This window comes from Brassica napus, chromosome A6 (assembly GCF_020379485.1).
Source record: "Brassica napus cultivar Da-Ae chromosome A6, Da-Ae, whole genome shotgun sequence".
NCBI lineage: Eukaryota > Viridiplantae > Streptophyta > Magnoliopsida > Brassicales > Brassicaceae > Brassica > Brassica napus.
The window spans coordinates 7,070,896-7,212,912 of record NC_063439.1 but is presented as its reverse complement, the minus strand read 5'-3'; the positions used below and the strand labels follow the sequence as shown (position 1 = coordinate 7,212,912).

The window sequence follows — 142,017 nt, the reverse complement described above, 5'->3', positions numbered from 1 at the left end:
GTTTAATTTTATATTATTAAAATAAATTAAACAATCAAATTAGCTATAAAAATAAAATTTAGATTTTTTCGTATATGTTATATTTTGAATTTTTAAAAACGACAATAAATGACTAAAACTATTAAAATTATTATGTTAAAAATTAATGATCAATGGTTTAACATTTTTATTATAAGAAGATACACATGATTTTAAAACCATATGAGTAAAAAATATCATTTAATAATAAAATAAATATATATATATATATTAAACACTATATACCATAAGATTACATAAATATTTTAATATTAAAACTTTCAATGAATTTTCAAGAACATTTATAAATTATAAACTTATTAAAGATTTCAGATTGAAAATTTTGTTATCGATGATTTAAATATTTTGTTATAAAACGATATGAACGATCATAGAACCGTATGATTATAAATTCTTATTTAGTAAATAACTATACAAAATATACTATTCCTAGAAAAATAGGTTGGTCCATCTTAACTTATATTACACTTTTTATTAAACTAACTATCGAATTGATAAATAACGTACCAAAAAATGTTTTGCACTTTCCTTAAATAAAAGCTACGAAATTACCTAATATGATTAACGTATATGTGAAAATTAATTATAATGAATAATAAATATTTGATAACAATTTTTGTATCTTAGTTCTTTTTTTAAATTTTATATTATTAAAATATATTTAAAAATCACATTAAATATATAATAAAAACATTTATAATTTTTCTTATATGTTATATTTTGAATTTTTCAAAACGTCTATAAATTATTAGAAATTTGAAGATCCCCACTCTGAAAATTTTGTGATCAGTAGATTATTTTTTTGTCATAATAAGTTACAAATGATCATAAAATTGTATTAATATGAAATTTTATTTAATATTATAAGAAGATACACATTATTTTAAAACCATATGAGTAAAAAATATCATTTAATAATAAAACATATATATTTATATATATATATATAGATTATACTATATACCATAAGATTACATAAATATTTTAATATTAAAACTTTCAATGAATTTTCAAAAACATTTATAAATTATAAACTTATTAAAGATTTCACATTGAAAATTTTGTTATCGATGATTTAAATATTCAATATAAAATGATATGAATGATCATAGAACTGTATGATTATAAATTCTCATTTAATAAATGACTATATAAAATATACTATTCTTAGAAAAATAGGTTGGTCCATCTTGACTTACATTATATTTTTTATTAAACTAACTATTGAATTGATAAATAATCTACCAAAATTTTTTTTGTACTTTCCTTAATTAGAAGCTACGAAATTACCTAATATGATTAACGTATATATGAAAATTAATTATTATGAATAATAAATATTTGATAACAATTTTGGTATCTTAGTTCTTTTTTTTTTAAAATTTTATATTATTGAAAGATATTAAAAAATCACATTAAATATATAATAAAAACATTTATATTTTTTCTTATATGTTATATTTGAATTTTTCAAAACGTCTATATAGTATTAGAAATTTGAATATTCCCACTCTGAAAATTTTGTGATCAATAGATTATTTTTTGTTATAATAAGTTACAAATAATCATAAAATATAACGTATTTGAATTTTTATTTAATAAATATTCAAACTAAATAATATATATATATATATATATATATATATATATAAACACTAATGATTTAAAGCAAGAAGATTGGCTGATCAATTTAGTCGTCCAGTTGAAATCTTTCAAAAGTATGTGAAAGACTAAAGTCAAAGTAAATATGGATTTAGAATAGTAGTTATATTTTACTAACCAAATACCAAAAAAACCGAACCGAACCGAAACCAACCTGATATCCGGATTGAACACCCGTAATCCAAATGAAGCCAAACTATTGTTTTATTCTCCAAAATATAATAAAAATAATAACTTAATCCCGCGCAAGGCGCGGATCTTATCCTAGTGTAATAGTATTAGTAAGTCAATAATATTATACTATTTTAGTCCCCTAATGTTGTTTGTTGCTTATACAGATCACAGAAATATAAAGACTGTTCGATAAAAGGCAAGAGTCGTAGACGAAAACGAAAAGAAAAAAAGCAGAAGATACCTTCAACATAACGGAATGATTAAGGACCAACCACCTTGGCAAGCTTTATAAAGTATTCGGACCGTTGGGCGGTGAAAGACAGCCGCGATGTTTAGCAACCTCAGGAGGCCTCGACACCTGCCCAGTGGTTCCCACAAAAATAATAATTTCACTTGTTACTATTTTTGTTTTGAGCCCTCCCAAAAAAACATGTATAGTAACGTCTATATGCCCAATAAGGCAGCCACGTGGACAGTGACATAACTTGTAGTTTCCTTTGTAGAACAGAAGCGAAGCCACCGGCGTATTAATTACGGAGACATAAACGAACAAGTGTGAATGGACGTGGAGTGGCTATGCACCTTATATAACGTTCAGGCCGGCGAGGATTTTGTCCCTCGTTAATTATTATTCTATTTGTAACAACAACAACAAAAATCTAAATGATATGTTTTAATGATGATTGTCTTTTAGTTTTATATACTTGTGGTTTACTATAAGTATCATATTATTAGGTTCAAATATTAACAGCTGACATTTTAGATATTTCTGTAAGTAAAAAAATGAATGCTTGTGCACAAAGTTCAGTAATGTGGAATGGATGCTAAGAAAACGAATGTTGGTTCATGTATACAATCGTATTCATTGTATTAACTAGTACCGAATATAATAGCAAACGTTATAATGGCGTTCATGATATGCATAAATGTATTTGAAAATAACGAATAAGACTAGGAATGTTTTATAGAAAACAAAATATAAAGCTGCGTCTTTGAGAGCAAATCTACAACGTTCTGAGATGAAGAGGCCGATGGACAGCTAATGATGCCAACACGTCCGAAAATTTAAATAATTGAACATTAGTCATATCCACAAAGGCATTACACACCTGGAAGATAATATCATTTAAATTTTGGTTTATAAATAAATGGTGTAGCACTAATCATAAGTTTGCTACTTTGCTTTAAGATATGGCATAAGTTCGTAGTTGCATAGGATTCTATATAAATAAGTTTTTTTCACAGTACATAAGCTAATACTGTGATGCTATGCTGATTAACTTATTATGATAGACTAATGATTGTAAAATTTACATGTTATTAAGAAATATCAAAGTAATGATATTATATTGCAGATTTTTTTTTGTCCTTTTTGGTAGTTAGCTAGCTATACAGTGACTAGTGTGGTTTACTAGGGAGGGCATTATTTTCTTCTAGCGTTGAAATTCATCTTCTTCCTTCCTTCGTTCCATGGTACCATTCTTTTAAAGAACCACTCTCTTCGACTTCTGACTACTAATCATCTGTGGTAATTTATTTTCCTTTCAATCCAGCTATATAAAGGAGCTGTTTTTAATATATATATTTGGTAAGAATCTGCTTGTTAATATTTGTTTTTCAGATTCTGTGTCGGTTGACTTCCTTTTCCTTTCTATCGGACACGATTTTGAACGATTCAATGGGTGAATTTAGGGTTTAAAGCTTTCTAGAGCTGGTGGGTTTTCCTCTTTTCACAAAATTGGAAGTTTTATAATCTTTGGGGCTCCGATGAAACATCACTTTCTATGATTCATTTCTTTATAGCAATAAGTCTTGGTGACCCTTTACTCAAAGTCTTCTCTTTTCAAGTCAAGTTGCTCAGCAGCCTTTACAAGTCCTCGTTTTTTTCTAATGGGTCTTTTCGTTTCTTATCTGATTCCAAGATTTTGATTTTGCTTTCAACATCCCTCTTAGTGGAGAGGAGCTCTTTAAAGTTTCATGCTTTTTCCGTGCCTCACATGCTTCTCCTTTATTGCAGAAAACCAGTTGCATTGGGTAGCTTATAGCCAATCATCTGATTAAGGTGAAGGTGAGAAAACTAGCCTCTTTTACATGTTTTTTTGGTAAATATTCTTACAACTTCATTTGCTTGTTTGTTTCTGGTTGGACTTTCCTCGGTCGTAAAGTAGATTATTGTTTTAAAAAAAATCGTGTAGAGTTCTAGTCACGTTGTCACGTTGAATGAGCAAGTGATGGCAGATAGCTCGTGAGCTGGGTGTTAACTTTATCCTTATGAATCTAGTGGAGGAGGAAGGAGTTGAGCTGTTTTTTTTTGGTTGGCCATTAATATTTACCAAGTTTTCTCCTTTGAATCATTCTTCTCTCTTCTTCTAGCTTTGATCATTTCTTCGTCACTAATTGTTCTTTTATCAAAAATTGGGACTTATAGTGTTAGATTTGTTTTTTTTTTCCTGTTTGTAGATTTTCTATAAAGCTTTGTTAGAAAAAATGGGATGCTTTGCATCAACGCCCAAAGACACTGGTGGGAACAGAAGAAAGCCAACAAGCATCGGTGAGGTTTCAGTATACGTACCCGGTTTAAGGATACCGAGACCTGTTGAGTTTTCACAAGCAGTTGGTGATCAGTTGCCAAAGACTCTAGTGGAACGCTTGACAGCTTTAAGAACGCGTATAGTAGTGATGGCTAATCAAGAAGGTCCTACAATAACAAGAACTAGAAGAAAGACACAACATGGTATATATTTATGTCTGAGGAGATCTTTTGTTAGTTTTGTATCTTTGTTCTGCTTTCTACTGTTTACGTCTCTAAGGGGGAAATTGTTTCTTGGCAGGAGGTTCCACGCTCTCAGATCTTCATCAAGCTTTGGTAGACTATCTTCCTGTTCTGTTGGAACTAACTAAAGACGGTAATATCCTATTATGTGTTTTTATAGGTTGAAAGATCTGTTTGGTTTTAGAGATTTATTCTGACCATACAGTGTTTGTGATGTTTCTTCAGGTAGCCATCTACAGTTTAAAGTACATTTTATTTGGGTAAACCAGGAGGATGAAGAAGAGGTTAGTAAATAATTACCAGAGCAGTTTTCATCATAGTGTTCATCTTATTGTACTGATGACTCTTTACATATATACTTGAAATCAGGAAACAGCAATGTCAAACATTTGGTATGAAGTTTTGTCTGTTTTGCATCTAATGGCAATGCTACAAATGTCACAAGCCAATTTGCTGCTTCTGCCTAGAGGGTTTAGTGATGGCCACAACCATCCGAAAGTATCAGAAGGTTAGGCTTCTTTGCTTGCCTGAGGAGAGTTCTCATACAATTTGATGTTTTAAAAAAAAATGTTAACTAAATGTGCTGGTAAGGTCCCTGACACTGAACAGTCTCGTTGTTGTTTCGTTGACTACAGAAAACAGACGAGCTTCGATCGATATCTTCTTAAAGGCAGCTGGATATCTTGAATGTGCTGTTAAGAATGTTCTCCCTCAGTTTTCTGCTGAGCAAAGGTTTCTAGAAGGAAAATTTCTAATGACAATTTACTCTAATTGTTGGTAGTTCTGAATTGAACTTAATGGCACAATCTTTGTATTTGTATTTCTGCAGGAGAAGTTTACCGGTTGACCTTGCGGAGGGAGTTCTACGGGCTCTTTGCTTGCAAGCACTAGGCCAGGTAAAACCTCTCTTTGAAACTGATATGGTTAAGTGTCTTAGATTTGGTTTCTTTCCTTTTACCGTGATCTAACATCTTTCAAGTTGCTGATCTTCAGGGTGTGGATATCCAACTAGGCATGGCAATTGATAGTTCTAAGGCCACTCTTGCAGTCAAACGAAGACTTGCATGTGAAATGGTTAAATATTGGCAGCAGGTAAATTCCTTTCTCTTATCCGATTTGACCGTCTTAAGTTGGCTTCCACGTCTTGGAAACATCTTAAACTTTCATTAACGCTTCAATTTTCTTGTCGGTGGCCATTAAAACAGGCACAAGATAATTTAATGAATCTTCCATTGGCAAATGGTTGGGGAGAGAAGCATAGACTCTTCGTTAAGTGGAAGTATGTTGAAGCCAAGGTATTGTCTTACTCCTTGCATTCTGTAAACCTGTCTGGTCCTTTTCAGTTAATATACTGAGCCAGCTGCATTGTTCTGTCCATCTGTCTATATAAGACACATAATATAGTCTTACTTTGTTAAGGTGCATTTGTCTAATGTCATGTTTGATCTTCTGGGATATTTTGGATCAGGCTGCGGCTTACTACTATCACGGTTTGATTCTTGATGAAGGAAACACAGAGAAATCACATGGCATGGCAGTTGCTGCATTACAAGCTGCAGATGAATGTTTCAAAGAAAGTAAGAAAGCATCAGAAGCATTCAACGCCTCTTCACCTACTTCAAGGTATATTCTTTCTCCTGAGCTCATTTGGTGACAGCATTAGCAGTCGTTTGAAGATCCATTATTTGTTTTTCTGCAGGACACCACCGCTTTTCGGCACAATGAAGTATCTAACAGAGAAAATCCCGAAAGATACTTCGAGTAAAGTCAGGATCAACCGTGATCTATACTCTTATGAAAAGTGAGTTTTATTTGGCTTTGCTTCCTCTGCAATAAATTATAAAGCTGAGTTCTTCTTTTGATGAGTTGATACTCTCTGATGAACAGAATAATGGAGACGGCACCAACACTTCCTGATTTCGCTTTGGCATTAAAGCCAGATGAGTATCAACTTCCTCTAGTTGAATCTACGTAATCTGAAGATGCTTAAAACGTTTCAAACAATAGCAATCGAAGATACAGATGTGAAGACCTTATAGAGCAAAAGAATGAGAGTGGTTTCCAATGGCTGCCTGAAAAACTGGGGTTTGGATCAGTTTACAATGAGAGAGATCTTTGTATGTTAATGTAAACCATATATTTCTGCAATAAATTATCATTCTTGTTAATTCCAGTAATGATAATAACACTTCAAGTGTGTCTAATAAAGACTAAGTATAGGCAAATGGTGGGGTTATCTTATGTTCTAGCATAGGTTCTTAGTGGTTAAGGTTGCCGCCGGAGATGTGGAAAGGTGTGAATGGTTTGACTTGGAGTAAAGCACCAGACTGAGCAAAAGAAAGAAAGTTCTGGAATGAAAGCAGAATCTGGATAGATATGCAGATTTCTTTCAGACAACAACATGGTCGGACAGATTCTTTTTACTGAAGGAAGAAAAAGACGAACAAGTCAAGAGGCTGTTAGAATTCTGTTATAATTCTTAACCAACTTTTATTTCAAGAAGAAAAAGTGACCTAAAGCGTAAAAAACTCTTATTTCAAAGACTAAAGTTTTCAGTATATAGAAATTAGAAACTGTAAATGTTTTAGAATACACACTTTTCCATTAAACCAATATTAATGAGTTAGAATTAAAATTTAATTAGTATAGACAGATAATGTGTAAAAAAAAGAAGAGAATGTGTAAATATTTAAAATGGCTATTTTTTAGGAAAATTAGGCTGTTTAGCAAGGAAAAAAACATAATTCACCAAATAACCAATTTCCCTAACTTTTCTATACACACCGTCATTTATATATAATAATACAATATTATCCCTTCTTGCAACCGCTGGCGTAACCTGCAGAGAATTTTTTTTTAAATTAATAATTATTATATGTAAAAGTAAATTGTGGCTTAATTGTCTTCACATCTTAAAAAACGCTTGTGAAACGACGTTTTACAGTTGAAGTGGAGAAGGAACAATCCGAACCTCTTTTCCTTCTTAGATTTGTGGGGTTATTGATGAAATTGTATTGTCTATGTTGATGGTGAAGGGTTGTAGTGGATAATAGAATTTCAAAGACTCGTGTGGTGTCTGCACAAAAGTTGATCGGAGAAGATGAAATGTATATTTTCTGCTACTATACTACTTAATTATATTCCATTTCATTTGATTGTTACTAAAAAGTGCTTTATTTTGCTTAGGTAAATCGTAGGTAAAAATGCACTACTTTAATCCGACAACGGCACTACTTTAATCCGATCAAAGAAACCCTAACAACGATTGAAATCGCGAAATCGATCTCCAATCTTCAATTTCGAATCTACCAACAACACGACACTACGTAAATTGTAGTAAAAATGCTTACTCGCCGCCATGGTTGAAGATCTTGAAAGAGTTTTGTTCGACAAAAGAATCTTTGGGTTTAGGTTATGAGCTCTGCGACTTGTTGGAAGACGATGAATTAATGAGAATGCGATCATAAGACGTTAATAAATAGTGTTGTGTATCACAAAGTGAACTTTCTTATTTTTTTCTTTCTTTTTTTGTCGACTTTTTTTCTTGAGAAATTGGACTGTATAGCAACGAAAAAAACATAATTCACCGCACTACTTTAATCCGTAGTGAGATTTTTACATATTCAAAAATATGTAACAAGAACTTTAAAAAATTAAAAACTATATTTCTAAACAAAATAAAGCACTTTTTAGTAACAATCAAATATAATATAGTTTAATATCACATAATATAATGTACTTTTTATATTTTGATATTTGGGTTTAGATTTTATATTTAGGCTAGGGTTTAGTGATTATAGTTGAGGGTTTAGTATTTAGAAGGTGAAGGGCTATTGTTGGGGTTAGCATTAATTTCTTCCATGCAATTATAGACATTTCATAATTTCACCAGTATATACTATGTTCTTTATTTTGTTTCATTCTATTTGGGTTTAGGGTTATATTTGGGTTAAGATTTATATTTGGGTAAGAGTTTAGTGATTAGAGTTCGTTTATATTTGGGTTTAGTGATTAGGGTTTTTGTTTTAGTATTTAGTAGGTGAGGAGTATGGTTGTGGTCAACATTAACTTATTCCATTTAATCATATATGTTTCATAATTTCACCAATATATATGTATTATACTATGTATTTTGTTCCATTCTATTTGGTTTTACGGTTTTTATTTGGGTTTATGGTTTAGTGATTAGGATTTTGGATTTAGTATTTAGTAGGTGAGGGGTATGGTTGGGGTCAATATTAACTTATTCTATGAAATCATATATGTTTCATAATTTCACTAATAAGTACTATGCTATGTATTTTGTTCCAATTCTATTTGGGTTTAGGATTTATTCTTGGGTTTATAATTTATATTTGGATTTAGAGTTTAATAATTAGAATTTAGTACTTAGGGTTTAGAGTTTCGTATTTATAAATTGTGGGTAGTGTTTAGTATGGATGTTGTTGTGTCCTTCTATACTATTTTAGTGACATGAAATAGAACACTACGTGCATATTTATGTGGTCAATAAACGTATAATGTGAATGTCTCTTTTCTTTCATATGACATAGCTTTAAGTCACTTTTCACCGTATATTATGTGTGACAAGATATGAGCCCGTTGCGTTGCAACGGGTTTTGTTTGATGTTTTAATTTATTAAAAACCATAAAATAATAAATCATTTTATTATAGTATTATGATTGTTTTTTTCATATGTTGTTTGAGATTTATTTTATTACTAAAACTTGTTTTCACACATAAGTTTAAGTTAATATTTGTATTTTATAACCATGGTGCATATATGAGTTGTTATAAACTTTATACTAAGGATTTAAGAAAATACTATACATAATCATTTAAACTGAACACAATCCGAAATAAGAAATGAAAAGTAAAAAGAAATGAAAGTTAAATACACCAATCGAATCAATGACAACATTATACATATTCTTATGTACTAATTTAATGTTTAATTAAATAAGGCTTTAAAAATTTATTTTGCTATGATTTTTTAAAAAAGGAAAACATTCTATTTTATAGATCTCCTATTTATTTACAATTAAAAAAATAAAACATAATATTAAATACTCTTTTATAATTTTGTTTAAGATTTTAGAAAAGTTAAATTACTGTCATATAACCTATTACAGTTATCTTCTCTTTAAAATTTCAGAAAAAAATATATTGCTATCAAAAAATTATTTTTAGTTATTAACAAATATTTTTAAAATTGCTATTTTTACAATTCATATCAATACTTATTTAACAGTTCTTTTGTTAAATAAATCATTTTTACTACCATGCTCATCATCAAACACTCTCTTAAAAATAATATCATATAAATTTTTACAATTCTCTTTCGTTAGGACTTAAAAATATTATACAAATTTCTTTTGTTTAGGATTTTTTTATAAAAAATAAAAACAACTATCAAATATTATTTTACAGTTTTGTAAGATTTTAGAAAATAAAACTATATTACATAATCTTTTACAATTATATTTTGTCTAGGATTCAAAAAAAAATAGAATTTATATCAAATAACTATTTCCAGTTAATATTAACTATTTTAAAAGTTGCAATTTTCAAAATTTCTTTTTTTTCAATATCATTAATATTTTTACAATTCTTACAATTTTTACAATTTTTAAAAGTTGCAATTTTTTACAATCTAATGATCTATGTTTATTTTGAAGTTAATTTTGGTTTATATTTTTTAACACAAAATTATTTAAAAGTAAAGTTAGTTAATTATAAGAAAAATAAGATTACTTCTACTTTTTTATTTTATTTAGAATTTTAGAAATTAAATTAATTATTTTATTTCTTTTAGATTTTTATACAACTATTTTATTTTAATAGAAAAATTCTGTTCAATTATTAATATATATTTTTTCTTATACGTACAAACACATATTTATCATATTCACACATACTCATATACGACAATAAACATCAAAATTAAAAGTTATGCTAACATCATAAGATGTAGTAAGGATAATAAAAAAATGAGTTGTATCAAGAAATTAAAAGAAAATACTCAGTTAATACTTTTCATGTAAATACTATTGTGTTTTTTTAAATAATATGTGGAAACTTAAACTTAAATATAGATGTGAAGTATTTGTAGCTATTTTTTGTCATAATTTTTTAACATACAATTATCTATTAAAAAAGGAAAGTTATTTACATATAAGAAAATAATAAGAGTACTTTTACAATTTTGTTTGATTTATGCTTTTGAAAAAGTAATATTATATATTTTAAAATTAGTTTTCTTCATGTTTTTATTAAATAATTTATTGTACTTGTAGTATTTTACCATTCGTTTTAGTTTAACATTTTTTTTATAAAAGTTAATGTTTATCTTTTATAACTAACTGTTTTAGTATCTTTTAATACAAACATTATAATGTAAAATAATAATAACAATAATAATAATAATAATAATATGACTATTAAATAATATTTATAATTAATTTTTAAGAAAAATAGTTTTTATTAATTTAGTATATATATTTTTGATTATGATATAGTTTAACACATATCACATCTATACTATTATTTGCAAAGTAATTTTTTGCAATCGAGTTCTCACGTTAAAAGTTAGAGTGGTCAAAGTCGATGATACCCTTAATGAATTTTATATATACTTAATTATATAATCAAAAATGAATTTTTATTAAAAATATTAACTTTTTTAAAATAAGATAATTCTTATATATTGTGTTGTTATCTTAAAAAATATTTTTCAATTATAAAAGTTAAAAATAAGATATGAAACAATTTATAATAATTAAGTGGTTAAAGTCAATGTTACTTTTAATTAATTTTTTATATATAATTAAAAACAAATTTTCATTAATAATCTTATTTTTTTAAATAAGATAATTCTTATATATTGTGTTGTTATCTTAATTAACATATTATATATAACTAATTATCATAATAATTAATTAATATATATAATTAATGATAATTCTTATATATTGTGTTGTTATCTTTATTTTTTCAATTATAAAATTTAGAAAATAACATGTAAAAAATTTATAACTAAATATTAATCAACTAAAACATTATTATAAATAATTTATAGTAATTAAGTGGTTAAATTCAATGTTATCCTTAATGTATTTTATACTATTTTTTGCGAAGTAATTTTTTGCAATTGAGCTCTCACGTTAAAAGTTAGAGTGGTCAAAGTCATGATACCCTTAATGAATTTTATATATACTTAATTATATAATCAAAAACGAATTTTTATTAAAAATATTAAATTTTTTAAAATAAGATAATTCTTATATATTGTGTTGTTATCTTAAAAAATATTTTTCAATTATAAAAGTTAAAAATAAGATATGAAACAATTTATAATAATTAAGTGGTTATCTATACTATTATTTGCGAATTAATTTTTTGCAATCGAGTTCTCACGTTAAAAGTTAGGGTGGTCAAAGTCGATGATACCCTTAATGAATTTTATATATACTTAATTATATAATCAAAAACGAATTTTTATTAAAAATATTAACTTTTTAAAAATAAGATAATTCTTATATATTGTGTTGTTATCTTAAAAAATATTTTTCAATTATAAAAGTTAAAAATAAGATATGAAACAATTTATAATAATTAAGTGGTTAAAGTCAATGTTACTTTTAATTAATTTTTCATATATAATTAAAAACAAATTTTCATTAATAATCTTATTTTTTTAAATAAGATAATTCTTATATATTGTGTTGTTATCTTAATTAACATATTATATATAACTAATTATCATAATAATTAATTAATATATATAATTAATGATAATTCTTATATATTGTGTTGTTATCTTTATTTTTTCAATTATAAAATTTAGAAAATAACATGTAAAAAATTTATAACTAAATATTAATCAACTAAAACATTATTATAAATAATTTATAGTAATTAAGTGGTTAAATTCAATGTTATCCTTAATGTATTTTATAAGAAATTATTTATATAAATTAAAAACAAATTTTCATTAATAATACTATTTTTTTTAAATAGGATCATTCTTATATATTGTATTGTTATCTTAAATTTTTTTTTTCAATTATAAATGTTAGATAATAAAATATAAACAATTTATAATTAAATACTAATCAACTAAAAATATTTTGTATAAAGATATTTCTAATATGTGAATGTTTTCTTTTAAAAGTTCAACACAATAATAAATATATATATTTTAATGATTTTTTTGTCATATGTATATATAATTTGAAGTTAAATTTTTTTTTGAAAACATAAATAAAAAGATATCATGCGGATTTTTAAATTAATAAAATATAAATTAATAGATATTTGTAAGACGATTAAGCCCGCACGTGCGGGCAAAACACCTAGTTTTTAAATATATAACTACCATGTGTTGTATCATGTTAATTAGCCATTTTGAAGAACCAAGCTCAATATAATCTTTTATAATTATATCTTTATCAACAATTTTGAAAATAAAAATTATATTAAATAAATTATTTTCAAATCTATTTTTTAGGATTTCGAAAAAGGAAAATTTCTAAAATAATTACTACCAATTTTTTTTTTAAATCGTTTTTACTGTTAAATAATTTTTAAAAGTAGTTGTTTCAAAATTCGTTTTTAATATCTTATTATATATATTTTTAATCATTATATATTTAAACACATCTCACAATATTAGAAGAAAAATTATTATCAAATAATCTTTTGCAATAATCTTTTGATTAGGATTTTAAAACAGGAAAATTACTATTAAATAATGTACATAATAAGATTTTTAATAAAATTTATTTTTCTTAATATCTTAATAAAATTTATTTTTGTTAATATCTTCGTATATATATTTCTAATTATAAGATAAATTAACACATGTCACAATCTTAAATATATAATTGCTATGTGTCGCGATCATGTTAATTAGCAACTTTGAAGAACCAAGCTTTATATAATAAGACAAGATATGAGCCCGTTGCGTTGCAACGGGTTTTGTTTGATGTTTTAATTTAATAAAAACCATAAAATAATAAATCAGTTTATTATAGTGTTATGATTGTTTTTTGCATATGTTGTTTGAGATTTATTTTATAATTAAAACTCATTTTCATACATAATTTCAAGTTAATATTTGTATTTTATAATCATGGTATATAGATGAGTTGTTACAAACTTTATACTAAGGATTAGAGAAAATAATATACATAAACACTGAAACTGAACATAAGCCGAAATAAGAAATGAAAATTAAAAAGAAATGAAAATTTAATACACCGATCGAATCAATGACAACATTACTAATTAAATATTTTATTAAATAAGTCTTTAAAGTTTTATTCTGCTATGATTCTTTTAAAAAGAAAAACATTATATTTTATAAATCTCTTTTTTATTTACAATTAAAAAATAAAATAGAAATATTAATTACTCTTTTACAATTTTGATTAAGATTTTAAAAAAGTAAATTACTGTCATATAACCTATTACAATTATCTCCTCTTTAGAATTTCAGAAAAAAATATTGCTATCATAAATTATTTTTAGTTATTAATAAATATTTTTAAAATTTCTATTTTTACAATTCATATCAATACTAATTTTACACTTCTTTTGTTAGTTAAATATTTTTTATCATCATGTTCATCATCAAATACTCTCTTAAAAAAAATATCAAATAAATTTTTACAATTCTCTTTCGGTTAGGACTTAAAAATATTATACAAATTTCTTTTGTTTAGGATTTTTTTTTTATAAAAAAGGAAAACAACTATCAAATATTATTTTGCAGTTTTGTAGGATTTTAGAAAAGGAAATAAATATTACATAATATTTTACAATTATATTTCGTCTAGGATTTAAAAATAAAAATCATTTCTATCAAATAACTATTTCCAGTTAATATTAACTATTTTTAAAAGTTGCAAATTTTAAAATTCGTCGTTTTTTCAATATCATTAATATTTTTACAATTTTTCTTGTTAATTGAAGTAAAAATTATTATTAAATAAAATTTTACAATTCTCTCTGGTCGCGATTTAAACAAAAAGAAAACTTTGAACTCGTAAGATTATAAAAGAATTTTCTTTTAGAAATCTCTTTTATTATGCTTTTAGGAAAATAAGTAGTTATTTTCACATAATGGAAGTTTTTATTGACATATTCAAATCTAATTTTTTAATTGACACATATCACAATCATATCAGGTGAAATATTTGAAATTAATTTTGGTTTATATTTATAACATAAAATTATTAAAAAAGTAAAGTTAGTTAATTATAAGAAAAATAAGATTACTTTTACGTTTTATTTTATTTGGACTTTTAAAAAGGAAATTAATTATTTTTTTCTCTTAGATTTTTATACAACTATTTTATTTTTAATAGAAAAATTCTCTTTAATTATTTATATATTTTGTCTTATATATACAAACACATCCTACTATATAAAAGAAGCTAATTTCTAGTTTCCTAAGGCTATCCACATAGGCAAAATAATCATGACCAATCAATATGTCAGGTCATAACAAAGTGGGCTTTATGTAAATAAAGCAAATGTAATATTAGATGGATACTGATTCGTATATGTTGTCAATATATATGTGTGGTCACATATTTGACTGTAAATTATGAGTCAAATAATATCTAATGCATTTATTGAGAATTAAATAAAATATATTATCCCATTAAGTCAAATGACTGTCGACATTAAACATATTTCCTGCAAAATAACATCAATTATTGTAATCTCAAAATCACAGATCCACCGCCTCACAGTTTGAAGAATTTCACCATCCACTCATCGCTTTTCATTCCTATCTATTTGTGCCATTTCTTTCTTTTGAAAAGTAATCCGTGTAAGTGATTTCTTTTGTTTAAGGAGTGGTTTAGAAAGTGCGAAGATTATTTGTTTTCATATTCTTCATTTTGTTAAATTAACAGTTCTCTCACAACACCATGGTCAAACCATCCTCCCAAGATCCTCCACCTCTAGGAGGTATTCTGAAATTAGAAATTCATTTTGAATAAAAACATTATTAGTATTGTTATATTAATTTCATACTTTCATCCAAAACTCTAATAATAACAAATATATACATTATTATTATAGATATATTTCATCATTATAATTGTTTGCAAATGTAGCTTTTCCTATTATGTAGAAGATGCTTTTTATTTTAAAATAATTAATATGAAATAAACCAAATGTATTTTGGTATCATATTATTAAAGAAACATGTGGAACCTCTTCGACATTTTTAAATATCCCAGAATAATGTGTTGTTAAGAGTTAAATATTGTTTTGCATAACATAATATTGCAGAATTATTTTGCTAATTTTGTAATCTCTAATATTATTTTGCAAATTTTAAAAGTAAATAATTTAATATTTTTAGACTTATAACTGAAATCCTAATCACAAATTCATACAGCGACAACAAAGATTTATACAACTATATCAAAAAGAATGAACAGTATTAATTATACAACAACATATTAAAATTCTACATTTTCTAAGTAAACCATCATTACTTCTTATTATTCGACGTAACAATTTATTACGAATAGTGAATTCCTCAAAACAATTTATTATTCAAACTTACTGTTGTTTTTTTAAAAAATAATGATCACCGCTTCTAACATCTTCCCATAATAAAATAAACAAAACTTAATTTACGCTCTCAGAAATTTCAAAACTCCAAATTTTAATTGACCTGACTTTTATTAAACATGTAATCCGCGCGAAGCGCGGACACCGACCCTAGTATTTATAATATTCACACATACTTATGTACGCCAATAACATCAAAATTAAAAGTTATGCTAGCATCATAAGATGTAATAAATATAATAAAAAGTTGAGTTGTATCAAGAAATTAAAAGAAAATACTCATATAATACTTTTCATGTAAATACTATTGTGTTTTGTAAAAATAATATGTGGAACCTTAAACCTAAATATAGATATGAAATATTTGTAGATATTTAGTCATAATTTTTTAACATACAATTATCTATTAAAAAGGGAAATTTATTTACTTATAAGAAAATAATAAGATTACTTTTACAATTTTATTTTAATTATGGTTTTAAAAAAGTAATATTATTTATTTTAAAATTAGTTTTTCTTCATGTTTTTATTAAATAATTTATTGTACTTGTAGGATTTTACAATTTGTTTTTGTTTAACATTTTTTTCTTAAAATTTAATGTTTATCTTTTATAATTCTCTATTTTTAGTATCTTTTAAAACAAACATTATAATGAAAAATAATAATAATAATAACAATTATAACAAACAATTATAACAATAATAGTAATAGTAATAGTAATAATAATAATAAGACTGTAAAAAATATTAATAGTAATTATCCTTTTAAAAACTTTTAAACCAAAAAATTGTAAAAGAGTGTTTAATGTTAATTTTCTTCTATTAAAATCTGATTTTTTTTAAAACTGTTAAAAAAAATTGTAAAAGAGTGTTTAATGTTAATTTTCCTTTATTAAAATCTGATTTTTTTGAAAAAAGTTATATCATTTTCGTTTTTACAAATGCTATACCAAAAACGATTTGTACAAATAATTTATTATTGTAGTGTATATATTTTTATTTAATATAATTTTTTTCCTAGTTTTAATGAAAATATAATTATAAAATATTATATTACGATTGGTTCTTCAAAATTGATGATTGACATGATTGTTACACATGGTCATTATTTTTCTAAAACCATTTATGTGTTAAACTATATCATAATCAAAAATACATATACTAAAATAATAAAAGGGATTTTTCTTAAAACTAAGAAAAAAAATTATATTAAATAATTTGTTTTCAAATCTATTTTTTAGAATTTTGAAAAAATGAAATTTTCTAAAACAATTACTACTAAATATTTTTTAAATCGTTTTTACTATTAAATAATTTTTTAAGTAGTTTTTTTTCAAAAATCGTTTTATTATCTTAATATATATATTTTTAATCATTGTATATTTAAACACATGTCACAATATTTAAAGAAAAATTATTATCAAATAATCTTTTGCAATTATCTTTTGAGTAGGATCTTAAAAAAATAAAATTACTATTAAATAATATATATAATAAGATTTTTAGTAAATTCGTTTTTGTTAATATCTTAGTATATATGTTTTTAATTATGAGATATATTAACACATGTCACAATCTTAAATATATTATTGACATGTGTCGCAACCATGTTACGATTATTGAAAATATAATTATAAAATATTATATTACGATTGGTTCTTCAAAATTGATGATTAACATGATTGTTACACATGGTCATTATTTTTCTAAAACCATTTATGTGTTAAACTATATCATAATGAAAAATACATATACTAAAATAATAAAAAGGATTTTTCTTAAAACTAAGAAAAAAAATTATATTAAATAATTTGTTTTCAAATCTATTTTTTAGAGTTTTGAAAAAATGAAAATTTCTAAAACAATTACTACTAAATATTTTTAAAATCGTTTTTACTATTAAATAATTTTTTAAGTAGTTTTTTTCAAAAATCGTTTTATTATCTTTATATATATATTTTTAATCATTGTATATTTAAACACATGTCACAATATTAGAAGGAAAATTATTATCAAATAATTTTTTGCAATTATCTTTTGAGTAGGATCTTAAAATAAGAAGATTACTATTAAATAATATATATAATAAGATTTTTAGTAAATTCATTTTTGTTAATATCTTAGTATATATGTTTTTAATTATGAGATATATTAACACATGTCATAATCTTAAATATATTATTGACATGTGTCGCGACCATGTTACGATTATTGAAAATATAATTATAAAATATTATATTACGATTGGTTCTTCAAAATTGATGATTAACATGATTGTTACACATGGTCATTATTTTTCTCAAACCATTTATGTGTTAAACTATATCATAATCAAAAATACATATACTACAATAATAAAAAGGATTTTTCTAAAAACTAAGAAAAAAATTATATTAAATAATTTGTTTTCAAATCTATTTTTTAGAGTTTTGAAAAAATGAAAATTTCTAAAACAATTGATACTAAATATTTTTTAAATCGTTTTTACTATTAAATAATTTTTTAAGTAGTTTTTTCAAAAATCGTTTCATTATCTTAATATATATATTTTTAATCATTGTATATTTAAACAATGATATATTTATTTAATACTAATATATCATTGTTTATCTTAATCATTATCTTAATATATATATTTTTAATCATTGTTTATCTTAATATATATATTTTTATCTTAATTATATATATTTTTAATCATAGTAGTTTTTTCAAATCCTATACCAAAACCGATTTGTACAAATAATTTATTTAATACTAATTTTCCTTTACTAAAATCATAAACCAAAAACAATTTGTACAAATAATTTTCCTTTTCTAAAATAATAAAGAAAAGATAACTGTAAAAAATTGATAGTAATTATCCTTTTTAAAATTCTAAAGCCAAAAATTTGTAAAATAGTGTTAAATGTTAATTTTCTTTTATTAAAATCTGATTTTTTGAAAAAAGTAATAGAAATTTTCGTTTTTACAAATCCTATACCAAAAACGATTTGTACAAATAATTTATTTAATACTAATTTTCCTTTTTTAAAATCATAAAGAAAATATAACTGAAAAAATATTAATAGTAATTATCCTTTTTAAAACTTTTAAACCAAAAAATTGTAAAAGAGTGTTTAATGTTAATTTTCCTTTATTCAAATCCTAATTAAAAAGATCATAAACCAAAAGGAACTACAATTATTCACATCTATATATAGGACTAAGCTATCTCATATTTTGACACTTCTCAAATTTGATCAGCAAGCATAAAGAAAAATATTAGGTGGGTTTTTTGGTCATCGCATGTTCTTTTCTTCTTATAAACTGATGTTAATTTTTTTTTTCATTATTGTCATGCTGATCACGTAAGTTATTTCCACAATAATGCTTAGGAGTTTGTACATACAATATATAATTAGTTATGATGTTGTACATAAGTTAATGTCAACGCCAATTTACTACTTTAATACGTTTAATTATGCTTATGTGTGTTCGTTCTATTTATTATTTTCTAACTGAAATTGTAATTCAATTTGCTACCAGGAATTATCAAGAGACAATGGCTTCAGAAAGTTATCTAACACTAGATCAGTTAAATCCGAAATGTCCTTAATTACCGTCGTACTGAGTACGTCTTACTAGAAAGTGGGAAGCAAGAAATTTAAATAAGAATAACGAGCTTATAGGAATAAATTTTCTCCTACTTGATAAGATGGTAAATATTTTATTTTAAAAAAATCTTATATAGTTTTATTGTTAAAAATAATTTGTTTATTATATAGGAAAATACAATTCAAGGTTGTGTGCATCCTTCTCTTATTGAAAAGTTCGGAGATGGATTACATGAAGGGGCCATTATTGAAATCTGCAAATTTAATTTGCAAGATTACAATAAAAACTACAAAATCTCATATCATAAATTTCAGATAAGATTGACCGAGAGAACAACAATTGCATGTGTGGAGCAACAATTACCTCAAACACCGCCTGAAAAATTTCGATTTCGAAACTATGAAGAGTTTGCTCAACTGAAAGATTCAACATACGATTTATATGGTAATATTTAGTATTTTCTTTGGTCAGTTATTTCTTTATCTTTCCCCTTTTGACTTTGCTTTATATATTCAGGATAGTTAAATCTCTTGCAGTATTGAATGCAAAGATTGATAGGTTTAAATAATTATTACATCGACTGAAGTTGGATCCTTTCGTATAGAGTCTGCTTGACATTGGTTGATGCATTTGTATGTTTAGTAGGTCATTGATTGATTGATTACTAGGAACACGTAATCTGTTTTTTTTGTAGCAATTTGGTTGTCAAACATCATATGTTTCAGTCAAATTATTCGGTATTTGTAATGAATTTTGCTTGAAATAACATTATTATATAACACGATTTTTGTTACAGATGTAATCGGATGTATAAAAATTACAGATGTTATTCGAAAAAGGTATTATTTAAAAGGTTCAGTTCAGGTTCGGATAACCCATTTAAATAATTTTTGAAATTTTAAAATTCATTATATACTTTAAATCCTCAAAATCTATAAATACAATAATATGTTACATATAAATTTGAATAACATATGTCAAAACACCTAAAATTAACATATAAATTGGTTTGGTTTGAATATTTTGATAGAGAATCAATAGAAATTTCAAATATATTTTGGTGTTTTCACTATATTTTAGCTATCTTAGACATTTAGTTTTAACTATTTGTTTATATTTTCAAGTATTTTACACACGGTAAAAGTATCTTATATATTTTGGATGTTATTAATATACATTAAATCTAAAAATAATTAATATATTTAGGTATATAAATCTATATAATATATATTCGGATACCCGAAATACTTCGTTTCATTTCTCTAGATACCAAAATTTTGAACCCGTTCGAATATTTAATCAATTTCGATTCAGGTTCGGTATTATTTTTTTGGATCGGGTATGGTTCAGTTTTTCGGATTTTGTTTTTTTTGCCCAGTCCTATTTTAATCTCTGTTTCATAGTAACATACGAAGACGTTTTCATTAAATTAATATAATAAAAACATGTTATAAAAAACTTTTAAAATCATTCCAAATTACTATTAATATAGCCTTGCATCATTCCAAAATACGATTTGAGTTAAACTTGAACATGATTATTCCAAAACAGACGATATAGTCTGATCATTAAAAGGTGAACTATTTATAAAAAACAAAAACAAATTATTAACTATTGTAAACACGAAAGACAAACATCATAAATTATGTAGAAAACAAATTTAAATTCAAAAATGTGTCCATAACATATATATATATTCTAAAATTGATGTACAAAAAATTGTCATTCTTTATATGTTTTCATAAAATTAAAAATCAAACAAAACCCGTGCAACGCACGGGTCCATACCTAGTGAGGATTAAACCCTAGTATTATATAAAACGATGTGTTTCAAAGTTGCTAGATTTTTGCATTGTGGCAAAATAACTCTATTTTGGTTTTGACTAAAAACTCCATTTTTTTTATTTTTGAGGGAAAACTCAATTTTCTTGATTTTGAAAATAAATCAAATTTGTGATTTTTTGCGAAAAAATCTATTTTTGGTTTTTGAGAAAAAACTTGATTTTGATGATCAACGAATTGGAGAAGATAATCATATCACATATTCGATTTGCTAATTTGATGCTTAGAACTTAAAAGACAAAAATGAATAAAATAATTTTTTTTATTTAAATGAGATAACCCTGGTACAAGCTCTAACCTTTAATTAAAATAGGATTAAAATAGGGATGTCTTAAAATAAGACTGGGCTTATATTTAACAAAAGAGGATTTAACATCCCTACAGAAAAAATGGCATCTGATATCTTAATGGGCTTAGGCCTTAGTATTCTCTCAACTCAAAGGGTAACACATGTGTTAATGGGCCGAGGCCCAAGACTTAAAACGATCAATTCAGTAGCACCGTCTCTAATAGCGCATTAAGAGCATCTCCAAGAGAATTCTATTTTTTCCTCTATAATTTACACTAAAATAGAGTAAGACCATCTCCAATAGTTTACACTATTTTTTACTCTAAAATAGAGTGACTCTATAATAGAGTTTAAGTTTTCTCCAATGGTACTCTATTTTAGAGTAGAAAATAGAGTGATGAACAAAAAAAAAATAAGTTACTTTATATTTGGAGTAAACCTATTTTTCACTCTATTATAGAGTGAGAAATAGAGTACCATTGGAGCAATTTTACTCTAAAACTCTATTTTAGAGTGAAAAATAGAGTGGGGTTGGAGATGCCCTAACTCTATTATAGAGATGGATTTGCTCCAATGGTTCACTCTATAATAGAGTTACTCTATAATAGAGTGAAATATAGAGTATTTTTGTTTTTCACTCTATATTTAGAGTAAAAAAATAAGATTACTCTATATTTCACTCTATTATAGAGTAACTCTAACTCTATTATAGAGTAACTCTATTATAGAGTGAACCATTGGAGCAAATTTAAGTTACTCTATTTTAGAGTAAAATATATAAAAAAATTATAGGGTAGCATTGGAGATGGTCTCAGAATTCTATTTCAACGATGCTTCTTCTTTCTGGGAATTGAAGCAGGAAGAGATGTTCAAGAACACGTTTCAGTCTGGGTTTCTCTCTATTCTGTACAGTCTAGGGTGCGTTTTAGTGTGATTCATTAAAATCTTTCGATATTCTCTAAAGTCTAAACCATTGATTCTTTTGATATATATGTTTTTTTTTGTTTTTTTGCAGAAGTAAGCCTCTTCAGATGTGGGACAAAGAAGGTGAACGATTAGTTAACTAATCATTAATGTGTTGGGTTTTAGCTAATCATTAATGTTTTTTGATTAATAGTTGAGGATGGTCATGTGAAGCGTTGCCATGATGGTGATATACAATCCAATGTGCTTGAAGTAGTTGGTTCAAACATTCAGTCTAATTACATTACATGTCCCGCTGATCTCTCAGCAACTCTTGGTATCAAGCTTCCCTTTTTGGTATTGGTAGTGAAGAACATGAAGAAGTACTTCTCATTCGAGATTCAGATTCTTGATGACAAGAATGTGCGTAGGCGTTTTCGAGCTTCTAACTTTCAAGTATGTAACGTCTTTCTCAGTTAGTGTCTATGCTGCTTTTAGAATCATTGGTGAAAATATCTGAAGCCTTTTTTTAATTGTAGTCTGTGACTAGAGTGAAGCCATATATATGCACAATGCCATTAAAGATGGATGAGGGGTGGAATCAGATCCAGCTGAACTTGCCTGATCTTACTAGGAGAGCTTACGGGACTAATTACGCTGAGACTTTGCGAGTTCAGGTTCATGCTAACTGCCGTCTTAGAAGGATATACTTTGCTCACCGTCTTTACTCAGATGAGGAGCTTCCTCCGGAGTTCAAGCTCTATCTCCCTGTGCAGGTTTGAGTGTTAGTTTAGTTACTACTATCTTCCCTCTTTTATTTCTTCTTGCATTGTTCGTTTTGTTACTTATCAATGTTCGTTTTGTTTGACTGCAGAAAGCATGAAATGTTTTTCCTAGTGTTTATGCCATTGACATGGTACCACGAAGGAAACATACTTCAACCTATTTCAGATAGACATAGAGCATTTACGTTATGTGAGAGTTTCAGGTTGACTTGTATCATCCTGGTCTGTTGGCATTTACCATACTGTGGAGTAGCTTGACTTAGTATCTTAAGTTTTGCTAAGTTTTTATGTAATGGGATCGTATATGCTTAAGATTATCATATTCATATGTATGTGGAATTTCAGTGATGTGTAAATTTTAATTTATTTGAGAGGAGGAACAATGTCACCAGACCGAGTACACAATTACAGAATGGAATACACTCCAGTTCATTTGCTGTACAAGAATATATCATCCATCAGTTTCATTCCTTTGAAATCGTCAAGTGAAGAAGCACTGTAGAAAGCCTTTGATCTCTTATACCCCACTGGCCACTACAACCATCGTAACCGAAACATTTATCTGTAGTTTCAGGAGAGTTCATGTTCCACCCCTCATACCATTAGATGTTTATGTTTATGTGAGTTCATATTGGTTGTAGTTGTATGGATGCTTCTGAATTGTTGAATCATGATGCTCTTTTTCATATAATGAGAGTTGCCTCTTTTTTCCTTCCATATATAGTTTTCTCACTTTTAATTTTTTTTTTATTAGGTTATCTAAAGAAATATACGATTTGGTTTAACAATATTCATGTGCAACTATGTTTAACCGCATTAGAGTTAAAGAGAATAAATTGGCTCATGAAAATTTGATTTGATTTTATATAGATATAATAGTATAACAACCTTTTATTTTATAATACATCATATGATACATAAGGTTCAATCAAGATAACTCAATCCCGCTATGGTGAGATGACAAAGGAGTTTCAACTTCAGAAGAACATCTATCCCAAACCTGACTAGTTCTGAAAGAAACTTGAGAAGCAAAACATTTGAATTGATACAATCGAAAAATAAACTTTTGAATTTCCATGTAGCATTATTTTCCAGTTTTTACTACCTCTAGACAACACTCTTTGGAAGCAGGTTTATTCGTAAGAATCTCTTTAAGAACACTGTCAATACATTCATCACCACTGGGCCCCATTTTGCCCCCACAAGAATTGAGATACAATATGTATTTTGGTGGCAATTTGTCGAGCATGTACATATTGTAATCTTGCGAAGCCGGTGATATCTCCGTCAATGCTTCCATCTCGCGACCGGGATTAACCAATGGTTCATCGTCAACATCTTTTTGGCTCAAACTTGGATACGCATGTGATGCTAAAATGGTGATTGTAAAAAATACCATAAAAATTGTCTTAGTGTCCATTTTGTATGATTACGTTTTAACTTCTTATTTAGATTGTTTTTATTTCTTCTATTCCCTTTATTTATCAGTGTGTACATATAGTAATCGATTGGTTTAACTGATATAACTGGTGTTTGTATTAATAAAGTAACGGTTTCTAGTAGTTTTGCAACAACATAGTTCTTTATTACTTCAGTTACCTCTAAATGTAACATTTTTAAATTGACCTATGTTTCATGCATTGTTTGTTAAATAAATATTAATAATGTTTCATGTGTTTGCACCCAAATTAAAAACATTAGTAGTTTTTTTTATTTTATCCTTGTTATTTATATTATTTTGTTTAAAATTATTATTTAATAAACTAAAAATTAGAGTAAAAACTGAAAGTTTATTTAATACAAGATATGAGCCCGTTGCGTTGCAACGGGTTTTATGTGATGTTTTAATTTAATAAAAACTATAAAATAATAAATAATTTTATTATAGTTTTATGATTGTTTTTTGCATATGTTGTTTGAGATTTATTTTATAATTAAAACTCATTTTTACACATAAGTTTAAGTTAATATTTGTATTTTATAGTCATGATACATAGATGAATTGATAAAATATTATATCTAAACGTTTAAATTGAACATAACCCGAAATAAGAAACTGAATGAAAGTAAAAAGAAATGAAAGTCAAATACACCAATCGAGTCAATGACAACATTATACATGCTATTATGTAATAATTAATTTTTTTATTAAATAATTCTTTAAAATTTTATTTTGTTAGGTTTCTTTGAAAAGGAAAAAAAATCTATTTTATAAATCTCGTTTTTATTTACAATTAAAAAAATAATATTAAATATACAATTATCTTCTCTGTAGAATTTCAGAAAAAATAAATTGCTATCAAATAATTATTTTTTTACTAATAAAGAAAATTTACATTTCGTATCAATACTAATTTTACACTTCTTTTGTTAATTAAATATTTTTTTGTCTCATGTTCATCATCAAATATTCTCTTAAAATATTATCAAATAATTTTTTTACAATTCGCTTTTGCTTAGGACTTAAAAATATGATAAAATATTTTTTTTGTTTAGGATTTTTTATATAAATAAGAAAAAAACTATCAAATATTCTTGTACAGTTTTTTAGGATTTTAGAAAAAGAAATTAATATTACATAATCTTTTACAATTATATTTTTTTCTAGGATTTAGAAAAATAAAATTTCTATCAAATAATTATTTCCAGTAAATATTAACTATTTTTAAAAGTTGCCATTTTCAAAATTCAGTTTTTCCAATATCACTAGTATACATTGCACCATTTTCAAAATTCAGTTTTTTTAAAACCTAAGAAAATAAATTAAGTTTTATTATCTTTATATATATATTTTTAATCATTGTATATTTAAACACATGTCACAATATTAGAAGGAAAATTATTATCAAATAATTTTTTGCAATTATCTTTTGAGTAGGATCTTAAAATAAGAAGATTACTATTAAATAATATATATAATAAGATTTTTAGTAAATTCATTTTTGTTAATATCTTAGTATATATGTTTTTAATTATGAGATATATTAACACATGTCATAATCTTAAATATATTATTGACATGTGTCGCGACCATGTTACGATTATTGAAAATATAATTATAAAATATTATATTACGATTGGTTCTTCAAAATTGATGATTAACATGATTGTTACACATGGTCATTATTTTTCTCAAACCATTTATGTGTTAAACTATATCATAATCAAAAATACATATACTACAATAATAAAAAGGATTTTTCTAAAAACTAAGAAAAAAATTATATTAAATAATTTGTTTTCAAATCTATTTTTTAGAGTTTTGAAAAAATGAAAATTTCTAAAACAATTGATACTAAATATTTTTTAAATCGTTTTTACTATTAAATAATTTTTTAAGTAGTTTTTTCAAAAATCGTTTCATTATCTTAATATATATATTTTTAATCATTGTATATTTAAACACATGTCACAATATTAGAAGGAAAATTATTATCAAATAATTTTTTGCAATTATCTTTTGAGTAGGATCTTAAAATAAGAAGATTACTATTAAATAATATATATAATAAGATTTTTAGTAAATTCGTTTTTGTTAATATCTTAGTATATATGTTTTTAATTATGAGATATATTAACACATGTCACAATCTTAAATATATTATTGATATGTGTCGCGACCATGTTACGATTATTGAAAATATAATTATAAAATATTATATTACGATTGGTTCTTCAAAATTGATGATTAACATGATTGTTACACATGGTCATTATTTTTCTAAAACCATTTATGTGTTAAACTATATCATAATCAAAAATACATATACTAAAATAATAAAAAGGATTTTTCTTAAAACTAAGAAAAAAAATTATATTAAATAATTTGTTTTCAAATCTATTTTTTAGAATTTTGAAAAAAGGAAATTTTCTAAAACAATTACTACTAAATATTTTTTAAATCGTTTTTACTATTAAATATTTTTGTAAGTATTTTTTTCAAAAATCATTTTATTATCTTAATATATATATTTTTAATCATTGTATATTTAAACACATGTCACAATATTAGAAGGAAAATTATTATCAAATAATAATAAAAAGGATTTTTCTTAAAACTAAGAAAAAAAATTATATTAAATAATTTGTTTTCAAATCTATTTTTTAGAATTTTGAAAAAAGGAAATTTTCTTAAACAATTACTACTAAGTATTTGTATCTTTTGAGTAGGATCTTAAAAAAAGGAAAATTACTATTAAATTCGTTTTTGTTAATATCTTAGTATATATGTTTTTAATTATGAGATATATTAACACATGTCACAATCTTAAATATATTATTGACATGTGTCGCGATCATGTTAATTAGCAACTTTGAAGAACCAAACTTTATATAATAAGAAAACAATTACTACTAAGTATTTGTATCTTTTGAGTAGGATCTTAAAAAAAGGAAAATTACTATTAAATTCGTTTTTGTTAATATCTTAGTACATATGTTTTTAATTATGAGATATATTAACACATGTCACAATCTTAAATATATTATTGACATGTGTCGCGATCATGTTAATTAGCAACTTTGAAGAACCAAACTTTATATAATAAGATACGTCATGTTTACCGGATAACTGCAAATAGAAAGGCTATAACCGGTTAATTTTGGGTGTAAATGTTAGATTCTTCATTATATCAAAATCAATATTATCTACCTAATTTCACTTCAAAATTTGGTTAGATAGCAAATAAGCCATATTTTTTAGAAGAAGAGATTATCTTTTTAGTTTTTACCCAAATTAAATTCTTCACCCTCTGCGCAGCGGCGGCGATCTGACACAGCGACGGCGATCTCGAAGCAACTTTCTCCGATCGTCCTCATCTGATTTCGTTTCTAAATAGTAAGCTTCGATTATATATCCTCTTCTTTCCACTAGTAGTTTTACGGAACCATTGTGTCGAATTGATCTCGCTTGACACAGAAACCCTAATTTAGATTGCCATTACCATTACTAAATCAGATAAAATCCACAGGATTAGCGACCATGCCGGTTCTTTACGAGCAAGACAAGCACGTATCTTCCGCTATTATGACAGGACAGGTAGTAATAATCTCCATCTCCATTATATTCCTTGTCTTAATCGAAACAACACTTGATAAAACTGCTCTGTTTTGTCTTTTTCCAGGAGAGAGGTGTGCTCAGATGCCAGGAACGAACTTCACTTCTCCATCACTGGAAGCTCACAAAGGAGCAGATTGAATTAGTTGACAAAGCAGGCTTTGGTTGGTTCAGGCTAATAGGATCAATCAGTCTAAACAACTCTCTCATCTCCGCACTCGTTGAGCGTTGGAGAAGAGAAACCAACACCTTTCACTTCCCCTGCGGTGAAATGACAATCACTCTCGACGAAGTCTCGTTGCTTCTCGGTCTTGCTGTTGACGGGAAGCCTGTGGTTACTAGTGTTAAAGAAAGAGACGAAGACCCTTCTCAAGTATGTCAGAGACTCTTGGGGAAGCTGCCGCAAGGTGAGCTGAGCGGGAACCGAGTGACTGCGAGGTGGTTGAAGGAGAGCTTCGCAGAGTGTCCAAAGGGAGCTACGAAGGAGGAGGTTGAGTTTCACACGCGTGCTTATCTTATCTACCTTGTTGGGAGTACGATATTTGCAACTACGGATCCTAGTAAGATCTCTGTTGATTATCTTCTTCTCTTTGAGGATTTTGAGAGAGCTGGAGAGTATGCTTGGGGTGCTGCTGCGTTAGCGTTCTTGTATAGGCAGATTGGTAATGCTTCTCAGCGGTCTCAGAGTATCATTGGTGGATGTTTGACGCTCTTGCAGGTTTTTGTTTCTCTTTGTTGTCTTTAAAAGCTTTTATGTTATGTTTTGTCACTTTATGCCTTATAGTATACTAATTGGGTTTCTAATTTTCAGTGTTGGAGTTACTTCCATCTGAATATTGACCGGCCGAAGAGAACCACCCGTCAGTTTCCTCTGGCACTTTTGTGGAAAGGAAGGCAACAGAGTCGGTCCAAGAATGATTTGTTTAAGTATCGCAAAGCACTTGATGATCTAGATCCATCACATGTAAGAGTTTATTCATTGCATTCTTGAGATATTCGTTGTTTTTTTGTGAATCCCTTATGAATTTTTGTTACTACGAACTCTCTTTAGGTTAGTTGGTGCCCCTTCGAAGGAGATCTTGACATTGTGCCACAAAGCTTCAAAGATAATCTACTACTTGGTAGGTCAAGAACAAAACTGATTGCTCCAAAAGTAGTGGAATGGCACTTGCCAGATCGATGTATGAAGCAGTTTGGTCTATGCCAAGTTATCCCCGGAGAAGTTCCTCACAGAAAAAGTGAGAAAACCCATGACGAAGACTTACTGGAAGACATGAACACAGCGGATGAAGAATGGATGAGACGAAGGGAGAACATTGTGGAGAATGAAGGAGGCAATGTTGATGAAACTGAATATATGCAGTGGTTCAATAGCATCACAGTCCCAAAGCTTCACAGAGATACAAGCCTCGAAGCTGATATAATGAACGTGGTAAGTGGATCGTCTTTGGTTAACTTAATGCATAAATTCACCTTGATAATTGCGCCTTTAAACCATTGTTGTTTCTTTTGTAGCAAGCTGCTATACTCCAGTTCGACGAGGTGGCTTCAACGTTGTCACTAGAGGATCTACATCCAGAGGAGAGAGAAGCAGTTGAAGAAGCAGTGATGTGTATGTCAAATGCCTTGAGAGTAGGAGATTGGTATGAGGCTCCTCCAACAACAAATAAACGCAAACGAAGAGAGGAACAAACGGAGTGTAGCGAATAAAGACCAAAAAAGATCTTTTCTGGCTGATCAGATGGCTGTAGGCATTTACTTGGAGAAGAAAGAAGATGTAAGTCCCATCATCACTTGAGTTTATGCTTTAACAAGCATTCTTACTGATAATTGTTTGGCTTTAGGAGTAGAGGTATTCTAGGAGTGCTTAAGAGATATACTCAGCAGAGGTTTCAACTATTTTTAAGGATCTAACTACAGTTTTATCATGGGAATGTGCAATTAATTTCGTTTAAGCTCAGCAGGAGCACTAGATGATAAGATTCTGGTACTGTTAAAACGTTAATTATAATGAATGAATCTTTTTTTACACGGTGTTCTAATGAATGCATTTCAATTAGTGATGAACCGGATAAAGTAAGATACTTAACGTGTATGTGATGTTACTAGATAACGAGATGCGATAAATATGGTATTACGTAACCATCATTTAAAGAAAAAAAAAGGTTAGTACAGCTTAAACCCCATTAATATATTCCTTCCAAGGAAGATCTGTATCATTAAGCTGTAGACTATAGTTTGCCAAACAAAATGTTGTTTGCACTCTGATGAATGTCAGAAGAATTTCCCCAAAATAGTCAAATGATTACACGATTGTAATTTAAAATGCAAAGTTGATTGCATAAATTTCAGTAAGCCAAACATATGAAGAATATTCCCAATGAGAAGTGAGTCAGCAAAATCCCAAAGAAAAAGTTCAATTTTGTCATTACACACGAAACTGATAAAACCCCGGAGAAAGTGAATAAAGTCGCCGGTTTTGTATACCGTTTTGACTGATTTAAAACTCTCCGGCGACTTAACCAATGAAGGTAGAAATGAGTTTGGTTTCAGGCATCTCACTCTCTCACTACCTCGAAAATGGTGAGAGAGAGAGAGAGAGAGTACAAGGTGCAGTAAAGGAGAAAGAAGCAAGAGAATTTAAAACCCATAAACCTCTCTCTCTTCGCCTCCTGTCAAACGCCATTAAAACCCCCACCCCATCAGTATCAGTTACGCGATTTCTCTAGAGAGACAGGTAAGGAGAGAGAGAAGTGAAAGGAGAGATTTTGGAATCTGTAATGAATGTAAAGGGAGCAAAATGTGGAAGAGAAGAAAAGAAAGCACTAATGGCGGCAAGATACAAGTACTCTCTCTCTCTCTCTCTCTCTCTAAGTGGTTCTGTAGAAAGACAAAAAACATAATTACGGCTATCAGATTCTCTTCCGTTTCTTTTCTTTTTCTTCTCTTTATATCCTCCTCACTCTCAAACACACAAACAATTATACTCTTAAAAGATCCTCTCTTTTTTCCTTTTGGTAGTTCAAAGTTTGTAACTTTCTTTTTCCCCTGTTTTTCTCTCTCTCTCTGGGTTGTGTGATGGTCCAGAGTTAGTTTGCTTGAAAAAGAGTTGAGGAACAAAGGGTTTTCTTACTGTTTCTTTGTCTACTAGACATTTGAGTGAAGATGGAGTTTCTTGGGGACAGCTCTGAAACGGACAAGAAGAAGATGAAGAAACGATTCCACCGCCACACACCTCACCAGATCCATCGCCTTGAATCGTATGTATTATTATCCCTTTTATTCTTCTCTTTGTTTTCTCGCTCTGTTCTCTGATGATTTTGTTTGTAGGAGTTTCAATGAGTGTCAACATCCAGATGAGAAACAGAGGTTGCAACTTAGCAAAGAACTTGGTTTATCTCCAAGACAGATCAAGTTTTGGTTTCAGAACCGAAGAACTCAAAAGAAGGTTTTCTACTTTTACTTGCACTCCTCCTTGTTATTTTCTCCTTCCCCTACATAAACATCGTTTCTTATTGCAGGCACAACACGAGAGAGCTGATAACTGTGCACTCAAGGAAGAAAACGACAGGATTCGTTGCGAAAACATTGCCATCAGAGAAGCTATCAAACACGCCATTTGTCTCAACTGTGGTGACGCTCCTCTTCATGAAGACTCTTACTTTGATGAACAGAAGCTTCGAATCGAAAATGCACACCTTAGAGAAGAGGTTCCACCTTCTTCTTATTTAAACCTTCTTCATGCATTGTGGTTTGTCTTTAGTGCTTAAACTTTTTATGCTTCCTTTTTGGCAGCTCGAAAAGGTTTCAAGCATTGCAGCTCAGTTCATGGGGAGACCACTCTCTCATCTCCCACCACTACTAAACCCGATGCACGTTTCGCCATTAGAGTTATTCCACAGCGGTCCTTCCCTTGATTTTGATCTTCTTCCAGGAAGCAGTAGCTCTTCAATGGCTGTTCCTACTTTACCATCTCAACCAAACTTGGTTTTATCAGACATGGATAAGTCTCTCATGACCAACATCGCTGTCACCGCTATGGAAGAGTTGCTTAGGCTTACACAAACAAATGAGCCTCTATGGATCAAAACCAATGGATGCAGAGACGTTCTCAATCCCCAAAGCTATGAGAATATGTTCCCAAGATCAAGTGGTCGTGGAGGAAAGAACTTCAACCTTCGAAAAGAAGCAACTAGATCTTGTGGCGTTGTTTTCACTAATGCTATGACACTTGTGAACATGCTCATGGACTCTGTAAGTTTACTAAACTCAAAATCTTTAGTTTTTTTTTTCACAAGTGGTTTCTTGTTTTTTTTCTTTCTCAAATGTGGGTTTCATTAACTTGTAGGTCAAATCTTCAGAGCTTTTTTCTTCAGTGGTTGCGTCCTCTAAAACACTTGCGGTGGTTTCATCTGGCGTGCGCGGTTCCCATGGAGATGCATTGCATTTGGTAAGAAGATAACACTAATTCTTGAGTCTTTTGGTGTGTGAAACTGTTTAGTAACTTAGCTTTTGGCTTGTGTTAGATGCTTGAAGAGCTTCAAGTCCTTTCTCCATTAGTACAGACGCGTGAGTTCAGTGTGCTAAGATATTGTCAGCAAATCGAAAATGGAACTTGGGCAATTGTGAATATCTCATATGAGCTTCCTCAGTTTATATCTCACCCTGGGTCATATAAACTTCCTTCTGGTTGCTTGATTCAAGACTTGTCCAATGGCTATTCCAAGGTTTGTTTGTAACTAACTGTTCTGTTTTGAGTCATTTTAATAGCATATATGACCCTTTGATTGTATCTTTGAATGTATAACAACAGGTTACTTGGGTTGAACATGTTGAAGTCGAGGAGGAAGAACCGATTCATGAGATGTTTAAAGACAATATCCGTGAAGGGATAGCTTTTGGAGCTGAACGTTGGATCGCTACTCTTCAAAGAATGTGTGAGAGATTCAAGGCTCTGCTTGAACCCGCAACATCATCACGTGATCTCAAAGGAGGTAAGTTTAAATGTTCAAGGTTCAATATCTAAATCAATGCTTCAAGTAACACATTTAGAAACGTTTCAGTGATTCCAACGCCGGAAGGGAAGCAAAGTATAATGAGACTTTCTCAAAGAATGGTAAGCAACTTTTGCTTGAGCGTTGGCACATCTAACAACACTCGGACACCCGTTGTTTCGGGATTGGATGCATTTGGAATCCGTGTGACTTCGTATAAGAGTCAGCACGAACCAAATGGAATGGTTCTTTGTGCAGCCACCAGTTTCTGGCTCCCAGTTTCTCCACAAAACGTCTTTAATTTCCTCAAAGATGAAAGAACTCGTCCTCAGGTACTAGTACATGCGCTAAAGATCATGTTGTGTAACATTTTTTCGGTTATTATATGTTTCTTTGATTTGGTTTTATAGTGGGACGTTCTTTTGAATGGAAGTGCGGTTCAAGAAGTTGCTCATATCGCAAACGGATCACACCCTGGAAACTGCATTTCGGTTTTGCGTGTAAGCTAACCTCTTTTGAAACTTATACAGATCACTCAGTTGTTGATTCTAATGACTGATAATAACTTGGTATATATGTTTTGTTCTAAAGGGCTTCAATGCATCATCATCACAAAACAACATGCTGATTTTACAAGAAAGCTGCGTAGACTCATCGGGGTCCCTTGTGGTCTACACTCCACTGGATCTCTCAGCACTGAACATGGCAATGACTGGTCAAGACACGTCTTATATTCCTATTTTACCCTCGGGTTTCGCTGTTTTACCAGAGGGAGGCAGGAATAATCAAACCGCAGAGATTAAAGCTGAAGGGGGAGGTTCATTGATAACAGTTGGGTTTCAGATAATGGTGAGTAGTTTGCAGTCAGGGAAATTGAATATGGAGTCAATGGAAACAGTTAATAACCTCATCAGTACTACTGTCCACCAAATTAAAACCACCTTGAATTCTCCTTCAACTGCTTAATTGAGGACGCCATTAATAGCTCATTTTCCCATCTGATTTCTGAGAAGGGTCTTCAATGATGATCACAGAAGTGAAGTTAATAAGTAGTACTACTTATTTTGCCTTTAATTCCAGCAAAATGTGTAAGAAGTCATTACTCTTCTGGGTATTTGTCTCCTCTCTTCACTCTTGTTCAGTTTTTTTTTTTTTTTGGTTGGGGGGGGGGGGGGTTTGTTTTCCTGAAGTTTTTGTGTGTCTGAAATGGGAATATCTAGTGGGAAGTAGGAGTCAAGAGCGCACCATGCTCTAGTTGTATGGTTCGGGCATTGACTTCAGTTTGTTTTCTTTTGTCTAGTTACAGTTGTTAAGTTACTTTGGTCATGGCTAAATTTCGTCCATATGTTATCTATCTATCACCATTAATCTATTTCTTACTAAATTCATGATATGAAGATGTTATTGGGGATGATTGGTAAGTGCTGTAGCTTTATATTTTTTGCTGTAGAATTTAATCTGTAGATTTATTTGCTGTAGCTTTCCTTACTGTAGATTTCTAAAGCATTAATTTTTTTGTTCTGGAAATAAAGCTCTCTACAGCCATATTTTGATTTTTCAGAGATTTTTTTGCTGTGAGTTTTTTAAGGAAAGCAAAGCTCGATTGGTTGACATATGTAGCTGTAGACTAAATTTTGGCTGTCCAGAGCATCTACAGCCCCAACCAATCATCCCCAATATTGTTAGTTCCAGCAATGGAACTGAAAAAAAAATAACAATTACGTCTCTGAAACTTAGAAACACAATAAATGTATCAACAAGAGTTACAAAACAGAGAGAAAAAAAAAAACTAACAGCATTAGCAAAATTACTTCAAAAACGTATTTGACAAAATAATAACTCGAACTTTATAAAATAAAACCATCTATTATACACCATGAAACGTTGTTCTTGCAATCACTGTGCTCAATGAATCACCTATTTATCACATTTTATGCTCAATCAATTTGAACTTGCACCTGAAAATCATCTGGTCATGAACAAAAACAGATCCTCTCCAATGCTGTAGAAATTTCTCTCATATCTGGCAGATTGTTTATGTCCTCTTCACACACCTCATTGCCAGATTTGCCACTGCAATTCCTGGTTCCTGCTTGCATTCATTTCTCTGTGTTTCCTTGTTTCTTTATTTCTTACGCGCCAGCACGACAATTTGGTTTGAATCTTTTTTTGGGTGTAAAAATAAACATCAAGAAGTGAGTGACTCATGGTGACTTCGAACCTGCCACCTTCACGTTATAAAAGGTTTTGATCAAATTTTTGTAGATGCGAACCTCAATTTGGTAGAGGTGTCAAATGGGCGGGCCGTCCAATGGTTGCCCATGTCCATATACAAACGGGCTTAATATGGACAAACCCATTTTTCCCATTAGTTTTCATTGGACAAAATGTGGAAGACCATTAAGAAAATGGTCTTTATTGGTTTTGGGCTTTATGGACGTGGACTGTCCAATGGTCACAAAACCTAAGGCTTATAAAATTTAAGTTTTTCCGCTAAACTCGTAAAATCGATTTTTTCGCTTAAATTTTAATATCAAATTTTCCCGTCAGAACCAGAAAATCGAGTTTTTCTTCAAAACGCAAAATCGAATTTTCCCGCCAAAACCGAAAAATCGAGTTTTTCTGCCAAAACCGCAAAATCGATTTTTCTCGCCAAAACCGAAATTGTTGTACTTATGAACTTATGTATTATTGTACTTATGAATTTATGGATGAATTTTGATTTTATGAACTTGTATATGTAATTGTATGCTTATAAATTAAAATTTTCTTATATGGTCATTATAGACCCCATGGCAAAACCGAAAAATCGAGTTTTTCTGCCAAAATCAGAAAATCGAGTTTTCCGCCAAAACCGCAAAAATGAGTTTTTTCCGCCAAAACTGAAAAATCGAGTTTTTCCGTCAAAACTGCAAAATCGAGTTTTTCCGTCAAAACTGCAAAATCGAGTTTTTCCGTCAAAACTGCAAAATCGAGTTTTTCCGTCAAAACTGCAAAATCGAGTTTTTCCGCCAAAACTGCAAAATCAATTTTTCCCACCAAAACCGTAATTGTTGTATTTATGAACTTATGTATTGTTGTACTTTTGAATTTATGGATGAATTTTAATTTTATGAACTTTTATATATAATTGTATGCTTATAAATTAAAATTTAAAATTTTCTTATATGGTCATTATGGACCCCATGGCAGCCCATAAAAATATGGGTGTTAGTGGGTATGGTCTTTAATGGACATGATTCTTAATGGACATGGTCACTTTGCTGTCCACAAACAATGAATAGACAAATGGATATGGGCTAATGGACATGGGCTCGCCCAGTTTACAGCTCTACAATTTGGTCCGGTTTACAGTGCAATACCGTAACGACTGAAATTACTATTCTAGGCCCATGGGCCACAAAGTAATAATCTGATGATAGGGCTCATCCGGTAAACAAAAAAGAAGTGGCCGACAACGTTTCAGATCGCCGGCGGAGTCTCAGATCCCCCACGTTACCATCCTCCGAAGATTGTAACTTTTCTACAAATCTACGCTTTTGTACGTTGACTTCGAAAAACTGGTGGTTATAAGTCAAAATCTCTCTCTCTCTATATCTCTCGTCTTCTTTGCAGAAACCTTTTATTCCGATCCAATAAAAACTCTACAATGGCAGACACCACAGGATCCGGTACGTCATCTTTCAAATCTCATTTAAATTACATTCCCTTCGTAAGATGCTAGTGAAAATGATTGTGGAATTAATTTTGTTTCAGACATGAAACCAGGTTCGTTTATGTCGGAGAAATCCGCAAAGATCTTCGTCGCTGGACACAGAGGCTTGGTCGGATCCGCAATTGTCCGAAAACTCCAAGAATCCGGTTTCACCAATCTCCTCCTCCGAACACATTCCGACCTCGATCTCACTAACCAAGCCGACGTCGAATCCTTCTTCTCCACAGAGAAGCCTGCTTACGTCATCCTCGCCGCCGCCAAAGTCGGTGGGATCCACGCCAACAACACCTACCCAGCCGACTTCATCGCCGTCAATCTCCAAATCCAAACCAACGTGATCCACTCCGCTTACACTAACGGCGTCAAGAAACTCCTCTTCCTCGGCTCCTCCTGCATCTACCCCAAGTTCGCTCCTCAGCCCATACCCGAATCAGCTCTCCTCACCGGCCCACTCGAACCCACTAACGAGTGGTACGCCATCGCCAAGATCGCGGGGATCAAGATGTGTCAAGCGTACAGGATTCAGCATCAGTGGGATGCTATCTCCGGCATGCCGACCAACCTCTACGGTCCGAACGATAATTTCCACCCTGAGAATTCTCATGTGCTGCCCGCTCTGATGAGGAGGTTTCACGAAGCTAAGGTTAATAATGCTGAGGAAGTTGTGGTGTGGGGAAGTGGGAGTCCGTTGAGGGAGTTTTTGCACGTTGATGATTTGGCTGATGCTTGTGTGTTCTTGATGGAGAAGTACAGTGGGTTTGAGCATGTGAATGTGGGGAGTGGTGTGGAAGTTACGATCAAGGAGTTGGCTGAGTTGGTTAAGGAGGTTGTTGGGTTTGAAGGGAAGCTTGTTTGGGATTGTACTAAGCCTGACGGGACGCCGAGGAAGCTGATGGATAGCTCGAAGCTCGCGTCTTTGGGATGGACGCCGAAGGTTTCTATTAGAGATGGTTTGCGCCAGACTTATGATTGGTATTTGGAGAATGTTGTGCAGAAGCAGCAGTAAAAAAATGAAAAACCTTTCAGGTGATTGATTGCGTTTAATGTTTTATGGTTATGCGTTTTGGCTTTACATCTCTTCTATCTAATGTAAACTTTTATATTCATGGATATCATATCATATACTATGTTGAGATTATCAATAAAATCGAATGCATTCTACTTTTACTCAATTTTGGTCAGCAAACGCATCTGTTCACTGATAACACAAACGGTTCCAATGGTGTGTGAAAAACGCGGTAATCGATGATTGAACACTTGGTTAAGCTTATTTTGATAACCAGCTTATTTTGGGCCTATGGGCCTATGGGCCATAGATAATTATTGGGCCGTTAATTTATTGAGCCTTGTTATACGATCCAACGGTAGAGATTGAGTCTTGTTTGTAGATCGTACGATATTAACCGTTGGATTAACAGAAGAGCTCTGCTCCGAATAGAATCTAGTTAAAGAGGCAAGAGAACCCTTCTTCTCTCCGCCGCCCGCTTCTCTCTGTGTTTATTTCTTCTTATCTCATTTGCACTCTTCATAGAGAAACGAACCTCAATAATCAAATCTCAAGGTAAATCCACTTCTCTTCTGTTGTGTCTTAACGTTTCTTCTTACAAGGTTTTGTCTGATTTTCAGTTTTGTCGGTAATTACAATTTTGAAAGGCGATGTTTATTGCTTTTCTACTTCTGTGTATGTTTGATTAAATTGAATGAGACTACTTAATCCAATTCGATACTAAGGTTAATCTCAATAGTTCAATTAGCTCGTATCCATACGCATCTGACTTTTAAAAGATTCACTTTTGTTCTCACTGATTATGTTTTTTTTTTAATTTAAAATAAGGTTGTTGTGAATGTATAATCCATAGTTCTAATTGCAATATACAAGATTCTCTTGAATCTGAATGGTGTAATGAATGTTGGCTTGGTTTGGTTCATACACAGATGAATAGGGAGAAGTTGATGAAGATGGCCAACACTGTCCGCACTGGCGGAAAGGGTACAGTAAGAAGGTAAAAGCTTGTCTCTTTTTGCCATTTTCAATCCTTAGTGATTACTTTAGTCTCTTGTTATATGAACCATTTGATCTCTCTCGATACAGAAAGAAGAAGGCTGTGCACAAGACCAATACAACTGATGACAAGAAGCTCCAAAGCACCTTGAAGAGAATTGGAGTTAACTCCATTCCAGCAATTGAAGAAGTTAACATCTTTAAGGATGATGTTGTTATTCAGTTCACCAACCCTAAGGGTAAGTTATATTTACACTCAGGAAATTGTAAACCTTTTGTCATGTTATTGATCATTGTGTGTTGTCTCTTTTTTGGATCAGTTCAAGCTTCAATTGCTGCAAACACATGGGTTGTTAGCGGTTCTCCTCAGACCAAAAGTATGCATCTTTTCATCTCTATTTTCATGTTTCTTTTTCATTCCATCTTTTCTGATTAAATGTTGAAAACTTGTTGCTTTTCTATAGAATTGGAAGATATCCTTCCTCAGATCCTCAGCCAACTCGGTATGTTCCACGTAGTTTTACTTGTTACATGCTCTTCCCCATCCCCTAAATCAAAGATCCTTAAATTTGGTTTTACTTTGATCTAATTCAGGACCAGACAACATGGACAATCTGAGGAAGCTAGCAGAGCAGTTGAAGAAGCAACCTCCTGGTGAGGGTAATGCCTCAGCAACCATCCAAGAGGAGGATGACGATGATGTCCCGGAACTTGTAGCTGGTGAGACATTCGAAGCTGCTGCTGCTGAAGAGAAAGTAGCTGCTCCTGCTGCTTCTTCCTAGACAAAAGAGCACTTTGGTTTCTACATCTCTTTATATATGTTTGTTCTCTCCATCCTTTTCTTTTGTAGTGTTTCCGACCAGATTCTACTTTCCCAGATAATGATGATTTAAGGGTTTTTTTATCTAATTGATTATTTCATCTGGTTCTCGTGTCTCTCTTTCTTACTTTGATGTGACACATTTGTCACTTTACTTACATATCTAGTCCACCTGTAATGTTTGAGTTTCTTCTCAAACTTTCCAGACATTTCTCTGTACTCCCTTAAAATTCTTTCTCAGAGAGATGCTCTGTCTTCATCACATTTTAATCATTCTGAGATTACGTAAACTATGGCTTCCCTTTTTGTATCTACTCCCTCTTCATCTTCCTTAACTCTCCACTCCTGTCACAGTTCTCCTTTTCGTGGCATTAACAAATCAATATCACTGAAACTTGCAAAACCTGTGAAGCAGAGTGCAAGACGCAGCACTCATTTGAGATTTTCACCAGAAGATGATCGAGTTCGCGAGTCTGCCAACGATGCTTCCTCTCCCGTGGCGATAGCTGAGGAGCAGAAGGAGGACCAGTCTAACAACAATGTACCGCCGTCTCCTGAAAACAGTGAAGAAGATGAAGAGAAATCGAAGCAGCAAGAGATGGACTGGAAGACGGACGAGGAGTTCAAGAAGTTCATGGGGAATCCATCAATAGAAGCTGCTATAAAGCTTGAGAAGACAAGAACTGATCGTAAGCTGAAAGAGCTGAACAGAGAGAGCAATAATGAGAATCCTATCATCAGAATATTCAACAGCTTGGCGCGTGATAGTTTGGTTCGAGAGAAAGAAAGGCTTGAGAAGGCAGAAGAGGCTTTCAAAGCTCTTGATCTCAACAAGGTAAAACTAATCATCACATCATGATTCTTTTTGAATGTTTGGGTTTTGCATCGTTCTGAAACTGTTTGTGTTGTATGTACAGTTAAAGAGCTGTTTTGGCTTCGATACGTTTTTTGCCACGGACGTTCGTCGGTTTGGAGATGGAGGAATCTTCATTGGGAATCTGAGGAAACCCATTGATGAGGTCACACCTAAGCTTGAAGCAAAGCTTTCTGAAGCTGCAGGGCGTGATGTTGTCGTATGGTTCATGGAAGAAAAGTCGAATGAGATCACAAAACAGGTAGATGAAAAGACTTGCAAAATTCTCTAATTTTGATGTTCTTGATCTCAGGATTAAGGCTAAACTTGTGGATTGTCTTTTATTTGTTGTGCTTGTGAAGGTGTGTATGGTGCAACCCAAAGCGGAAATAGATCTTCAATTTGAATCGACTAGATTAAGCACTCCTTGGGGTTATATCACTGCAATCAGTTTATGTGTTACAACCTTTGGAACCATAGCTCTTATGAGTGGTTTCTTCCTTAAACCTGATGCTACCTTCGATGACTACATTGCTAATGTAGTTCCACTCTTTGGTGGGTTCCTTTCCATCTTAGGCGTCTCAGAGGTAAACCATGCAGAATAATCTAAATTGCTAGTTACACATTACTGTGATGTTTAACTGTGAAGTAAACCCTTGATTGTTTGTTTCAGATAGCAACCAGAGTAACAGCTGCACGACACGGTGTCAAACTGAGCCCGTCGTTTCTGGTGCCGTCGAACTGGACTGGTTGCTTAGGAGTTATGAACAACTACGAGTCGTTGCTTCCTAACAAAAAGGCGTTGTTTGATATCCCAGTGGCTCGTACAGCTAGTGCGTACCTGACTTCGCTGCTTCTTGCAGCTGCTGCGTTTATATCTGATGGTAGTTTTAACGGAGGTGAAAACGCTTTGTAAGGATTCATAAACGGAACTCTTTTCTTTCTGTTATTGTTCTATCCACTACTGTGTCTCTGATGTGTGTATCTCAAACATTCTTCTTAGGTATATAAGGCCACAGTTCTTGGATAATAACCCGTTGCTTTCGTTTATCCAATTTGTTGTTGGTCCTTACGCGGACGATCTCGGCAATGTATTGCCAAATGCGGTCGAAGGAGTTGGAGTTCCTGTTGATCCTCTCGCTTTCGCTGGTCTTTTAGGTAAGTTTTTCATAACTATGTTTCTTTTTATTAGTATGTGTATTCATTCTCTAAACTTCATTAAACTTGTTTCAGGTATGGTAGTGACTTCATTGAACTTGTTACCATGTGGGAGACTAGAAGGAGGTCGGATCGCTCAAGCAATGTTTGGAAGAAGCACAGCTGCAATCCTCTCATTCACAACGTCTCTCCTTCTCGCTATCGGAGGTCTCAGCGGAAGCGTCTTGTGTTTAGCTTGGGGGCTCTTTGCAACTTTCTTCCGTGGTGGTGAAGAAACGCCTGCTAAAGATGAGATCACACCTCTTGGCGACGATAGGTTCGCTTGGGGCTTAGTCCTTGGACTCATCTGCTTCCTCACTCTTTTTCCCAACAGTGGTGGTACTTTCTCCACTTCCTTCTTCAATGGACCTTTCTTCCGTGGTGATGGTCTCTAAAAAAGGTTTAGATTAAAGATGTAGAAACAAGTATTGTAAAAAATCAATTATTATTATAGAAGGTTACATTGTAGTAACTATGCTTTTTTGAACATAACTTTTAGTGGAACATCACTTAGAACAAGTCTTCTCATCCCATCTTGCACAAACACACCAACGTCTCTACACATGACTTTACAGAAGTTGCAGACAGTTGGACAAAACACGATCTTGTAATCATCTTGGTACTTCTCGATCTTGAACCAGTTATCAACCGTTGCCTGACCAGGATTCCCTGCAACGCCACAAGCTGTAACGAACCACTGATTCGTCATCTCATCGTAGTTGTCTAAGTTCCAGACCGAAGCCGCACAGAACTTGAAGTTGAGATCGGTTGAGACGCGGATGATTCTTGAATTGTCTGATGGTGAGAACTCCAACGGTAGGCCTTTGGAGACTTCGTATTGGTCTTGGATAACGCTTTTAGGACATGTTTTGTTTTCGGGTTTGGACATGGTTAGTCCGCCGCCGCGACCGCGGAGCACAGGCAAGATGTAGTATTTGGTGCCTGATGTGAGACGTCCACCGTCGATGTCGGTTACTGGTTCGAGAGCGGCTTCCGTGGTGTGGCTGATAAAGACGGCTAAGAGGAGGGAGATATAGAGAAGTGATGACATTGTGGGAAACTTTCTTTTTATGGAAACTTTTCGAGAATGAGTTGAAAACGAGATGAGAGATGAGATTCTATTTATAGGCCGTTCGTATCATTTACGAAGTCAAACTTTATATGATTTGATCAAAAAATGCGTTGTAGTAGTGTAGTGGTCGAGCACAAAATAATTTCGTTGACTTGAGAATTGTCAAAGCTCGCCACGAGGCATAACGTCATATTTCGATCATCCATGACGAAATCCTTCTCTTCTTTGACTGGTGATAATGCTTAGTGCTGGATTCGCGGCTCAACCCGCCCCGATCCGCCCCGCCGCAGATTGAATCATTTTTTCGATACAAAAACTCGATCCACATAATCCACAAACAAAAACTTTTATATCTGTATCCGTCCCGCCAAAACTTTTATAAAACTTTTATTCTAATTAAAAATGATTATTTTCTAATTATATAATAATTATTTTAATTAAAAATAATTATTTTTTATTTATATAATAGTTATTTTTAAAAAATACTATTAAAATAATATATTTATAATTAAAATTATATAAATATTTATTGTTTTTTATATATTTTATGTAAAATATTTTTTTTTTAATTTGCGGGTTGGTGGGTATCCGCGATTCAAATTCGGCTGATCCGCATGCACCCCACTCAAAATAATTTCGATCTGCACCCGCAATTTAAAAATTTCAAATGGTTCAACCTGCATCCGCCTTGCGGCGGGTCAAACGGGACAGGACTCGCGGACAATGATTAAAATTTCCAGCTCTAATAATGCTGACTGCTGAGATTATATCAAGTTGACTCATATAACCGACAAAAAATTAAAATGAAAACCAGAGCAAACCTGAGAATAAACCGGACATTACAATTGGGCTTGAATTGGGCTATACTAATGTAAAATACATCTCCTAAGATGAGACCCAAAGTGAGTTTACTTAAGTGAAGAATGATGCTGTCTCTGGTCCAAGCTGAGAAGATAATGAGAGCATCTCCGGCACTCTCAGTCTCCTTAACTATTCCACTGCCTCTTGCTTCAACCAGAACTCGTTTCTCCAGCGAACCTCTTCGATTCAAACAACATGTTTCGAACACTCACTTCTTCTCACGACCAGTACGTCTCCTCTCGAAGCAACCTATCGTACGATGGAGCTTCTCTTGCCAATGCCGAAACAGAGGAAGAAATTACTCGAAGTTTGATGATGAAGGAGAAGACTTCATCGTGGTGAACTTCTATCGCTTTGTATCAATACAAGATCCCGCCGCTGAGATTGCAAAGCACCTCTCTTTCTTACAGGTCCGTTTAGTTTGGAAGCTGAAAGCATTCTGTTTGGTTCATCAGATATTGAAAGCTTTTCTTTTTGTTATTATACAGGATTTGAATATACGTGGTCGGATATATCTCAATGAACAAGGAATTAACGCACAGGTGTCGTTATCCTTTTCATTCACATGAGTAGCTTTGAAGTATATTGTGTGACTAGGACAAATCTTGTGTGTTTACTTGTGTAGTTCTTTTTTTTCTGCAGTACAGTGGACCATCTAAAGACGCTCTTTCATATGTTGAATGGTTGAAACAAGATGAGAGGTTCTCGGATATACTTGTCCAGGTGTCTCCTGCTATCGGTAGGCATGCTTTCCCTAAGTTGAAGCTGCAGAACAAACCTTCCTTAGTGCAGGCAAGCTACATCCCTTAAACACCACTTTATGTTCTGCTGGATTCAAGATGTTTACTTCGCATGCGCGTGATAATGCATTGCCTTGTAATATAGTGTAAGATTACTCAATATTGGTTGTTGTTTTTTTTGTTCTAATAGTATGAGGGAGGAATTTCACACCTTCCTCTACTTGATCCACCGATGCGAGCAAAGCCCTTAGAACCATCTGAATGGAAAGAGAAGCTGAAAGACATAACGGATGGTGACGGTGAAGCATCATCTTCAGATAGTGGCAGAAGCTGCATACTATTGGATGTCAGAAACGGTACTTCCTTTGCCTTATCCGTTTGTCTACAATAACAGAACAGTCTTTATTCCTCTTATTATCTAGTAACTACATGACTGATCACTTATGATAGTCTGTGATTCTTACATATTGCTCTAGTTAAACCTACTGGTGTTTTATTTGAGCAGGTTATGAGTGGGATGTTGGTCATTTTCGTGGGGCACGTAGACCTGAAGTTGATTGCTTCCGAAACACTTCTTTTGGGCTATCTGATGAAAAGGTACAAATTAATCCTAAGCTGAAGAGTTCCCATTTACAATCTGTAGATTAGGAGAAACTGATCACTGATCACACAATATTATAACGTATGAAGGTAAAGATATTTAACACTAGATAATTTTGTTATGTGCTTCCACACTATAGGAAGCTCCTTCAGACCCTTTGATAAATGTTGACAAGGAAAAGACAGATATACTGATGTACTGCACTGGAGGTATACGTTGCGATGTATATTCCACAGTTCTGAGGTACCGCACTATGGCTTCTCTACTCCATTATCATACCAACATCTCCTAAAAAAAAATGTTTTTCCCAAATAACTCTCTTATGAGAAGTCAAAATTTATTTTCAGACAGCGGGGTTTCAAGAACCTGTATACACTGAAGGGTGGAGTTTCCCATTATCTTGAGGAAGAAGGCACATCTGAATGGGTTGGGAATCTTTTTGTGTTTGACTCTCGTCTCTCTCTTCCACCAGCTGCCTACAATAATAATACCGTGGATGAAGCCAAAATAACTCCACAAACGCCTGTGGATACAAGTTTTGCAAGATGCTATATTTGTGATTCACAAGTTCATGAACTGAGACATCGGAACTGTGCTAACCTCGATTGCAATCTGCTCTTTTTGTGAGTTGCATCATATCTTCTGTTTCATCTATTTATGTCTAGTAACAAAAAAAAAAAATATGAGTTAAAGGAAGTTTCCTAAACTTACCTCTTATCTTTGGTTCAGATGCTGTGCAGAATGTGTGGTCAACTTGAAGGGATGTTGCTGTTCAGACTGCGTTACTGCTCCCAGACTGAGACCTGTCTTGCATGGAATAAAGAGATATGAAAAATGGCATGTGTATCGCGATTCATAAATGCAAAATGCGCCTGGTACTCATGCCTTGCCACTTCAAAATTATGTTCACTGCATCTCTGTGATGCTCATGGTGTTTCGTCTGTTCTACAATGGGCAAGTGATCCGATGTGAAGCAGAAGCTAATGCATAAAGTTCTTGAAGCAGAAGCTAATGCAGGAAGTACTGTTCAATTTTGTTAAGTTTTTGGGTGTGAAACTTGTCAATATTAAAATTTTCATTTCAACATGTCCAAACAAAGCTTGTAGAGCAATTCACAACTTAATTTATCTGCTTTAGTTGCAGCAAAGAGCAAGCAAACTATGATGCAACAAGATGGTTCTTGTTACTAACAAAGTAGAAAAATAGTTGTAGAGGTGATTATTTTAGATAAATCCGTTGTTTCAATATTTCTATAACTAACACACTCAAGTTTATCTGCTCTCACATTACATTGAGATATCTGATATTGCAGGCCTAGTGAAATATGGTGGCTTTGCTTTAAACAACTTTCTTGAAGTGTCCTCAAACTCTTTACCATCTGGGAGCTCCATTGGTTCGTGTAGCAATATAGTTTCTCAAAGAAGGAGACTGAGTAAGACCATCAGGTGCAACAGTGGTGTTCTGAGTTCCATTCTTCTGCTTCATCCTTCTCCGTGCTATGTATCCTCTGACCCAAGGAGTTACATCCTCGTTGGTCTTAATCATGATGAAGAAAATGATGCGGTAGATGATAATCATGCTGAGAATCACACTCAGGTTAATCCATTTTGATCGGTGCAAGTTGATCTGGAAGACGTTCTCAAGAACGTATTCACCTGGAATCTTGAAAGCACTCCCCTGGCTGTCAAACATCAAGCCTCTCAGATCATTCTGGTATTGACCCTGAAAGAACAAACAAAACAAATTAATCTTATAATCACATGATGATGACTAATATGAAGTGTGGTTGGTTTCAAGGTTATTACTTGTAGCGCCCAGAAGTGGAAGCTAATGTATGACATAGGGTAACGCCAGAAAGGTTTAGGGATGTCATTTGGAAGCCTGAAGAATCCAGAAACCAGCATGAAGATCCCCTGAAACAGAAAGTACACAATGAAGTCAGATTCAAGAAGAGCTTCTACTTCTATTTTTAAGAAAGGTTTTGAGGTATATGAGGAAGCACCTGGATTCCAGCTCCAATGATGATACCCATGAGGAAGTTGGGAACAATGCTAGCTATAGCCATCATCAAGCTCTCCACAACGGTGACACTGGCGTAGAGGCAGAGAACAAAGAAGAGATAGTGAGTGAATCCTGGATGCAACCCCACCATGAAGTAACAGATTGTCCCGGAGATGAAAGTTATGATGATCAAGAACGGCGTTGCAGCTAGTGTGTTGGCTATCACAAACGCAGCTACTCCATAGTGGCCGTTTAGTCTCTCTCTTTGGAAGACCTGCGATCACTTTCAATTTAAATAAACTCGTTTGGTTCAAGGAAACTGTGGGAGGAGCTAAGTTACCTTCATGTCTTCAACAAAAGAAGGAAAGCCACCGATTGACATGAATGTTACAAAGCCAAAGACAAAGGACGCACATGATCCTCGTGCCTGATTTTAAAAAAAAAACAGCAAAAGGAAAGACATGGTGAGAGGGAGATTAAAACTTCAGTAATAGATGATATAAGAAAATTACCAGAATGGCGCTGTAGCTAGTGCCAACGTTCCAATAGATGGTTCCAATGCAGACTGTGACCAGTATGTAAATAAGGAGTCTGAGCCAGTAATATCCAAAGTCCCTTGACATGTTGATGAAGGATCGCTTTGTTAGAGTGTAGGTCTGGAGAAGGAAACTAGCCTGGCTGCCTCCAGAGTCGAGAATAGTCCCTTTCTGTAGCGTTGAAACGGGTTAAAAAGAGACCAGTGACTCATCCCAATGTCAAACAAAACCTCTAGAAAAGGACAAAGAGTATACTTACATATTGTGATATCTCCTCAACCTTAGCCTTTGCATTGTAATAGTAGTCAGAAGTGTGGTAGTAGTCCACCAAGAGTCTAATAGCTTCGGTTGTGGTAATCTTCTCCAATGGATCATCGCTTGCTTCAAACTGAGAAGTAGTAGAGATTAACAAGTTTGATCAGCAAGTAAGATTTGAAAGCAGATCAAAAGGTAAAGATGTTTCAGTACCCTTAGCTTCATAGAGCCTTTCAAAGTGGCTCTAACTTTGTCAAAGTCTGAGTTTACGCATCTCAGGAAATGATCAGAAGGGTTCCTTAATGCAGGACAAGGGAATCCAGCTTGCGCAAAGAACTGCATTCAAAAGCAAAAAACATGGTTTAGTTTTCAAAATTTTCTTCAGAGATTGATTGGTTTAGGTTACTTGCCTCATAAGCTTCAGAAGCTTGGCCAAAGTAAACAGTTTTGCCACTAGAAAGCAGATACAACCGATCAAACAACTCAAAGACCTCACTACTCGGTTGATGGATCGATGCAATCACGGTCCTTCCATCTCGTGATAGTGCTCGCAATGTCTGAGTCACAAAGAAAGCAGAAGCACTGCACAGAGAAAAAAGCAATTAGGTTAAACTAGTTTTATTTAACAATATTAGAATTTGTTTGATAAAAAAAAAAAAAAACATATTAGAATTTGTTGTGAAACCTTTACCTGTCAAGACCACTTGTTGGCTCATCAAGAAAGAGTAAACGAGGTCTCATGAGAATCTCAAGAGCAATACTAACTCTTCTCTTCTCTCCACCACTAATCCCACGCAAATGCCAGTTTCCTATAACAGTATCAGCGCAATCCTGAAGACCCATCTCTATTATTGTCCTCTCCACTAGGGCAAGCTTCTCCGACCGTAACATCTTGTCAGGAAGACGAACTCTCGCTGAATACCATATAGTCTCTCTCACAGTTAACGTGCCGATTAAGTTATCGTCTTGCGTCACATAAGCCTGTAAATAATTACCAAAAAAAACAATAAAACACTACATGAGTCAATAGCAAGCAAACAAAAAACAATAGATAAGATCCAAAATCCAAGAACATTCTTATATTATTTCATACCAAGACAAGCAACAACTAAAACCTATGCAGAAGCATATCTGTACGTCTGAAAATTGTATTTTTTTTATATATAAAGTTGAAAAGTTAGGAGTTATTTTTTTACAAAAAAAATAATAAGTTGGGAGTACTTTTATAAAGTTAAAACTGTTGATTCTTTTTTTTCTATGAACTTGAAAGATTGAAGATTTAAAGGATGTGTATGAGTTGGTACTAACAGCTGTTCCAAAGGAGAGTTTGGTTTTGCGACCGTTGAGAAGAACGGTGCCGGAGAGAAAAGCGTTAGCGGCGAGGCGGCTAGCAAGAGCGTCGAGCATAGTAGATTTTCCTGAGCCGGAAGGGCCCATGAGAGCCGTTAGAGTACCCGGTTCGGCGTAACCGGTGAGACCCTCGAGAACGTTCTGAGTCTCACCGTCTCCCATAGTGACCATCACCGTCAGATCTTGCCACGTAAGCCTCGCGGACACATCTCCTACGAACTCCGTTGGTGTTTTCTCTCTCCATATGGCTTCACTCAAGGGACTTAACCCACCAACCGGAAAGGTCCCTCCGCCGACCGAGGCCGGTACGGTGGTTTGCTGCCTGCTTGGTTCTATCTCCATAGTAACCAAAACAGAGAAGTTTGCTTGGAGATTAAGAAAAGAAAAAACAGAGTCCGAGAAAACTGAGAAAAGGGTTTGTCGAGAAAATAGAAAAGGTGTGAACTTTGAATTTGGATTGAATCAGGTTAAGTAGGAGAGATTCAGGAGAAAAGAGCTTAGTGTAACAGAGTCGTGAGAAAGTTGCATGAACAACAAACTTGGACTCGTTTCTATTCTCATGAACTTAGGATGACTGAAACGAACAAAACACTTCTTCTTCTTTTTTTGGTTTATTCTCCTCTTATCTTCAAGATAACTGGTTCTTTGAATATTTTTCTTGGTTCAAACAAGAAATGAGATAGTTATGAAGACAGCAAAGAGATGGTTGGGAGAAGAATTGAATGGAAAATTAAGATGGAAGTGTGGGGTCCAATTTTGTTGATGTGGTGATTTTTCCAATTTTCTTTTGCTGCAACATTTAATGTAGGCTGGTAGTCGATAGATGGTTGCATTAAGTATCAATAGACCGCCCTTTTTTTTATTTTGATATTTTGCTTTTAAATTTTTCTGTTCATAGAGAAAGATATTTCATCGAACTTTGAAAGATTGCTATTTTGTTTTGTTTAGATGACTAAAAATGGATTTTTATATCTTATGCTTGATGGTAATGAAAATGGTTAGAAAGATTAGTAGTCTTAGGTCTTAAAACATCTTACTAAAGTGATATGTTTTACAGTGGCTATTTTGAAATTGAAGCTTCTTCCAGCTAAATTTTGGTGTGGAAGATAGATAGGAATGAAAGATATTACTGAAAACAAAATTGTGTTAGTTATAAAAAACATGTATGGATATTAAATGCATAAATAATGTTGACGGAAAAGTGCCGAAATTTTAGACAAGAGTATGAGTCTATAGTTGATTTGTTGGTACTTGTTTTGTTAACAAGGACCCTTGATGGCATTCTACGTAGGTCCAAGTGTCATTAGTTATAAATGCTAGTAGAAAATAGTAACACAGGAAAGTTATTTCCCTCTATTCTCCAAAGTCCAAACATCCATATTGGGCTGAGACGTTGAACGAACGTCGTTGTATTGTGTAACGTATACAAAAATCTTGTTGGATCAACAAGTGTAAGCCCAAATAAATGGAACGTGGGAAATGGCGATAATGGTCCTCTAACTAATTGATGTCCTTTGTTTTAAATCGAAACCGTGTCTTTCACTGAGAAGACGAAGGAAAAAGAATACTACATTATGTGATCCGTGACAAAATAGCTGTTAGTTACCTTTTTAGTAAGAAAATAGATTATGTATCGAGACATGTCCCATCCTAATTTGGAAATCAGAGATTAGGTATCATATGGTACAAAATATGATGAAAAGTGACTAGGGTCATGTACTCGTCGCATCGTATGGTTCAAAACATACTTGGGAACAAAAAACAATACAAGAAATGAGGTAAACGACAAGAAGAAACCGAACACTTGACTCAATCTAACAAAGCCACCTCTCCACGTGTAAACTTTATTTGTTTCATTTCTTTTTATTTTCTTTATCATTCGGGATGGATACCCATGTCGGAGTTGGGACTAATCTATGGATCTTTTAATAATGGACCAATCTGATTTGTGTAAACGCGGTGATTAGTACCTGCGAGTAAATGATGTATCTAAACAATAGAAGAGACAAGATAAGGTAGAAAACAAAACAGAAAGATAGAAGCAAAACGCGATAGATCGACGCAGCTTTTCCGTTACGTGGCAACCAGATAGACCCCATCACTGCCTTCACTTCCACGACATTAGACTACACTTACAGATGTAAATTCTTGTTTTGTTTTCATCCACCATTTCTTTAAGAATCAGTAGTGACGACGACTGTAAGCTCACAATTCACATAACTCCTCACTAGATTAAAATATGTAACTAAAGTGTTTAGTGTCCTTTTTAGCTCAATGGTCAGAGATTAGTATATTGACTATTCTTTATGGGAGCTTGATAACTGAGCTTGTTCATCAAATTGGCATCATGTAATTATACTTTGTGGATATTTTGGCTTGTGAGATGTAAATTTTTGCGATGCTTTTCACGGAAAATTTGCTTTTTCTACAAAATTAAAATTCTTTTAGAAGATTTTTTTTGGTAAAACTTTTAGAAGATTTTTAGTTCATGCAGATTGGATATTCAGGAATATTAAATTATTTTACGTAAGAGATAGACTACATTCATACGTTTATACATATTTTATAGCATGTGAAGTGTTGTAGATTAAGTTCATTTGTAAATCTTATAAATATATTTCACATACATAAAAGTATTGTAACTTCGACCTTCTAATTCAGTAAAAGTACTGTTCTCTGACATTAACTGAATGGACATGCATATTTGGTAGCTCACACATTTAAAGACAGAATTCTAAAGAAAAATCCTTACATTTAAACCATATCAATATATAGATTTTTTTGTCGACTATAAATATAGATAACTATGGCCATTTTGCTTTCCAATTAATTTCCGTTAATAAAATAGCTTTACGGGCTAAAATACAAACTTTGTAATATTAGAGATATTTAGCGGAAAATTACCTAACAAAGGTAAAAGAATATTATTAACGATAAGATCTTAAGAGGGAGATAGAGAGAAAAGATAAAGCAAAAAGGAGATTTTAGTTGTGAAAAAGGTCCCTTTTAGTCAATGACTAAATTAATTACATAACAAATAGTAAAAATAGATTAGGATGAGAGAAAGAGGAGAGGGAAGGGTTTGGTCATGTTTCATTTTCCATTAAATAGAAGCAAATCATACTCCAAAAATCTTCACTCTGCTGCAAACTTTTATTCCTCTTTTCTCCCAAGAAATCTCTAAACAATTCACTAAAATTTCCCCTTCATCTTTAAAGTTTTAAGAGATCATTTTTCCTTTTTCCTTAAAAAACAACACAAAACACAAACTCACCAAAACTGTTTCTGTAGCTAGTCTCTCTGTTTTCTTTCCTTCTTTCTAGGTTGTCCTCATTATCTAGCTTTTTCAGAAAATTCTAGGACAAGAATGTGGTGGTGGTCATCATCATCGACGAAAGTACGATCAAATCTAGAGAGGTTTCTTAGAGGAATCACTCCAAAGCCTCCTTCTTCTTCTATGTCAAAGGTACACTTCTTTTGTTTTCATTTTCTTCTTTTGCTGTGAATTTTTACCTTCCTAGAATGTTAGAGAATCCATGTAGCATATTCTCAGGTTTCAACTAATCATTTTAGTAGATACCAAATCTCCTATACTTAATTGGTGAATTTTACAGATAATGACAGATAATTTTAGGATTCATGGCATTTCGTGAAGTTTTATTTCACCACGTGGAAACTCGCGACATCAATATGTGATTGAGAATGATACTCTACTATATTCAAAAATAAATAAATTAAATATTAAATATTTAATACTGAAATTGGTTTGAATATTCTAGACAGGTAGAGGTATATCCTCTGAACGTGTCTTCTTCATCTTTATATCATTAGATGACTGTCTCATTCAGCAATTATTGATATTTAACGCGTCATTAATAGCATGTGGTTTCATTAATACCATTGTTGTAATACACTGGCATTACTTAGCATTGTCACTAAACACATGGAGGGATTAAATTGTTTGTAAGCTACAGTTAGTCTCCGAGTTTGATCTTTGGTTGGTGTGATTTGCAGAGCTGCGAGAATGACTTGAACAGTTTATGGACTCAACATAGCAAAGATGAGACTGAATATTTCAGGCTCAGTGAACTTTGGGACTGTTTTGATGAGCTAAGCGCGTATGGACTTGGATCAAAGGTTGAGTTAAACAATGGTGAATCCGTTACGCAGTACTATGTTCCATATCTATCAGCCATTCAACTCTATACTAGCAAATCTCCAGCCTTTTCCAGGTTAGATTGATTATAGTGAATTTAGTGGGGGGGGGGGAATAATAGTGTTGTATGTGTTACAAAACTTGAGGAGTGAATCTATGGTTGGGTTGCAGGAACCAGAGTGATGTGGTTGATTTTGAGAGTGAATGCTGGAGTGATGATAGTGAGATCGAGAAGTTATCAAGGTCAACGAGTAGTGGTTCTAGCAAGATATGGGATTCTGTTTCGGATGACTCGGCTTGTGACACTCCTTCAATGCGAGATAAGCTCGGTTCCATTGAGTTTCAGTACTTTGAGTCAGCTAAACCGCACTTGCGAGTTCCTCTTACCACCAAGGTTTTCATCTCTAGTGATCCTATGTTCTTTATCGACTTATCGTGCTTGAAGAACTTAACAACTTAGAAAATTTTCTCGGATGGTGATTTGTTTCAGGTTACTGAATTGGCTGAGAAGTATCCGAGACTTTTGACGCTAAGGAGTGTTGATTTGTCTCCAGCGAGCTGGATGGCCATTGCTTGGTGAGTCTAGAAAATTTTCTGCTTGTTTGATCTCTGCCTGCAAGTGTTTTTCGGCCTTGATCATGACAATGTCTCGAACTTTTGTTGTGGGTTTAGGTATCCGATATACCATATTCCATATGGGAAGACAGATAAAGACTTATCAACGTGTTTCTTGAGTTATCATACGTTATCTTCGGCCTTGCAAGGTATATAATACTTATATTCTTGCAAAAAAAAAAAAAATGCTGGTGTAATAATATACTTTGACTGTAATAAAATCTCTAAGCTTATCTACATTATCTTGTTATTTGAAACATCTAGCCTTTGATGTTTGATTTATTAGGTACTTTGGTAGAGGGAGAGGATGAGAACAACAAAACCATGGAAGAAGAAACATTGTGGTGTGATGATGAGCCAGTGGTGACCAAGAGATTCCCTTTGGCTCCTTTTGGTTTAGTTACGTACAAAATGCAAGGAGGTTTGTGGGGGAAACGAGAATCTGGTGATCAAGAGCGGTTAGTTTATCTTGGAAGAGCAGCGGAGTCATGGCTGAAACAGCTAAATGTTCATGATCACCATGACTACAGCTTTTTCTCTGTGAACAAGAGCTTGTAGAGGTCCAAGTGACAGAACTCTAGTTTTTAGTTGTTTTCTTAGGTACATAATGTAGAGGTTTCTCGTCCTTGTGTTGTAGCATGGTAAAAAAAGAACATGGGTTTTGTTTTTGAGTTTACAAATGATGAGATAAACAATGGTCTTTTTATTTGTTTTGTGAGAGACTATGGGCCTGACCGGTGTAACCGCAGCTGTTGCGGTTGCGGGAGTTTGGAGATGCAGGTGGTTGCGGTTTTAAGTATTTTTAGAGATTTGTACGACTGGTACATCGGTTAAAAATTAGTACGTTTGCAGGACTCTTATGACTGGTAAACTACCAAATGCAACATTTGTTAAATAATAAATTAACAATATTTACATTTTATATAATTATAAAAAATATTAAAAATCATAATATTATAATAAATATAAAATTTTGTCTATAAAATCATACTATTAAATTTTTAAAATTATAGAAAATATTTTTCTTTAAAGTTTTATAATATAAATTAAATATAATATGTATAAATTTTGCAATTTCTATTACAAGTTACTAGCTGTAACCAACTTTTGATTTTAAGATGTTCGGAGTGATTTGAAGCGATTTGTAATATTTTCTATAATTGTTTCAAAACGCCAACAACCGCTACCAACCGTTTGCGGCTTCTGCGGGTGGTAGTGGGGAAACCAGTCATTTGTGTATATGGAAATGAAACTTATGAGCAGTGTTACTTGTGTCTTCTGACTTCTGTCTAATGAATGAAACATGCTTACGACAACTAATAACATTTAACAATCTATGATAGTGCACAAGAATCTGTAATGAAAGTTATCTCAAGCATCTTAGTCCATAAGATACTATATAATCATAGTTTCTTACTTGACAAAACATGTTTGAAACAGTTTTTTTTTTTTTTGCACCTGAAGTTTAAAATGTATTTATCTACGTCTTATGAAATTTTAATTCTAAAAAACACTTGGTCGTGATTTTTAAATATTATAGTATATCAACTAGTTATTATTAATTAACTAAAGAGATTAAATATGTTTCTGATTCGTCAAATTAGTATTGGTTGGAAGTTGAGAATTACGTTTCCAGAGATGACTAATCCCACAGTATCTTCTCCTCTTCCTATCTTTTGGCATTGTCCTTGTTATTGCACACTGACATGAACAACCCCGACGCCACGAATCTTCTCCTCCTCTTGATTCCCTCACAAGAAACCTTCATCTCATTGAAGCCTTTCCAGCTTCCCCGGAGGATATGTTTTCCTTCACGAGTTTCGTGTTCCTCTCCGGGTTCTTCCTGGGAATTGTCGCCGTCTTGGGGGCTGAAGCTGCTGGTTTGATGTATCTTCTGAACCGATTGAACCGGAAGAGCGAAACTCGGGTTGACTCAAAACCCGGTTCCGATCAATCTACCAAGGAGATCAGCAATTCTCGAGAATCCAACAAACAGGTGATCGATCTTTAATTCCTCGATTAATCCTCTAATCTCTAGGTTTTAATCTCGGAATGTTTGCATGTTGCGTTACTTGCGAGTTGTTGAGTTCAAGTCAAACTGTTTCGAATGCGACCGTGAATTCATTAGAACCAGACAGTTTCTGTTCGGTCTTGTTTTGCTTAAACTTCAGTTTATGTTTTGTAATGAAAGTTTTTAGTATTTATTTTTACAGGGAACGATCTGGGTTTTGGAGTTGGATGAAGGTTTAAAGAACTTGTGGAAGGAGAAGTTACCAACAGAGCACAAGAGGAAGAGAGCTTTCTTGGAGATTCATCCAATTCGCAAATTCGCTCGGATCAAAGATCACAAACTCATCTTGTCCGAGTCTGATGGCACTATGACTACTGTTTCTTTAAAATGCTGCTCTGTTGAGGCTGTTTCAGGCTCTGATCTCCCTACAAGAAAATGGTACCACCAACTCTTATCTAATACAATACATCAATTTGAATTGTGAAGCTTTGGTGGAATATATTGAAGCTTGGTTGTTCTTTTGTTAGGGCCAAACGGTTTCCTATAAAAGTTGAAAGCAAGAGTTCTTCAGACGTATACAAAGGAAACAAGGTGTTTTACATCTATCTAGAGACGTCATGGGAGAAGGAATCATGGTGTAAAGCTCTCCGTCTTGCTGCTAGCGAGAATCCGGAAAGGTTTGTTTGGTACTCCACCAAGTTGCAACAAGACTTCCGTAGTTACGTCACGTCTCTCAACGCTGCGTATCCTTCTTTCATGAAACCATCTCTTGGTTTTAGTTTTGAGACGCTTGACAAAGGGAACAGAACGGACGGCTCTTCCTCAAAAGTTCGTTTGTTCTTGAGGAGGTTTTCAAGAAAGAGGTCAAATCGTGAAGACAGCAGAACCTCTGTGCGTTCTTACCAAGATTCACAAAATGGGAGGAGTGTTACAGGGAAGAACATGGGAGATGATGTCAGAGATGAAGCTGATCCGCCTGTCTTTTCACGTTCTGTGAGCCATACAAGTCATTTCTCTGGGGTTTCGGATGGAGACTCTGAAGAGAAGTTTGACATGGATGAAGGAACATTGGCGTGGAACTTGCTTATCTCCAGGCTTTTCTTCGATCTCATACGGAAAACAGGAGTGAAGGACTCAATGCAAGCACGAATCCAGGTCCGCATGCTTTCATGAACTCAAAAAATTTGAGATGAATTGATTTCCTTACGTCTTTGTGGTTTTTAAACAGAGAATGTTATCCAACATGAGGACTCCAAGTTACATAGGAGAACTAATCTGCTCCGATGTTGACCTTGGTAATCTCCCACCGCATATACATGGTACTCGTGTGCTTCCGATGGAGATGAATGGTGTGTGGGCGTTCGAGGTAAATATTGAATACTCTGGTGAAGCGGTAATTGACGTTGAAACAAGGGTTAATATCCGTGAGGTGGATCTTCAAAAAGGCATAAACGACACAAGGCTACAGCCAAGTTCTGCTGGGGAAGTCTCCTCAAACGGTGTTAAAGATTTTGACAAGCAATTAGTAGTCATCCCTGTTGATGCAGCAGAAGTGAAAAATGGTAAAAACAAGCAAGTTCAATGTTTACTGAATTTGGATTAGTGCAGTTATCTCAGGATGATTATTACAACGTTCTTACCGTCTTTCTGTTGGTTGCAGATGAATCCAATGGCTCAAAAGGAACCAAGGCATCTCCAAATGGTGTATCTAGGTGGAAGTCTATTCTTAAAAATATTGCTGAACAAGTTTCCCAGGTTGATTCTCCTCTTTTTTGTTTTGTTGGATTTGTTAGAACTTTTCCTCAGTATGGGATCTTAGATTTTCTCTGTTTCTCAATTATAGGTGCCAATCTCATTGTCAATACGAGTTTCTTCTCTTCGTGGGACACTGCGTGTACACATGAAGCCGCCTCCTTCTGATCAACTATGGTTTGGATTCACGAGCATGCCTGATATACAATTCGATCTCGCATCTTCTGTTGGGGATCACAAAATCACCAACAGCCATGTTGCTATGTTCTTGATCAACCGGTTTAAGGTAGGCACACCTTCTCCTTTGGGTTCTCTTTTGTTTGGTATCTAGTGAAATTTGAGCTAACAGAATGTGAGATAACATTATGATTCTTGCAGACGGCAATAAGAGAAGCAGTGGTTCTTCCAAACTGTGAAAGCCTAACGATTCCTTGGATGATTGCTGAAAAAGACGATTGGGTTCAACGCAAAGCCGCTCCATTCATGTGGCTGAATCAAGAAAGCGATCACCAGGCAACAGAGGGGAGGTCTAAATCTGACAAGCCGCCTACCTCTTCCTCTTGTGTTCAGTCTGAGCAAATGCAGGAAACTGCAAACGCCACCCAGAAGCCGGTTATTTCTGAAGCAGAGACTCTGTCTTCTTCCTCCTGTGCTCAGTCTGAGCAAGTGCATGAAGCTGCCAATGCCGTCCAGAAAGCGAATACAGAAGCAGAGGTTATGTCTACCGCAGTGTCAAGTTCCTCCAGACCTGAAACAGTAGAGAGTGACAGATCTCTGGAAGAACTGAAAACCCCATTGCTGCTACCCAGCAGCAGCGAAAAGCAGGAGACGAACTCAAGAGGCAGCACTTTTGTTCAGTCACCATCTTGGTCGGTAGTTTCAAGCGAAGACGATGATTCAAGGGGAAAGAAACTGGGAAGGAGAGCAAGGATGCTGAGTCTTGGGAAGAAAATGGGGGAGAAGTTGGATGAGAAGAGGCGTCACATGGAGGAGAAGAGTAGACAGATAGTTGACAAGATGAGAGGACCTTCTTAACATGAGAAGAAAGAAGCCTTCGCAGATTTCAGATACATAAACTGATTTATAGAAACCGACCGGCACTGTTACATGTACATTACTCTGAGAGAAAAGCCATCATTGTCTCCATCTTGATCCCATAATTTGACCATTTTTAATGAAATACCGAAATCTTTATTATCAAATAGTTACATATGATACAAGAACACACAGATACTGTCCTTGGTCTGGACTCAATTATACATATAAAGTTGCATGTAAGAAAAAAAAACAAATAGACAAACAACAACACAAGCAAAACAGAGATTATTGATACAAAGAGAGAACCTTCAACATGGAGCTTGGTTCGGTCTAGTAATCTTCTGGGGCTAATGGTTGGTGGACACTGTGGCGAGGAGGTTCATTCACGTTGGGGATGATCATGTACTCGTATATAAGTGCAGCGAGTGCACCTCCAATGAAGGGCCCAACCCAATATATCCAATGGTTATCCCATCTCCATCCCACTAATGATGGACCAAACGCTCTAGCCGGATTCATTGATGCTCCGTCGAATGGTCCTCCTACTAACATGTTTGCCCCAACTATGAGTCCGATGGCTAGGGGGGCTATGATCCCAATACTCCCTCTCTTGGGATCGATTACAGTTGAGTAGAAGACATAAACCAATGCAAATGTAAGTATGATCTCCATCAATAGCCCATGAAGCTCACTGACTCCAGACGCTACGTGGAAACCTATTGGTCTCTGCATCACAGAGGACCACATTCATAGTCAGGAGCATATATTTTCAAGACGAATTAAAATCTATGAGAAATGATATACCTTGCCATTAGTGGAAAGCCTCAACAAGAGACAAGCGAGGATAGCACCAAGAAGCTGAGCAACCCAATAGTATATAGCTCGGATTACCGAGAGCCTGCCTCCAACTAGAGCAGCAAAAGTAACCGCAGGGTTCACGTGACCACCGGAGACATTGATGGCCGCAGAAACTGCCGCAAACAGGGCTAATGCATGAGCTAACGCCACTAAAAGTAGCCCTCCCGGCGTGTCTATCCCCGTGTGAGCCGCAGTGTCCCAATACAACGTGTCTATCCCCATAACACACATGTATACAGTTCATGTCACAAATGCATGATGATGCATGGCTCGTACCAATATATTAATTACTAATAAGATATATATATAATTTTTTTTTTCTTTCTCTAGTCTTTATTATTAGAACAAAAATCTTGATATATCCAAAATGTTTCATATAAATAAATATCTGACGTTGTGATTGATATTTTTTTAAAGCAAAGATGGCAAATATTACTTGGCTGAAAATTACTGGAATTTTATGTGTATCAAGCTAGGAACTACGTACCTAGAGAGAGGATGGACCCTTCTCCGGCAAATACAAAGACGAAAGTGGACAGAAACTCGGCCAAAGTGGCTCTGATGGAGTCCGGGTGAGTCGCCTCATCAGTTCTCCCGAATCCGTACGTTCTTCTAGCATATGTTGCCATTTAAGAACTCTTTATTTAAATGAAAGATTCAAACCAATATCTTTGATAAAGAAGAGGAAAGGGAAGAGGAATGAATATAAGAGAGCGAGAGCTTGAAAGAAGCAAAAGTGGTAAGTAATTAGGAGACAGATGTTAATATAAAGAGTGTCTAAAGCTGAGCACGTGGATCCTGTTCGTGTCTATCCATTCCTCGATCTTACCTGATCCTCTCTCAATCTGTACAGTTCCTAGTGTACATGTGTTTGTATAACTATCCATGTTGTGACTACATTTCTATGCATGTGTGACAAGTGGGTCGAGTTACAGTTCTCTAATCCGGTTTCGGCTTTCCTCGTCACCTATTTTGTCATTTCATGTGAGATAGACTAACATAAAGTACTCTCAATCACATGATACATCACACAAACCATGATGTAATACAATCTTTTAGTAAAAAAACAGAAGAAGATAGATTAAAGTGTATGTATCTGATTAAAACTTGCTTTAATGACCTATTAGATGATTAATTATTGAGTTTTGAGGCCAATTAAAGAACAGCCTACATGATTATATAAGTTCAAATAAAATAGTTACCACCGTGAACAAGTTGGATCTTATCCTCGCCGGAGCTATATATACTCCATCGTACTTGAACACCTACAGTGTATAAACTGTTAGTGTTGGAAAAGGTATCGTTCAGAAAACAAAGGATTTATATAGTAAAAATTTGGTAGTGAGTGAAAAAAAAGTTATAAATGGTGATGGCGCGTGAGTTACAAGCGCGTGAGCTATTGTTGCCACACTATTGCTTTGCTTTCCTAGGGTTTTCGTAAATTGCAAAATCGAGAACCGATCTTCATGTAGATTCAATCCTTCTCTTTCGATTTCGATTTCGATTTCGATTTCGATTTCATCGACCTTGGATCTCCTCCGAGCTAAAAAAACCCCTAGAAATGTCTTCAGGAGGTGGAGCTTCGAAGACGACGAAGCACAGGCGGGCCAAGCCAATGGTGGTTCCTCAACACGCGCGATCGGCTGCTCTCCTCTCTCCGTCAAACCCGTTCGCGTCGGAGGAAGAAGAAGATCATCATCCTCCCATGTTGAAGGTCAGCTTGAGCTCAATTTCGAAGCTTGAAGTCAGGAGCTTGAAGCGGAGACTAACGTCTGAGCTTGACGAAGTTCGGAGCTTGATCGCACGGTTCGATCCCCAAGGCGGAAACTTTACAACAGGGAAAGGTGGAAACAAGAAGGTGAAAACTGGGAATGGAGTTAAGAAAGGTGATAAAGGTACGGTTCAGATTTTCAAGAAATGTCTCAATTTGCTGACGAAATTGATGAAGCATAAGGATGGATGGGTGTTCAATGTGCCCGTTGATGCTAAAGGGTTTGGTTTGCATGATTACCACACCATTGTTAAGGAGCCTATGGATTTGGGTACTGTGAAGGCTAAGTTAGGGGAAGGTTTGTATGAGTCGCCGTTGGATTTTGCTGAAGATGTTAGACTTACTTTTAACAATGCGATTTTGTATAATCCTGTTGGGCATGAGGTGCATAGTATGGCTAAGTTTCTGTTGAGCATGTTTGAGGAGAAGTGGGCTCCTATTGAACTGCAGTATCATAGTCTTCACAGGGAGATGAAACCGGTTCGTGATGTTGTGTTGCCTCGTCCTGCTCCTGTTGTTGAGCCTTTACCAGCTCCTACACCTTCCCCGTCTCCTCCTCTTCCTACTCTTCCGCCTGCGGTGCTTGAGGATAGGACTTTGGAGATTGCTGAATCTATGACGACACCGTTGGAACCGGAAACTGTCACTACTACTGCCCTCGAGAAGCCTGGAGGAGATGAGGAGGCGCCTGTTGATATTAGGGACCTGACGATGGATGAGAAACAGAGACTCAGTGAAGAGCTTCAGGACTTGCCTTATGATAAACTAGAGACAGTTGTTCAGATTGTAAAGAAGAGTAATCCGGAACTCTCTCAACAGGATGATGAGATTGAGCTGGATATTGACAGTCTTGACATCCAAACGCTTTGGGAGCTTTATAGTTTTGTGACTGGGTATAAGGAGAACTTGAGCAATAAAAAGGAGGAGGATCAGGGTTTTGGTTCAGAAAGAGATGCTGAATCTGCTCACAACATTATCCAAGAACCGGTAAAGATTTCTTTCCATAGCCAAATGTTATTTATTTCAGGTCTTTATTGATTTTGGCTCATTATCATTGTTTCAGGCAACTGGCACCGAAAGATCGAGAGTTACTGAATCAGGTAAGGTTTTAGGTCACTAGCTCATACCAAATTCGGATGTTGTTAATTAGTATTTATTTACACACAACAAAGGAATAACAAATGATTATTTCTAACCAGGGAAAGCTATTCGCATGTCTTCTTCTCCTGTTCGGCAAGAAAACAAGGCAGGTGGATCAAGTAGTTCTAACAGTTCCAGCAGTGACTCGGGATCTAGCTCTAGTGGTAAATGTTGAAACTCTGTGTCAGCTCTTTTTATCACACCTTTATCAGCATCACTACTCACATCAATCTTCTTTTTTGTTCTGCAGATTCTGACAGTGACAGCTCCTCTGGACGTGGATCAGATACTGGTAATTAGAGCTGACAAGTCAAGATAGTGTTTAGCTTTAGAATCAGAGCCGTCATGTTATTTTCTAAGTCGATGACTTTGCCCCAATTGGACTGTTTTCTGTATTAGGATGTTTTACTGTACAGAAGAATGAACTGTAGATGTCTTCCTCTAATCAACATGCTTGTTCCCTGCGTCTTAAGTGGAACAAATCAATTGTTTAGAGCAGTAAAGGAAACTAGAAGGGGCATTAAGAAGAATTTAATGTTTTTCATATTAGAAGAAACAGATTGGTTCTTGGTATCATATTGTTCAAACTTTAAAGCATCACATGACAGTCAAGCCTGCATAGAAGGTGTCTCAATCGTCTGATGCAAATGGCAGGTTTGACCCTGAGTTTTTAGGGTCCGGAGATGTTGTCGCATGTTTCTTACTGTTCGTCACATCAACACCCATGTCTGCATCTCCAAACCATATTGCAAGCTGCTCATATTCCTTCTCTCTTATTCTTTACGAAGTTAAAGCATCTATTATCTTTTGTCTGATGATTATGGTAAACAAGAAACATAAGAAAGAGAGAGAGAGAGGACCTTGAATGATCTGAGCTGCCTAGTCCTGTCACGAGCTGCATAAAGCAAATTGTCGTCAAAATCTGAGGGGTCTTCACGAAATGTCATGTCGTACAAATGGAGCAGCATCAAAGTCTTCGATGAAGAACTCATCTTGATCTTCCATCCCTTCCTCCGGTTCATCCCTTACAGATAACTCAAAGAAGCTTTACCCTGTCAAACATAAGAAAACCAAGAGAACCCATTTTCTTGCACTCACTCTTACATCCTTTAAATCACCAAAACACATCCCAAGGAAACATAGAGAATAACTCTGATAGGCCTTTAAAAACTAGCATAAAGTACCTGAGAAGTCAAATTGTCCACCTCCACAAGAATAGTTTCCAGTTTACGTAGATTTTACCATACCATGCTCTCTTTTTGGATCCTTTGTTCATAGCTAACACACAAGGACAACAACACTACTGAAACGTAACACCAAATCCCAAATAAATACCTTTCTGAACCAAAACCATCACAACAACACAGGAACCAATAATGAAATAATAGTACAAGTACTTTTCTCTTTAATTAAAAATAAAATATCCATCTTTTTATTGAGACACAACAAAATATACATCTATTGGATTAACTTAAACATGATTTGAATTTCTTATGATATAAATCTAACTGATAATGAAATAACATAAGTAAACAATATGTTTAAAAACTTAAATAAGTTTTTTTTTAATTATTATTAATAAATTAAAAAGAAACACAAGACCATAATAATCAAAACAACAGAAAAAACAACAACAATAATGATAAAAAGTTCAACATCACTCAAAAGAACCATGACAGAGACCCAAACTACATAAGCAAACCCTTTTACCTCTAAAAATCATGTTTCGATCCTCATCAACCTCTCCAGTATCATAAGACATTCCATTACGTCGGCCTCGCCCTCTTTTGATGGGACCTATGCTGGGATCGACATCAACAGTGTTGGATTCATCAGATGGTGAAAAAAAACTAAGTGGTGTGGCTATTGATATAGGTGAGAGCAGGGGCGGATGGAAGTACGGCCGTCCGGGGTCACGTACCCCCTACTGATTTTTATTATTTTCTTTGATAGTTTAATTTAATTTATTAAATATCATTAGTTTAGTGAAGAAAAATGTAAAAGTGCCCCCATCAAAAATATTTTTTGGTGTTTATAATTTGGTGCCCCAATTAAAAACTTTTCTAGATTCGCCCCTGGGTGAGAGGGTGTTGGTGTGTTGTAGTTTTCGTCATTAGCAGGTTGAAGCGGTGAGGCTTGAGAAATGGGAGGTGTTGTTGTGTAAGGGATCTCATACAACGGTTTGGACTTTGGAGTGGTGTACCACTTGAGAAGTTGGTGATGAGATGTTCTCCATCTGATGGTTATCATCGTCAGCAAAGCTCGGGATTAGATAGCTGAATGGTGTAGCTTCGATTGGAGTAGACCCATCAACTGCAAAAGTAAATACTGCATTAAGAAAAAAATAATGATCAAAAGTTCATAATCATTAAACAATCACATAACTATGACTATTAATGTTCTGAAGTCAATCGTAATCATATCTAAGACTAAAACAACCATTAAATCTCATTTTTATTCTAATCTCAGTGCTAAATGCTTAGAGAAAATATTATCAAATCAAATAACACTACATATATAAAATCATAACACAAACATCAAATTTAATTTTTGAGAAAATTACAATTTCAATAAACTTCTCTTTTATTTAAAAAAAATTCCCACAAAAAATCTTATTTTTTTCTTATTTTGTCTTTTTATCAAGTCTACTTTTTCTACACAAAATTTTTTTTTTCTCATTTTGTCTATTTATTATCAAGTCCTATTTTCCTTTTCAATCTCAAAACTTGAAAAATAAAAAACTAGAAATGACTTATATTAATTGGCTTAACTTAAACATGATTTAGATTTTTTATGATAGAAATCTAACTGATAATGAAATAACATAAGTAAAAAATATGATAAAATATTTAAATACGTTTTTATTCTTAATGATTAAAAGGAAACACACGACCATAATAATCAAAACCACAACAAAAAAAAAATACGACAACAATAATAATAAGAAATTCAACCTCACTCAAAAGAACCATGACATTTTTCCAAACCACATAAGCAAACCCTTTTACCTCAAAAAGCCCTGCTTCCATCTTCATCAACCTCTCCAGTATCATAAGACATTCCATAATCATACCTCAACTCTGTCAACAGAGGTATATGCCTCTTTGCAAAAAACGCAATACGAACCGAAGGTAGGCCATCCTTTTCAAACTTAACAGGCTGCCACATAGCGTTAGCCGAGCAGCTATGGTTCATGAACCGTCTAACGTTACCAATTGATCTCGCACTGACCAAGATTTCCGACCTAAGTTTATAAACTTCAGAGACTTCGTCCCAACAGTCTTCACCCACAACTTCCGGTTCATAGTTCCTCCTAAAGTTTTTGTAAACACGAGAAGTACATGACATAACGAGTTTTTTTTAGTTGTTAGCTTGAGAAAAACACAAGACTATCCTATAAAAAATCAACTAATTAACCTTGCATATAACTATAACCATTAATGTTCTGAAGTCAATCGTGAATCATATCTAAGACTAAAACAACCACTAAATCTCCCTTTTATTCTAATCTCAGCGATAAATGCTTAGAGAAATATTATCAAAACAATAGCACTACATAAAATTATAACACAAACATCAAATTTACGTTTTTAGAAAATTACAATTTCAATAATCTTCTTTTTTATTAAAAATATTTTTCTAAAAACAAATCTTATCTTTTCTTCTTATTTTGTCTTTTTCATCAAGTCTATTTTTCTATAAAAAATATTATTTTCTTCTTATATTATCTATTTTATCAGGTCCTATTTTTCTTTTCAATCTAAGAACCCGAGGAATAAAAGACTAGAAATGACTTATATTAATTGGCTTAACTTAAACATGATTTGGATTTCCTATGGTACAAATCTAACTGATAATGAAATAACATAAGTAAACAATATGATTAAATACTTAAATAAGTTTTTTATTCTTAATGATAAAAAGGAAACAAAAGACCATAATCATCAAAACAACAACAAAAAAGCAAAAGACAACAACAATAATAATAAGAAATTCAACCTCACTCAAAAGAACCATGACAGTTTACCGAACGACATAAGCAAACCCTTTATACCTCTAACAACCATTCTTCCATCTTCATCAACCTCTCAAGTATCATAAGACATTCCATAATCATACCTCAACTCTGTCAACGGAAGTATATGTCTCTTTTCAAAAAACGCCATACAAACTGAAGGTTGACCATCCTTTTCAAACTCAACAGTCTGCCACATAACGTTAGCCGAGCAGCTATGGTTCATGAACCGACTAATGTTACCAATCAATCTCGCACCGACCAAGATTTCCGACCGAAGTGTATAAACTTCAGAGACTTCATCCCACAGTCTTCACCCACAAGTTCCGGTTCATAGTTACACCTAAAGTTTTTGTAAACTCGAGAAGTACATGACATAACAAGTTTTTTTGAATTGTTAGCTTGAGAAAAACACAAGACTATCATATAAAAAAATCACTAATTAACCTTGCATATAACTATAACTATTAATCAAGGTTTTGAAAACTGGACCGGCCGGTCGAACCGGTCTGACTGTGACTCGTTAAAGAAGCCGAGTTCGGTTCGTTTAAAATCCGGATTTGAGAAAAACCCGTGAAACCGGCTAAAACCCGGTAAATTCGGTGATCATATTCAACTTCAAAACCCGGTTCTACATAAATCAACATATAATTAATGTATTTTCAATTTTTATTAAAATTTAATATTTCATAATTAATGTTTAATTTTTACTATTTAATTGGCTTTCGCTTGATTCTATTTTAAGTTTAAAAAATCTATTTTTGACTCTCATATTTTATTCTCATTTTGCTATATTCATATAATTTAAGAGATTTAGTTGTAAAAATAAATAAATATGTAATTTAAACAGTCACTCATTTGTTTTTTTTGTTATCAATTTTAGTTGATATAGTATTCACTTGTATATATAAATATACTTATGGTTATTGTTTATTATCTAATTAATAAAAGAGAACATAGAACATATTATATGTAGAACTACATTTTATAAATATATGATTATTTAGATTTACTTATTTTTAAATAGAAAATCCGGTTCGACCGGTTACACGGGTCCAACCACTTAACCAGTAGCTTTACCGAGTCGGTATCCGGTATGGTTTTTAAAATATTGCTATTAATGTTCTGAAGTGAGTCGTGAATCATATCTAAGACTTAAATAACTACCAAATCTCCTTTGATTCTAATCTCAATGATAAATGCTTAATGAAATATTATAAAAACAAATAGCACTACATATCTATACTATTAAAGCAGGATCCTATTGTCATAATTACCTTAGGGGCATGTTTCCTTCACTAACATTGCATGTTTCATTAAGGGCAATTAAGTAATATTAATAACAAATCTATATTGGGTCATTATTTTTGGATCCAGCCCAAATCAAATCTCTCTAGGGTCATTTGGGCCTATTAAAAAAATCAGATTCAATTCTCACTTTTTTTTTCCTTTGGGCCATTGAGTCCAAGTTCAAATAATTTTTTTTCAACTATTCTTAATTATTATTTTTCTTTTCTTAATATAATTTAAGCATTCATAAAAATAATTGAATTTTTTATTGAAAAGTATAAATTTTTATTAAAAGTATATAATTTTTTAATTAAAATATTAACCCCATAATAAAATTAATTTATCAGAGTTATACCAACTTAATTCATTAAAAAAATAAAGTTTATTTTTTAACATAAATAGTCATTTAAAATGAAATACGATAAATAAAGATAAAATTTTTAAGTCTTTTATAAAATAAAACAAAAATATATGAAAATGTGACATTTACTAAATATTTGTCAATTGAAAAAAAAAACAAAAATAAACCCGCGCTTTGAAAGCGCGGGTCAAAATCTAGTATAAAATTATAACACAAACATCAAATTTACTTTTTTAGAATATTACAATTTCAATAATCTTCTTTTTTTTTATTATAAAAAAATATTTTTCTAAAAAAATCTTATTTTGTTCTTTGTTATTTTGTCTTTTTATCAAGTCAATTTTTCTATAAAAAATCTTATTTTTTTTTTGTCTTTTTTTTATCAAGTCCTATTTTTCTTTTCAATCTCAAAGCTCGAAGAATAAAAGACTAGAAATGACTTATATTAATTGGCTTAACTTAAAAATGATTTGGATTTCTTATGATACAAATGTAACTGTTAATGAAATAACGTAAGTAAACAATATGATTAAATACTTAAATAAATTTTTTATTCTTAATGATTAAGAGGAAACACAAGACCATAATAATCAAAACAACAACAAAAAAGAAAAGACAACAACAATAATAATAAGAAATCCAACCTCACTCAAAAGAACCACGATAGTTTTCCGAACCACATAAGCAAACCCTCTTACCTCTAAAACCCATGCTTCCATCTTCATCAACATCTCCATTATCATAAGACATTCCATAATCATACCTCAACTCTGCCAAGGGAGGTATATACCACTTTGCAAAAACGCAATACGAACCAAAGGTTGGCCATCCTTTTCAAACTCAACAGGCTGCCACATAACGTTAGCCGAGCAGCTATGGTTCATAACCGACTAATATTAGCAATCACTCTCGCACTGACTAAGATTTCCGACCGAAGTTTATAAACTTAAGAGGCTTCGTCCCAACAGTCTTCAACCACAAGTTCGGGTTCATAGTTCCACCTAAATTTTTTGTAAACTCGAGAAGTTCAAGACATGACGAGTTTAATTGTTAGCTTGAGAAAAACACAAGACTATAATATAAAAAATCAACTAATTAACCTTCCATATACTATAACTATTAATGTTCTGAAGTCAATCGTGAATCATATCTAAAACTAAAACAACCACTAAATCTCTTTTTTTATTCTAATCTCAGTGATAAATGCTTAGACAAAATATTATCAAAACAAATAGCACTACATATATAAAATCATAACACAAACATCAAATTTACTTTTTTTTGAGAAAATTACAATTTCAATAAACTTCTTTTTTGCGAAATAATATTTTTCTGAAAAAATATTTTGTTTCTTCTTATTTTGTCTTTTCTATCGTCTATTTTTCTTAAAAGATCTTTTTTTTTCTTATTTTATCTTTTTATCAAGTCTTATTTTTCTTTTCAATCTCAAAACTTGAAGGATAAAAGACTAGAAATGACTTAAATTAATTGGTTTAACTTAAACATGATTTGGATTTCTTATGATACAAATCTAACAGATAATGAAATAACATACACTATGATTAAAAACTTAAGTAAGTTTTTTATTCTTAGGGATTAAAAGGAAACACAAGACCACAATAATCAAAACAACAGATAAAAAGACAACAACAATAATAATAAAAATGTTCAACCTCACTCAAAAGAACCACGACAATTTTCCGAACCACACAAGCAAGCCCTTTTACCTGTAAAAACCCTGCTTCCACCTTCATCAACCTCTCCAGTATCATAAGACATTCCATAATCGTATCTCAACTCTGTCAACGGAGGTATATGTCTCTTTGCAAAAAAGGCAATACGAACCAAAGGTTGGCCATCCTTTTCAAACTCAACAGGCTGCCACATAACGTTAGCCAAGCAGCTATGGTTCATGAACCGACTAACGTTACCAAAAGCTCTGGCACTGACCAATATTTCCGACCGAAGTTTATAAACTTCAGAGACTTCGTCCCAACAGTCTTCACCCACAAGTTCCGGTTCGTAGTTCCACCTAAACCTTTTGTAAACTCGAGAGGTGTCGAAGACGTACTCGTCGTCTTCTTCAATCTCATCTCTTCTCTTAGCTGTGCCAACCAACTCGCAGATAAAAGTCCCGGCTCGTATGGGCTCCCACGAACGTAACCCCCAACCGCAGCTCTCCGTCTTGAACACTTCCAACCGGAGTTTCAAACCGCTTTGAGATAGGCTGTTCTTGCAGTCCGCGGGGCAAGAACAGGATTCGCCACATTCGTAAATCATCGGTTTACGATATAGTAAAATGCGGTTATCATACGGTAACTCGCCGCCATTTCTTTGAATACAAAGACACGTCGGATCTCCACATGACTGACCACCTTGACAAGTGTTGTTGCATCCAGTAGATTGATGGTTCGGAACGATCATCATACTCAAACTTTCCGAAGAGGCTCTGTAGTCGAAGTCTAGAGGCCACTCCTTGTCGTTCTCATCGATCTCGTTCACGATCGGAACTGGCAACGCCTCCAATCCAAGAGCAATATCTTCAAACACAAAACCCTTCCTCGACCGATTACTCGAACCACACTTCATCAATTCTTCAGCTAACTTCCACGTGGCGAAACCAGAAGGCTGGTCTTGTTTTCTCACGAGATTAAACTTGAATTCATCAAAGCCGGTGGTCCCTTTCTCTATCCAATAATGGGTTACCACATAGAGACCATCGTAGATATATACTTTCCCTTTTTATCGCCCGGATCCTCTACACCTCTAATCACTCTAATTTCATTTCCTCTTTTCTGACTTGTGACCAACGCTAGGTTTCCTCTTGTAAGGTCTTGATTTCTAGGTTTACCATCCTTACACGTTCCTCCTTGCCCGGTGTATACCAAAGTATGAAGCTCGTCCGTTTTGTCGTTGTAGTGTCCTACTGATGTAACGACACTTGTTGTTAATCCTTCTGCTTCACCATCTTTCGCTAGTAGATAGTCGATACCAGCAGGCATCTGAGTGTGAAGTCCAACCAAACACATCTCTCCCCAGAAGTAGAATATATCTCCTGGTTGTACCCCCGGAACCGGACCGATTCTCTTCTTCTTGTTAGTTCTGACACCCAGATTGGTAAACCTACTGAAGGCAGTTGTGACCACAGCTTTCTCGCAGCTTATGTGGCCTAAGCGACGACAAACGGCGTTGAAACGCATCCGAACGGAGTCCACCTGATCTTCATTCCCATTTTCTTTCTCCTCTTCGGTTATCATCGAGTCAAAACTGGGACAAAATATTTTGTCGTCGGGATTATGGGGTTTCAGCTTCTTCACAGGCGTCTTGGCGCTCTTCGAACCCTTTGGTCGGCCCCGTCCTCTTTTAAGAGGATCGCTACTCGGAGCAGCATCATCATCAGCCAAAGAGTCGTGTTTGGAGTCATCGTATGGTACAATAGCTTGAAGATCTGTGGCCATTAGAGGAGGATGAGGGGAGAATGATGTGTTGTGAGTTTCATCATTGTGACCAGATACAACCACTTCATTGTTGGGATGAGAGGTTTCCATCTTCTTCTTGGACGGCTTTGAATTCTTTGAACCTTTTGGTCGGCCTCGTCCTCTTTTGATAGGACCCATGTTGGGATCGACAGCAGCAGTGTTGGATTCATCAGATGGTGAAATGAAGCTGAGTGGTGTGGCCAGTAATAGAGGTTGATAGGGTGTTGGTGTGTTGTAGTTTTCCTCATTAGCAGGCTGAAGCGGTGAGGCTTGAGGAATGGGAGGTGGTGTTGTGTAAGAGGTCTCGTCATCAACAGTTTGAAGTGGTGTAACCACTTGAGAAGTTGGTGATGGGATGTTCTCCATGTGATGGTTATCATCGTCAGCAAAGCTCGGAATTAGATAGCTGAATGGTGTAGCTTCGATTGGAGTAGACTCATCCATTGTAAAAATATGTCCTGCATTAAGAAAAAAAAATGATCAAAAGTACATAATCATTAAACAACCGCATAACTATAACTATTAATATTTTGAAGTCAATCGTGAATCATATCTAAGACTAAAACAACCACTAAATCTCATTTTTGTTCTAATCTAAGTGATAAATGCTTAGAGGAAATATTATCAAAACAAATAGCAGTACATATATAAAATCATAACACAAACGTCAAATTTACTTATTGAGAAAAATACAATTTCAATAAACTTATTTTTTTTTATAAAAAGTAATATTTTTCAAAAAAAAATCTTATTTTTTTCTTATTTTTTTAATCAAATCTTATTATTCTTTACAATCTCAAAACTTCAAGAATAAAAGACTAGAAAATGATCGTTAGGGTCTACCTGAAAAAACAGAACAAGTTCAATGTTCGGTCTTATCTTCACAATATTTGAACCGCATAATAACTAAACTACATACCAACATATTCAGATCTGAGTTATAGTGAACACCAATGTATTAACGATAGTCCTTTCATTTTGCTTTTTATTTTCTTAAAAAATAAAGGATATATAGTCAATGGTAGGATGATTATTAAAACTAAAATATAGTGATAAGAAAAAATTAATCTGAAAATTGAATTTAATCGTATCTTACAAAATATAGTCTCAATGATAACATCACCAAAAATAAATACACATAAAATAAACAAAAGAGATATGTAAATTCTATAACAAGTTCAACATTGAACTATATATTAACACGTACCTTTGAAAGACAAGAAATAATGAGAAGTAGCCCAGCTTTCAAAAGAAAAGAAGAAACAAGAGAGATCGGTGAATGGAGAAACAGGAAAAACTATACTGATAGAATATGTTGAAGTAACAAATAGTATACTGATTATTGATAGTTGGTAGTGAAGAACAGCACAAGAGAGAGCCTCTATTTAAAAGGATTTCAACATGATAGGGTGTTGTCTACAAGAAGAATAAGAGCCTTTAGATCTAGCTTAATTCATCTTAACCGTCTAAGATTTTGACTCATAAACAACCTTAGATTTTTTTTGTATTATTCATTGAATCTAATAATAGCCATTAATGGTATTACCAGTTTTGCCTTAAAACTTTTTGACTTGAACATAAAAAATCTTTTTCTTCCATTTTAAATAAGAATAATATAACATATATCTATATATAACTTTCAAAATCTGAATGGTTTTGAGATAAACTTTCAAAAAATTACCAAACTTCTGACTGTTCTTTTGTTTTGAGTCATTGAATTAAAAAAAAATCTGTTTCACATACATGTTTGAGAAATTTGTTGTTATTACTAATATAGTATCATATCTAGCAAATTCATTATACGCAATAACGTTTAGATAGAAACGTAGAACATGAATAATGGAAAAAGTCAATATCCCAAGCAGTAGTTTGTGGCACAGTACTATAATCTGAAGCACCTATTTACAATTCTTTTTTCTTCATAGTCATGAGTTTGTACACATACAATTACGGTATTGTTTTTAACGTTACACATACACTCAAACCTAATAATATTTTTTTGATCTCGAAGGATCTCTCATATTCTTAGTTAATTATTTAAGAAAGCCATTACACGAACCATACACATTTTTACGCACAAGTTGTATACTAGAGATATATATATTCTGAAATCTGATTTGTATATACAACAAATTTTAGAATAAAATTTCCAACAGCTTCAAATGTTAAACTGATACTCGCATATTGCTGGAGAGATAGATAATGGATAATAATTTGCCAAGAACACAACAAGAATTTGTTTTTTCTTTCTTCGTTGATAAAGAGAAACAAAGCATGTCGAAAAACAAAATTAACATAACAATAATCAATTAGATTAATCATTCTAGAAAAATACAACCAGTACATGATATCCCCTATATATTATTTGAGAAGCATTGCAACATTTTTTGTAACCACGTGTCATCATTAGAATGATTTTTAGAATCCTTAGACAAATATGTTGGTCCATCTAAATATATAATAAGCTTTTTATCAAATCACAATAAATACATTATTAATGTGCTTCATTATTTCCTTAAATAAGATTACAGAATTACCTAATGTGGCTAATGTATATATGACAATTAATAATTTTGAATAATAAAGATTTGTTAAAAATAAGTGTGTATTATAATTATATTTGTTTAATTTTAAGCTATTAAAATAAAATAAACAATCATACTAACCATATAATAAAATTTTTTAAAAAATATTTATATATTATATTTTGAATTTTTAAAAATGAGTATAAATTACTAAAACTGTTAAAAGTTTCACATTCAAATTTTGTGATCTATGATTTAAAACTTTTGTTATGACATGATACAAATAATTTAAAAATAATATAAGTTGAAAGTCTCATTTAATAAGTATCAAAAATAAAAGATATATAAATATATGTATAATTTTAAATTAAACTATATGTCATATAAAAATACATAAATATCTTAATTTTGAAATTTACTTTGAACATTTTTTTGATAAAAAATTTGAAAAAATATTGACAACTTAATTTCTTAAAATATTATAAATTACTTAAACCATTAATCTCACAGTGAAAATTTTGTTATCACTAATTTAGACTTTTTGCTATAGCAGATACAAATGATAAAAAATAAATATGAGCAAAAAACATCATCTAATAAATATTAATATTAAAATATACCATATATATGTTAATATCATTTAAATTTAATTATATATCATATCAAATAGAAAAAATATTTTTTCGATTTATAAAATTTATTTATATGTTCGCACCAATTTAATTATATTAGTAGTAGATAATGAATTTTTAATTATTCAATATATATTTATTATTTCATAATATTTTATAAACATATAATATATAAAATAATTTATATATATAATGTTTATCCCGTGCAAGGCGCATGTCTTAACCTAGTATAGAAGTATTACAGGAGAAACAATTTTTAAAAGCTGTCGAGAAGTACAAGCGCAAACACATGCGCTAAGCCGCTAAGATGCTGAAATGCACGCGTACTAAAACACACGTATTGTCTTTACTAAAATGCAAACTCATGCATCTATATATATATTAGCTGGGATTCAAACTAAAATTTGTCATCCAACTGGTAGACCAGATATAGCATTCAAATGATTTTCTTAACGTAGGTCAATTTGGATGAAGTTCAAAAGGAGTTGGATGAATAAATCATTGTATGGAATTAATATTTTAAAATTTAACTCCTCATCAAGAGATCAAAAAACATGTCAATATTTGTCATCAATGGAAAGAGTATCAAATCCAAAGAAGACTAATACCCTCAGGTTCCGCAAACCGCATGATGAACACCAGAACAAACTCAGAGGATAACCCGCAAAGCAAAACAAAAACATCGTGTTAATTATATTCTTTTTAGAAGCCTAACAAGACCAATGATTTGCAACAGACAAGGAAAGTAAACTCTATAATTAACTCCAGTTGGCCTTCTACACTATTTCCGAGGAGAATTTCTGATCCTCCCTCACAGTCCTCCGAGCTAAAAAAACCCTAGAGAAACCCTAAGAAATGTCTACAGGAGGTGGAGGTGAAAAAAGTACGGTTCAGATTTTCAAAAAAATGTCACAATTTGCTTACGCAATTGATGAAGCATGAGGATGGATGGGTGTTCAATGTCCCAGTTGATGCTAAAGGGTTTGGTTTGCATGATTACCACACCATTGTTAAGGAGCCTATGGATTTGGGTACAGTGAAGGCTAAGCTAGGGGAAGGTTTGTATGAGTCGCCGTTGGATTTTGCTGAAGATGTTAGACTTAATTTACTTTTAACAATGCGATTTTTTGGAATCCTGTTGGGCATGAGGTGCATAGTATGGCTAAGTTTCTGTTGAGCATGTTTGAGGAGAAATGGGTTCCTATCGAACTGCAGTATCATAATCTTCACCGGGAGATCAAACCGGCTAGTGTTGTAGAGCCTTTACCAGCTCCTACACCTTCCTCCGTCTCTTCGGCCTGTGGTGCTTGAGGATAGGACTTTGTAGATTTCTGAATCTATGACAACACCGTTGGAACCTGAAATCGTCACTGCTGCCCTCGAGAAGCCTGAAGGAGATGAGGAGGCGCCTGTTGATGTTAGGGACCTGAAGATGGATGAGAAACGGAGACTCAGTGAAGAGCTTCAGGACTTGCCTTATGATAAACTATAGACAGTTGTTCAGATTGTGAAGAAGAGTAATCCGGAGCTCTCTCAACAGGATGATGAGATTGAGCTGGATATTGACAGTCTTGACATCCAAACGCTTTGGGAGCTTTATAGTTTTGTGACTGGGTATAAGGAGAACTTGAGCAATAAAAAGGAGGAGGATCAGGGTTTTGGTTCAGAAAGAGATGCTGAATCTGCTCACAACATTATCCAAGAACCGGTAAAGATTTCTTTCCATAGCCAAATGTTATTTATTTCAGGTCTTTATTGATTTTGGCTCATTATCATTGTTTCAGGCAACTGGCACCGAAAGATCGAGAGTTACTGAATCAGGTAAGGTTTTAGGTCACTAGCTCATACCAAATTCGGATGTTATTAATTAGTATTTATTTACACACAACAAAGGAATAACAAATGATTATTTCTAACCAGGGAAAGCTATTCGCATGTCTTCTTCTCCTGTTCGGCAAGAAAACAAGGCAGGTGGATCAAGTAGTTCTAACAGTTCCAGCAGTGACTCGGGATCTAGCTCTAGTGGTAAATGTTGAAACTCTGTGTCAGCTCTTTTTATCACACCTTTATCAGCATCACTACTCACATCAATCTTCTTTTTTGTTCTGCAGATTCTGACAGTGACAGCTCCTCTGGACGTGGATCAGATACTGGTAATTAGAGCTGACAAGTCAAGATAGTGTTTAGCTTTAGAATCAGAGCCGTCATGTTATTTTCTAAGTCGATGACTTTGCCCCAATTGGATTGTTTTCTGTATTAGGATGTTTTACTGTACAGAAGAATGAACTGTAGATGTCTTCCTCTAATCAACATGCTTGTTCCCTGCGTCTTAAGTGGAACAAATCAATTGTTTAGAGCAGTAAAGGAAACTAGAAGGGGCATTAAGAAGAATTTAATGTTTTTCATATTAGAAGAAACAGATTGGTTCTTGGTATCATATTGTTCAAACTTTAAAGCATCACATGACAGTCAAGCCTGCATAGAAGGTGTCTCAATCGTCTGATGCAAATGGCAGGTTTGACCCTGAGTTTTTAGGGTCCGGAGATGTTGTCGCATGTTTCTTACTGTTCGTCACATCAACACCCATGTCTGCATCTCCAAACCATATTGCAAGCTGCTCATATTCCTTCTATCTTATGCTTTACGAAGTTAAAGCATCCATTATCTTTTGTCTGATGATTATGGTAAACAAGAAACATAAGAGAGTAAGAGAGAGAGAGAGAGAGAGAGAGAGAGAGAGAGAGAGAGAGAGAGAGAGAGAGAGAGAGAGAGAGAGAGAGATGAGAGAGAGAGAGAGAGAGATGAGAAGAGGAGAGAGAGAGAGAGAGAGAGAGAGAGAGAGAGAGAGAGAGAGAGAGAGAGAGAGAGAGAGAGAGAGAGAGAGAGAGAGAGAGAGAGAGAGAGAGAGAGAGAGAGAGAGAGAGAGAGAGAGAGAGAGAGAGAGAGGACCTTGAATGATCTGAGCTGCCTATCCTATCACGAGCTGCATAAAGCAAATTGTCGTCAAAATCTGAGGGGTCTTCACGAAATGTCATGTCGTACAAATGGAGCAGCATCAAAGTCTTCGATGAAGAACTCATTTTGAAACGTAACACCAAATCCCAAATAAATACCTTTCTGAACCAAAACCATCACAACAACACAGGAACCAATAATGAAATAATAGTACAAGTACTTTTCTCTTTAATTAAAAATAAAATATCCATCTTTTATTGAGACACAACAAAATATACATCTATTGGATTAACTTAAACATGATTTGAATTTCTTATGATATATATAAATCTAACTGATAATGAAATAACATAAGTAAACAATATGTTTAAAAACTTAAATAAGTTTTTTTTTATTATTATAATAAATTAAAAAGAAACACAAGACCATAATAATCAAAACAACAGAAAAAAAACAACAACAATAATGATAAAAAGTTCAACATCACTCAAAAGAACCATGACAGAGACCCAAACTACATAAGCAAACCTTTTACCTCTAAAAATCATGTTTCGATCCTCATCAACCTCTCCAGTATCATAAGACATTCCATTACGTCGGCCTCGCCCTCTTTTGATGGGACCTATGCTGGGATCGACATCAACAGTGTTGGATTCATCAGATGGTGAAAAAAAACTAAGTGGTGTGGCTATTAATATAGGTGAGAGCAGGGGCGGATGGAAGTACGGCCGTACGGGGTCACGTACCCCCTACTGATTTTTATTATTTTCTTTGATAGTTTAATTTAATTTATTAAATATCATTAGTTTAGTGAAGAAAAATGTAAAAGTGCCCCCATCAAAAATTTTTTGGTGTTTATAATTTGGTGCCCCAATTAAAAACTTTTCTAGATTCGCCCCTGGGTGGTGAGAGGGTGTTGTGTGTGTTGTAGTTTTCGTCATTAGCAGGTTGAAGCGGTGAGGCTTGAGAAATGGGAGGTGTTGTTGTGTAAGGGATCTCATACAACGGTTTGGACTTTGGAGTGGTGTACCTTGAGAAGTTGGTGATGAGATGTTCTCCATCTGATGGTTATCATCGTCAGCAAAGCTCGGGATTAGATAGCTGAATGGTGTAGCTTCGATTGGAGTAGACCCATCAACTGCAAAAGTAAATACTGCATTAAGAAAAAAATAATGATCAAAAGTTCATAATCATTAAACAATCACATAACTATGACTATTAATGTTCTGAAGTCAATCGAATCATATCTCTAAGACTAAAACAACCACTAAATCTCATTTTTATTCTAATCTCAGTGCTAAATGCTTAGAAAAATATTATCAAAACAAATAACACTACATATATAAAATCATAACACAAACATCAAATTTAATTTTTGAGAAAATTACAATTTCAATAAACTTCTCTTATATATAAAAAAAATTCCCACAAAAAATCTTATTCTTTTCTTATTTTGTCTTTTTATCAAGTCTACTTTTTCTATACAAATTTTTTTTTCTCATTTTGTCTATTTATTATCAAGTCCTATTTTCCTTTTCAATCTCAAAACTTGAAAAATAAAAAACTAGAAATGACTTATATTAATTGGCTTAACTTAAACATGATTTAGATTTTTTATGATAGAAATCTAACTGATAATGAAATAACATAAGTAAAAAATATGATAAAATATTTAAATACGTTTTTTATTCTTAATGATTAAAAGGAACACACGACCATAATAATCAAAACCACAACAAAAAAAAATACGACAACAATAATAATAAGAAATTCAACCTCACTCAAAAGAACCATGACATTTTTCCAAACCACGTAAGCAAACCCTTTTACCTCTAAAAGCCCTGCTTCCATCTTCATCAACCTCTCCAGTATCATAAGACATTCCATAATCATACCTCAACTCTGTCACAGAGGTATATGCCTCTTTGCAAAAAACGCAATACGAACCGAAGGTAGGCCATCCTTTTCAAACTCAACAGGCTGCCACATAGCGTTAGCCGAGCAGCTATGGTTCATGAACCGTCTAACGTTACCAATTGATCTCGCACTGACCAAGATTTCCGACCTAAGTTTATAAACTTCAGAGACTTCATCCCAACAGTCTTCACCCACAACTTCCGGTTCATAGTTCCTCCTAAAGTTTTTGTAAACACGAGAAGTACATGACATAACGAGTTTTTTTTAGTTGTTAGCTTGAGAAAAACACAAGACTATCCTATAAAAAATCAACTAATTAACCTTGCATATAACTATAACATTAATGTTCTAAAGTCAATCGTGAATCATATCTAAGACTAAAACAACCACTAAATCTCCTTTTATTCTAATCTCAGCGATAAATGCTTAGAGAAATATTATCAAAACAAATAGCACTACATAAAAAATTATAACACAAACATCAAATTTACGTTTTTAGAAAATTACAATTTCAATAATCTTCTTTTATATTAAAAATATTTTCTAAAAACAAATCTTTTTTTTTTCTTATTTTTTTAATCAAATCTTATTATTCTTTACAATCTCAAAACTTCAAGAATAAAAGACTAGAAAATGATCGTTAGGGTCTACCTGAAAAAACAGAACAAGTTCAATGTTCGGTCTTATCTTCACAATATTTGAACCGCATAATATAACTAAACTACATACCAACATATTCAGATCTGAGTTATAGTGAACACCAATGTATTAACGATAGTCCTTTCATTTTGCTTTTTATTTTCTTAAAAATAAAGGATATATAGTCAATGGTAGGATGATTATTAAAACTAAAATATAGTGATAAGAAAAAATTAATCTGAAATTGAATTAATCGTATCTTACAAAATATAGTCTCAATGATAACATCACCAAAAATAAATACACATAAAATAAACAAAAGAGATATGTAAATTCTATAACAAGTTCAACATTGAACTATATATTAACACGTACCTTTGAAAGACAAGAAATAATGAGAAGTAGCCCAGCTTTCAAAAGAAAAGAAGAAAACAAGAGAGATCGGTGAATAGAGAAACAGGAAAAACTATACTGATAGAATATGTTGAAGTAACAAATAGTATACTGATTATTGATAGTTGGTAGTGAAGAACTGCACAAGAGAGAGCCTCTATTTAAAAGGATTTCAACATGATAGGGTGTGTCTACAAGAAGAATAAGAGCCTTTAGATCTAGCTTAATTCATCTTAACCGTCTAAGATTTTGACTCATAAACAACCTTAGATTTTTTTTGTATTATTCATTGAATCTAATAATAGCCATTAATGGTATTACCAGTTTTGCCTTAAAACTTTTTGACTTGAACATAAAAATCTTTTTCTTCCATTTTAAATAAGAATAATATAACATATATCTATATATAACTTTCAAAATCTGAATGGTTTTGAGATAAACTTTCAAAAAATTACCAAACTTCTGACTGTCTTTGTTTTGAGTCATTGAATTAAAAAAAAATCTGTTTCACATACATGTTTGAGAAATTTGTTGTTATTACTAGTATAGTATCATATCTAGCAAATTCATTATACGCAATAACGTTTAGATAGAAACGTAGAACATGAATAATGGAAAAAGTCAATATCCCAAGCAGTAGTTTGTGGCACAGTACTATAATCTGAAGCACCTATTTACAATTCTTTTTTCTTCATAGTCATGAGTTTGTACACATACAATTACAGTATTGTTTTTAACGTTACACATACACTCAAACCTAATAATATTTTTTTGATCTCGAAGGATCTCTCATATTCTTAGTTAATTATTTAAGAAAGCCATTACACGAACCATACACATTTTTACGCACAAGTTGTATACTAGAGATATATATATTCTGAAATCTGATATGTATACAACAAATTTTAGAATAAAATTCCAACAGCTTCAAATGTAAAACTGACACTCGCATATTGCTGGAAAGATAGATAATGGATAATAATTTGCCAAGAAACAACAAGAATTTGTTTTTCTTTCTTCGTTGATAAAGAGAAACAAAGCATGTCGAAAAACAAAATTAACATAACAATAATCAATTAGATGAATCATTCTAGAAAAATACAACCAGTACATAATATCCTTTATATATTATTTGAGAAGCATTGCAACATTTTTTGTAACCACGTGTCATCATTAGAATGATTTTTAGAATCCTTAGACAAATATGTTGGTCCGTCTAAATATATAATAAGCTTTTTATCAAATCACAATAAATACATTATTAATGTGCTTCATTATTTCCTTAAATAAGATTACGGAATTACCTAATGTGGTTAACGTATATATGACAATTAATAATTTTGAATAATAAAGATTTGATAAAAATAAGTGTGTATTATAATTATATTTGTTTAATTTTAAGCTATTAAAATAAAATAAACAATCATACTAACCATATAATAAAAAATTTTAAAAAATATTTATATATTATATTTTGAATTTTAAAAATGAGTATAAATTACTAAAACTGTTAAAAGTTTCACATTCAATTTTGTGATCTATGATTTAAAACTTTTGTTATGACATGATACAAATAATTTAAAATAATATAAGTTGAAAGTCTCATTTAATAAGTATCAAAAATAAAAGATATATAAATATATGTATAATTTTAAATTAAACTATATGTCATATAAAAATACATAAATATCTTAATTTTGAAATTTACTTTGAACATTTTTTTGATAAAAAATTTGAAAAAATATTGACAACTTAATTTCTTAAAATATTATAAATTACTTAAACCATTAATCTCACAGTGAAAATTTTGTTATCACTAATTTAGACTTTTTGCTATAGCAGATACAAATGATAAAAAATAAATATGAGCAAAAAGCATCATCTAATAAATATTAATATTAAAATATACCATATATATATGTTAATATCATTTAAATTTAATTATATATCATATCAAATAGAAAAATATTTTTTCGATTTATAAAATTTATTTATATGTTTGCACCAATTTAATTATATTAGTAGTAGATAATGAATTTTTAATTATTCAATATATATTTATTATTTCATAATATTTTATAAACATATAATATATAAAATAATTTATATATATAATGTTCATCCCGTGCAAGGCGCGGGTCTTAACCTAGTATAGAAGTATTACAGGAGAAACAATTTTTAAAAGCTGTCGAGAAGTACAAGCGCAAACACATGCGCTAAGCCGCTAAGATGCTGAAATGCATGCGTACTAAAACACACGTATTGTCTTTACTAAAATGCAAACTCATGCATCTATATATATTAGCTGGGATTCAAACTAAAATTTGTCATCCAACTGGTAGACCAGATATAGCATTCAAATGATTTTCTTAACGTAGGTCAATTTGGATGAAGTTCAAAAGGAGTTGGATGAATAAATCACTGTATGGAATTAATATTTTAAAATTTAACTCCTCATCAAGAGATCAAAAAACATGTCAATATTTGTCATCAATGGAAAGAGTATCAAATCCAAAGAAGACTAATACCCTCAGGTTCCGCAAACCGCATGATGAACACCAGAACAAACTCAGAGGATAACCCGCAAAGCAAAACAAAAACATCGTGTTAATTATATTCTTTTTAGAAGCCTAACAAGACCAATGATTTGCAACAGACAAGGAAAGTAAACTCTATAATTAACTCCAGTTGGCCTTCTACACTATTTCCGAGGAGAATTTCTGATCCTCCCTCACAGTCCTCCGAGCTAAAAAAACCCTAGAGAAACCCTAAGAAATGTCCACAGGAGGTGGAGGTGAAAAAAGTACGGTTCAGATTTTCAAAAAAATGTCACAATTTGCTTACGCAATTGATGAAGCATGAGGATGGATGGGTGTTCAATGTCCCAGTTGATGCTAAAGGGTTTGGTTTGCATGATTACCACACCATTGTTAAGGAGCCTATGGATTTGGGTACAGTGAAGGCTAAGCTAGGGGAAGGTTTGTATGAGTCGCCGTTGGATTTTGCTGAAGATGTTAGACTTAATTTACTTTTAACAATGCGATTTTTTGGAATCCTGTTGGGCATGAGGTGCATAGTATGGCTAAGTTTCTGTTGAGCATGTTTGAGGAGAAATGGGTTCCTATCGAACTGCAGTATCATAATCTTCACCGGGAGATCAAACCGGCTAGTGTTGTAGAGCCTTTACCAGCTCCTACACCTTCCTCCGTCTCTTCGGCCTGTGGTGCTTGAGGATAGGACTTTGTACATTTCTGAATCTATGACAACACCGTTGGAACCTGAAATCGTCACTGCTGCCCTCGAGAAGCCTGAAGGAGATGAGGAGGCGCCTGTTGATGTTAGGGACCTGAAGATGGATGAGAAACGGAGACTCAGTGAAGAGCTTCAGGACTTGCCTTATGATAAACTAGAGACAGTTGTTCAGATTGTGAAGAAGAGTAATCCGGAGCTCTCTCAACAGGATGATGAGATTGAGCTGGATATTGACAGTCTTGACATCCAAACGCTTTGGGAGCTTTATAGTTTTGTGACTGGGTATAAGGAGAACTTGAGCAATAAAAAGGAGGAGGATCAGGGTTTTGGTTCAGAAAGAGATGCTGAATCTGCTCACAACATTATCCAAGAACCGGTAAAGATTTCTTTCCATAGCCAAATGTTATTTATTTCAGGTCTTTATTGATTTTGGCTCATTATCATTGTTTCAGGCAACTGGCACCGAAAGATCGAGAGTTACTGAATCAGGTAAGGTTTTAGGTCACTAGCTCATACCAAATTCGGATGTTATTAATTAGTATTTATTTACACACAACAAAGGAATAACAAATGATTATTTCTAACCAGGGAAAGCTATTCGCATGTCTTCTTCTCCTGTTCGGCAAGAAAACAAGGCAGGTGGATCAAGTAGTTCTAACAGTTCCAGCAGTGACTCGGGATCTAGCTCTAGTGGTAAATGTTGAAACTCTGTGTCAGCTCTTTTTATCACACCTTTATCAGCATCACTACTCACATCAATCTTCTTTTTTGTTCTGCAGATTCTGACAGTGACAGCTCCTCTGGACGTGGATCAGATACTGGTAATTAGAGCTGACAAGTCAAGATAGTGTTTAGCTTTAGAATCAGAGCCGTCATGTTATTTTCTAAGTCGATGACTTTGCCCCAATTGGATTGTTTTCTGTATTAGGATGTTTTACTGTACAGAAGAATGAACTGTAGATGTCTTCCTCTAATCAACATGCTTGTTCCCTGCGTCTTAAGTGGAACAAATCAATTGTTTAGAGCAGTAAAGGAAACTAGAAGGGGCATTAAGAAGAATTTAATGTTTTTCATATTAGAAGAAACAGATTGGTTCTTGGTATCATATTGTTCAAACTTTAAAGCATCACATGACAGTCAAGCCTGCATAGAAGGTGTCTCAATCGTCTGATGCAAATGGCAGGTTTGACCCTGAGTTTTTAGGGTCCGGAGATGTTGTCGCATGTTTCTTACTGTTCGTCACATCAACACCCATGTCTGCATCTCCAAACCATATTGCAAGCTGCTCATATTCCTTCTATCTTATGCTTTACGAAGTTAAAGCATCCATTATCTTTTGTCTGATGATTATGGTAAACAAGAAACATAAGAGAGAGAGAGAGAGAGAGAGAGAGAGAGAGAGAGAGAGAGAGAGAGAGAGAGAGAGAGAGAGAGAGAGAGAGAGAGAGAGAGAGGACCTTGAATGATCTGAGCTGCCTAATCCTATCACGAGCTGCATAAAGCAAATTGTCGTCAAAATCTGAGGGGTCTTCACGAAATGTCATGTCGTACAAATGGAGCAGCATCAAAGTCTTCGATGAAGAACTCATCTTGAAACGTAACACCAAATCCCAAATAAATACCTTTCTGAACCAAAACCATCACAACAACACAGGAACCAATAATGAAATAATAGTACAAGTACTTTTCTCTTTAATTAAAAATAAAATATCCATCTTTTTATTGAGACACAACAAAATATACATCTATTGGATTAACTTAAACATGATTTGAATTTCTTATGATATAAATCTAACTGATAATGAAATAACATAAGTAAACAATATGTTTAAAAACTTAAATAAGTTTTTTTTTATTATTATTAATAAATTAAAAAGAAACACAAGACCATAATAATCAAAACAACAGAAAAAACAACAACAATAATGATAAAAAGTTCAACATCACTCAAAAGAACCATGACAGAGACCCAAACTACATAAGCAAACCCTTTTACCTCTAAAAATCATGTTTTGATCCTCATCAACCTCTCCAGTATCATAAGACATTCCATTACGTCGGCCTCGCCCTCTTTTGATGGGACCTATGCTGGGATCGACATCAACAGTGTTGGATTCATCAGATGGTGAAAAAAAACTAAGTGGTGTGGCTATTAATATAGGTGAGAGCAGGGGCGGATGGAAGTACGGCCGTACGGGGTCACGTACGCCCTACTGATTTTTATTATTTTCTTTGATAGTTTAATTTAATTTATTAAATATCATTAGTTTAGTGAAGAAAAATGTAAAAGTGCCCCCATCAAATATTTTTTGGTGTTTATAATTTGGTGCCCCAATTAAAAACTTTTCTAGATTCGCCCCTGGGTGAGAGGGTGTTGGTGTGTTGTAGTTTTCGTCATTAGCAGGTTGAAGCGGTGAGGCTTGAGAAATGGGAGGTGTTGTTGTGTAAGGGATCTCATACAACGGTTTGGACTTTGGAGTGGTGTACCACTTGGTGATGAGATGTTCTCCATCTGATGGTTATCATCGTCAGCAAAGCTCGGGATTAGATAGCTGAATGGTGTAGTTTCGATTGGAGTAGACCCATCAACTGCAAAAGTAAATACTGCATTAAGAAAAAAATAATGATCAAAAGTTCATAATCATTAAACAATCACATAACTATGACTATTAATGTTCTGAAGTCAATCGTAATCATATCTAAGACTAAAACAACCACTAAATCTCATTTTTATTCTAATCTCAGTGCTAAATGCTTAGAAAAAATATTATCAAAACAAATAACACTACATATATAAAATCATAACACAAACATCAAATTTAATTTTTGAGAAAATTACAATTTCAATAAACTTCTCTTATATATAAAAAAAATTCCCACAAAAAATCTTATTCTTTTCTTATTTTGTCTTTTTATCAAGTCTACTTTTTCTATACAAAATTTTTTTTCTCATTTTGTCTATTTATTATCAAGTCCTATTTTCCTTTTCAATCTCAAAACTTGAAAAATAAAAAACTAGAAATGACTTATATTAATTGGCTTAACTTAAACATGATTTAGATTTTTATGATAGAAATCTAACTGATAATGAAATAACATAAGTAAAAAATATGATAAAATATTTAAATACTTTTTTATTCTTAATGATTAAAAGGAAACACACGACCATAATAATCAAAACCACAACAAAAAAAAAATACGACAACAATAATAATAAGAAATTCAACCTCACTCAAAAGAACCATGACATTTTCCAAACCACATAAGCAAACCCTTTTACCTCTAAAAGCCCTGCTTCCATCTTCATCAACCTCTCCAGTATCATAAGACATTCCATAATCATACCTCAACTCTGTCAACAGAGGTATATGCCTCTTTGCAAAAAACGCAATACGAACCGAAGGTAGGCCATCCTTTTCAAACTCAACAGGCTGCCACATAGCGTTAGCCGAGCAGCTATGGTTCATGAACCGTCTAACGTTACCAATTGATCTCGCACTGACAAAGATTTCCGACCTAAGTTTATAAACTTCAGAGACTTCGTCCCAACAGTCTTCACCCACAACTTCCGGTTCATAGTTCCTCCTAAAGTTTTTGTAAACACGAGAAGTACATGACATAGCGAGTTTTTTTTAGTTGTTAGCTTGAGAAAAACACAAGACTATCCTATAAAAAATCAACTAATTAACCTTGCATATAACTATAACCATTAATGTTCTAAAGTCAATCGTGAATCATATCTAAGACTAAAACAACCACTAAATCTCCCTTTTATTCTAATCTCAGCGATAAATGCTTAGAGAAATATTATCAAAACAAATAGCACTACATAAAATTATAACACAAACATCAAATTTACGTTTTTAGAAAATTACAATTTCAATAATCTTCTTTTATATTAAAAATATTTTTCTAAAAACAAATCTTATTTTTTCTTCTTATTTTGTCTTTTTCATCAAGTCTATTTTTCTATAAAAAATATTATTTTCTTCTTATATTATCTATTTTATCAGGTCCTATTTTTCTTTTCAATCTAAGAACCCAAAGAATAAAAGACTAGAAATGACTTATATTAATTGGCTTAACTTAAACATGATTTGGATTTCTTATGGTACAAATCTAACTGATAATGAAATAACATAAGTAAACAATATGATTAAATACTTAAATAAGTTTTTTATTCTTAATGATAAAAAGGAAACAAAAGACCATAATCATCAAAACAACAACAAAAAAGCAAAAGACAACAACAATAATAATAAGAAATTCAACCTCACTCAAAAGAACCATGACAGTTTACCGAACCACATAAGCAAACCCTTTATACCTCTAACAACCATTCTTCCATCTTCATCAACCTCTCAAGTATCATAAGACATTCCATAATCATACCTCAACTCTGTCAACAGAAGCATATGTCTCTTTCCAAAAAATGCCATACAAACTGAAGGTTGACCATCCTTTTCAAACTCAACAGTCTGCCACATAACGTTAGCCGAGCAGCTATGGTTCATGAACCGACTAATATTACCAATCAATCTCGCACCGACCAAGATTTCCGACCGAAGTGTATAAACTTCAGAGACTTCATCCCACAGTCTTCACCCACAAGTTCCGGTTCATAGTTACACCTAAAGTTTTTGTAAACTCGAGAAGTACATGACATAACAAGTTTTTTTGAATTGTTAGCTTGAGAAAAATACAAGACTATCATATAAAAAAAATCACTAATTAACCTTGCATATAACTATAACTATTAACCAAGGTTTTGAAAACTGGACCGGCCGGTCGAACCGGTCTGACTGTGACTCGTTAAAGAAGCCGAGTTCGGTTCGTTTAAACCCCGGATTTGAGAAAAACCCGTGAAACCGGCTAAAACCCGGTAAATTCGGTGATCATATTCAACTTCAAAACACGGTTCTACATAAATCAACATATAATTAATGTATTTTCAATTTTTATTAAAATTTAATATTTCATAATTAATGTTTAATTTTTACTATTTAATTGGCTTTCGCTTGATTCTATTTTAAGTTTAAAAAATCTATTTTTGACTCTCATATTTTATTCTCATTTTGCTATATTCATATAATTTAAGAGATTTAGTTGTAAAAATAAATAAATATGTAATTTAAACAGTCACTCATTTGTTTTTTTGTTATCAATTTTAGTTGATATAGTATTCACTTGTATATATAAATATACTTATGGTTATTGTTTATTATCTAATTAATAAAAGAGAACATAGAACACATTATATGTAGAACTACATTTTATAAATATATGATTATTTAGATTTACTTATTTTTAAATAGAAAACCCGGTTCGACCGGTTACACGGGTCCAACCACTTAACCAGTAGCTTTACCGAGTCGGTATCCGGTATGGTTTTAAAAATATTGCTATTAATGTTCTGAAGTGAGTCGTGAATCATATCTAAGACTTAAATAACCACCAAATCTCCTTTGATTCTAATCTCAATGATAAATGCTTAATGAAATATTATAAAAACAAATAGCACTACATATATAAAATTATAAACCAAACATCAAATTTACTTTTTTAGAATATTACAATTTCAATAATCTTCTTTTTTTTTATTATAAAAAAATATTTTTCTAAAAAAATCTTATTTTGTTCTTTGTTATTTTGTCTTTTTATCAAGTCAATTTTTCTATAAAAAATCTTATTTTTTTTTATTTTGTCTTTTTTTTATCAAGTCCTATTTTTCTTTTCAATCTCAAAGCTCGAAGAATAAAAGACTAGAAATGACTTATATTAATTGGCTTAACTTAAAAATGATTTGGATTTCTTATGATACAAATCTAACTGTTAATGAAATAACGTAAGTAAACAATATGATTAAATACTTAAATAAATTTTTTATTCTTAATGATTAAGAGGAAACACAAGACCATAATAATCAAAACAACAACAAAAAAGAAAAGACAACAACAATAATAATAAGAAATCCAACCTCACTCAAAAGAACCACGATAGTTTTCCGAACCACATAAGCAAACCCTCTTACCTCTAAAACCCATGCTTCCATCTTCATCAACATCTCCATTATCATAAGACATTCCATAATCATACCTCAACTCTGCCAAGGGAGGTATATGCCACTTTGCAAAAACACAATATAGATACTCGGTTTAATGAGATATATATCCTGCGCCAGGGTGGGGAGAGTTGATTCCACCATTGTGTGATTCCATTCATCAGAACCTCTTATGAGGAGGTCTGAGACGAAGATATCCCTGCTTGCTTCCGTCGGCGGCCCAAAAGGAATGGTGCGAGAGGTTGAGCTGATCCATGAGTCTGACCAAAACTTAGTAGAATTCCCATTGCCTATGGCTTTTCCTAGTTGCAGTTGTAGCAACTGACATCCCGCTACCACGCCTCTCCATCCGTGAGAAGCGAAGGATGGGCAAGGAGCTGAGAGGAAGCTAGAGCTGTGACAGTACTTTCCTATAAGCAGTCGTGCTAGGAGACACTCCGGGTTGGTGAGGATGCGCCAAGCGTTCTTTGCAAGCATGGCGACGTTGAAATCTTGTATATCCCGAAGACCTAAGCCACCAACATCCTTATGCTGCGTAAGGTTGTCCCAGGCCACCCAGCATATGTTTCTTGTTGAGAGATCATGATCCCACCAGAAACGGGTGAGAGCTGATTGAATCTGGTCACAGAGCCCCACCGGGAGAAGGAAGCATGACATAGAAAAAGTAGGTACCGCGGTAAGTACTGATTTTAGCATAGTGAGCTTTCCGGCAGAGGAGAGGCGATGAGTGGACCATGCTGCGGCTCGGAGTTTGATCCTGTCTACTATGGATGAGAAGTGGTCGCGTTTCCTTCTCGAGAAAAGCTCTGGTAGTCCAAGATATTTACCTGTTCCACCTTCTTTTTCGATACCAAGGAGTAATTTGACTCGGGCTCGAGTCTCCCGTGGTGTTTTCGATGAGAAGGAGATGGATGACTTGGTAGCATTGATTAGCTGACCCGAGGCTTTCTCATAATCTTTAAGGATCAGTGTAAGGGCAGAGCAATTTTCCGTCGAAGCTTTGGTGAAGATCATCGTATCATCGGCAAAGAGGAGATGATTGATCCGAGGACATCGGTGTCCAATCTTTACTCCAGTTAGAGCTCCACTCGTCTGTCCCGCTCTGCATAGTCCGGAAAAAACCTCCCCACAGAGTATAAATACATAAGGGGAGAGGGGGTCTCCTTGTCGGATACCTCGGGATAGTATAACCTCTCCTAGTGCTGCGTCGTTCACTAGAAAGGAGTAGGAGACCGTTGAGATACACTGCATCACCCAGTTAACCCACTTTGGGACAAAACCTAGTTCCTCCAAGACCTTTTGGATAAAGTTCCACTCCAAGCGGTCATAAGCTTTGCTCATATCTGTCTTCACCGCCATGTAACAGTGTTTCTTTGCGTCCGACGTCTTGAGATAATGGAGTATCTCGTGGGTAATAAGAACATTATCCGCAATTGCTCCATCCTTTTCAAACTCAACAGGCTGCCACATAACGTTAGCCGAGCAGCTATGGTTCATAACCGACTAATATTAGCAATCACTCTCGCACTGACTAAGATTTCCGACCGAAGTTTATAAACTTAAGAGGCTTCGTCCCAACAGTCTTCAACCACAAGTTCGGGTTCATAGTTCCACCTAAATTTTTTGTAAACTCGAGAAGTTCAAGACATGACGAGTTTAATTGTTAGCTTGAGAAAAACACAAGACTATAATATAAAAAATCAACTAATTAACCTTCCATATACTATAACTATTAATGTTCTGAAGTCAATCGTGAATCATATCTAAAACTAAAACAACCACTAAATCTCTTTTTTTATTCTAATCTCAGTGATAAATGCTTAGACAAAATATTATCAAAACAAATAGCACTACATATATAAAATCATAACACAAACATCAAATTTACTTTTTTTTGAGAAAATTACAATTTCAATAAACTTCTTTTTTGCGAAATAATATTTTTCTGAAAAAATATTTTGTTTCTTCTTATTTTGTCTTTTCTATCGTCTATTTTTCTTAAAAGATCTTATTTTTTTCTTATTTTATCTTTTTATCAAGTCTTATTTTTCTTTTCAATCTCAAAACTTGAAGGATAAAAGACTAGAAATGACTTAAATTAATTGGTTTAACTTAAACATGATTTGGATTTCTTATGATACAAATCTAACAGATAATGAAATAACATACACTATGATTAAAAACTTAAGTAAGTTTTTTATTCTTAGGGATTAAAAGGAAACACAAGACCACAATAATCAAAACAACAGATAAAAAGACAACAACAATAATAATAAAAATGTTCAACCTCACTCAAAAGAACCACGACAATTTTCCGAACCACACAAGCAAGCCCTTTTACCTGTAAAAACCCTGCTTCCACCTTCATCAACCTCTCCAGTATCATAAGACATTCCATAATCGTATCTCAACTCTGTCAACGGAGGTATATGTCTCTTTGCAAAAAAGGCAATACGAACCAAAGGTTGGCCATCCTTTTCAAACTCAACAGGCTGCCACATAACGTTAGCCAAGCAGCTATGGTTCATGAACCGACTAACGTTACCAAAAGCTCTGGCACTGACCAATATTTCCGACCGAAGTTTATAAACTTCAGAGACTTCGTCCCAACAGTCTTCACCCACAAGTTCCGGTTCGTAGTTCCACCTAAACCTTTTGTAAACTCGAGAGGTGTCGAAGACGTACTCGTCGTCTTCTTCAATCTCATCTCTTCTCTTAGCTGTGCCAACCAACTCGCAGATAAAAGTCCCGGCTCGTATGGGCTCCCACGAACGTAACCCCCAACCGCAGCTCTCCGTCTTGAACACTTCCAACCGGAGTTTCAAACCGCTTTGAGATAGCCTGTTCTTGCAGTCCGCGGGGCAAGAACAGGATTCGCCACATTCGTAAATCATCGGTTTACGATATAGTAAAATGCGGTTATCATACGGTAACTCGCCGCCATTTCTTTGAATACAAAGACACGTCGGATCTCCACATGACTGACCACCTTGACAAGTGTTGTTGCATCCAGTAGATTGATGGTTCGGAACGATCATCATACTCAAACTTTCCGAAGAGGCTCTGTAGTCGAAGTCTAGTGGCCACTCCTTGTCGTTCTCATCGATCTCGTTCACGATCGGAACTGGCAACGCCTCCAATCCAAGAGCAATATCTTCAAACACAAAACCCTTCCTCGACCGATTACTCGAACCACACTTCATCAATTCTTCAGCTAACTTCCACGTGGCGAAACCAGAAGGCTGGTCTTGTTTTCTCACGAGATTAAACTTGAATTCATCAAAGCCGGTGGTCCCTTTCTCTATCCAATAATGGGTTACCACATAGAGACCATCGTAGATATATACTTTCCCTTTTTTATCGCCCGGATCCTCTACACCTCTAATCACTCTAACTTCATTTCCTCTTTTCTGACTTGTGACCAACGCTAGGTTTCCTCTTGTAAGGTCTTGATTTCTAGGTTTACCATCCTTACACGTTCCTCCTTGCCCGGTGTATACCAAAGTATGAAGCTCGTCCGTTTTGTCGTTGTAGTGTCCTACTGATGTAACGACACTTGTTGTTAATCCTTCTGCTTCACCATCTTTCGCTAGTAGATAGTCGATACCAGCAGGCATCTGAGTGTGAAGTCCAACCAAACACATCTCTCCCCAGAAGTAGAATATATCTCCTGGTTGTACCCCCGGAACCGGACCGATTCTCTTCTTCTTGTTAGTTCTGACACCCAGATTGGTAAACCTACTGAAGGCAGTTGTGACCACAGCTTTCTCGCAGCTTATGTGGCCTAAGCGACGACAAACGGCGTTGAAACGCATCCGAACGGAGTCCACCAGATCTTCATTCCCATTTTCTTTCTCCTCTTCGGTTATCATCGAGTCAAAACTGGGACAAAATATTTTGTCGTCGGGATTATGGGGTTTCAGCTTCTTCACAGGCGTCTTGGCGCTCTTCGAACCCTTTGGTCGGCCCCGTCCTCTTTTAAGAGGATCGCTACTCGGAGCAGCATCATCATCAGCCAAAGAGTCGTGTTTGGAGTCATCGTATGGTACAATAGCTTGAAGATCTGTGGCCATTAGAGGAGGATGAGGGGAGAATGATGTGTTGTGAGTTTCATCATTGTGACCAGATACAACCACTTGATTGTTGGGATGAGAGGTTTCCATCTTCTTCTTGGACGGCTTGGAATTCTTTGAACCTTTTGGTCGGCCTCGTCCTCTTTTGATAGGACCCATGTTGGGATCGACAGCAGCAGTGTTGGATTCATCAGATGGTGAAATGAAGCTGAGTGGTGTGGCCAGTAATAGAGGTTGATAGGGTGTTGGTGTGTTGTAGTTTTCCTCATTAGCAGGCTGAAGCGGTGAGGCTTGAGGAATGGGAGGTGGTGTTGTGTAAGAGGTCTCGTCATCAACAGTTTGAAGTGGTGTAACCACTTGAGAAGTTGGTGATGGGATGTTCTCCATGTGATGGTTATCATCGTCAGCAAAGCTCGGAATTAGATAGCTGAATGGTGTAGCTTCGATTGGAGTAGACTCATCCATTGTAAAAATATGTCCTGCATTAAGAAAAAAAAATGATCAAAAGTACATAATCATTAAACAACCGCATAACTATAACTATTAATATTTTGAAGTCAATCGTGAATCATATCTAAGACTAAAACAACCACTAAATCTCATTTTTGTTCTAATCTAAGTGATAAATGCTTAGAGGAAATATTATCAAAACAAATAGCAGTACATATATAAAATCATAACACAAACATCAAATTTACTTATTGAGAAAAATACAATTTCAATAAACTTATTTTTTTTTATAAAAAAGTAATATTTTTCAAAAAAAAATCTTATTTTTTTCTTATTTTTTTAATCAAATCTTATTATTCTTTACAATCTCAAAACTTCAAGAATAAAAGACTAGAAAATGATCGTTAGGGTCTACCTGAAAAAACAGAACAAGTTCAATGTTCGGTCCTATCTTCACAATATTTGAACCGCATAATAACTAAACTACATACCAACATATTCAGATCTGAGTTATAGTGAACACCAATGTATTAACGATAGTCCTTTCATTTTGCTTTTTATTTTCTTAAAAAATAAAGGATATATAGTCAATGGTAGGATGATTATTAAAACTAAAATATAGTGATAAGAAAAAATTAATCTGAAAATTGAATTTAATCGTATCTTACAAAATATAGTCTCAATGATAACATCACCAAAAATAAATACACATAAAATAAACAAAAGAGATATGTAAATTCTATAACAAGTTCAACATTGAACTATATATTAACACGTACCTTTGAAAGACAAGAAATAATGAGAAGTAGCCCAGCTTTCAAAAGAAAAGAAGAAACAAGAGAGATCGGTGAATGGAGAAACAGGAAAAACTATACTGATAGAATATGTTGAAGTAACAAATAGTATACTGATTATTGATAGTTGGTAGTGAAGAACAGCACAAGAGAGAGCCTCTATTTAAAAGGATTTCAACATGATAGGGTGTTGTCTACAAGAAGAATAAGAGCCTTTAGATCTAGCTTAATTCATCTTAACCGTCTAAGATTTTGACTCATAAACAACCTTAGATTTTTTTTGTATTATTCATTGAATCTAATAATAGCCATTAATGGTATTACCAGTTTTGCCTTAAAACTTTTTGACTTGAACATAAAAAATCTTTTTCTTCCATTTTAAATAAGAATAATATAACATATATCTATATATAACTTTCAAAATCTGAATGGTTTTGAGATAAACTTTCAAAAAATTACCAAACTTCTGACTGTTCTTTTGTTTTGAGTCATTGAATTAAAAAAAAATCTGTTTCACATACATGTTTGAGAAATTTGTTGTTATTACTAATATAGTATCATATCTAGCAAATTCATTATACGCAATAACGTTTAGATAGAAACGTAGAACATGAATAATGGAAAAAGTCAATATCCCAAGCAGTAGTTTGTGGCACAGTACTATAATCTGAAGCACCTATTTACAATTCTTTTTTCTTCATAGTCATGAGTTTGTACACATACAATTACGGTATTGTTTTTAACATTACACATACACTCAAACCTAATAATATTTTTTTGATCTCGAAGGATCTCTCATATTCTTAGTTAATTATTTAAGAAAGCCATTACACGAACCATACACATTTTTAAGCACAAGTTGTATACTAGAGATATATATATTCTGAAATCTGATTTGTATATACAACAAATTGTAGAATAAAATTTCCAACAGCTTCAAATGTAAAACTGATACTCGCATATTGCTGGAGAGATAGATAATGGATAATAATTTGCCAAGAACACAACAAGAATTTGTTTTTTCTTTCTTCGTTGATAAAGAGAAACAAAGCATGTCGAAAAACAAAATTAACATAACAATAATCAATTAGATTAATCATTCTAGAAAAATACAACCAGTACATGATATCCCCTATATATTATTTGAGAAGCATTGCAACATTTTTTGTAACCACGTGTCATCATTAGAATGATTTTTAGAATCCTTAGACAAATATGTTGGTCTATCTAAATATATAATAAGCTTTTTATCAAATCACAATAAATACATTATTAATGTGCTTCATTATTTCCTTAAATAAGATTACAGAATTACCTAATGTGGCTAACGTATATATGACAATTAATAATTTTGAATAATAAAGATTTGATAAAAATAAGTGTGTATTATAATTATATTTGTTTAATTTTAAGCTATTAAAATAAAATAAACAATCATACTAACCATATAATAAAAATTTTTAAAAAAATATTTATATATTATATTTTGAATTTTTAAAAATGAGTATAAATTACTAAAACTGTTAAAAGTTTCACATTCAAATTTTGTGATCTATGATTTAAAACTTTTGTTATGACATGATACAAATAATTTAAAAATAATATAAGTTGAAAGTCTCATTTAATAAGTATCAAAAATAAAAGATATATAAATATATGTATAATTTTAAATTAAACTATATGTCATATAAAAATACATAAATATCTTAATTTTGAAATTTACTTTGAACATTTTTTGATAAAAAATTTGAAAAAATATTGACAACTTAATTTCTTAAAATATTATAAATTACTTAAACCATTAATCTCACAGTGAAAATTTTGTTATCACTAATTTAGACTTTTTGCTATAGCAGATACAAATGATAAAAAAATAAATATGAGCAAAAAGCATCATCTAATAAATATTAATATTAAAATATACCATATATATGTTAATATCATTTAAATTTAATTATATATCATATCAAATAGAAAAAATATTTTTTCGATTTATAAAATTTATTTATATGTTCGCACCAATTTAATTATATTAGTAGTAGATAATGAATTTTTAATTATTCAATATATATTTATTATTTCATAATATTTTATAAACATATAATATATAAAATAATTTATATATATAATGTTCATCCCGTGCAAGGCGCGGGTCTTAACCTAGTATAGAAGTATTACAGGAGAAACAATTTTTAAAAGCTGTCGAGAAGTACAAGCGCAAACACATGCGCTAAGCCGCTAAGATGCTGAAATGCACGCGTACTAAAACACACGTATTGTCTTTACTAAAATGCAAACTCATGCATCTATATATATATTAGCTGGGATTCAAACTAAAATTTGTCATCCAACTGGTAGACCAGATATAGCATTCAAATGATTTTCTTAACGTAGGTCAATTTGGATGAAGTTCAAAAGGAGTTGGATGAATAAATCATTGTATGGAATTAATATTTTAAAATTTAACTCCTCATCAAGAGATCAAAAAACATGTCAATATTTGTCATCAATGGAAAGAGTATCAAATCCAAAGAAGACTAATACCCTCAGGTTCCGCAAACCGCATGATGAACACCAGAACAAACTCAGAGGATAACCCGCAAAGCAAAACAAAAACATCGTGTTAATTATATTCTTTTTAGAAGCCTAACAAGACCAATGATTTGCAACAGACAAGGAAAGTAAACTCTATAATTAACTCCAGTTGGCCTTCTACACTATTTCCGAGGAGAATTTCTGATCCTCCCTCACAGTCCTCCGAGCTAAAAAAACCCTAGAGAAACCCTAAGAAATGTCTACAGGAGGTGGAGGTGAAAAAAGTACGGTTCAGATTTTCAAAAAAATGTCACAATTTGCTTACGCAATTGATGAAGCATGAGGATGGATGGGTGTTCAATGTCCCAGTTGATGCTAAAGGGTTTGGTTTGCATGATTACCACACCATTGTTAAGGAGCCTATGGATTTGGGTACAGTGAAGGCTAAGCTAGGGGAAGGTTTGTATGAGTCGCCGTTGGATTTTGCTGAAGATAGTAGACTTAATTTACTTTTAACAATGCGATTTTTTGGAATCCTGTTGGGCATGAGGTGCATAGTATGGCTAAGTTTCTGTTGAGCATGTTTGAGGAGAAATGGGTTCCTATCGAACTGCAGTATCATAATCTTCACCGGGAGATCAAACCGGCTAGTGTTGTAGAGCCTTTACCAGCTCCTACACCTTCCTCCGTCTCTTCGGCCTGTGGTGCTTGAGGATAGGACTTTGTAGATTTCTGAATCTATGGCAACACCGTTGGAACCTGAAATCGTCACTGCTGCCCTCGAGAAGCCTGAAGGAGATGAGGAGGCGCCTGTTGATGTTAGGGACCTGAAGATGGATGAGAAACGGAGACTCAGTGAAGAGCTTCAGGACTTGCCTTATGATAAACTAGAGACAGTTGTTCAGATTGTGAAGAAGAGTAATCCAGAGCTCTCTCAACAGGATGATGAGATTGAGCTGGATATTGACAGTCTTGACATCCAAACGCTTTGGGAGCTTTATAGTTTTGTGACTGGGTATAAGGAGAACTTGAGCAATAAAAAGGAGGAGGATCAGGGTTTTGGTTCAGAAAGAGATGCTGAATCTGCTCACAACATTATCCAAGAACCGGTAAAGATTTCTTTCCATAGCCAAATGTTATTTATTTCAGGTCTTTATTGATTTTGGCTCATTATCATTGTTTCAGGCAACTGGCACCGAAAGATCGAGAGTTACTGAATCAGGTAAGGTTTTAGGTCACTAGCTCATACCAAATTCGGATGTTATTAATTAGTATTTATTTACACACAACAAAGGAATAACAAATGATTATTTCTAACCAGGGAAAGCTATTCGCATGTCTTCTTCTCCTGTTCGGCAAGAAAACAAGGCAGGTGGATCAAGTAGTTCTAACAGTTCCAGCAGTGACTCGGGATCTAGCTCTAGTGGTAAATGTTGAAACTCTGTGTCAGCTCTTTTTATCACACCTTTATCAGCATCACTACTCACATCAATCTTCTTTTTTGTTCTGCAGATTCTGACAGTGACAGCTCCTCTGGACGTGGATCAGATACTGGTAATTAGAGCTGACAAGTCAAGATAGTGTTTAGCTTTAGAATCAGAGCCGTCATGTTATTTTCTAAGTCGATGACTTTGCCCCAATTGGATTGTTTTCTGTATTAGGATGTTTTACTGTACAGAAGAATGAACTGTAGATGTCTTCCTCTAATCAACATGCTTGTTCCCTGCGTCTTAAGTGGAACAAATCAATTGTTTAGAGCAGTAAAGGAAACTAGAAGGGGCATTAAGAAGAATTTAATGTTTTTCATATTAGAAGAAACAGATTGGTTCTTGGTATCATATTGTTCAAACTTTAAAGCATCACATGACAGTCAAGCCTGCATAGAAGGTGTCTCAATCGTCTGATGCAAATGGCAGGTTTGACCCTGAGTTTTTAGGGTCCGGAGATGTTGTCGCATGTTTCTTACTGTTCGTCACATCAACACCCATGTCTGCATCTCCAAACCATATTGCAAGCTGCTCATATTCCTTCTATCTTATGCTTTACGAAGTTAAAGCATCCATTATCTTTTGTCTGATGATTATGGTAAACAAGAAACATAAGAGAGTAAGAGAGAGAGAGAGAGAGAGAGAGAGAGAGAGAGAGAGAGAGAGAGAGAGAGAGAGAGAGAGAGAGAGAGGACCTTGAATGATCTGAGCTGCCTAATCCTATCACGAGCTGCATAAAGCAAATTGTCGTCAAAATCTGAGGGGTCTTCACTGTGACAGCATATTCCTCTGATCTTATCTCTTAACGGCTCTTTTACTATTTTCATAAGATTCCCGGTTTGCATACCGGTTTACTGGTCACGTGTTAGACCTTGCCAGCATTTCCCTTTAAGTACTCTTTGTCATTTTCTTAAGAAGGTATCAATCCAAAATAACATTTCCTCTCATCTCTTTCTCTCTCTTACTCCATTATCATCATCCCTTCATCATCCTTAAGGATCTTGTACTCCAAGGTGACGCACTTCTTCCTTAAAAGCTCACCTTCTAGTCTTGATTAACATCTATCTCTAATCTCTCGGTGAGGTTACGGAAAGATATCTATCTCATTACTTTTCCTGTCTCATTTTGGTATCAGAGCAGTCGAATCCTAGGGATTTCATCATGGTGGAAACGAGAAACCAAGAAAAGACGCTCCTGGAGCTGGTCGAAGAGATCCGTACAAACCAGGAACGCCAATCTTCTGAGCTTCGTCAACGGTCTGACTCCCTCGACGACCGCTACAACAGGCTCGAACGACTGGTCTTTGAGAACCTCCTGCAGCTCCAATCAGCCGGTAAAAGACCCGTCGACGACGCTGGTGGCTCACAAATGATGGACCACACCTCCGCCGAGCCCAACAGACCCCCAGACCCACCGGATCTATTCCGTTTTCCGCAACAGCCGACCAGAGACCCTCCTCCTTCCCCAGTTACCAACGGTCTCGCTGGACGATTAACAAAAGTGGGTTTTCCCACCTTTGACGGTACAGACCTCTGCGATTGGATCTGTATCTGCGAGCAGTTCTTCGACCTAGACGGCACCACGCCGGAGCTCAAGGTCCGACTTGCTGCGATGCACCTCCGCGGAAAAGCTCTCCAATGGCACCGCAACTTCATGGCGGAGCGCTTTGGGGTTTTTCCCTCTTGGACCGACTACGTGATAGCTTTATCGAGTCGCTTCAACGCCCTTTTTGACGACCCACTTGCAGATCTGGTGGCTCTTCATCAAGGCTCTGACTCTATCATCACCTATCTGGACAAGTTCGAGAACGCTAGAACTCGACTCACTCTCCCTGAGGCTCACGCTCTCAGTATATTCCTGACGAACATGAACCCACATCTTTCCCTCCATGTGCGTCAGTTCGGAGTAACCACAGTGTCTGCAGCAGCACAAATAGCTTGCCTCCACGAAACCGCCCTTGCCCACACACCCAACCGTTACCAGCGAGCTCCCTTCAATCCCTCAACAAACAAAAACCCACCCTTTAAACCTCAGAATACAACACCCATACTACCCACACCACCAAACAAACCCACCTTTATCCCCAAAAACACCAACGACAAACCCACCCGAAAATACAGTTACCAAGAGATGCAGGAGCGTCGTGCCAAAGGATTGTGTATGTTCTGTGACGAGGCATTCACACCAGGGCACCAACTCAAGCACAAACGCTCTCAGATTTTCGTTATGGACGGTGACGATGATGACGCTGAGAGTGTCGACGTAGATGATGCTGAGATCTTCCCAGACCAAACCCTCGAGGAGAATACATCCGAACCAACCCCTACCATTTCAGTGAACGCTCTCAGTGGCTCGACGACGTTCAACTGCCTGAGAGTGGTTGGCCAGTATGGAAAAAGGAAGCTCTTTATCTTGATTGACCCAGGCAGTACACACAACTTTCTCGACATCAAGGTTGCCAACGAGCTGGGTTGTCGCTTAGAAGCAGTAAATCCAATGTCTGTGGCTGCTGCAAATGGGAACAACTTGGTGACAAATTTTAAATGCAGCAACTTCACTTGGACGGTTCAAAACTACACCTTTACCTCGGAGATTCGCACACTGCCTTTGGACTGCTGTGAGCTTGTACTTGGAGTCCAGTGGTTATCCACTCTTGGGCCTATCCTCTGGGACTTCCTGAACCTCAGTATGGAGTTCACTTTCAACGGTCTGCAACATCACTTGCGGGGCGTTACAAAAACGGGTTGCATACTGATCAAAGGAGCCAGCTTGAATAAGCTTATGCTCCAACAACCACAGATAGCTTTGCTACAAGTGCGGGAGCGAGCAGCAGAGTCATCTCCGCTCTCACCAGAGTCTCTCTACTGCCATATCTCAGCGCCACAGAGTGAATTCTCCAAGGATCCAGCTCTGACACAACTACTGGAATCCTTCTCCGATGTGTTCTCCGAGCCAACTGCGCTTCCACCATTTCGCGAGGGCTTTGATCATCAGATACCGCTGCAGTCCGGTTCGAACCTTGTTAACCTACGACCCTACAGATACTCTTCTCTGCAAAAAGATGCCATTGATGAAATGCTGAAGGAGATGCTACAACAGGGTATAATACAGTGCAGCTCTAGCCCGTACGCCTCTCCCATTGTCCTAGTCAAAAAGAAAGATGGATCATGGAGACTATGTGTGGACTACAGAGGCCTCAACAACCAAACTGTTAAAGATAAATACCCAATACCTCTGCTTGAAGATCTCCTGGATGAGTTAGGTGGAGCGAAATACTTCACCAAACTGGATCTTCGCGCAGGCTTCCATCAACTACGGATGTCGCCAAGTGATGTGTACAAGACTGCCTTCAAATCTCACGCAGGCCACTACGAGTATTTGGTAATGCCTTTCGGCCTCTCTAATGCTCCATGCACATTCCAGATTCTGATGAACCATGTTTTCCAAGACATATCTGGGAAGTTCCTTTTGGTCTTCTTCGATGACATTTTGGTCTACAGCCCTGACTGGGAGTCGCACCTCCAACACCTACAGGAAGTGTTCTCCATCTTGCGACATCAACAGCTCTACCTCAAAGCTTCTAAGTGCACCTTTGGAGCGACTGAAATTGAGTATCTCGGTCACTTTATTTCAGCTGAAGGAGTAAGAACAGACCCCTCCAAGATCGCCGCTATCAAGCAATGGCCTACTCCTACCTCTGTTAAGCAACTGCGCAGTTTCCTCGGCCTTGCTAACTACTACAGACGCTTCATACGAGGGTATAGCGTTTTGTCTCGTCCTCTCACTACTCTGCTGCAGAAAGATGGTTTCCTATGGAACTCCGAAGCTGATACAGCTCTGGATAACCTCAAGTCTGCGCTTTCCTCATCTCCGGTCCTAGCACTACCAGACTTCGACAAGACGTTTGTGGTTGAAACTGATGCTAGCAACACTGGAATTGGAGCAGTCCTTATGCAGGACAACCACCCCATATGCTTCATCAGCAGAGCTCTGGGTCCAAGAAACCAAGCCCTCTCTGTCTACGAGAAAGAATTAATGGCTGTTGTCCACGCAGTCCAAGCTTGGAGCGCTTACCTTGCTCATCGACGTTTTATCATCAAAACGGATCAAAAGAGCCTCAAGTATATGGTCGAGCAAAAAGCAACAACACCATTTCAACACATGTGGCTCTCTAAGCTGATGGGGTACGACTTTGAGATCCAATACAAGTTGGGAAAAGAAAACGTGGCTGCAGATGCTCTCTCAAGGGTTTCTGGTTCGCAACTGCTACACATGACGTTGTCTCAAGCGCACCAAGGCTTCTACGACTCTCTGCGTTTGCTCTGGCAGAGTGATCCTAAGCTACGCAAGATCATATCTGAGCTGCAAGCTGACCCTAAATCCCACCCTTCTTACACCTTCATCAACGACGAACTAAGACGCAAGGGAAAACTCGTCGTGGGGAACGATGTGAACATAAAAACACACATCTTCCGTTGGCTCCACGACTCGGCTATAGGAGGACACTCAGGCAGAGATGCAACCCTCCACAGGATCAAATCACTCTTCTTTTGGTCAAAAATGAGCCTCGAGGTGCAGAACTATGTGCGCAATTGCGATGTCTGTCAGAAGAACAAGTATGAGAATGTGGCCAAGCCGGGTCTACTGAATCCATTACCAATCCCTAACGGTGTCTGGGAGTCAGTCAGCTTAGACTTCATTGAAGGTCTCCCACAGTCTGCTGGCAAACACTGTATATTGGTGGTTATTGATAGGTTGAGCAAACAGGCTCACTTCCTAGCACTCTCCCACCCCTACACTGCTATTGAAGTTGCACAAGCCTATCTAGACAATGTGTTCAAGCTTCACGGCCTCCCTAAAGACATAATCAGCGATCGCGATCTTACATTCCTCAGTGACGTTTGGAAAGAGCTCTTCCGGGTCCATGGGGTTGATCTAAGTTACTCTACTGCCTACCATCCTCAAACTGACGGGCAGACAGAGGTAACTAATAAGACCTTGGAGACTTACCTAAGATGTATGACCGCTGAGACTCCGCAAACATGGAGCAAATGGCTCCCTCTTGCTGAATGGTGGTACAACACAACATACCACTCTGCCATCAGGAGCACACCATTCGAAATAGTCTACGGTCAACCTCCTCCTACTCATCTTCCATACCTTCCAGGTGAAAGCAAATCTGCTTTGGTTGATCGGAGCCTACAAAAACGCGAAGAGGTCATCTCTATGTTGAAGTTTCACTTGCTGCGCGCTCAGAACAGAAACAAGCAAGCTGCTGATTCTCATCGCTCTCCACGGTCCTTCACAGTGGGTAGCTATGTTTACCTGAAGCTTCAACCCTAGAGGCAGAACTCACTTAAGAACAGGAAGGTACCACACAAACTATCTCCTCGCTACTATGGTCCTTTCCGTGTTCTAGACACTGTCGGGTCTGCTGCTTATCGACTGGATTTACCCGCGGGCGCAGCCATTCACAACGTATTCCATGTGAGCCAGCTGAAGCTGTGCCCAAACCCTCAAGCTGCTTCATCAGGTCTTCCTCAATTCTATGTTGATCTTGGCACTTCTAAGGAACCGGAGCAGATTTTGGAAACTAAGATGGCTAAGCGTCGTAATGCTGCTGTCACTAAGGTCCTAGTCCAATGGAAGGGTGAGACTCCTGAACAGGCCACTTGGGAATTCTACAAAGACTTCATCGCCAAGCATCCTCAATTCCATCCTTGAGGACAAGGATGATTTCAAGCAGGAGGTATTGTGACAGCATATTCCTCTGATCTTATCTCTTAACGGCTCTTTTACTATTTTCATAAGATTCCCGGTTTGCATACCGGTTTACTGGTCACGTGTTAGACCTTGCCAGCATTTCCCTTTAAGTACTCTTTGTCATTTTCTTAAGAAGGTATCAATCCAAAATAACATTTCCTCTCATCTCTTTCTCTCTCTTACTCCATTATCATCATCCCTTCATCATCCTTAAGGATCTTGTACTCCAAGGTGACGCACTTCTTCCTTAAAAGCTCACCTTCTAGTCTTGATTAACATCTATCTCTAATCTCTCGGTGAGGTTACAGAAAGATATCTATCTCATTACTTTTCCTGTCTCATTCACGAAATGTCATGTCGTACAAATGGAGCAGCATCAAAGTCTTCGATGAAGAACTCATCTTGAAACGTAACACCAAATCCCAAATAAATACCTTTCTGAACCAAAACCATCACAACAACACAGGAACCAATAATGAAATAATAGTACAAGTACTTTTCTCTTTAATTAAAAATAAAATATCCATCTTTTTATTGAGACACAACAAAATATACATCTATTGGATTAACTTAAACATGATTTGAATTTCTTATGATATAAATCTAACTGATAATGAAATAACATAAGTAAACAATATGTTTAAAAACTTAAATAAGTTTTTTTTAATTATTATTAATAAATTAAAAAGAAACACAAGACCATAATAATCAAAACAACAGAAAAAACAACAACAATAATGATAAAAAGTTCAACATCACTCAAAAGAACCATGACAGAGACCCAAACTACATAAGCAAACCCTTTTACCTCTAAAAATCATGTTTTGATCCTCATCAACCTCTCCAGTATCATAAGACATTCCATTACGTCGGCCTCGCCCTCTTTTGATGGGACCTATGCTGGGATCGACATCAACAGTGTTGGATTCATCAGATGGTGAAAAAAAACTAAGTGGTGTGGCTATTAATATAGGTGAGAGCAGGGGCGGATGGAAGTACGGCCGTACGGGGTCACGTACCCCCTACTGATTTTTATTATTTTCTTTGATAGTTTAATTTAATTTATTAAATATCATTAGTTTAGTGAAGAAAAATGTAAAAGTGCCCCCATCAAAAATATTTTTTGGTGTTTATAATTTGGTGCCCCAATTAAAAACTTTTCTAGATTCGCCCCTGGGTGAGAGGGTGTTGGTGTGTTGTAGTTTTCGTCATTAGCAGGTTGAAGCGGTGAGGCTTGAGAAATGGGAGGTGTTGTTGTGTAAGGGATCTCATACAACGGTTTGGACTTTGGAGTGGTGTACCACTTGAGAAGTTGGTGATGAGATGTTCTCCATCTGATGGTTATCATCGTCAGCAAAGCTCGGGATTAGATAGCTGAATGGTGTAGCTTCGATTGGAGTAGACCCATCAACTGCAAAAGTAAATACTGCATTAAGAAAAAAATAATGATCAAAAGTTCATAATCATTAAACAATCACATAACTATGACTATTAATGTTCTGAAGTCAATCGTAATCATATCTAAGACTAAAACAACCACTAAATCTCATTTTTATTCTAATCTCAGTGCTAAATGCTTAGAAAAAATATTATCAAAACAAATAACACTACATATATAAAATCATAACACAAACATCAAATTTAATTTTTGAGAAAATTACAATTTCAATAAACTTCTCTTATATATAAAAACAATTCCCACAAAAAATCTTATTCTTTTCTTATTTTGTCTTTTTATCAAGTCTACTTTTTCTATACAAAATTTTTTTTCTCATTTTGTCTATTTATTATCAAGTCCTATTTTCCTTTTCAATCTCAAAACTTGAAAAATAAAAAACTAGAAATGACTTATATTAATTGGCTTAACTTAAACATGATTTAGATTTTTTATGATATAAATCTAACTGATAATGAAATAACATAAGTAAAAAATATGATAAAATATTTAAATACTTTTTTATTCTTAATGATTAAAAGGAAACACACGACCATAATAATCAAAACCACAACAAAAAAAAAAATACGACAACAATAATAATAAGAAATTCAACCTCACTCAAAAGAACCATGACATTTTTCCAAACCACATAAGCAAACCCTTTTACCTCTAAAAGCCCTGCTTCCATCTTCATCAACCTCTCCAGTATCATAAGACATTCCATAATCATACCTCAACTCTGTCAACAGAGGTATATGCCTCTTTGCAAAAAACGCAATACGAACCGAAGGTAGGCCATCCTTTTCAAACTCAACAGGCTGCCACATAGCGTTAGCCGAGCAGCTATGGTTCATGAACCGTCTAACGTTACCAATTGATCTCGCACTGACAAAGATTTCCGACCTAAGTTTATAAACTTCAGAGACTTCGTCCCAACAGTCTTCACCCACAACTTCCGGTTCATAGTTCCTCCTAAAGTTTTTGTAAACACGAGAAGTACATGACATAGCGAGTTTTTTTTAGTTGTTAGCTTGAGAAAAACACAAGACTATCCTATAAAAAATCAACTAATTAACCTTGCATATAACTATAACCATTAATGTTCTAAAGTCAATCGTGAATCATATCTAAGACTAAAACAACCACTAAATCTCCCTTTTATTCTAATCTCAGCGATAAATGCTTAGAGAAATATTATCAAAACAAATAGCACTACATAACATTATAACACAAACATCAAATTTACGTTTTTAGAAAATTACAATTTCAATAATCTTCTTTTATATTAAAAATATTTTTCTAAAAACAAATCTTATCTTTTCTTCTTATTTTGTCTTTTTCATCAGGTCTATTTTTCTATAAAAAATATTATTTTCTTCTTATATTATCTATTTTATCAGGTCCTATTTTTCTTTTCAATCTAAGAACCCGAAGAATAAAAGACTAGAAATGACTTATATTAATTGGCTTAACTTAAACATGATTTGGATTTCTTATGGTACAAATCTAACTGATAATGAAATAACATAAGTAAACAATATGATTAAATACTTAAATAAGTTTTTTATTCTTAATGATAAAAAGGAAACAAAAGACCATAATCATCAAAACAACAACAAAAAAGCAAAAGACAACAACAATAATAATAAGAAATTCAACCTCACTCAAAAGAACCATGACAGTTTACCGAACCACATAAGCAAACCCTTTATACCTCTAACAACCATTCTTCCATCTTCATCAACCTCTCAAGTATCATAAGACATTCCATAATCATACCTCAACTCTGTCAACAGAAGCATATGTCTCTTTCCAAAAAATGCCATACAAACTGAAGGTTGACCATCCTTTTCAAACTCAACAGTCTGCCACATAACGTTAGCCGAGCAGCTATGGTTCATGAACCGACTAATGTTACCAATCAATCTCGCACCGACCAAGATTTCCGACCGAAGTGTATAAACTTCAGAGACTTCATCCCACAGTCTTCACCCACAAGTTCCGGTTCATAGTTACACCTAAAGTTTTTGTAAACTCGAGAGTTACATGACATAACAAGTTTTTTTGAATTGTTAGCTTGAGAAAAACACAAGACTATCATATAAAAAAAATCACTAATTAACCTTGCATATAACTATAACTATTAACCAAGGTTTTGAAAACTGGACCGGCCGGTCGAACCGGTCTTACTGTGACTCGTTAAAGAAGCCGAGTTCGGTTCGTTTAAACCCCGGATTTGAGAAAAACCCGTGAAACCGGCTAAAACCCGGTAAATTCGGTGATCATATTCAACTTCAAAACACGGTTCTACATAAATCAACATATAATTAATGTATTTTCAATTTTTATTAAAATTTAATATTTCATAATTAATGTTTAATTTTTACTATTTAATTGGCTTTCGCTTGATTCTATTTTAAGTTTAAAAAATCTATTTTTGACTCTCATATTTTATTCTCATTTTGCTATATTCATATAATTTAAGAGAATTAGTTGTAAAAATAAATAAATATGTAATTTAAACAGTCACTCATTTGTTTTTTTGTTATCAATTTTAGTTGATATAGTATTCACTTGTATATATAAATATACTTATGGTTATTGTTTATTATCTAATTAATAAAAGAGAACATAGAACATATTATATGTAGAACTACATTTTATAAATATATGATTATTTAGATTTACTTATTTTTAAATAGAAAACCCGGTTCGACCGGTTACACGGGTCCAACCACTTAACCAGTAGCTTTACCGAGTCGGTATCCGGTATGGTTTTAAAAATATTGCTATTAATGTTCTGAAGTGAGTCGTGAATCATATCTAAGACTTAATTAACCACCAAATCTCTTTTGATTCTAATCTCAATGATAAATGCTTAATGAAATATTATAAAAACAAATAGCACTACATATATAAAATTATAAACCAAACATCAAATTTACTTTTTTAGAATATTACAATTTCAATAATCTTCTTTTTTTTATTATAAAAAAATATTTTTCTAAAAAAATCTTATTTTGTTCTTTGTTATTCTGTCTTTTTATCAAGTCAATTTTTCTATAAAAAATCTTATTTTTTTTTTATTTTGTCTTTTTTTTATCAAGTCCTATTTTTCTTTTCAATCTCAAAGCTCGAAGAATAAAAGACTAGAAATGACTTATATTAATTGGCTTAACTTAAAAATGATTTGGATTTCTTATGATACAAATCTAACTGTTAATGAAATAACGTAAGTAAACAATATGATTAAATACTTAAATAAATTTTTTATTCTTAATGATTAAGAGGAAACACAAGACCATAATAATCAAAACAACAACAAAAAAGAAAAGACAACAACAATAATAATAAGAAATCCAACCTCACTCAAAAGAACCACGATAGTTTTCCGAACCACATAAGCAAATCCTCTTACCTCTAAAACCCATGCTTCCATCTTCATCAACATCTCCATTATCATAAGACATTCCATAATCATACCTCAACTCTGCCAAGGGAGGTATATGCCACTTTGCAAAAACACAATACGAACCAAAGGTTGGCCATCCTTTTCAAACTCAACAGGCTGCCACATAACGTTAGCCGAGCAGCTATGGTTCATAACCGACTAATATTAGCAATCACTCTCGCACTGACTAAGATTTCCGACCGAAGTTTATAAACTTAAGAGGCTTCGTCCCAACAGTCTTCAACCACAAGTTCGGGTTCATAGTTCCACCTAAATTTTTTGTAAACTCGAGAAGTTCAAGACATGACGAGTTTAATTGTTAGCTTGAGAAAAACACAAGATTATAATATAAAAAATCAACTAATTAACCTTCCATATACTATAACTATTAATGTTCTGAAGTCAATCGTGAATCATATCTAAAACTAAAACAACCACTAAATCTCTTTTTTATTCTAATCTCAGTGATAAATGCTTAGACAAAATATTATCAAAACAAATAGCACTACATATATAAAATCATAACACAAACATCAAATTTACTTTTTTTTGAGAAAATTACAATTTCAATAAACTTCTTTTTTGCGAAATAATATTTTTCTGAAAAAAAATTTTGTTTCTTCTTATTTTGTCTTTTCTATCGTCTATTTTTCTTAAAAGATCTTTTTTTTTCTTATTTTATCTTTTTATCAAGTCTTATTTTTCTTTTCAATCTCAAAACTTGAAGGATAAAAGACTAGAAATGACTTAAATTAATTGGTTTAACTTAAACATGATTTGGATTTCTTATGATACAAATCTAACAGATAATGAAATAACATACACTATGATTAAAAACTTAAGTAAGTTTTTTATTCTTAAGGATTAAAAGGAAACACAAGACCACAATAATCAAAACAACAGATAAAAAGACAACAACAATAATAATAAAAATGTTCAACCTCACTCAAAAGAACCACGACAATTTTCCGAACCACACAAGCAAGCCCTTTTACCTGTAAAAACCCTGCTTCCACCTTCATCAACCTCTCCAGTATCATAAGACATTCCATAATCGTATCTCAACTCTGTCAACGGAGGTATATGTCTCTTTGCAAAAAAGGCAATACGAACCAAAGGTTGGCCATCCTTTTCAAACTCAACAGGCTGCCACATAACGTTAGCCAAGCAGCTATGGTTCATGAACCGACTAACGTTACCAAAAGCTCTGGCACTGACCAATATTTCCGACCGAAGTTTATAAACTTCAGAGACTTCGTCCCAACAGTCTTCACCCACAAGTTCCGGTTCGTAGTTCCACCTAAACCTTTTGTAAACTCGAGAGGTGTCGAAGACGTACTCGTCGTCTTCTTCAATCTCATCTCTTCTCTTAGCTGTGCCAACCAACTCGCAGATAAAAGTCCCGGCTCGTATGGGCTCCCACGAACGTAACCCCCAACCGCAGCTCTCCGTCTTGAACACTTCCAACCGGAGTTTCAAACCGCTTTGAGATAGCCTGTTCTTGCAGTCCGCGGGGCAAGAACAGGATTCGCCACATTCGTAAATCATCGGTTTACGATATAGTAAAATGCGGTTATCATACGGTAACTCGCCGCCATTTCTTTGAATACAAAGACATGTCGGATCTCCACATGACTGACCACCTTGACAAGTGTTGTTGCATCCAGTAGATTGATGGTTCAGAACGATCATCATACTCAAACTTTCCGAAGAGGCTCTGTAGTCGAAGTCTAGAGGCCACTCCTTGTCGTTCTCATCGATCTCGTTCACGATCGGAACTGGCAACGCCTCCAATCCAAGAGAAATATCTTCAAACACAAAACCCTTCCTCGACCGATTACTCGAACCACACTTCATCAATTCTTCAGCTAACTTCCACGTGGCGAAACCAGAAGGCTGGTCTTGTTTTCTCACGAGATTAAACTTGAATTCATCAAAGCCGGTGGTCCCTTTCTCTATCCAATAATGGGTTACCACATAGAGACCATCGTAGATATATACTTTCCCTTTTTTATCGCCCGGATCCTCTACACCTCTAATCACTCTAACTTCATTTCCTCTTTTCTGACTTGTGACCAACGCTAGGTTTCCTCTTGTAAGGTCTTGATTTCTAGGTTTACCATCCTTACACGTTCCTCCTTGCCCGGTGTATACCAAAGTATGAAGCTCGTCCGTTTTGTCGTTGTAGTGTCCTACTGATGTAACGACACTTGTTGTTAAGCCTTCTGCTTCACCATCTTTCGCTAGTAGATAGTCGATACCAGCAGGCATCTGAGTGTGAAGTCCAACCAAACACATCTCTCCCCAGAAGTAGAATATATCTCCTGGTTGTACCCCCGGAACCGGACCGATTCTCTTCTTCTTGTTAGTTCTGACACCCATATTGGTAAACCTACTGAAGGCAGTTGTGACCACAGCTTTCTCGCAGCTTATGTGGCCTAAGCGACGACAAACGGCGTTGAAACGCATCCGAACGGAGTCCACCAGATCTTCATTCCCATTTTCTTTCTCCTCTTCGGTTATCATCGAGTCAAAACTGGGACAAAATATTTTGTCGTCGGGATTATGGGGTTTCAGCTTCTTCACAGGCGTCTTGGCGCTCTTCGAACCCTTTGGTCGGCCCCGTCCTCTTTTAAGAGGATCACTACTCGGAGCAGCATCATCATCAGCCAAAGAGTCGTGGTTGGAGTCATCGTATGGTACAATAGCTTGAAGATCTGTGGCCATTAGAGGAGGATGAGGGGAGAATGATGTGTTGTGAGTTTCATCATTGTGACCAGATACAACCACTTCATTGTTGGGATGAGAGGTTTCCATCTTCTTCTTGGACGGCTTTGAATTCTTTGAACCTTTTGGTCGGCCTCGTCCTCTTTTGATAGGACCCATGTTGGGATTGACAGCAGCAGTGTTGGATTCATCAGATGGTGAAATGAAGCTGAGTGGTGTGGCCAGTAATAGAGGTTGATAGGGTGTTGGTGTGTTGTAGTTTTCCTCATTAGCAGGCTGAAGCGGTGAGGCTTGAAGAATGGGAGGTGGTGTTGTGTAAGAGGTCTCGTCATCAACAGTTTGAAGTGGTGTAACCACTTGAGAAGTTGGTGATGGGATGTTCTCCATGTGATGGTTATCATCGTCAGCAAAGCTCGGAATTAGATAGCTGAATGGTGTAGCTTCGATTGGAGTAGACTCATCCATTGTAAAAATATGTCCTGCATTAAGAAAAAAAATGATCAAAAGTACATAATCATTAAACAACCACATAACTATAACTATTAATATTTTGAAGTCAATCGTGAATCATATCTAAGACTAAAACAACCACTAAATCTCATTTTTGTTCTAATCTAAGTGATAAATGCTTAGAGAAAATATTATCAAAACAAATAGCAGTACATATATAAAATCATAACACAAACGTCAAATTTACTTATTGAGAAAAATACAATTTCAATAAACTTATTTTTTCTTATAAAAAAGCAATATTTTTCAAAAAAAAATCTTATTTTTTTCTTATTTTTTTAATCAAATCTTATTATTCTTTACAATCTCAAAACTTCAAGAATAAAAGACTAGAAAATGATCGTTAGGGTCTACCTGAAAAAACAGAACAAGTTCCATGTTCGGTCTTATCTTCACAATATTTGAACCGCATAATAACTAAACTACATACCAACATATTCAGATCTGAGTTATAGTGAACACCAATGTATTAACGATAGTCCTTTCATTTTGCTTTTTATTTTCTTAAAAAATAAAGGATATATAGTCAATGGTAGGATGATTATTAAAACTAAAATATAGTGATAAGAAAAAATTAATCTGAAAATTGAATTTAATCGTATCTTACAAAATATAGTCTCAATGATAACATCACCAAAAATAAATACACATAAAATAAACAAAAGAGATATGTAAATTCTATAACAAGTTCAACATTGAACTATATATTAACACGTACCTTTGAAAGACAAGAAATAATGAGAAGTAGCCCAGCTTTCAAAAGAAAAGAAGAAACAAGAGAGATCGGTGAATGGAGAAACAGGAAAAACTATACTGATAGAATATGCTGAAGTAACAAATAGTATACTGATTATTGATAGTTGGTAGTGAAGAACTGCACAAGAGAGAGCCTCTATTTAAAAGGATTTCAACATGATAGGGTGTTGTCTACAAGAAGAATAAGAGCCTTTAGATCTAGCTTAATTCATCTTAACCGTCTAAGATTTTGACTCATAAACAACCTTAGATTTTTTTTGTATTATTCATTGAATCTAATAATAGCCATTAATGGTATTACCAGTTTTGCCTTAAAACTTTTTGACTTGAACATAAAAAATCTTTTTCTTCCATTTTAAATAAGAATAATATAACATATATCTATATATAACTTTCAAAATCTGAATGGTTTTGAGATAAACTTTCAAAAAATTACCAAACTTCTGACTGTTCTTTTGTTTTGAGTCATTGAATTAAAAAAAAATCTGTTTCACATACATGTTTGAGAAATTTGTTGTTATTACTAGTATAGTATCATATCTAGCAAATTCATTATACGCAATAACGTTTAGATAGAAACGTAGAACATGAATAATGGAAAAAGTCAATATCCCAAGCAGTAGTTTGTGGCACAGTACTATAATCTGAAGCACCTATTTACAATTCTTTTTTCTTCATAGTCATGAGTTTGTACACATACAATTACAGTATTGTTTTTAACGTTACACATACACTCAAACCTAATAATATTTTTTTGATCTCGAAGGATCTCTCATATTCTTAGTTAATTATTTAAGAAAGCCATTACACGAACCATACACATTTTTACGCACAAGTTGTATACTAGAGATATATATATTCTGAAATCTGATATGTATATACAACAAATTTTAGAATAAAATTTCCAACAGCTTCAAATGTAAAACTGACACTCGCATATTGCTGGAGAGATAGATAATGGATAATAATTTGCCAAGAACACAACAAGAATTTGTTTTTTTCTTTCTTCGTTGATAAAGAGAAACAAAGCATGTCGAAAAACAAAATTAACATAACAATAATCAATTAGATGAATCATTCTAGAAAAATACAACCAGTACATAATATCCTTTATATATTATTTGAGAAGCATTGCAACATTTTTTGTAACCACGTGTCATCATTAGAATGATTTTTAGAATCCTTAGACAAATATGTTGGTCCATCTAAATATATAATAAGCTTTTTATCAAATCACAATAAATACATTATTAATGTGCTTCATTATTTCCTTAAATAAGATTACGGAATTACCTAATGTGGTTAACGTATATATGACAATTAATAATTTTGAATAATAAAGATTTGATAAAAATAAGTGTGTATTATAATTATATTTGTTTAATTTTAAGCTATTAAAATAAAATAAACAATCATACTAACCATATAATAAAAATTTTAAAAAAATATTTATATATTATATTTTGAATTTTTAATAATGAGTATAAATTACTAAAACTGTTAAAAGTTTCACATTCAAATTTTGTGATCTATGATTTAAAACTTTTGTTATGACATGATACAAATAATTTAAAAATAATATAAGTTGAAAGTCTCATTTAATAAGTATCAAAAATAAAATATATATAAATATATGTATAATTTTAAATTAAACTATATGTCATATAAAAATACATAAATATCTTAATTTTGAAATTTACTTTGAACATTTTTTGATAAAAAATTTGAAAAAATATTGACAACTTAATTTCTTAAAATATTATAAATTACTTAAACCATTAATCTCACAGTGAAAATTTTGTTATCACTAATTTAGACTTTTTGCTATAGCAGATACAAATGATAAAAAATAAATATGAGCAAAAAGCATCATCTAATAAATATTAATATTAAAATATACCATATATATGTTAATATCATTTAAATTTAATTATATATCATATCAAATAGAAAAAATATTTTTTCGATTTATAAAATTTATTTATATGTTCGCACCAATTTAATTATATTAGTAGTAGATAATGAATTTTTAATTATTCAATATATATTTATTATTTCATAATATTTTATAAACATATAATATATAAAATAATTTATATATATAATGTTCATCCCGTGCAAGGCGCAGGTCTTAACCTAGTATAGAAGTATTACAGGAGAAACAATTTTTAAAAGCTGTCGAGAAGTACAAGCGCAAACACATGCGCTAAGCCGCTAAGATGCTGAAATGCACGCGTACTAAAACACACGTATTGTCTTTACTAAAATGCAAACTCATGCATCTATATATATATTAGCTGGGATTCAAACTAAAATTTGTCATCCAACTGGTAGACCAGATATAGCATTCAAATGATTTTCTTAACGTAGGTCAATTTGGATGAAGTTCAAAAGGAGTTGGATGAATAAATCATTGTATGGAATTAATATTTTAAAATTTAACTCCTCATCAAGAGATCAAAAAACATGTCAATATTTGTCATCAATGGAAAGAGTATCAAATCCAAAGAAGACTAATACCCTCAGGTTCCGCAAACCGCATGATGAACACCAGAACAAACTCAGAGGATAACCCGCAAAGCAAAACAAAAACATCGTGTTAATTATATTCTTTTTAGAAGCCTAACAAGACCAATGATTTGCAACAGACAAGGAAAGTAAACTCTATAATTAACTCCAGTTGGCCTTCTACACAATTTCCGAGGAGAATTTCTGATCCTCCCTCACAGTCCTCCGAGCTAAAAAAACCCTAGAGAAACCCTAAGAAATGTCTACAGGAGGTGGAGGTGAAAAAAGTACGGTTCAGATTTTCAAAAAAATGTCACAATTTGCTTACGCAATTGATGAAGCATGAGGATGGATGGGTGTTCAATGTCCCAGTTGATGCTAAAGGGTTTGGTTTGCATGATTACCACACCATTGTTAAGGAGCCTATGGATTTGGGTACAGTGAAGGCTAAGCTAGGGGAAGGTTTGTATGAGTCGCCGTTGGATTTTGCTGAAGATGTTAGACTTAATTTACTTTTAACAATGCAATTTTTTGGAATCCTGTTGGGCATGAGGTGCATAGTATGGCTAAGTTTCTGTTGAGCATGTTTGAGGAGAAATGGGTTCCTATCGAACTGCAGTATCATAATCTTCACCGGGAGATCAAACCGGCTAGTGTTGTAGAGCATTTACCAGCTCCTACACCTTCCTCCGTCTCTTCGGCCTGCGGTGCTTGAGGATAGGACTTTGTAGATTTCTGAATCTATGACAACACCGTTGGAACCTGAAATCGTCACTGCTGCCCTCGAGAAGCCTGAAGGAGATGAGGAGGCGCCTGTTGATGTTAGGGACCTGAAGATGGATGAGAAACGGAGACTCAGTGAAGAGCTTCAGGACTTGCCTTATGATAAACTAGAGACAGTTGTTCAGATTGTGAAGAAGAGTAATCCGGAGCTCTCTCAACAGGATGATGAGATTGAGCTGGATATTGACAGTCTTGACATCCAAACGCTTTGGGAGCTTTATAGTTTAGTGACTGGGTATAAGGAGAACTTGAGCAATAAAAAGGAGGAGGATCAGGGTTTTGGTTCAGAAAGAGATGCTGAATCTGCTCACAACATTATCCAAGAACCGGTAAAGATTTCTTTCCATAGCCAAATGTTATTTATTTCAGGTCTTTATTGATTTTGGCTCATTATCATTGTTTCAGGCAACTGGCACCGAAAGATCGAGAGTTACTGAATCAGGTAAGGTTTTAGGTCACTAGCTCATACCAAATTCGGATGTTATTAATTAGTATTTATTTACACACAACAAAGGAATAACAAATGATTATTTCTAACCAGGGAAAGCTATTCGCATGTCTTCTTCTCCTGTTCGGCAAGAAAACAAGGCAGGTGGATCAAGTAGTTCTAACAGTTCCAGCAGTGACTCGGGATCTAGCTCTAGTGGTAAATGTTGAAACTCTGTGTCAGCTCTTTTTATCACACCTTTATCAGCATCACTACTCACATCAATCTTCTTTTTTGTTCTGCAGATTCTGACAGTGACAGCTCCTCTGGACGTGGATCAGATACTGGTAATTAGAGCTGACAAGTCAAGATAGTGTTTAGCTTTAGAATCAGAGCCGTCATGTTATTTTCTAAGTCGATGACTTTGCCCCAATTGGATTGTTTTCTGTATTAGGATGTTTTACTGTACAGAAGAATGAACTGTAGATGTCTTCCTCTAATCAACATGCTTGTTCCCTGCGTCTTAAGTGGAACAAATCAATTGTTTAGAGCAGTAAAGGAAACTAGAAGGGGCATTAAGAAGAATTTAATGTTTTTCATATTAGAAGAAACAGATTGGTTCTTGGTATCATATTGTTCAAACTTTAAAGCATCACATGACAGTCAAGCCTGCATAGAAGGTGTCTCAATCGTCTGATGCAAATGGCAGGTTTGACCCTGAGTTTTTAGGGTCCGGAGATGTTGTCGCATGTTTCTTACTGTTCGTCACATCAACACCCATGTCTGCATCTCCAAACCATATTGCAAGCTGCTCATATTCCTTCTATCTTATGCTTTACGAAGTTAAAGCATCCATTATCTTTTGTCTGATGATTATGGTAAACAAGAAACATAAGAGAGTAAGAGAGAGAGAGAGAGAGAGAGAGAGAGAGAGAGAGAGAGGACCTTGAATGATCTGAGCTGCCTAATCCTATCACGAGCTGCATAAAGCAAATTGTCGTCAAAATCTGAGGGGTCTTCACGAAATGTCATGTCGTACAAATGGAGCAGCATCAAAGTCTTCGATGAAGAACTCATCTTGATCTTCCATCCCTTCCTCCGGTTCATCCCTTACAGATAACTCAAAGAAGCTTTACCCTGTCAAACATAAGAAAACCAAGAGAACCCATTTTCTTGCACTCACTCTTACATCCTTTAAATCACCAAAACACATCCCAAGGAAACATGGAGAAGAACTCTGATAGGCCTTTAAAAACTAGCATAAAGTACCTGAGAAGTCAAATTGTCCACCTCCACAAGAATAGTTTCCAGTTTACGTAGATTTTACCATACCATACTCTTTTTTTGGATCCTTTGTTCATAGCTGGCACACAAGGACAACACTGAAACGTAACACCAAATCCAAAATAAATACCTTTCTGAACCAAAACCATCACAACACAGGAACCAATAATGAAATAATAGTATAAGTACTTTTCTCTTTAATTAAAAATAAAATATCCATCTTTTTATTGAGACACAACAAAATATACATCTATTGGATTAACTTAAACATGATTTGAATTTCTTATGATATAAATCTAACTGATAATGAAATAACATAAGTAAACAATATGTTTCAAAACTTAAATAAGTTTTTTATTATTATTAATAAATTAAAAAGAAACACAAGACCATAATAATCAAAACAACAGAAAAAAGACGACAACAATAATGATAAAAAGTTCAACATCACTCAAAAGAACCCCAAACTACATAGGCAAACCCTTTTACCTCTAAAAATCATGTTTCCATCCTCATCAAACTCTCCAGTATCGTAAGACATTCCATTACATCTGCCTCGCCCTCTTTTGATGGGACCTATGCTGGGATCGACATCAACAGTGTTGGATTCATCAGATGGTGAAACAAAACTAAGTGGTGTGGCCATTAATATAGGTGAGAGCAGGGGCAGATGGAAGTACGGCGGTACGGGGTCACGTTTTTATTTTTTTCTTTGATAGTTTAATTTAATTTATTAAATATCATTAGTTTAGTGAAGAAAAATGTAAAAGTGCCCCCATAAAAAATATTTTTTTGGTGTTTATAATTTGGTGCCCCAATTAAAAACTTTTCTAGATTCGCCCCTGGGTGAGAGGACGTTGGTGTGTTGTAGTTTTCGTCATTAGCAGGTTGAAGCGGTGAGGCTTGAGAAATGGGAGGTGTCTTTGTGTAAGGGATCTCATACAACGGTTTGGACTTTGGAGAGGTGTACTACTTGAGAAGTTGGTGATGAGATGTTCTCCATCTGATGGTTATCATCGTCAGCAAAGCTCGGGATTAGATAGCTGAAGGGTGTAGCTTCGATTGGAGTAGACTCATCAATTGCAAAAGTAAATCCTGAATTAAGAAAAAATAATGATCAAAAGTTCATAATCATTAAACAATCACATAGCTATAACTATTAATGCTCTAAAGTCAATCGTGAATCATATCTAAGACTAAAACAACTACTAAATCTCCCTTTATTCTAATCTCAGTGATAAATGTTTAGAAAAATATTACCAAAACAAGTAGCACTACATATATTAGATCATAACACAAACATCAAATTTAATTTTTGAGGAAATTACAATTTCAATAAACTTCTTTTTTATAAAAAAAAATTTCCTACAAAAAATCTTATTTTTTTTTCTTACTTTGTCTTTTTATCAAGTCTATTTTTCTAAAAAAAAATCTTATTGTTTTCTCATTTTGTCTTTTTATTATCAGGTTCTATTTTTCTTTCAATCTCAAATCTTGAAAAATAAAAGACTAGAAATGACTTCTATTAATTGGCTTAACTTAAACATGATTTAGATTTTTTATGATACAAATCTAACTGATAATGAATAAACAATATGATAAAATATTTAAATAAGTTTTTTATTCTTAATGATTAAAAGGAAACACAAGACCATAATAATCAAAACAACAACAGAAAAATAAAAAGACAACAACAATAATAATAAGAAATTCAACCTCACTCAGAAGAACGATGACAGTTTCCGAACCACATAAGCAAACCCTTTTACCTCTAAAAACCCTGCTTCCATCTTCATCAACCTCTCCAGTATCATAAGACATTTCATAATCATACCTCAACTCTGTCAACGGAGGTATATGCCTCTTTGCAAAAAAATGTAAAATGAAGCGAAGGTTGGTTGGCCATTCTTTTCAAACTCAACAGGCTGCCACATAGCGTTAGCCGAGCAGCTATGGTTCATGAACCGACTAACGTTACCAATCGATCTCGCACTGACCAAGATTTCCGACCTAAGTTTATAAACTTCAGAGACTTCGTCCCAACAGTCTTTACCCACAACTTCCGGTTCACAGTTCCACCTAAAGTTTTTGTAAACACGAGAAGTACATGACATAACAAGTCTTTTTGAGTTGTTAGCTTGAGAAAAACACAAGACTATCCTATAAAAAATAAACTAATTAACCTTGCATATAACTATAACTATTAATGTTGTGAAGTCAATCGTGAATCATATCTGAGACTAAAACAACCACTAAATCTCCCTTTTATTCTAATCTCAGCGATAAATGCTTAGAGAAATATTATCAAAAAAAATAGCACTACATATATAAAATTATAACACAAACATCAAATTTACGTTTTAAGAAAATTACAATTTCAATAATCTTCTTTTTTTATTATAAACAAATATTTTTCTAAAAAAATCTTATTTTTTTCTTTGTTATTTTGTCTTTTTATCAAGTCAAATTTTCTATAAGAAATATTATTTTTTTCTTTCTTATTTTGTGTTTTTTTTATCAAGTCCTATTTTTCTTTTCAATCTCAAAGCTTGAAGAATAAAAGACTAGAAATGACTTATATTAATTGGCTTAACTTAAAAATGATTTGGATTTCTTATGATACAAATCTAACTGTTAATAAAATAACGTAAGTAAACAATATGATTAAATACTTAAATAAGTTTTTTATTCTTAATGATTAAAAGGAAACACAAGACCATAATAATCAAAACAACAACAAAAAATAAAAGACAACAACAATAATAATAAGAAATTCAACCTCACTCAAAAGAACCAAGATAGTTTCCCGAACCACATAAGCAAACCCTCTTACCTCTAAACCCCATGCTTCCATCTTCATCAACCTCTTCAGTATCATAAGACATTCCATAATCATACGTCAACTCTGCCAACGGAGGTATATGCCTCTTTGCAAAATCGCAATACGAACCAAAGGTTGGCCATCCTTTTCAAACTCAACAGGCTGCCACATAACGTTAGCCGAGCAGCTATGGTTCATAACCGACTAACATTAGCAATCGCTCTTGCACTGACTAAGATTTCCGACCGAAGTTTATAAACTTAAGAGGCTTCTTCCCAACAGTCTTCAACCACAAGTTCCGGTTCATAGTTCCACCTAAATTTTTTGTAAACTCGAGAAGTACAAGACATGACGAGTTTAATTGTTTGCTTGAGAAAAACACAAGACTATAATATAAAAAATCAACTAATTAACCTTCCATATAACTATAACTATTAATGTTCTGAAGTCAATCGTGAATCATATCTAAAACTAAAACAACCACTAAATCTCTTTTTATTCTAATCTCAGTGATAAATGCTTAGACAAACTATTATCAAAACGAATAGCACTACATATATAAAATCATAACACAAACATCAAATTTACTTTTTTCGAGAAAATTACAATTTCAATAAACTTCTTTTTTCGAAATAATATTTTTCTGAAAAAATATTTTTTTTCTTATTTTGTCTTTTGTTTCGTCTATTTTTCTTAAAAGATCTTATTTTTTTTTTTTTTTCTTTTTATCAAGTCTTATTTTTCTTTTCAATCTCAAAACTTGAAGGATAAAAGACTAGAAATGATTTATATTAATTGGTTTAACTTAAACATGATTTGGATTTCTTATGATACAAATCTAACAGATAATGAAATAACAATGCATCATCTAAAAAACCTGACGCAAGTACTTACAACGTTTAAAATAATCGATGCACATAATTAAATCATTTATGCTAAGCGTCACAAATATTTATATCAGTTATGATAAGGGATGCATTATAGTATCATTTACTATAATTGATAGAAGTATAACCATCAGTTACTATAACCGATGCCTTATATTGCATCGCCACTATCGGAATCAATTATTTAAGTGATGGTAATACATTTGTGTCATTCAACAAGTGATATAAAAGTTTAAAATAAGTGATGCTACAGACCTCGTTTTTTGTAGTGAAAACTTAAGTAAGTTTTTTATTCTTAAGGATTAAAAGGAAACACAAGACCACAATAATCAAAAAAACAGATAAAAAGACAACAACAATAATAATAAAAATGTTCAACCTCACTCAAAAGAACCATGACAATTTTCCGAACCACACAAGCAAGCCCTTTTACCTGTAAAAACCCTGCTTCCACCTTCATCAACCTCTCCAGTATCATAAGACATTCCATAATCGTATCTCAACTCTGTCAACGGAGGTATATGTCTCTTTGCAAAAAAGGCAATACGAACCAAAGGTTGGCCATTCTTTTCAAACTCAACAGGCTGCCACATAACGTTAGCCAAGCAGCTATGGTTCATGAACCGACTAACGTTACCAAACGCTCTGGCACTGACCAATATTTCCGACCGAAGTTTATAAACTTCAGAGACTTCGTCCCAACAGTCTTCACCCACAAGTTCCGGTTCGTAGTTCCACCTAAACCGTTTGTAAACTCGAGAGGTGTCGAAGACGTACTCGTCGTCTTCTTCAATCTCATCTCTTCCCTTAGCTGTGCCAACCAACTTGCAGATAAAAGTCCCGGCTCGTATGGGCTCCCACGAACGTAACCCCCAACCGCAGCTCTCCGTCTTGAACACTTCCAACCGGAGTTTCAAACCGCTTTGAGATAGCCTGTTCTTGCAGTCCGCGGGGCAAGAACAGGAATCGCCGCATTCGTAAATCATCGGTTTACGATATAGTAAAATGCGGTTATCATACGGTAACTCGCCTCCGTTTCTTTGAATACAAAGACACATCGGATCTCCACATGACTGACCACCTTGACAAGTGGTTTTGCATCCAGTAGATTGATGGTTCGGAACGATCATTATACTCAAACTTTCTGAAGAGGCTCTGTAGTCGAAGTCTAGAGGCCACTCCTTGTCGTTCTCATCGATCTCGTTCACGATCGGAACTGGTAACGCCTCCAATCCAAGAGCAATATCTTCAAACACAAAACCCTTCCTGGACCGATTACTCGAACCACACTTCATCAATTCTTCAGCTAACTTCCACGTGGCGAAACCAGAAAGCTGGTCTTGTTTTCTCACGAGATTAAACTTGAATTCATCAAAGCCGGTGGTCCCTTTCTCTATCCAATAATGGGTTACCACATAGAGACCATCGTAGATATATACTTTCCCTTTTTATCACCCGGATCCTCTACACCTCTAATCACTCTAACTTCATTTCCTCTTTTCTGACTTGTGACCAACGCTAGGTTTCCTCTTGTAAGGTCTTGATTTCTAGGTTTACCATCCTTACACGTTCCTCCTTGCCCGGTGTATACCAAAGTATGAAGCTCGTCCGTTTTGTCGTTGTAGTGTCCTACTGATGTAACGACACTTGTTGTTAAGCCTTCTGCTTCACCATCTTTCGCTAGTAGATAGTCGATACCAGCAGGCATCTGAGTGTGAAGTCCAACCAAACACATCTCTCCCCAGAAGTAGAATATATATCCTGGTTGTACCCCCGGAACCGGACCGATTCTCTTCTTCTTGTTAGTCCTGACACCCAGATTGGTAAACCTACTGAAGGCAGTTGTGACCACAGCTTTCTCGCAGCTTACATGGCCTAAGCGACGACAAACGGCGTTGAATCGCATCCGAACGGAGTCCACCAGCTCTTCATTCCCATTTTCTTTCTCCTCTTCGGTTATCATCGAGTCAAAACTCGGACAAAATATTACCATTTTCTCGTCGGGATTATGGGGTTTCAGCTTCTTCACAGGCGTCTTGGCACTCTTCGAACCCTTTGGTCGGCCCCGTCCTCTTTTAATAGGATCGCTACTCGGAGCAGCATCATCATCAGCCAAAGAGTCGTGGTTGGAGTCATCGTATGGTACAATAGCTTGAAGATCTGTGGCCACTAGAGGAGGATGAGGGGAGAATGATGTGTTGTGAGTTTCATCATTGTGACCAGATACAACCACTTCATTGTTGAGATGAGAGGTTTCCATCTTCTTCTTGGACGGCTTTGAATTCTTTGAACCTTTTGGTCGGCCTCGTCCTCTTTTGATAGGACCCATGTTGGGATCGACAGCAGCAGTGTTGGATTCATCAGATGGTGAAACGAAGCTGAGTGGTGTGGCCAGTAATAGAGGTTGATAGGGTGTTGGTGTGTTGTAGTTTTCCTCATTAGCAGGCTGAAGCGGTGAGGCTTGAGGAATGGGAGGTGGTGTTGTGTAAGAGGTCTCGTCATCAACGGTTTGAAGTGGTGTAACCACTTGATAAGTTGGTGATGGGATGTTCTCCATCTGATGGTTATCATCGTCAGCAAAGCTTGGAATTAGATAGCTGAACGGTGTAGCTTCGATTGGAGTAGACTCATCCATTGTAAAAATAAGTCCTGCATTAAGAAAAAAAAAGATCAAAAGTGCATAATCATTAAACAACCGCATAACTATAACTATTAATATTTTGAAGTCAATCGTGAATCATATCTAAGACTAATTAAAACAACCACTAAATCTCATTTTTGTTCTAATCTAAATGACAAATGCTTAGAGGAAATATTATCAAAACAAATAGCAGTACATATATAAAATCATAACACAAACATCAAATTTACTTTTTGAGAAAAGTACAATTTCAATAAACTTATTTTTTATAAAAAACTAATATTTTTCAAAAAAAAATCTTATTTTTTTTAATTAAATATTATTATTCTTTACAATCTCAAAACTTCAAGAATAAAAGACTAGAAAATGATCGTTAGGGTCTACCTGAAAAAACAGAACAAGTTCAATGTTCGATCTTATCTTCACAATATTTGAACCGCATAATAATTACTAAACTACATACCAACATATTCAGATCTGAGTTGTAGTGAACACCAATGTATTAACGATAGTCCTTTCATTTTGCTTTTTATTTTCTTAAACAATAAAGGATATATAGTCAATGGTAGGATGATTATTAAAATTAAAATATAGTGATAAGAAAAAAAATCTGAAAATTGAATTTAATCGTATCTTACAAAATATAGTCTCAATAACATCACCAAAAATAAATACACATAAAATAAACAAAAGAGATATGTAAATTCTATAACAAGTTCAACATTGAACTATATATTAACACGTACCTTTGAAAGACAAGAAATAATGAGAAGTAGCCCAGCTTTCAAAAGAAAAGAAGAAACAAGAGAGATCGGTGAATGGAGAAACAGGAAAAACTATACTGATAGACTATGTTGAAGTAACAAATATACTGATTATTGATAGTTGGTAGTGACGAACAACATAAGAGAGAGCCTCTATTTAAAAGGATTTCAACATGATAGGGTGTTGTCTACAAGAAGAATAAGAGCCTTTAGATCTAGCTTAATTCATCTTAACCGTCTAAGATTTTGACTCATAAACAACCTTAGATTTTTTTTGTATTATTCATTGAATCTAATAATAGCCATTAATGGTATTACCAGTTTTGCCTTAAAACTTTTTGACTTGAACATAAAAAATCTTTTTCTTCCATTTTAAATAAGAATAATATAATATATATCTATATATAACTTTCAAAATTTGAATGGTTTAAGATAAACTTTCAAAAAATTACCAAACTTCTGACTGTTCTTTTGTTTTGAGTCATTGAATTAAAAAAAAATATGTTTCACATACATGTTTGAGAAATTTGTTGTTATTACTAGTACAGTATCATATCTAGCAAATTCATTATACGCAATAACGTTTAGATAGAAACGTAGAACATGAATAATGGAAAAATTCAATATCCCAAGCAGTAGTTTGTGGTACAGTACTATAATCTGAAGCACCTATTTACAATTCTTTTTTCTTCATAGTCATGAGTTTGTACACATGCAATTACGGTATTGTTTTTAACGTTACACATACACTCAAGCCTAATAATATTTTTTTTGATCTCGAAGGGTCTCTCATATTCTTAGTTAATTATTTAAGAAAGCCATTACACGAACCATACACATTTTTACGCACAAGTTGTACACTAGAGATATATATTCTGAAATCTGATATGTATATACAACAAATTTTAGAATAAAATTTCCAACAGCTTCAAATGTAAAACTGATACTCGCATATTGCTGGAGAGATAGATAATGGATAATAATTTGCCAAGAACACAACAAGAATTTGTTTTTTTTTTCTTCGTTGATAAAGAGAAACAAAGCATGTCGAAAAACAAAATTAACATAACAATAATCAATTAGATTAATCATTCTATAAAAATACAACCAGTACATGATATATAGAAGTATTACAGGAGAAACAATTTTTAAAAGCTGTCGAAAAGTACAAGCGCAAACACATGCGCTAAACCGCTAATGCTGAAATGCACGCATACTAAAACACACGTATTGTCTTTACTAAAATGCAAACTCATGCATCTATATATATATATATAAAGTAGCTGGGATTCAAACTAAAATTTGTCATCCAACTGGTAGACCAGATGTAGCATTCAAATGAATTTCTTAACGTAGGTCAATTTGGATGAAGTTCAAAAGGAGTTGGATGAATAAATCATTGTATGGAATTAATATTTTAACATTTAACTCCTCAAGAGATCAATAAACATGTCAATATTTGTCATCAATGGAAAGAGTATCAAATCCAAAGAAGACTAATACCCTCAGGTTCCGCAAACCGCATGATGAACACTAGAACAAACTCAGAGGATAACCCGCAAAGCAAAACAAAAACATCGTGTTAATTATATTCTCTTTAGAAGCCTAACAAGACCAATGATTTGCGACAGACAAGGAAAGTAAACTCTATAATTAACTCCAGTTGGCCTTCTTCACTATTTCCGAGGAGAATTTCTGATCCTCACTCACAGTCGTCCGAGCTAAAAAAAACCCTAGAGAAACCTTAAGAAATGTCTACAGGAGGTGGAGTTGAAAAAGGTACGGTTCAGATTTTCAAAAAATGTCACAATTTGCTTACGAAATTGATGAAGCATGAGGATGGATGGGCGTTCAATGTCCCAGTTGATGCTAAAGGGTTTGGTTTGCCCCAGATTAAATTTTTTTTTTTGTGTTTATAATATGGTGCCCCCGATTAAAAACATTTCTAGATTCGCCCCCGGGTGAGAGGGTGTTGGTGTGTTGTAGTTTTCGTCATTAGCAGGTTGAAGCGGTGAGGCTTGAGAAATGGGAGGTGTTATTGTGTAAGGGATCTCATGAAAATGCAAGATGTCTGCCCTGAAGTAGTCGTTGAAGTAGTTGCTGACGCAGATGACATGTTGAATGGTGAAGACCATGTGGAGTCAAGATGCTGAACTGCACTCGTGGAGATTTGGAGAGCAAAGGAATATCTTGGAGAAAATGCAAGAGGAATAAACTTGGGGAGCAAATTTATGACTTAAAGAAAGAGGAATAAGTGCATTCAAAAAAAAAAGTTGCACTTAATGTTATGGAAGATTTTCTTATCCATGTTGCCTTGGAGACTAGGGTTTCAAGAACATGGGGGTTAATGATAAAATAACTCTAAGGGTCGTCGGGAAAAGACACAGACACAGAGGTTGATTTTATTGAGAGAGAAAAGCTCTTGAGTGTGGTCTTAGTTGTGCCGAAGCAGTTGCTGAAGTACTTGACGGAAGAGAGACATAAGCGGTGTAGCTTAGGAATCTTTTAGGTGTTAGGGTGTTAACACTAGACGTGTAAAAGCTGAATTAAGCAGATCTTGTAATAGATTATTTAAAAGAGATTATAATAAAACATAAGTGTTTGCTTGTAGTGTTTTGTCTCTCGATTTACTTTCTGCAGTATTATTGTGGTGTCTCCATTTGCACTTACATCTTATACAACGGTTTGGACTTTGGAGTGGTGTAACCACTTGAGAAGTTGGTGATGAGATGTTCTCCATCTGATGGTTATCATCGTCAGCAAAGCTCGGGATTAGATAGCTGAAGGGTGTAGCTTCGATTGGAGTAGACCCATCAACTGCAAAAGTAAATACTGCATTAAGAAAAAAATAATGATCAAAAGTTCATAATCATTAAACAATCACATAACTATGACTATTAATGTTCTGAAGTCAACCGTGAATCATATCTAAAACTAAAACAACCACTAAATCTCCTTTTTATTCTAATCTCAGTGATAAATGCTTAGAGAAAATATTATCAAAACAAATAGCACTACATATATAAAATCATAACACAAACACCAAATTTAATTTTTGAGAAAATTACAATTTCAATAAACTTCTCTTTTATATAAAAAAAATTCCTACAAAAAGTCTTATTTTTTTTCTTATTTTGTCTTTTTATCAAGTCTACTTTTTCTATAAAAAAATCTTCTTTTTTCTCATTTTTTCTATTTATTATCAAGTCCTATTTTTCTTTTCAATCTCAAAATTTGAAGAATAAAAAACTAGAAATGACTTATATTAATTGACTTAACTTAAACATGATTTAGATTTTTTATGATACAAATCTAACTGATAATGAAATAACATAAGTAAAAAATATGATAAAATATTTAAATAAGTTTTTATTCTTAATGATTAAAAGAAAACACACGACTATAATAATCAAAAAACAACCAAAAAAACGACAACAATAATAATAAGAAATTCAACCTCACTCAAAAGAACCATGACAGTTTCCCGAACCACATAAGCAAACCGTTTTACCTCTAAAAACCCTGCTTCCATCTTCATCAACCTCTCCAGTATCATTAGACATTCCATAATCATACCTCAACTCTTTCAATAGAGGTATATGCCTTTTTGAAAAAAATGCAATACAAACCAAAGGTTGGTTGGCCATCCTTTTCAAACTCAACATGCTGCCACATAATGTTAGCCGAGCAGCTATGGTTCATAACCGACTAACATTATCAATTGCTCTTGCACTGACTAAGATTTCCGACCGAAGTTTATAAACTTCAGAGGCTTCGTCCCAACAGTCTTCACTCACAAGTTCCGGTTCATAGTTCCACCTAAAGTTTTTGGAAACTCGAGAAGTATTTGACATGACGAGTTTAATTGTTAGCTTGAGAAAAACACAAGACTATCATATAAAAGAATCAACTAAATAACCTTGCATATAACTATAACTATTAATGTTCTGATGTCAATCGTGAATTATATCTAAAACTTAAACAACCACTAAATCTCTTTTTTTTATTTTAATCTCAATGATAAATGCTTAGAGAAATAAAATCAAAATAAATATCACTACATATATAAAATTATAACCCAAACATCAAATTTCCTTTTTTAGAAATTTACGATTTCAATAATCTTTTTCTTTTTATAAAAAAAAATATTTTTCTAGAAAAATCTTCTTTTTTCTTATTTTGTCTTTTTATCAAGTTTAGTTTTCTAAAATTTTCTTTTTCTTCTTATTTTGTCTTTTTATCAAGTCCTATTATCTTTTCAATCTCAAAAATTGAAGAACAAAAGACTAGAAAAGAATTAAATTAATTGACATAACTTAAACATGATTAGGATTTCTTAAGATACCAATCTAACTAATAATGAAAAAACGTAAGTAAACAATATGATTAAATACTTAAAAAGTTTTTTATTCTTAATGATTAAAAGGAAACACAAGACCATAATAATCAAAACAGCAACAAAAAAAGAAAAAAACTTCAACAATAATAATAAGAAATTCAACCTCACTCAAAAGAACCATGACAATTTCCCGAACCACATAAGCAAACCCTTTTACCTCTAAATATCATGCTTCCATCTTCATCAACCTCTCCAGTACATAAGACATTACATAATCATACCTCATCTCTGTCAACGGAGGTATATGCCTCTTTGCAAAAAACGCAATACGAACCAAAGGTTGGCCATCCTTTTCAAACTCAACAGGCTGCCACATAACGTTAGCCGAGCAGCTATGGTTCATGAACCCACTAACATTACCAATCGCTCTCGCACTGACCAAGATTTCCGACCGAAGTTTATAAACTTCAGAGACTTCGTCCCAACAGTCTTCACCCACAACTTCCGGTTCATAGCTCAACCTAAATTTTTTGTAAACTCGAGAAGTACCTGACATGACGAGTTTTATTTGAATTGTTAGATTGAGAAAAAAAAAGACTATCATATAAAAAAAACTCATTAATTAACCTTCCATATAACTGTAACTATTATTGTTTAAAGTCAATCGTGAATCATTTCCAAGACTAAAACAACCACTAAATCTCCTTTTTATTCTAATATCAGTGATAAATGATTAGAGAAAATATTATCAAAACAAATAACACTACATATATAAAATCATAACACAAACATCAAATTTAATTTTTGAGAAAAATACAATTTCAATAAACTTCTTTTTCTTATAAAAAAAATATTTTTCTATAAAAATCTTATTTTTTTCTTATTTTGCCTTTTTATCAAGTCTATTTTTCTAAAAAAAAAAATCTAATTTTTTTTCTCATTTTGTCTTTTTATTATGAAGTCTTATTTTTTTTTTCAATCTCAAAACTTGAAGAATAAAAGATTAGAAATGACTTATATTAATAAGCTTAACTTAAACAAGATTTAGATTTCTTATGATATAAATCTTGCTGATAATGAAATAACATAAGTAGAAAATATGATTAAATACTTAATTAAGTTTTTATTCTTAATGATTAAAAAGAAACAAATGACCATAATAATGAAAACAACAACAACAAAAAGAAATAGACAACAACAAAAATAATAATAAGAAATTCAACTTCACTCAAAATAAATATGACAGTTTCCTGAACCACATAAGCAAACCCATTTTACCTCTAAAAACCATGCTTCGATCTTCATCAACCTCTCCAGTATCATAATACATTCCATAATCATCCCTCAACTCTGTCAACGGAGGTATATGCCTTTTTGCAAAAAATGCAATACAAACTGAAGGTTGGTTGGCCATCCTTTTCAAACTCAACAGACTGCCACATAACGTTAGCCGAGCAGCTATGGTTCATAACTGACTAACATTACCAATCGCTCTCGCACTGACTAAGATTTCCGACCGAAGTTTATAAACTTCAGAGGCTTCGTCCCAACAGTCTTCACCCACAAGTTCCGGTTCATAGTTCCACCTAAAGTTTTTGTAAACTTGAGAAATACGTCACATGACGAGTTTAATTGTTAGCTTGAGAAAAACACAAGACTATCAAATAAAAAATCAACTAAATAACCTTGCATATAACTATAACTATTAATGTTCTGAAGTCAATAGTGAATCATATCTAAGACTAAAACAATCACTAAATCTTCTTTTTATTCTAATCTTAGTGATAAATGCTTAGAGAACTATTATCAAAACAAATAGCACTACATATATAAAATTATAACCCAAACATCAAATTTCCTTTTTTATAAAATTACAATTTCAATAATTTTTTTTTTATAAATTTTTTTTTCTAAAATAATTTTATTTTCTTTCTTATTTTGTCTTTTTTGTCAAATCCTATTATCTTTTCAATCTCAAAACTTGAAGAATAAAATAATAGAAATAACTTATATTAATTGGCATAACTTAAACATGATTTGGATTTCTTATGATACAAATCTAACTGATAATGAAATAACGTAAGTAAACAATATGATTAAAAACTTAAATAAGTTTTTTTATTCTTAATGATTAAAAGAAAACACAAGACCATAATAATCAAAACAGCAACAAAAAAGAAAAAGACAACAACAATAAGAAGAAGAAATTCAACCTCACTCAAAAGAACTATCGTGAATCATATCTAAGACTAAAACAACTACTAAATCTCTTTTTTATTCTAATCTTAGTGATAAATGCTTAGACAAAATATTATCAAAACAAATAGCACTACATATATAAAATGATAACACAAACATCAAATTTACTTTTTGAGAAAATTACAATTTCAATAAACTTCTTTTTTATAAAAATAATATGTTTCTGAAAAAAATATTATTTTTTTCTTATTTTGTCTTTTGTATCAAGTCTATTTTTATAAAAGGATCTTCTTTTCTTATTTATCTTTTTATCAAGTCTTATTTATCTTTTCAATCTCAAAACTTGAAGAATAAAAGACTAGAAATGACTTATATTAATTGGCTTAACTTAAACATGAATTGGATTTCTTATGATACAAATCTAACTAATAATGAAATAACATACAATATGATTAAAAACTTAAATAAGTTTTTTATTCTGAATGATTAAAAGGAAACACAAGACCACAATAATCAAAACAACAGAAAAGAAAAGACAACAACAGTAATAATAAAAATGTTCAACCTCACTCAAAAGAACCACGACAATTTTCCGAACCACACAAGCAAGCCCTTTTACCTGTAAAAACCTTGCTTCCACCTTCATCGATCTCTCCAGTATCATAAGACATTCCATAATCGTATCTCAACTCTGTCAACGGAGATATATGTCTCTTTGCAAAAAAGACAATATTAACCAAAGGTTGGCCATCCGTTTCATACTCAACAGGCTGCCACATAACATTAGCCAAGCAGCTATGGTTCATGAACCGACTAACGTTACCAAACGCTCTCGCACTAACCAAGATTTCCGACCGAAGTTTATAAACTTCAGAGACTTCTTCCCAACAGTCTTCACCCACAAGTTCCGGTTCGTAGTTCCACCTAAACGTTTTGTAAACTCGAGAGGTGTCGAAGATGTACTCGTCGTCTTCTTCAATCTCATCTCTTCCCTTAGCTGTGCCAACCAACTCGCAGATAAAAGTCCCGGCTCGTATGGGCTCCCACGAACGCAACCCCCAACCACAGCTCTTCGTCTTAAACACTTCCAACCGGAGTTTCAAACCGCTTTGAGTTAGCCTGCTCTTGCAGTCCTCGGGGCAAGCACAAAGGTCGCTGCATTCGTAGATCATCGGTTTGCGATATAGTAAAATGTGGTTATCATACGGTAAGTCGCCGCCGTTTCTTTGAATACAAGAACATGTCGGATCTCCACATGACTGACCACCTTTACAAGTGTTGTTGCATCCAGTAGATTGATGGTTTGGAACTATCATCATGCTTAAATTTTTCGAAGAGACTCTGTAGTTGAAGTCTAGAGGCCACTCCTTGTCGTTCTCATCGACCTCGTTCACGATCGGAACTGGTAACGCCTCCAATCCAAGAGAAATATCTCCAAACACAAAACCCTTCCTCAACAAATTACTCGAACCACACTTCATCAATTCTTCAGCTAACTTCCACGTGGCGAAACCAGAAGGCTGGTCTTGTTGTCTCACAAGATTAAACTTGAATTCATCAAAGCCGGTGGTCCCTTTCTCTATCCAATAATAGGTTACCACATAGAGACCATCGTAGATATATACTTTCCTTTTTTCATCGCGCGGATCTACTATACCTCTAATCACTCTAACTTCATTTCCTCTTTTCTGACTTGCGATCAACGCTAGGTTTCCTCTTGTAAGCTCTTGATCTCTAGGTTTACCATCCTTACACGTTCCTCCTTGCCCGGTGTATACCAAAAAATGAAGCTCGTCCGTTTTGTCGTTGTAATGTCCTACTGATGTAATGACACTTGTTGTTAAGCCTTCTGCTGCACCATCTTTTGCTAGTAGATAGTCGATACCAGCAGGCATCTGAGTGTGAAGTCCAACCAAACACATCTCTCCCCAGAAGTAGAATATATCTCCTGGTTGTACCCCCGGAACCGGACCGATTCTCTTCTTCTTGTTAGTCCTGACACCCAGATTGGTAAACCTACTGAAGGCAGTTGTGACCACAGCTTTCTCGCAGCTTACGTGGCCTAAGTGACGACAAACGGCGTTGAAACGCATCCGAACGGAGTCCACCAGCTCTTCATTCCCATTTTCTTTCACCTCTTCGGTTATCATCGAGTCAAAACTCGGACAAAATATTACCATTTTCTCGTCGGGATTATGGGGTTTCAGCTTCTTCACAGGCGTCTTGGCGCTCTTCGAACCCTTTGGTCGGCCCCGTCCTCTTTTAAGAGGATCGCTACTCGGAGCAGCATCATCATCAGCCAAAGAGTCGTGGTTGGAGTCATCGTATGGTACAATAGCTTGAAGATCTGTGGCCACTAGAGGAGGATGAGGGGAGAATGATGTGTTGTGAGTTTCGTCATTGTGACCAGATACAACCACTTCATTGTTGGGATCATGAGAGGTTTCCATCTTCTTCTTGGACGGCTTTGAATTCTTTGAACCTTTTGGTCGGCCTCGTCCTCTTTTGATAGGACCCATGTTGGGATCGACAGGAGCAGTGTTGGATTCATCAGATGGTGAAGCGGAGCTGAGTGGTGTGGCCAGTAATAGAGGTTGAGAGGGTGGTGTGTTGTAGTTTTCCTCATTAGCGGGTGGTGTTGTGTAAGGGGTCTCATCATCAACGGTTTGAAGTGGTGTAACCCCTTGGAAAGTTGGTGATGTGATGTTCTCCATCAGATTGTCATCATCGTCAGCAAAGCTCGGGATTAGATAGCTGAACGGTGTAGCTTCGATTGGAGTAGACTCATCCATTGCAAAAGTAAGTCCTGCATTAAGAAAAAGAAATAATGATCAAAAGTTCATAATCATTAAGCAAGCCAAAGATATAATAAGTAACAGTAGATGCATATGAGAAATTACGCATACGTAAAAAAGAACATCAAATAAAAAAGTTAAGAACTTAATTAATCTAAGACAAAAAAACCACAAACTCTTTTTTATTCTAATCTCAGTGATAAATGCTTAGAGAAAATATCATCAAAACAAATAGCAGTACATATATAAATCATAACACAAACATCAAATTTACTTTTTGAGAAAAGTACAATTTCAATTAACTTCTCTTTTATTAAAAAAATATTTTTCTAAAAAAAATCTCATATTTTTCTTATTTTGTCTTATTTTTTTATCAAGTCTTTATTTTATTGTTTTCAATCTCAGAACTTCAAGAATAAAAGACTAGAACTGATCGTTAGGGTCAACCTGAAAAAAACAGAACAAGTTCAATGTTCGATCTTATGTTCACAATATTTGAACCGCATAATAATTACTAAACTACATACCAACATATTCAGATCTGAGTTATAGTGAACACATGTATTAACGATAGTCCTTTCATTTTACTTTTTATTTTCTTAAAAATAAAGGATAGTCAATGGTAGGATGATTATTGAAACTAAAATATAGAGATATGAGAAAATTAATATGAAAATTGAATTAAATCATATTTTACAAAATATAGTCCCAGTGATAACATCACCAAAAATAAATACACATAAAATAAACAAAAAAAGATAAGTAAATTATATAACAAGTTCAACATGAACTATGTATTAAAGAGAAAAGTAACAAATCAACACGTACATTTGAAAGACAAGAAATGATGAGAAGTAGCTCAGCTTTCAAAAGAAAAGAAGAAACAAGAGAGATCGGTGAATGGAGATACAGGAAAAACTATACTGATAGAATATGTTGAAGTAACAAATATACTGATTATTGATAATTGGTAGTGACGAACAGCATAAGAGAGAGCCTCTATTTATAAGGATTTCAACATGATATGGTGTTGTCTACAAGAAGAATAAGAGCCTTTAGATCTAGCTTAATTCATCTTAACCGTCTTAGATTTTGAATCATAAACAGGCTTAGATTTTTTTTGTATTATTCAATGAATCAAATAATAGCCATTAATGGCATTTCCAGTTTTGCCTTAAAACATTTTGACTTGAACATAAAAAATCTTTTTCTTCCATTTTAAACAATAACTAGGATAGTACCCGCGCTTTGAAAGCGTGTAATTATTTATGTTTGTTCGCTAATATTATGTTTAGGCGCTTCGGTTCTCTTTCAGATTGTATTTTTTGATTTTCAGTTTGGTTTTGATTCAATTATGGTTTTTAATTTTTGATTCATGAAATATAAGAACTGTTCGGTTATATATGAATTTGGGTTTGGATTTGTTTTAGTTATTTCAGTTTTTAGTTTGGTTTATATAAAAATGTTGGGAATCTGAAAAAAATTCGAGTTCAATTCGAACGCTTGGATTTGAATAAGGATATGGAATTTTTGAAAGTAACCAAAAGAAGAATATTTCCTCTTGTTTTCACATCACCATTATTTAAATTTTCTCGTATTTATACAATATGAATATGTCCTTTGCTTTCTAAAATAGTAGATAACCGAATATATATTTAATATGGTGTTAGTTTAGTTTTATGTTACCACGTTGGTTTAGTCTAAATAGTTCTGATGATAGTGTGTAATTAGACTGTAACATTTTTGATAATGTCCAAAACTTAAATGACAAAAGGTAAACAATAGGTGAAAAAAATTCCTAAATTAATAAATTAGATATACAATTCTCATTCAAATATTGGTATTTGGCAAGTGTTTATATGTAATAAAAATGGATTAGCTAATGATGTATATCTTTTTAACAAACCATATATGCTAGTGTATCATTTAATTTTTAAATATTACCAAGAATTTCAGAAGTCTTATTATAAGCACATTATTATTTTTTATCGCTTATAGTATTTATGTACACAATTCCTCTTTACATTGGTTTCTCTATCAGATTAGTTTTGGCGAACTCATAGACAACTTAAAATAAAGCTTCAAGCTAAGAATTATTTCGTATAATTGTATTTTTTTGTCACAATATTTCGTATAATTGTATATATGTTTAATGTAAGTTTGAGATTAAAAAAACACATTCCAAGCAAAGGCGTGTAAAGGATTTTGGTTATTATCATTACCTTTCCTATTTAATTTTACACTCAAGTCCACGGTAACAAAAAGTAAACCACAAATGACAACATCTTGTCAGTTACATCGTTTACGAAATCTATACTATACTAAAAGGGGATATAAGCCATGGAGAGGGTATCCACATAGGATAGAAAAATCAACCAATCAGAGAACCCGAAATTGCCATGTCATCTCATTTTTTTCGTAAAAAATAAAAAAACAATGCGAAGGTGAGAATCGAACCCGGGTTAGTATGATATATATATAAGACAGTTACCACTAAGCCATTGAAACTTTCTTGGACACATATACAAGAACCACTAAGTATATAATCACAAACTCTTATGTACATTTACAATAATACGAATTCAACTTTCAAGACTCCGATACTTTATTTTGTAAAACAAAAATAAGTAAGTGACTAAGCTAATATATTCTTAGAAAGTGTGAGAACGTTGACAAGTATGAAAAAGCATAGATTTTTGTTTTCGTGACAAAGTTAAGAATTTTGTAAAAGTAAGTATAACATATAAATTTTCGTGACAAATATGAAAAAACATAGATTTTTGTAAAATTTTGACAAAACAACTCATAACATACTTCTCTAATGTCTTAATAAAATATTATTTAAGGGTGCAATAATTAAATATATTAATTCAATAAATTTTGTAATTTATAGACAAAACAATAACACAACAAATTTTGAAACATTTGTTTAACCTATCGATTTTTTTTCATGAGAATCCAACTAAACAAGATAAAAAAATAATTAGATTTACAAATATTTAATTACCATTTTATTCAATTTTGATTAATTTCAAATTATCATAATGTATCTTTTTGAAGTTACAAATATGAAAAAGCATAGATTTTTGTACAATTTGACAAAACAACTCAAAACATATTTTTCTAATGTCTTAATAAAATATTATTTAAGGATGCAATAATTAAATATATTAATTCAATAAATTTTATAATTTATAGACAAAACAATACCACAACAAATTTTGAAACATTTGTTTAACCAATCGATTTTTTTTTCATGAGAATCCAACTAAACAATTAGATTTACAAATATTTAATTACCATTTTCTTCAATTTTGATTCATTTTAAATTGTAATAATGTATCTTTTTGAAGTTACAAAAAAATAATGTTCTTTCTTTATTACACTAGAATTATATATAGATTCTATATACACAAAATAAATATAATATAACAACATAAATTTACTTTCCCCGATTCATATGAAAACTTTTTAAGTTATCCACCAAAGAAAATTAATTAAATCAATGAAATTGTTAAAATACAGCAAATTAATATATAATTTTATTTTAAATTAAATTATTTAAAAAGTGTATTTTTGTTAAAACAAAATAATAAATAAGTAAAACTGATTTGATGGTAATTTTTATGATATATATATATATATATCAATTCTGTGAAAGAAATAAAAGCTTAATATGGAAAAAAATCTTAAATACAAAAACCTCTAAAAATTAACAAAAAAACTAATAAATTAAACTATGATATCACTTAAAAGCTTCTTAGACCATATTAATAAAATATTTAAGCGATAATTAGACAAATTTGATTTTTTTTCCAGCAAAAAGTTTATTATTAATTAGCATCAGTTATTTCAAGATGTTTAAGAAATGGTGTACAAAAAAATAGGATGGACATTAATGATATATGAACTATGAATAGTACTTTGTGAAGCAGACTTAGATAACATATATGCACATACATTTTCAGTCCTTTTTGATGCCTAAATTCAATTTCTTCAGAGTAATTATTCCACAAATAGATCGTATGAGATATTGTTTTGATATGTAGATTTGTTTTTTCAATGTTAAGAAGATTGATAACTGTAAAAATGTCTCATTCGTATATGATATGTCTATAACCGAGTCCCCAACATGAGACAAGTTTGTTTAAAAAGTAAATAATTTTATTTTTCTTATATTATATAATAAATATATATTATTTACTGATAATAAAAATATAGTTATTCATCTATCACAAATATCTATGCAAATATGTGAATCAAGTACAACAATCAAGCAACATAATGATTTCCACAAAGAAAATTTAAAAAATATATTTATGTTATGTAGTCATATTTTATATTTTTTAAATAATATAATACAATATTATACATTATTTTTTAGAATTGAGAAATACATATAATATCTTATCCGCGCGTAGCGCGGTTAAAAAATCTAGTGCTAGTGTAATATAATAAAGCCTTCTAGTGAGTGACAAACCTCTTTGGCACTGGTTAGTAAATGTTTATTTGTAAAGAATTTTGCTTCGTCATTATCCAAAGCCTCCTCCTGCTTTAAATTAGATTTAGATTTGATATAATTTAGATTTTCTTTGGCAAAGAAGTTCTCTCTCTTCTTCGGTGATATTCATTCAAACTGAATCATCAAAAATTCAACATAATTCAGCGAACCTCTTTGAAACCAAGCTAGACACTATTTTTGCTTGGTGCATTGATTTAACTCTATGCAAAGATAAAGGAACTTCATCAAAAACTTTATTCGAGAAAATAATATAATCAATTTGTATTACAGAATAAATAATAGAGCAGACAAAACTAATCAAAAGGAAAAGTTAATCGTATAAACAGCATAGATATTACGTTGACATTAGGTTTATTTATATTATATTGACTATATCTATTTGTTTCTATTTATGAAAATATTTTTGATAAGAGGTATATTTCAAGGAATATACGGTAGGTTATTAATGGTGTTTGAATTTATAGTTAGGATTTACTTTCTCAAATGATATGATTTAGATTTCCTATAGCTTTTTTTTTTTTTTTGACAGCAAGATTTCCTATAGCTTATATAGATTTAATATGAAGTATGTATTTATATTTAGTCACAGCATGTTTAATAAGTCTAAAATTAAAAACATGCCATGGTAATTAATTCAAACTAGATTTTGACCCGCGCAGGTGCGCGGGTGTATATTTTGAAAAATATGTTGATATTTGTTTTTCATGTAATTATTAAGGTTTTACAAAATGAATCCAAAGAACAGAACCGATACCGATCTGAAAATATAGTACCAAACCCGAACATAAATTGATTAAATATTCGAATTATTCAAAATTTTGTTATTTAGAGAACCAAATCTGATCCGAACCGAAGTATTCGGGTACCCGAATTTATCTAAAAATAGATTTATATACTTATATATATTAATTATTTTTAGATTTAACGTATATAAAACATTAAGAATGATACTTTTAAATTGGTTTAAATACTTGAAAATATATATATAGATAGTCAAAAGTAAATATCTGCAATAGTTAAAGTATACTCAAATCACCAAAAATACTTAAAATAATTATTGATTCTGTATCCAAAATTTTAAATCAAACTAATTGATATGTTAAGCTTAGGTATTCTGACATATGTTATTCAAATTTATAGGTAATATATTATTTTATTTAAAGATTTTGAGAAATTTAAAATAGATAATGATTTAAAACTTTAAAAATAATTTAAATGGGTTATCCAAACGCGAACCAAACCCGCAAAGATCCGAATCAAACTCAAACCAAAATTTAGAAACATCCTAATAGGGCTTAAATCTTTGACTCCGAAAACCCGAAACACAAACCGATCAGAACCAAACCCGTATGGGTGCCCGAAATCTCATCCCTATTCATTATTATATATCGTATACTGTCATCATATAATTAATTGTATTTTATACGTACCATCATATAAGTAATCATATAATTAATAGTATTTTATACGTACCATCATATAAATAATTACAT

The 142,017-nt window shown here is 33.3% G+C and overlaps 17 protein-coding genes and 6 pseudogenes across 30 annotated transcripts; 15 read left to right on the top strand and 8 right to left on the bottom strand.

Annotated features, from left to right (window-relative positions):
• The first annotated feature begins 3,203 nt into the window (after nt 1–3,203).
• On the top strand, nt 3,204–6,816 carry BNAA06G12190D. 7 transcript variants are annotated; one of them, XM_048782421.1, is made up of 14 exons: nt 3,204–3,403; nt 3,497–3,589; nt 3,893–3,943; nt 4,336–4,609; nt 4,707–4,781; nt 4,874–4,932; nt 5,018–5,156; nt 5,284–5,380; nt 5,478–5,544; nt 5,642–5,740; nt 5,854–5,943; nt 6,117–6,271; nt 6,348–6,449; nt 6,536–6,816. In XM_048782421.1, the coding sequence occupies exons 4-14, from the start codon at nt 4,363–4,365 to the stop codon at nt 6,621–6,623; spliced, it is 1,218 nt and encodes a 405-aa protein (XP_048638378.1). In that variant the 5' UTR covers nt 3,204–3,403; nt 3,497–3,589; nt 3,893–3,943; nt 4,336–4,362; the 3' UTR covers nt 6,624–6,816. The 7 variants fall into 7 exon arrangements, with proteins under 7 accessions (XP_048638378.1, XP_048638381.1, XP_013641730.1 ...); XM_048782424.1 differs by lacking the exon at nt 3,497–3,589 and having other exon boundaries at nt 4,710–4,781; XM_013786276.3 differs by lacking the exon at nt 3,497–3,589 and having other exon boundaries at nt 3,204–3,463; nt 4,710–4,781.
• Nucleotides 6,817–22,741: 15,925 nt separating this feature from the next.
• Nucleotides 22,742–24,023, top strand: LOC106381528 (cilia- and flagella-associated protein 20). Its single transcript, XM_013821438.3, has 5 exons — nt 22,742–22,887; nt 22,985–23,016; nt 23,087–23,328; nt 23,412–23,648; nt 23,747–24,023. Exons 1-5 carry the CDS (start codon nt 22,775–22,777, stop codon nt 23,753–23,755), a joined length of 633 nt encoding a protein of 210 aa, XP_013676892.2. The 5' UTR covers nt 22,742–22,774; the 3' UTR covers nt 23,756–24,023.
• Nucleotides 24,024–28,329: 4,306 nt separating this feature from the next.
• Nucleotides 28,330–30,742, top strand: LOC106346835 (protein MAINTENANCE OF MERISTEMS). 3 transcript variants are annotated; one of them, XR_002652557.2, is made up of 7 exons: nt 28,330–28,494; nt 28,628–28,695; nt 28,781–29,431; nt 29,525–29,677; nt 29,765–30,145; nt 30,229–30,490; nt 30,558–30,742. XR_002652557.2 is itself a non-coding variant. In XM_013786279.3 (6 exons), exons 2-6 carry the CDS (start codon nt 28,639–28,641, stop codon nt 30,421–30,423), a joined length of 1,437 nt encoding a protein of 478 aa, XP_013641733.2. In that variant the 5' UTR covers nt 28,330–28,494; nt 28,628–28,638; the 3' UTR covers nt 30,424–30,742. The 3 variants fall into 3 exon arrangements, 2 of the variants coding, with proteins under 2 accessions (XP_013641733.2, XP_048638373.1); XM_013786279.3 differs by having other exon boundaries at nt 30,229–30,742; XM_048782416.1 differs by having other exon boundaries at nt 28,357–28,494; nt 28,615–28,695; nt 30,229–30,742.
• Nucleotides 30,743–30,897: 155 nt separating this feature from the next.
• On the top strand, nt 30,898–35,104 carry LOC106346834 (homeobox-leucine zipper protein HDG12). The gene is made up of 11 exons (XM_013786277.3): nt 30,898–31,558; nt 31,865–31,973; nt 32,044–32,161; nt 32,235–32,423; nt 32,509–32,967; nt 33,062–33,163; nt 33,240–33,440; nt 33,527–33,707; nt 33,777–34,039; nt 34,118–34,207; nt 34,299–35,104. Exons 2-11 carry the CDS (start codon nt 31,879–31,881, stop codon nt 34,671–34,673), a joined length of 2,073 nt encoding a protein of 690 aa, XP_013641731.2. The 5' UTR covers nt 30,898–31,558; nt 31,865–31,878; the 3' UTR covers nt 34,674–35,104.
• A 1,979-nt stretch (nt 35,105–37,083) lies between these two features.
• LOC106346836 (putative GDP-L-fucose synthase 2) lies at nt 37,084–38,589 on the top strand. Of its 6 annotated transcripts, none has more exons than XM_013786281.3 (3): nt 37,084–37,248; nt 37,323–37,378; nt 37,464–38,589. In XM_013786281.3, exons 2-3 carry the CDS (start codon nt 37,357–37,359, stop codon nt 38,426–38,428), a joined length of 987 nt encoding a protein of 328 aa, XP_013641735.2. In that variant the 5' UTR covers nt 37,084–37,248; nt 37,323–37,356; the 3' UTR covers nt 38,429–38,589. The 6 variants fall into 6 exon arrangements, with proteins under 6 accessions (XP_013641735.2, XP_013641734.2, XP_022542957.2 ...); XM_022687236.2 differs by having other exon boundaries at nt 37,131–37,248; nt 37,476–38,589; XM_048782418.1 differs by having other exon boundaries at nt 37,147–37,221.
• Nucleotides 38,590–38,814: 225 nt separating this feature from the next.
• Nucleotides 38,815–40,345, top strand: LOC106346839 (basic transcription factor 3). The gene is made up of 6 exons (XM_013786286.3): nt 38,815–38,983; nt 39,358–39,425; nt 39,515–39,663; nt 39,745–39,801; nt 39,889–39,927; nt 40,019–40,345. Exons 2-6 carry the CDS (start codon nt 39,358–39,360, stop codon nt 40,204–40,206), a joined length of 501 nt encoding a protein of 166 aa, XP_013641740.1. The 5' UTR covers nt 38,815–38,983; the 3' UTR covers nt 40,207–40,345.
• Nucleotides 40,346–40,524: 179 nt separating this feature from the next.
• On the top strand, nt 40,525–42,813 carry LOC106346837 (probable zinc metallopeptidase EGY3, chloroplastic). The gene is made up of 6 exons (XM_013786284.3): nt 40,525–41,079; nt 41,162–41,359; nt 41,460–41,684; nt 41,771–42,009; nt 42,101–42,255; nt 42,331–42,813. The coding sequence occupies exons 1-6, from the start codon at nt 40,537–40,539 to the stop codon at nt 42,687–42,689; spliced, it is 1,719 nt and encodes a 572-aa protein (XP_013641738.2). The 5' UTR covers nt 40,525–40,536; the 3' UTR covers nt 42,690–42,813.
• LOC106346838 (kunitz trypsin inhibitor 5-like) lies at nt 42,721–43,442 on the bottom strand. The gene has a single exon (XM_013786285.3). It carries the CDS (start codon nt 43,343–43,345, stop codon nt 42,767–42,769), a length of 579 nt encoding a protein of 192 aa, XP_013641739.2. The 5' UTR covers nt 43,346–43,442; the 3' UTR covers nt 42,721–42,766.
• An 833-nt stretch (nt 43,443–44,275) lies between these two features.
• On the top strand, nt 44,276–46,715 carry LOC106346841 (rhodanese-like domain-containing protein 8, chloroplastic). The gene is made up of 8 exons (XM_013786288.3): nt 44,276–44,637; nt 44,716–44,769; nt 44,870–45,019; nt 45,158–45,323; nt 45,473–45,564; nt 45,708–45,811; nt 45,916–46,191; nt 46,298–46,715. The coding sequence occupies exons 1-8, from the start codon at nt 44,290–44,292 to the stop codon at nt 46,425–46,427; spliced, it is 1,320 nt and encodes a 439-aa protein (XP_013641742.3). The 5' UTR covers nt 44,276–44,289; the 3' UTR covers nt 46,428–46,715.
• LOC106346840 (ABC transporter G family member 11) lies at nt 46,618–50,434 on the bottom strand. The gene is made up of 10 exons (XM_013786287.2): nt 49,669–50,434; nt 49,052–49,341; nt 48,771–48,942; nt 48,574–48,696; nt 48,365–48,493; nt 48,082–48,276; nt 47,910–47,996; nt 47,571–47,843; nt 47,374–47,481; nt 46,618–47,290 (listed from the first exon to the last, which is right to left on the bottom strand). Exons 1-10 carry the CDS (start codon nt 50,050–50,052, stop codon nt 46,940–46,942), a joined length of 2,112 nt encoding a protein of 703 aa, XP_013641741.2. The 5' UTR covers nt 50,053–50,434; the 3' UTR covers nt 46,618–46,939.
• Nucleotides 50,435–52,772: 2,338 nt separating this feature from the next.
• Nucleotides 52,773–55,189, top strand: LOC106346842. The gene is made up of 6 exons (XM_048782415.1): nt 52,773–53,176; nt 53,725–53,942; nt 54,038–54,260; nt 54,357–54,442; nt 54,539–54,630; nt 54,768–55,189. Exons 1-6 carry the CDS (start codon nt 53,078–53,080, stop codon nt 55,037–55,039), a joined length of 990 nt encoding a protein of 329 aa, XP_048638372.1. The 5' UTR covers nt 52,773–53,077; the 3' UTR covers nt 55,040–55,189.
• Nucleotides 55,190–56,081: 892 nt separating this feature from the next.
• On the top strand, nt 56,082–59,446 carry LOC106346844. Its single transcript, XM_022687234.2, has 7 exons — nt 56,082–56,477; nt 56,695–56,930; nt 57,020–57,647; nt 57,721–58,054; nt 58,153–58,247; nt 58,336–58,530; nt 58,623–59,446. The coding sequence occupies exons 1-7, from the start codon at nt 56,283–56,285 to the stop codon at nt 59,277–59,279; spliced, it is 2,340 nt and encodes a 779-aa protein (XP_022542955.2). The 5' UTR covers nt 56,082–56,282; the 3' UTR covers nt 59,280–59,446.
• LOC106346843 (probable aquaporin TIP3-2) lies at nt 59,413–60,888 on the bottom strand. Its single transcript, XM_013786290.3, has 3 exons — nt 60,628–60,888; nt 60,087–60,352; nt 59,413–60,008 (listed from the first exon to the last, which is right to left on the bottom strand). Exons 1-3 carry the CDS (start codon nt 60,767–60,769, stop codon nt 59,613–59,615), a joined length of 804 nt encoding a protein of 267 aa, XP_013641744.2. The 5' UTR covers nt 60,770–60,888; the 3' UTR covers nt 59,413–59,612.
• A 644-nt stretch (nt 60,889–61,532) lies between these two features.
• LOC106346847 (transcription factor GTE5, chloroplastic-like) lies at nt 61,533–63,624 on the top strand. Its single transcript, XM_013786294.3, has 4 exons — nt 61,533–62,898; nt 62,975–63,011; nt 63,111–63,215; nt 63,302–63,624. The coding sequence occupies exons 1-4, from the start codon at nt 61,702–61,704 to the stop codon at nt 63,349–63,351; spliced, it is 1,389 nt and encodes a 462-aa protein (XP_013641748.2). The 5' UTR covers nt 61,533–61,701; the 3' UTR covers nt 63,352–63,624.
• Nucleotides 63,625–70,278: 6,654 nt separating this feature from the next.
• Nucleotides 70,279–74,676, bottom strand: LOC125610238 (annotated as a pseudogene).
• A 1,517-nt stretch (nt 74,677–76,193) lies between these two features.
• On the top strand, nt 76,194–77,787 carry LOC125610239 (annotated as a pseudogene).
• Nucleotides 77,788–84,032: 6,245 nt separating this feature from the next.
• Nucleotides 84,033–85,611, top strand: LOC125609895 (annotated as a pseudogene).
• A 7,193-nt stretch (nt 85,612–92,804) lies between these two features.
• LOC125610235 (histone-lysine N-methyltransferase, H3 lysine-9 specific SUVH7-like) lies at nt 92,805–97,268 on the bottom strand. Its single transcript, XM_048782414.1, has 2 exons — nt 95,873–97,268; nt 92,805–95,122 (listed from the first exon to the last, which is right to left on the bottom strand). Exon 2 carries the CDS (start codon nt 95,106–95,108, stop codon nt 92,859–92,861), a length of 2,250 nt encoding a protein of 749 aa, XP_048638371.1. The 5' UTR covers nt 95,109–95,122; nt 95,873–97,268; the 3' UTR covers nt 92,805–92,858.
• A 1,395-nt stretch (nt 97,269–98,663) lies between these two features.
• LOC125610236 lies at nt 98,664–100,257 on the top strand (annotated as a pseudogene).
• Nucleotides 100,258–111,288: 11,031 nt separating this feature from the next.
• On the bottom strand, nt 111,289–115,726 carry LOC125610234 (histone-lysine N-methyltransferase, H3 lysine-9 specific SUVH7-like). The gene is made up of 2 exons (XM_048782413.1): nt 114,517–115,726; nt 111,289–113,767 (listed from the first exon to the last, which is right to left on the bottom strand). The coding sequence occupies exon 2, from the start codon at nt 113,751–113,753 to the stop codon at nt 111,504–111,506; it is 2,250 nt and encodes a 749-aa protein (XP_048638370.1). The 5' UTR covers nt 113,754–113,767; nt 114,517–115,726; the 3' UTR covers nt 111,289–111,503.
• A 1,580-nt stretch (nt 115,727–117,306) lies between these two features.
• LOC125610237 lies at nt 117,307–118,900 on the top strand (annotated as a pseudogene).
• A 4,553-nt stretch (nt 118,901–123,453) lies between these two features.
• LOC125610233 lies at nt 123,454–126,364 on the bottom strand (annotated as a pseudogene).
• A 7,121-nt stretch (nt 126,365–133,485) lies between these two features.
• On the bottom strand, nt 133,486–136,506 carry LOC125610232 (histone-lysine N-methyltransferase, H3 lysine-9 specific SUVH7-like). The gene has a single exon (XM_048782412.1). It carries the CDS (start codon nt 135,997–135,999, stop codon nt 133,774–133,776), a length of 2,226 nt encoding a protein of 741 aa, XP_048638369.1. The 5' UTR covers nt 136,000–136,506; the 3' UTR covers nt 133,486–133,773.
• Nucleotides 136,507–142,017: the final 5,511 nt, after the last annotated feature.

Coding starts and splice junctions, on each gene's coding strand:
- BNAA06G12190D (XM_048782421.1), top strand. CDS start 4,363: ATGGGATGCTTTGCATCAACGCCCAAAGACACTGGTGGGAACAGAAGA. Junction 4,933..5,017: donor ACCAGGAGGATGAAGAAGAG/GTTAGTAAATAA, acceptor ACTTGAAATCAG/GAAACAGCAATGTCAAACAT. Junction 5,157..5,283: donor CCATCCGAAAGTATCAGAAG/GTTAGGCTTCTT, acceptor CGTTGACTACAG/AAAACAGACGAGCTTCGATC.
- LOC106381528 (XM_013821438.3), top strand. CDS start 22,775: ATGGTCTCAGAATTCTATTTCAACGATGCTTCTTCTTTCTGGGAATTG. Junction 23,017..23,086: donor TCAGATGTGGGACAAAGAAG/GTGAACGATTAG, acceptor TTTGATTAATAG/TTGAGGATGGTCATGTGAAG. Junction 23,329..23,411: donor TTCGAGCTTCTAACTTTCAA/GTATGTAACGTC, acceptor TTTTAATTGTAG/TCTGTGACTAGAGTGAAGCC.
- LOC106346835 (XM_013786279.3), top strand. CDS start 28,639: ATGCCGGTTCTTTACGAGCAAGACAAGCACGTATCTTCCGCTATTATG. Junction 29,432..29,524: donor GATGTTTGACGCTCTTGCAG/GTTTTTGTTTCT, acceptor TCTAATTTTCAG/TGTTGGAGTTACTTCCATCT. Junction 30,146..30,228: donor AAGCTGATATAATGAACGTG/GTAAGTGGATCG, acceptor TTTCTTTTGTAG/CAAGCTGCTATACTCCAGTT.
- LOC106346834 (XM_013786277.3), top strand. CDS start 31,879: ATGGAGTTTCTTGGGGACAGCTCTGAAACGGACAAGAAGAAGATGAAG. Junction 32,968..33,061: donor TGAACATGCTCATGGACTCT/GTAAGTTTACTA, acceptor ATTAACTTGTAG/GTCAAATCTTCAGAGCTTTT. Junction 34,208..34,298: donor ACTGCATTTCGGTTTTGCGT/GTAAGCTAACCT, acceptor TTTGTTCTAAAG/GGCTTCAATGCATCATCATC.
- LOC106346836 (XM_013786281.3), top strand. CDS start 37,357: ATGGCAGACACCACAGGATCCG. Junction 37,379..37,463: donor GGCAGACACCACAGGATCCG/GTACGTCATCTT, acceptor ATTTTGTTTCAG/ACATGAAACCAGGTTCGTTT.
- LOC106346839 (XM_013786286.3), top strand. CDS start 39,358: ATGAATAGGGAGAAGTTGATGAAGATGGCCAACACTGTCCGCACTGGC. Junction 39,426..39,514: donor GGAAAGGGTACAGTAAGAAG/GTAAAAGCTTGT, acceptor CTCTCGATACAG/AAAGAAGAAGGCTGTGCACA. Junction 39,928..40,018: donor TCAGATCCTCAGCCAACTCG/GTATGTTCCACG, acceptor GATCTAATTCAG/GACCAGACAACATGGACAAT.
- LOC106346837 (XM_013786284.3), top strand. CDS start 40,537: ATGGCTTCCCTTTTTGTATCTACTCCCTCTTCATCTTCCTTAACTCTC. Junction 41,685..41,770: donor CCATCTTAGGCGTCTCAGAG/GTAAACCATGCA, acceptor TGTTTGTTTCAG/ATAGCAACCAGAGTAACAGC. Junction 42,010..42,100: donor AACGGAGGTGAAAACGCTTT/GTAAGGATTCAT, acceptor CATTCTTCTTAG/GTATATAAGGCCACAGTTCT.
- LOC106346838 (XM_013786285.3), bottom strand. CDS start 43,345: ATGTCATCACTTCTCTATATCTCCCTCCTCTTAGCCGTCTTTATCAGC.
- LOC106346841 (XM_013786288.3), top strand. CDS start 44,290: ATGATGCTGTCTCTGGTCCAAGCTGAGAAGATAATGAGAGCATCTCCG. Junction 44,638..44,715: donor AGCACCTCTCTTTCTTACAG/GTCCGTTTAGTT, acceptor GTTATTATACAG/GATTTGAATATACGTGGTCG. Junction 46,192..46,297: donor GATTGCAATCTGCTCTTTTT/GTGAGTTGCATC, acceptor TCTTTGGTTCAG/ATGCTGTGCAGAATGTGTGG.
- LOC106346840 (XM_013786287.2), bottom strand. CDS start 50,052: ATGGAGATAGAACCAAGCAGGCAGCAAACCACCGTACCGGCCTCGGTC. Junction 48,943..49,051: donor CCAACAAGTGGTCTTGACAG/GTAAAGGTTTCA, acceptor TTCTCTGTGCAG/TGCTTCTGCTTTCTTTGTGA. Junction 48,697..48,770: donor AAGCTTCTGAAGCTTATGAG/GCAAGTAACCTA, acceptor TTTTGAATGCAG/TTCTTTGCGCAAGCTGGATT.
- LOC106346842 (XM_048782415.1), top strand. CDS start 53,078: ATGTGGTGGTGGTCATCATCATCGACGAAAGTACGATCAAATCTAGAG. Junction 53,943..54,037: donor AAATCTCCAGCCTTTTCCAG/GTTAGATTGATT, acceptor GTTGGGTTGCAG/GAACCAGAGTGATGTGGTTG. Junction 54,631..54,767: donor GTTATCTTCGGCCTTGCAAG/GTATATAATACT, acceptor TTGATTTATTAG/GTACTTTGGTAGAGGGAGAG.
- LOC106346844 (XM_022687234.2), top strand. CDS start 56,283: ATGTTTTCCTTCACGAGTTTCGTGTTCCTCTCCGGGTTCTTCCTGGGA. Junction 56,478..56,694: donor CTCGAGAATCCAACAAACAG/GTGATCGATCTT, acceptor TTATTTTTACAG/GGAACGATCTGGGTTTTGGA. Junction 57,648..57,720: donor CAATGCAAGCACGAATCCAG/GTCCGCATGCTT, acceptor GTTTTTAAACAG/AGAATGTTATCCAACATGAG.
- LOC106346843 (XM_013786290.3), bottom strand. CDS start 60,769: ATGGCAACATATGCTAGAAGAACGTACGGATTCGGGAGAACTGATGAG. Junction 60,353..60,627: donor AGGGTCCATCCTCTCTCTAG/GTACGTAGTTCC, acceptor TTATGGGGATAG/ACACGTTGTATTGGGACACT. Junction 60,009..60,086: donor GGCTTTCCACTAATGGCAAG/GTATATCATTTC, acceptor TCTGTGATGCAG/AGACCAATAGGTTTCCACGT.
- LOC106346847 (XM_013786294.3), top strand. CDS start 61,702: ATGTCTTCAGGAGGTGGAGCTTCGAAGACGACGAAGCACAGGCGGGCC. Junction 62,899..62,974: donor ACAACATTATCCAAGAACCG/GTAAAGATTTCT, acceptor TCATTGTTTCAG/GCAACTGGCACCGAAAGATC. Junction 63,216..63,301: donor CTCGGGATCTAGCTCTAGTG/GTAAATGTTGAA, acceptor TTTGTTCTGCAG/ATTCTGACAGTGACAGCTCC.
- LOC125610235 (XM_048782414.1), bottom strand. CDS start 95,108: ATGGATGAGTCTACTCCAATCGAAGCTACACCATTCAGCTATCTAATT.
- LOC125610234 (XM_048782413.1), bottom strand. CDS start 113,753: ATGGATGAGTCTACTCCAATCGAAGCTACACCATTCAGCTATCTAATT.
- LOC125610232 (XM_048782412.1), bottom strand. CDS start 135,999: ATGGATGAGTCTACTCCAATCGAAGCTACACCGTTCAGCTATCTAATC.